Source organism: Oryza sativa, chromosome 2 (genome assembly GCF_034140825.1).
Source record: "Oryza sativa Japonica Group chromosome 2, ASM3414082v1".
NCBI lineage: Eukaryota > Viridiplantae > Streptophyta > Magnoliopsida > Poales > Poaceae > Oryza > Oryza sativa.
In genome coordinates, this window is record NC_089036.1 from 10,330,657 (window position 1) to 10,472,058 (window position 141,402).

Genomic DNA, 141,402 nt, shown 5'->3' on the forward strand with positions numbered 1-141,402 from the left:
GTCGTTTGAGTCATACACTCTCCCTAGCCCCCAGCCTTGTCATCGGAGAATTCTTCTCAGAAGATAAGGCTCTTCGACCTTTGACCTGCCTCGATTGAACAAGCACTGATCCTAGCCCCCAGCCGTGAAGTTGGAAAGTTAATTTCCGATTACACGGCTTGGTTAATACGCACAGCGAGAACTCTTACACGACCAGATCTTACATGGTCTTTCGTCTCTACAGGATCCGACAAGGCCTTATCGGCTCTGGGCGTCCCCAGCCGAAGATCCCTTAGGTTCCTCGGAGGCCTTGTCAAGACGGCGTAAAGGGACATGAGGATAGGTTTCAACGCTAGGTGTCATCTGGGTAAGAGATCATTGGGCAGGAGCACTTTGATTGTAATCTGCACCTGAAAATAGGCTTTATTGAGGCTGTAAGGTGTCTTACAGGTATGGATACTATTGACATATACATAGAATTTACGTAGTTGATCAATGTTCCAAGAATTTGCCAACTCGCGACCATCACCGTCTGCAATTTTGAATGCGCCTGGCCGCAAGACTTGTGTGATCGTGTACGGTCCTTCCCATTTGGGTGAGAGCTTGTTTCGCCCTACTTGGCTTTGAACCCGTCGGAGGACGTAGTCACCGATCGAAAGTATGCGTGCTCTGATACGCTTCTCGTGGTAACGGCGGAGGGCCTGTTGGTAGCTGGCTGCTCGGACGGCAACTCGTTCACGATGTTCCTCGAGTAGATTCACATCGTCGTTTCGCTGCTCCTCCTGATCCTCATCGGAATACTTCTGTACTCGTGTACTTTGATGTCGTAGCTCGCTGGGGAGCATGGCCTCTGAGCCGTACATGAGAAAGAAGGGTGTTTCCTTGTTAGACGTTGTCAGTGTGGTACGTATGGCCCATAGTATTGATGGGAGCTCTTCGACCCATTTCTTGTCATGTGACATGAGCCTGTCATACACGCGGGTCTTGATTCCTTGTAGTACTATGCCGTTTGCCCTCTCGACTTGTCCGTTGCTTTGAGGGTGAGGAACCGAGGCGAAGCAGATCTTGACTCCCAGCCCGATACAGTAATCCTGGAAGTCGGCACTGATGAACTGGGAGCCATTGTCGGTTATGATGCGGTGCGGCAGTCCGTATCTGCAAAATATCCCTTTGATGAATTTGATGGCGTTGTCGGCCTTGATTTCCCCCGTGGGTGTCGCTTCGATCCACTTAGTGAATTTGTCGATCGCCACGAATAGGAACCTGTAGCCGCCCTGTCCTCATGGGAATGGCCCGAGTATATCTAGCCCCCAGCACGAGAACGGCCAAGTAAGAGAGATAGTCTGGAGCGCTTGCACGGGTAGCTTTGTGTGTTTACTGTGGAATTGATAGGCTTCACACCGCTGGACCATGTCGCATGCATCTTTGAGGGCGGTTTGCCAGAAAAACCCTTGTTGAAAAGCTTTCCCGACCAATGTCCGATCGGCGGCGTGTGACCCACAGATCCCTTCATATATGTCAAGGAGGAGGTGTCTGCCGTCGTCGGATGAGACGCATTTGAGAAGTACCCCGTTTGGCGCTTTCTTGTATAGATCATTGCCGATCGTACAGTAGATTTTTGCTTTACGGGTTATTTTCTCGGCTACTGCGTCGTCCTCGGGCAACTCTTCATTGTTGATGAATTTAATCAGTGGGGTGCGCCAATCGTCTGTGGTCTCGATATCGGCAACGGAGCGTTCTACCTCTGTAGCCTCCGAGCTGATGTCGGGGACGACTGGGTTACCTTCGCTGCTAACCTCTTTTTCTAATGGCTTTGTCAGGACGTCCAGAAAAGTGCCGGGCTCGAGTGGTTCTCGTCTGGACGCACGCCGTGCTAGATCATCCGGCTCGATGTTGTCCTTGCGGTATACGTGTCGGACCTCGATCCCATCGAACCTTTTCTCCAGCTTCCTGACTTCTGCGAGATAGTTAGATAACTCGGGGTTAGAGTATTTATAATCTTTGTGCACCTGGTTCGCGACTAGTTCGGAGTCCCCTTTCACGATCAGCCGCTTGATTCCAAGTGCGACTGCAGCTCTTATCCCGGCGAGTAGTCCTTCGTACTCGGCTGTGTTATTGGTTGCCCTGAAGTTGAGGTGGATTGCATGCTTGAAGGTGATGTCAAGATGAATCCTGCCCCTGCTTCTTGGCTGTTGAGTGCGCCATTGAACGCCATTGTCCACGTTTCGTTGTCGATTTGGTTGTCTGATTTGTTATCAGGCATAGTCCAATCGGCTACGAAGTCGGCGAGTACCTGGGACTTGATGGCTGTTCGTGGCACAAAGTGGACATCAAACTGGCTTAGCTCGACTACCCATTTCGCAATGCGGCCGACAACGTCTTTGTTTCTCACGACTTCACCACGAGGGAAGGAGGAGACAACTGTGACTCTGTGGGCTTGAAAGTAGTGGCGTAGCTTTCTCGATGTCATGATTACCGCGTAGAGCAGCTTTTGGATCTGTGGATATCTTGTCTTTGCGTCGTGGAGAGCTTCGCTGACGTAGTAGACTGGTCGTTGTACTTTTTCTCTCTCGACAACAATGACGGTGATAACGAAATATGGCGTGGCGGCAATATAGAGGAATAATTCGTCATTAGGTTGGGGAGCAACAAGTACAGGGGGATTTGATAGGTAGCGCTTGAGTGCAATGAATGCCTCTTCGGCTTGCTGTGTCCATTCAAATTTGTCTTGCTTCTTCAGTAGAGCGAAGAAAGGTTGTCCTCGCTCTCCCATCCTAGCGACGAACCTGCTTAGTACCGCCATGCATCCGGTTAGCTTTTGTACTTCCTTGAGTCTTGTGGGCGACTTCATGTTCTCGATTGCCTTGATCTTCTCGGGATTTGCTTCTATTCCTCTGCCAGAGACGAGGAAACTGAGCAGCTTGCCCGACGGTACTCCGAACGTACACTTCTCTCGATTGAGCATGAGGCGATATCGTCGGAGGTTGTCGAACGTTTCCCGCAGATCGTCAATCAATGAGTCGCTTGTCTTCATCTTGACAACAATGTCGTCGACGTAGGCTTTGACATTGTTTCCAAGCTGGTCGCTAAGTGCGCCCTAGACCGTGTGCTGGAAAGTATTCCCTGCGGTTATCAGTCCGAACGGCATCTTAACGTAGCAGAATACCCCGAACGGCGTGATGAATGTTGTCTTCTCCTCGTCCTCTTTTGCCATGCTGATTTGGTGGTAGCCGGAGTAAGCGTCGAGAAAGCTCAATAGCTCACAACCGGCTGTTGAGTCGACCAGTTGGTCTATTCGAGGAAGAGGGAAGTGATCCTTGGGAAACGCCTTGTTGAGGTCGGTGAAATTGACGCACATTCTCCATTTCCCGTTGGCCTTCCGCACCATAACTGGATTGGCTAGCCACTCTGGATGGAGTACCTCTCTGATGAAGCCCGCTTTGAGAAGCTTGTCGAGCTCTTCTCGTATGGCTTGTTTTCGATCTGGTGCAAATCTCCGCAGTTTTTGCTTTACTGACTTGGCGTCGGGTCGCACCATGAGTTTATGCTCAATCACCTCCCTGGGGACCCCCGGCATGTCGGACGGCTGCCAAGCGAACACGTCAGCATTGTTGCGGAGGAAGGTGATGAGCGCGAGTTCTTATTTCTCGCCTAGTGATGCCCCAATCTTGACGGTCTTGTCGGTGTTGGCACTAGAGAGTGGAACGATCTTGATCGCGCCGTCCAGTTTCGGCGTCTTGTTTGTTTTGCTCACTTTCTTGGGTGGCTCAGCTGTGGCGGGTGGGCTGGGCGTGTGCTCGACCATGTCGAGGCTCCGCTTGTCGCATTGCACTGCCAGCTTAGCGTTTCCTTGAATAGTGATTGTTCTCTTCGGTCCTGGCATCTTGAGCACTTGATACGCGTAGTGAGATGCGGCCATGAACTTCGCGAGTGCAGTTCTCCCGATGATGGCATTGTATGCTGTATCGAATTCAGCGACATCAAAGGTGATCTGCTCCGTTCGGAAGTTGTTTGCTTGGCCGAAAGTCATAGGCAATGTAATTTTGCCCAATGGTTTGGACGAGGATTGGGGAGTGATTCCACGGAAGGGTTGATCGGTGGGTGTCAACTCGCTTCGTGGGATTCCCATTGCATCCAAGGTGCTGGCGAAGATAAGGTTGATTGAGCTGCCGCCGTCGATGAGAACTCGCGCGACCTTGATATTCTGAATGGTAGGTTCGACCACGATCGGATAGCATCCTGGGATGACGGCAGTCTTGGGGTGGTCTTCTTCTGAGAATTCTATCTTCTGTTCAGACAACTTCATCTTGGGTACAGTCCCCTGCCACGTCGAACAGACTTCACGTTCCACTTTTCTTGTATTCTCGCTTCGAGGAGTACGCTGTGGAGCCTCCGAAGATGTGCGAGACGTGGAGATTGGAGTCTGGGTATGCTGAGTCTAATTCCTGAGTAGCTGCCTCCGCATCCTTCTCGACTACGCGTACTCGCTTGCCTTTTTCTAATGCCATGTGCTTCTCGAGCGACTTTTTGAAAACAAGGCAATCTTCCAAAGAATGTCTGTCCAACTTGTGTATAGGGCACCATGCTTTCTTCGCGTCGCTACCTTGTGGGCCTAGGCGCTTGGGAGGGTTCGCGTATTCTGCTGCGAGAGCTTCTGCTTGAGCTTTCCTTTTCCCATTCTTGCGATTTTTCTTCTTGCTTGACTCAGGTGCGTCCTTGGCCGGTTTCTTCTCTCTCCCGGTCTTCGGCTTATCGTTCTTGCGTCTCAGTGCATCGTCCGTGTGGGCGCATCGATCGACAATCTCGAATAATCTCCGATTAGTCGTGATGTGTCTTGTTGCCAACTCCTGGGTAGTATAGCAATCTCTGACACCGGACTTGAAAGCGCGGATTACAGAAGCGTCGGTGATTTCGGGGATTGTATTTCTGCACTCATTAAAGCGCCGAACATATTCCCTCAAGGATTCACCCGGGTTCTGTGTCAACGCTTGTAGGTCATCTTCGATCGCGTGGCGCTTGTAAGTTACTTGGAAGTTGGCGACGAACTGCTGCCACAGGTCTGCCCACGAAGAAATCGAGTAGGGTGGGAGATGCATCAGCCATGAACACGCAGAGCCTTTCAATGAAGTTGGCAAATAATTCGCCAACGCGTTGTCGTCTGCTCCGGCAGCGTAGAGTACTGTGGAGTAAACTTGAAGGAATTCTTCTGGGTCGGTACTCCCATCGTACTTCTCTATTGCTCCTGGTCGGAATCTCTCAGGCCATCGGACATCACGCAGTGAACAACTGAAAGCTCTACACCCAGCGCTGGGGGCGGTGGGTTGTCGGCGATCGTATGTTCTTCGTGGATGTCTGTCTGATGATGAGGATGAGGAAGAACATGACGATGACGATGGGTCACTTGGTTCCGGTGTGTGATTACGAGGACGTCGGCCGGGTTCTCGAGAATCCTGTCGTCGCCCTCTGTTGTTGTCCCGGCGCCGATCTCCATCGTCGTCGTCATTATGGCGGTGTCCTCGACCAGTATCGCCCGTCACCCGCCGTTCACGATCGTCGTGATCATGGCGGTTGTGGCGATTATCACGGTCTCGGTCTTCGTTCGAGCGACCTCTTCGCTCTTCATTATCGTGATGTCGTGAAGAGACGCGATGTCGGGAATGGTTCCCGTTGTCTCGTGTACGTCATGCCTCTCGGCGGCCATTCAGGTGATCACAGAGATCGCCGGTGCCGCGAGGTGGAGGGGTAGCTCGATGAGGCGATTCCTGCTGTTCAGGGTTTTCGCCATTCACACCGCCAGTGGGTGGCTGTTCCGGGAGTGCTGCAGCAGCGGCCTCTTCGAACGCGTTGCTGAGGTTGGTCACCGATTCCCGTAGTCGTTCTGTCCACTGTGCGAGATCATCGTTCAGAACGGGATCGTAGGGGGTCTCCCTCAGTATTGCGTTGATGGTCCTGATGTGCTGAGCCGGTGTAGTCACTTGATTTTCCGCTTCCGCATTAGCGCGTGCTGACATGCTGGTCCCGTCGATAGCCAATACCTCGCGTGGAGTACTCGTTGGCGACGAGCCATAGTCCTCGAGTAGATGCAGAACTGATGGTTCGTGGGGATCGACATCGATTACCCCAACGAATCGATCTGAGACCAGCGTCGCTCCCTATTCCTTGTCTTCATCCCTAAGGGATATGCCTGACTGCTGGACCTTAGGAGATGACGTCTTCATGGCGCTGAGAAAGACCTTGCAGCTTGAGAGGTCGTGATTCTTTGTCTTGTGAATAGGACAATAGACATCACGAGTTGGAAAAACACGCTGAATTCCACGCTCTTTGTAGGCGCGAATTTCAGCGTGGACGTTGAGAAAGACCCAGCAGGCTTGCAAAGTGTGTTTCCTAGTTTGGTGGATAGGACACCAGGACTTTGTCGCTTCGGAAGTTATCCTTGTCGGCTCGTGGTTCTTGTCGGAACGACAAGGTTTGGCCGCATTACAATCCTTCTCGAGCTCGGATGTCGTCGACGTTCCGTTCTCCGCTTCGGCGGGAGGATCATTCGACATGGAGTCGTCCTGGGTTGTAGCTACTGCGTTCTCGTTTCCGGTCATTGATGGACCGGCTGAGACCGGCACCGTGGTGCAAACCGGGAAGACGATTTCGCCGACTTGAGTCCACACCAGCATTGTTGAAGCAAGAACTCCCTGGTTGAGGTTGGTGTTGACGTTGTTGTCGATGAAGCTGGATGACATAGTAGTAGAACCTTGAGCACCAAGTCCCCCTACCTGGCACGCCTCTGTCGACGGGTAATACCCGTAGACCGGATATAAAGGGTATTGGAGTACGTTGGTACAAGGATCTACGTAATACGACATCAAACAGACAGAAAACGAATATTATACTGGTTCAGGCCCCTTGATAGGTAATAGCCCTAATCCAGTTGATATGGGATTATATGATGGAAATCACAGGTTACAAAGGGAACGATGGAACTCGATGAAATCGGCGAGATCGTAATCGAGTTGGTTCGACTAGATCTCCCGGCGACTTGGCTCTTGTAGGCTCCGACTTCGTAGGCTGTGATGGTTGTGTTGGCTCTGAGATTCGATGCCTTAGGTCCTCCCGAGGGGTCCCTTTTATATCGCAGGTCAGGCGGTTCCCAAGTAGGACCCGGAAACATCGGACCCTGCACGATACATTTACGACCCAGTCCTGTCCGAGTAGGACTCCTTTCATCTGCAAACTCCGTGAAGGATTTCCTTAATGTATACAAAGAACGTCCATATACACGCAGGCATGCCATATCGATATATGACGTATATCGAAGGGTAAAGGGTATGCCTTACCAGTAACCCTGACAATATTCTAAGCAGGGATTAAGATAATCCAAGGGTAGACTGACACACAAGCATTAACAACTCATTCTCGTAATAAATGATCTAAGCTAAGTGGAAAGAAAAGAGAAAGAAAATCTTTTCCTATACTTTTAATATACATAGTATACATACATTCTAGTTAACTGATATACTAGCTAATACCCTCTATCCGATGCCCTCCTGGTACTTCGAGAAGCAACCCCTGACTGCCGAGTTCCTTACGACAGCCCGTCATGACCATACAACCGGGGCTAAATACGGAGGAATACCATCCCCAGGAAATTAACTTAGGATTATATACCGGCGAGGAGGAATACCCGTACTGAGCTGTCACCATCAGCGGCCCACCTCTCATCCGCAATATATAACGCCAAATAATGATATCCCGTAATCTAGACACCACGTCTAAACTACCAGATACTACTCTAATATCATCGTCATGACATAGAGTAATTGCATAAGCAAACATTATACCCGCACCAAAGCATCTCCCAGATAAGCTAGCCGTATATTCAGTATAACATGAACATAATATAAAGTAGGTACTCATATACTCGGAAAGTATTTCAATACCATAAATGTATATAGAAGAGTATTCTAATAAAAGTACAAATCTTACAAAAGAGGAAAGGAAAGCTGCTAAAGCCATACATGAACTCTTCCGAAGTCTTCCGGACTCCTGATTTCTACTCTATTCCTATTCCACCAGCTAGATACTACTAAACTAAACTTGAGAGAAATGAGAGAGCTATTGCTTGAGGTGTGTGTTGAAGTGAAGAGAGTGAACTCCTTAAATAGGCAGGTAATGACGGTTATGGCGGTTGGAAAGGTCGGTAATACCCTCCAACCGCCATAGGGGAGCAATCCACACTATTCATCCAAACCCTGCATCCAGCGGTTTCACGGCAGGTTCGGACGAACCAGGGGCCGGCCCAACCAGCCCACATTTTGGCTGGTGGCCTCCTTCGCTGCTTCACTTTGTAGACTTGTGAATTTTGGCCCAATTCATCGTGTCAATTTTAAGTTCTTGGCCCATTCATACATAAGTCTGGTTATCGGCATCATCCGATTGATTTATCGTCTGAGTTGATGTCGATTCTCCTCCACTTTATTGTCATTCTCTGCAAAAAGGTTAGTATACCTAATACTAGTTGAATACTATTATTCTAACAAATATATGCATTGCAAGCATCACTAGTTCTCCTCTATTTTGGTAATATTGACGGTCGAAACTGATCGATAACGACCGTCAACACAGGCCCATCCTTCATGGTCACGGGGGCACCGCCGTCCTCCCCATCCCCTCCTCCTCGCCTCCGATTCTGGCCACCGTTGGTCATAGCGGCGGCAATGGCCCGTCTAGGCCGAGCGGCGACGCGGCGGCAGCACCACCACCGGCGGCGCCTCTGCCGCCCTCAGCCGCCGCCGCCTCCGCGCCGAGGCCACCGCCATCAGCCGTTGCTCCCGCCTACCGCTGATTGTGAGAGAGAGAGGAAGAGTGAGGAGAGTGAGAGAGAGAAGAGAGATAGGAAGAGTGAGAGAGAGAGTATGACAGGTGGGCCCCACATTTTTTTAAATATAGAATGCTGACTGTACTGCCACGCGTACGCCACGTAGACCAAAACCACCGCGGATTGGCTCGAGGGGGGTAATTCATCCGGTTTGTATAGTTGGGGGTGAAGAATGTCCAGTTTTGTGGTTCAGGGGGTGATTCGGACAACCGCGATAGTTCGGGGGGTAATTCGTACTTTTTCATATATATATATATATATATATATATATATATATATATATATATATATATATATATATATATATATATATATATATATATATATAGCTGAACACTACTCTTGTGCTTTATTGGACTTGCTTAGAATGAGCACAAAATTAATTAACTAGGACAGAATTCGGCGATAATAAAATAATACGGCATCTTCTGCAGGAGGATTGGATACTATTTATAATTATAGTGTGCTAGTCCTAGCTTACAAATCTAATAATGGAAATATTTTTAGATTCATAATATTAGCATGTGTCTTATCTCATATTAAATTGTTACATTTGTATTCACAAATTAAAGCTATACCCACTTTAATCGACCTCCTGACTACTGCCTATAAAGAAGAAAGAAGTAATAGGTTGGGATATGATTTGAACCCTTGACATTTTCTACCCAAAACAAACGCGCTGCCAAGCTGTGCTGCTTCCCATTTTCAAATTGTTGTACAATGTTATTGTACACAATTCCTATCATGTTTTCCACATGCTAATTTTCTTCTCTTTTTCTATCTATAGAGAATCCTCTTGTCATTTTTTGGGTCTCATATAATCAAGGAGTGGTATATATCTAAATCCAATCTAATTTCACCTATAAAAGAAATATTACTATTCCTGGGTAGTATATACGAAGGGATTGTCTTTTTGGTATTTAGTTCAGAATTTTGCCTAAACAAAAGAAATACAGACAACCTTGGGCAATAATATCTGATCATATACGTATTCCAATAAGGAAGGAGGATTTTCAATGCGGGATATCAAAACATCTCTCTATGTAGCACCCGTGCTAAATACTATATATGGTTTGGGGCTTTAGCAGATTTATTGATAGAAATTAATCATTTATTTACATATGCTTTGTCATTCTCTTTTTTTTTATTCTAAGCGTTGTTGCTATGTGAGAAATAGAGTTCTTCATGACATGATAAAAGTTTCCCACATTTAAATCATTTTTTTAGTATAGAAAAGACAAAGAGAGAAAAGATAGATTGGGTTGGACCTTACGGTCATGAAAATTTTGGTAAATCTCATTTTTGAAAAAAGAAATCCAATTATAAGCAGTATGCAAGCTAAATCAGGTCTAAGAAATCATAGCATAGAAAGAGCGGGGATTGGATTTCGAAGCAAAATCTTTGCTAATTTGACGAGGATTGTATTTCTTAATTATTTCTCTATTTTACTACTTAATTAAAAAAATTTCAAAAATAATTCTAATGGATTTTCTTCTTCCTCTTCGGTTTCAAAATAGAGGATTAATAAAAGAACCAAATAGAAGAACAAAATAATAAGTAGAAGAGTTAAGTAAAGTCAAACAAAAAGAAAGGAGGCTCATGGCTAAGGGGAAACATGTTAGAATCATAGTTATTTTGCAGTATGTAAGTTGTGTTCTAAAAGACGCCAATGAGGAGTCGGTAGGGATTTCGAGATATAAGTAATCAAAAGAATCGTCACAGTAGACACGGACAATTAGAATTAAGAAAATTTCGTTGTTATTGTAGTAATAAGCATACGATTCCATGTGTACAAGTACGGAAGATTCAATTGGTGGGTGCCTAGTCATAGTGATGATGCCACATCTCGTGTATCACGCGATCGATGGAAACAGCTAATTTAACCACAAGTTGGCTGTTTCTGCGGTTAATTCTTGCAAGACAGACGAGGAGTGACACCCATTCATTGGGACCGTACGTCTAATAGTTCGTATCCCGACTCATCAACCATAATCATATATCAGCTTGCATTGCTTCACCACTTGTTTCTATCTAGTTATAAGTTTTATATCCTAGTACTCCCTCCGTTTCAAAATGATTCCCTCCGTTTCAAAATGATTGACACCGTTGATTTTTTAAGTACGTGTTTGACCATTCGTTTATTAAAAAAAATAAGTACTTATTTATTCTTTTCATATCATTTGATTCATTGTTAAATATACTTTCATGTACACATATAATTTTACATATTTCACAATTTTTTTTAATAAGACGAATGGTCAAACATGTACTAAAATGTTAACGGTGTCAAATATTTTGAAACGGAGGGAGTAGTAGATGACCCACTAACTATTAGTCACCCAGATAGTGTGTGTGTATATATATATATATATATATATATATATATATATATATATATATATATATATATATATCTCGAAGACTACCAGAAACAGAAATTTCTAAGTCGTCCTCACCAGACATATGGCCTATGATCTTGGCCTGGACATATGTGTGGGTTGTTGTGTCGCCACTATGACAAGTTTGGCCGATGCCTTGTGTCGAGCTCCATCGTGATTGTTTAGGTCAGGTTAGTTGGTGTGGTGTTGTAGTTATGGTTTTCGTTCAGTTTTCTCTAATTAACTGGATACTGTAAGTATCCAAGGTTTGGTCTATTTGCTTCTTAAAATGGGACACCTTTTTAATATAAAACGTCGGCAACGGCATAACCGTTAAAAAAAATATCTTGGCCTCGACATATGGCTCTGCTAGCTGCTGATGTTAATTACTCCTAGGATACAGCACGCATAAAAAACCCAACTATTGCTGTAAATATGCAATCGCTAATTAGCTTGCTTGCAAATCGTCAATCACCTGAATTATTAGTCTTATTAGGTTAGTGCATATTATTAGTGCTTGCTACTTAAGAATATTATTACTCATAAACAAGATAGACAATTTACCGCTCCATTTTGCAAAGATCTATTTTTAGTTCTTTTTAATATTACAGACTTTAGTTGTTCTTGTGAGTCTTGAAGAGAAAATGGCATTACATTTAGCATCTATTATTATTATTATTATTATTATTATTATTATTATTATTATTATTATTATTATTATTATTATTATTATTATTATTATTGCTGCTGCTGCTGCTGCTCTGCTACTACTGCTGCTACAAGTTGGCCCTAACACATCTAGTATGTCCTACAAATTTTAGCACAATCAATATATACTGTAAAATCAAAGTGAGTTTATTGGTTTTGATATTTGGAGATTATTGGCGAAGTGGTTTTGGAGATGATCGGATTTTCAAGTGATGAACAGGGACTGCTGTTTTGTCGGGTCCGGTTAGAGCGGGCAGGTGCTGCCGATCAGACCGGCCAGGTCGCGGTCTGACCGGCCGACTCTGTGTCAGTTTCGGTTTCGGGTTGTTTTGTTGGATATCCGTGGATGTTTCATGTTTATGGCTTCTAGATGGATACCATGCGTATGTAATACTGTTGTTGCTAACAATGAGTCAAGTTAGAGATAGCTTGGTCTCGAAATATGGTTTCATTGTTTCATTCATGTGTAGGTGTCTTTATGCCTTGGGAGAGTATTGCTGGTGATGGATCGAGAGTCAACTTGAATATAAGGTGACGTCCGGACAGTCAGATATCATGCGGAATACTTAGGCTAAAGATCAATGCACATGGTTGGTGAAGATTCCATATGGCATACGATGAAGATATTGTGTGTGTATGGGATGCGGAGTCGAATTTGGAAGGAATCCAAATTTGGTATGATTGGAGTTTGTAAAATTGGTTTCTTGTATGAGAAGGTTTCCTAGGTGGATTAGGACTTCTTTTATGAGTTTGGTTCGTGGCTTTAGGCTGCCTACCTCATGTATAAATAGAGAGGGAGGATGAGGCTTCCCGGTATCGCTTTTGAGAGCATTGAGTTGAGAGTTGAGTTAGGGTTTCAAGTTTAGTCGAGATTTTCATGAGGAGTGCTGTTGTTGCACTTTGTAAATACAGATAGAAGTAATAAAGTTATCATCTACATCAAGAGTTCTTCGATTTGTGTTTGCTCGGGTTCGGTGGTCTAACCGGTGAAACACCACCGGTCGGACCGGCTGCATTGCGGCAGTCAGACTGCCGGAGTAGCGGCGGTCAAACCGGCGGTGGCTTTAGGCGATGACAGTTGATCTCTGCGGTCAGACCGGAGAATCAATCTCGGTCAGACCGACTGTTTCCAGGTGGTTAGACCGCACATCTACATTGGTCAGACCGCGATTCATCAAAATAGAGGGTAACTTTTGATTCCGCTAAAAGTTTTGGTTTTTGGGTACACCAACCATTCACCTCCTCTCTGGTTGGTTTAGTTCTTGCTATTCGGTGCTACATATACTGATTTGAAAAGAAAATTGCTCTAATATATACTGTACTAAATTGCAATCAAAGGCACGAAAATCATGTTTATTTTTTACGCAGTAGTGCTAGCTATTTCTATTATTATTATGCAGTAGTGCCACCTAGTATGTTAGACTTGGCCCTTGTATCAAAATCCTGGCTTTCCCGCTGCTTCCATCGCATCAAAACCTATGTGATACCAAATATTAGTTATCGAGCTCTCTATGATCCAATCCCAGAGACTTGTTATTGAGCTTCCCCACCATACCTTTGCATCTCAGAATCTATGTGATCCCAAACACTTGTTATCGGTCTTCCACATCATGCGACCTAATCCTAGAGACTTGCATGTCACTGGGCTCCCCCACTATGCCATTGCATTTAGAACCTATGTGATTCCAAAGATTCGTTACTCTACTCCCTCACTGTGTGATATATGAAAATCATTCCGCGTCTTTAAAACTAGTCTTTGATGCCACTTATTAGAGTGCAAAACCTGCTCCCATCAATCTGTGCACCCAAATTATATTGGGTATGCTAGCTCCATCACAAACTCAACCGGAGTCATAACTTTAGATTTTGTCCTACATAACCCAAAAGATAGATTTAATAGGTGAACACTGTTGGAAATTTGGTCATAATTTGGCATAATTTGATCCAAAATAACAAGATAATAAACATGATATTTACAATGGGATTTGATCCAGTGATAGTGGTGAATGTAATAAATATGAGCATGCTTAACGTAGAATAAGCATCAACAATCACATAATAACGCAATGTTGACATTGTGATGAATATTAACAATAAAACTTCTAATTGAAATAATATAAGAAGGTTATACCCCAAGAATAGTCCTCCGCTGGAGTTTGAGGCAGTATTGCCTCTAAGGTGTTGACGGGAACCTCCTTCTCCTTGGGAACCTCCTTCTCCTTGAATCCAGTGTTGTCGTTGTCTCCAGTGTTCGACATGTTGGTGAAGATAAAGTAGACGTTGACGAACAGTGAGTAGTCGCGCCTTGCGCTCCCCAAAAACCTGATCGCCCGCCCGTCCGTGCAAACGTCGCAACGGTGCATGGTTTCGGAGGCCTACTCTCCCAACGCGTGTGCACACACTCATCGGGATGGGATTACCGTAGCAGCAACAGCCTTGGAAATGGATGAAAGTGTCTCACTTCTTCTTTGGGAGATCAAATCCATTCTTATTTTATAGGAGGAATGGAAGATGAAGAGTAAGAGTCATGGAATAGGAAGAGGAATAGAGTAACTAGTTCTCATCAATTAGCCATCAACCATCCTCCACTACACAACCATTAACCAACCATCAATTAGGAGTAATTGATGTAGGTTACCAATGGAATAGGAAGAGGAATATAGCAACTAATTGTCATCAACTAGCCATGAACCATCCTCCACTACACAACCATTAATCATCCATCAATTAGGAGTAATTGATATAAGTTACCAATTCCCTAATCAAATGGATTAATTCTCAAAACTCTTCATCCCATTGATATCCCATAAGAGAATGAATACACATGAATTCCTAGCATAATGGGTCTTGGAATTTATTTGATTTAATTGATTTAAATGGATCAATTACCCAATTAAATCTAACAACCCCTATTTTTAAGTCATGCTCCCCACCATCAGTTTTCTATGTGAAATTAACTAAACTTAACACATATTTTCTTTGTTCTAAAATAAGCAAACCTAATACGTGGTGATATTATCCTATTACTATGAATTTGAACAGGGCTATCCAGATTCGTAGTACTAAAATATATTATAGTTTATATTAGATTTGTTTATTTTGAAATGGAGGGAGTATTTACTTACAATTGATCACACATTGATTTTAACACCATTCAGTAGTCTTGCCTCACACTAAAGGAAATGACCTTGGTGCCCCTTTTTTTATCTTTGAAATTCTTTTTTTCCTAGTAGTTACATATGGATCAGAAATAGCATTGGCATGTACTACCTCCCTTTTTAATTATATGAAACCATTGACTTTTAATATAAATTTGATCATTTATCTTGTTAAAAAAATTATATAAATACTACCATTTATTTTGTTGTGACTTGTCTTATCATCAAAGAAACTATAATTTTAACTTATACTTTTACTTATTTATAATAAATTTTGGAATAACATGAACATCGGAGCCACCACCGACACCATGCATCAACTCAATTAGCTTGTCCGCCGCCAATTCGTAGTAGGGATTTAATTAGTGTTATGGCAGTGATTGAAAATAATTTTTTTATAGCAAATACATATATAATATAGTTATATTTGTCCAGCTCTAAAAGTTTTCCAGGTCCACCATTAATATAAATATAGAGGTTGTATCAGATCCACAACCAATCATATACACCATGTTCTAGCCCGAATACAAAGCCAAGATCTTGGTGGTACAATATGTAGGCCCACTAATATGAACATCACTTTTGCACGGGTTTGGTGTGGCATCTAATTAAACCGATGTGCAAGGATTCCTTTCAGACACCACATAATTGTGTTGTCCAAAAAGACCTTTAGCCATCTCTATTCATTGATAATGCACTTTGAGGATTATATTCCGACTGCTTAATCTTTATTCCGACACCTTAATCTTTCTTCGAATGAGGCAAAGACAAAAAAGATAAATAGTCCCATAATATTGTGCCAGCGGAAAATGCCAACTAATTACTTCATGTTAACAGAAGTCATCAAAATACAACAGACAAATTGGAAAAATAGTACATAGCGCACAATAATTTTCCATTTCTTAATTATGATAGAGTCGGAATTTTCTAAGTGGCCACACAAATCCTATCTACAGACCTGTTTGGCACAACTCCAGCTCTAGCTCCACCTCTCCTAATGCTAGAGCTCAGCCAAATAGTTTCAGTTTCACCTAAAATGGGAGCGAAGCTGGGTGGACCACTCTTACAAAATAAACTAGAGAGGTGGAGCTGGGTTTAGGCTGCTCCCCAATTCCACTCTAGACCCAACTCTTAGAGCTAAATTTAGAAGTTGAAGCTCTTCCAAACAGGCTGTACGGAATTAATTGTACAAATTAAACTTTGATGCGAAGGCCATATTAAATTCCATGATGTAATAAATTAATCAAATGTAGCCAAACTTTAGGATTGGCCCACTCACATCTCTTGATGGTACAAACATATCTCCCCACTCACCTTTAGCAAATCCTTAAGGGTGGCCAACTTTAGGAAGAGAGACAAGATTTGAGAGTCTATACATCGCACACGTAATGAAGATCAAAAGATATATGCCCTAAGCTATAGCTAGCTATCGACAGGAATACAGCTTTTGATATCGAGAACCCATAATATTTGCCACTTTGTTCTCCTGGCCTTTGGAGAAGACATATCCCTTCAGCTCCATCAAACTGTGCCTTTCCTTTGGGCCCCCTTTGGGAATCATAATCTTCTGATGATTGTATATTTTTTTTGAAAAGAATGATGATTGTATATGCAACACACTCCCTCTCTTGATCTGGTCCCTCAAAGTGAAAGACTTAGTTAGGAGTTAGATTTTCTCATTATTTATGTACGTGGGATTGTAGGCTACCATACGTACGTTATTTGTGTTTGGCAATATTTGCCACGTGCGACTATATATGATATGTAATCTTTAAAAAATCTGGAAAAGAAATACAGATGTCAAACGTATTTTACGCATGAAGTAAAAGTTTGTGAAAAAAATGATGATATCTATACTACTTCAAAAACTCGAGTGCTACCACAACCACTATTGACATGTGGAGCCATGACATGACCATGAGTTACATAAGGTCAGTGTACTAATCTACCTGAGTATGCTCCTCCATCTGTTTCAAGTTTGAATAGAAAAAGGAGATTGAGAGAAGGCCGGTCAGCTCTATAATTTTCTATTAATTTGCGTTTTTTTCACCTCAATTCAAATAAATATTAGTTTTTTCTTTTGTCAAATAGGGTTTCGATCTATATTCAAGTGTCTCACGCTGAGAACTACAATCCTAAATACGGCCTTCCTCTTTTTGGTGTTTTTATCATGAAAAATCTTATTTAAACCAGGTAGAAATATTTTTTTTCAACCATGAAAGTAAATTAAAGACTAAACATTCTCACATTAATCGGAAAAGCTAAAAATTCTCATGTTAAACCAAAAAAATATATGAAATCATGTGTATCTATAAAATCTGCAGCTATTGAACTATGATCTTTCTGTAGATTACGTGATTTACTAACAAGAGTGCTATGCCGAGAGATAAAATTCCCCAACACTTTCACCAAAAAAAATATATGGATTTGTTATATTAGAAATTAATAAATACCTATTTTTGTCCGTTCGGTGTCTTAATCATAGTATTTTTATAATTTAATAATTCCAACATTTGCAATTCATAGATAGTTGTACAATTCCAACAGTTGCAATTAATAATAGATATAGAGTTCTAATCAGTTTTTAAACTAAAGTATATTTTTTATGATTTCATAATTTTAAATTCTAAGTTAACAAATATCAAGTTATATGCGATATCTAGAGTCTTAATTTTAGTTTTTCTTACACGGTTTATTATTTTTAAATTAGTAGACACCAAGCGTGTGTTTGGTTCTGGGACTAGGTGGGATGGGATGAAACCATCCCTGATTTGAGGATTGGGATGATTCCATTCGGATGTTTGGTTTGTAGAATAGGACGATCCCAGTTTTTTGTTTGGTTCAAGGAACGAGGGAGGGATGGGATGAGCGCCATTTGCAACCACCGACAACGCCGTTTGCAACAACCATGACCGACGCCGCCTCTGCCCTCACCTCCGGACGTGGTCGCCACCGGCCTCCTTGATGGCGTCGATGAGCGGCTGCGGGGGGCTCGCCGACGGCGGCGGTAGACGGCTCGGGCGACAGCGACGGCGGCGGGCTCGGGCGACGTCGGCGGCGGTGGGCTCGGCGACGACGACGGACGGGATGACCCAACCGAGCGCTGGCGGCGATGGTGTCGGCCTTCGCGCAGAGCAGCCGCGGCTCGGCGATGACAACGGCAGCGAGGTCCGCGCGGGAGAGGGAGAGGGAGAGGCCGGTGGAGAGGAGGGCGAGCACGACCACCATCGCGGTCGGGCGGGCGGAGAAGCGCGACGACGCACGGTCGGCCTTCGCGCAGAGCAGCCGCGGCTCAGCGACGACGACAGCGGCGAGGTCCGCGCGGGAGAGGGAGAGGGAGAGGCCGGTGGAGAGGAGGGCGAGCACGGCCACCATCGTGGTCGGGCGGGCGGAGAAGCTCGACGACACACGGTCGGCCCGCCGCCGAGTTCCCCGTCTCCGGATCCGTCGCCACAACCTTCCCCATCGCCGGATCCGCCGCCGCCGCCCTCCACACCGCCGGATCCGCCGCCGCCGCCCTCCCCACCAATGGATCCGCCACCACCGAGCCCCCCGCCGCCACTGTCGTCGAGCCCGCCGCCGCCGCCGTCGTCGAGCCCACCGCCGCCACCGTCGCCCAAGCCATCTACCGCCGCCGTCGCCGAGCCCCCCACCGCCGCCGTTGCCGAGCCCACCGCCGCCGTCGCCGAGCCCGCCGCCGTCTCCCGAGGAAGAGCGCACGAGCAAAGCGGCGGTTTCACGCCGTCGCTCGTCCCAGGTGGGACGAGTTCGTCCGCCAGTTTTGGCCGGACCGATTGGTCCCAGATCTGAGAGGAATATTCCTCTATAGGGACCAACCCATCCCACTCACCCCTGAACCAAACACCCCTAAAAATGGGTTCATCCCATCCCATCCCATCCCATCCCATCCCAGCAACCAAACACTACCCAAGTCATTCAGCCTCAGTATAGTTTTCCTTTCATTATTTAACAATTTAAAATTTTAAAATTAACAAATACCAAGTCATACCCGACCAGATTCTCAATTATAATAAATTTATTTGGAATATTAACTAGTAATCATGTAGTAATATTGAGTTGTGCTTTGTCAGATGCCTCTTTGATTTAATATTTCAAAATTAATATACTTCATATTGTCCTTAATTAGTTTAGAATATCATTTATATTATCTTCATGGTTTAATAATTCTAATATCTTAGTAAATATCAAGCTGATAATGAGCAACTGCATGGTGGAACCAGGAGTGGCCTAGTTAGGGCTAGAGCCTTATTCTGAGCCTAAATACCCATTGAAACAACACTTCAAATTTTAAATTTTAGAAGATAAACGGCAAACCTATGAAAATTACACTAATATAGCCGTAGGCTTGAGAAAATGCTGGCTCTTCCACGGGTAAACAATTAGTCCGGGCCTTATGACAGATTCACACTTCATAGTTAATACTGGTGTTCATGAGAGTTAGACCATGTTTATTAGATGTGACTAAAAACTTTTAAGTGCCTATCACATCGGATATTTAGACACTAATTATAAATATTAAACATAGACTATTAATAAAATTCATCCATAATCTTGGACTAATTCGCAAGACGAATCTATTGAGCTTAATTAATCCATGATTAGACTATGTGATGCTATAGTAAACATTATCTAATTATGGATTAATTAGACTTAAAAAATTTGTCTCGCGAATTAGCTTTCATTTATGTAATTAGTTTGTAATTAGTATATATTTAATACTCTAAATTAGTGTCTAAATACAGAGACTAAAGTTAAGTCCCTAGATCTAAACACCATCTTATAGTAAGAGTTGTATCATTTATTGGCTCTGGGCCCCTCAGACATGCAGATAGAAAAACCCATGAAATATGGAGAGGAGCTTTTTGGTAGCATCACATGAAACTAAGAAAGCAAAGTACACTACTAGAAAAAAAACACATAGAAATCGATACTATAGGTACTGAATGTGCTAAAACCAACACTATAGACATTTTCCCACCACCTCGGGCTGAAAACACAAAAAACCAACATCTTTAATCAACTATAGGTACCAATTCTAAAGAAAAACCAACACCTCTACTATAGATGGTTCCTTATATTATAGGTGTCGGTTTTTTTAAAAAGAAAAACATGTACCCTAAAATCGAACCGAGCCGAACCGATGGCCTCCCCCTCATCCTCATCCTTTCTCTTCCTTCCTTATCCTCTCCTCCACCGCACTCTCTCTCCCCCCCCCTCGGGCGGCGGTGGCCTCCCCTCCGCCAGATCTAGCGGGAGGGTAGGCGACAACAGCGGCGTGCGGTGGCAGGAGGGAAGCAGCGGGGGGTGCCCTCCCATTCGTCAGATCCGGCGGGAGGAGAGGTGACAGCAGCATCATGCGGCGGTGGGAGGGGAGGCAGCATCGGCGAGTGGTGTCCTCCCCTTTGCCAGATCTGGCGGGAGGGGAAGCGATAGCAGTGGCGTGTGACGATGGGAGGGAAGCGACAGCAGGGACGGCGGCGTCCCCTCCGCCAGATCTGACGGGAGGGGAGGCGACTGCAATGGCATGCGGCGGCGGCGACGCCCTCCCCGATGTCGCACATTCTTAGTTGTCTTAGTGTTCTTAGTATTCTTGGTTTGGTTGGGATGTTCTTGGATGTTTTTGGATTGGTTGGGGTGAAAGGGAGTTGCTCGATACATCTGCTCGAGCCAGCTTTTTTTTTATTATTTGTGGAATCTCAAATGTGTTGGTTATAAAGCGACACCAGAACAGGCACCTATTTACTCTCCACGTCAGTGTCGCCTTCCAGGTGCCGGTTGGGAAATCCGGCACCTTTGTGGGTTCTCAACTGGCACCAATTAAGGTTTCTATAGTAGTGATAATGTCTCCTTTTGAATTGAAGGAAAAAAATAAGAGTTTATATGATTCTAATCTTATAGGATTTTTTTATATATACCCTTTTAAGACAAAGGATTAGAGATTCCTTAATCCTATAGAATACACTGTTTTGCACTTGCATATCAAAATCTAGTGTTTAATCTATTTTTCCATTTTCTCAATCCAGTGTTTAAAAGGAGCCTTTAAAATTTTCAAGCGGTTAGACCTCGTACTTATTTATTTTATAAAATTGATCCATAGAAATGCATACAATCCTATGAAAAGTTTCTTATATCCTTTTCCAAAGGGTTGTATAGAAAAATTTTCTTAAAAAATTGAATCCTTCAAGCCTAATTAAAAAGCAAGAAAAGCAAGGGCAAAAGCAGAGAAACACCTTGGGATCTTTCGGCTAGCTTCATAAGGTGATGGGCTAGATGATCTGGGTTCGAAGTCTGAACCCTTCTAATTATTTGATATTAGTTCCTTCTCTAATATTCGTGTATTTTTTTTTCAAGGGTAAAAGCAGAAGTGATCAAGCAGTGAGACCGATCGACCAAGACGCTGTTTAATTTGACCCACCGATCGACGGGCTGCCTCCTCAGCCGCTCATCAGATGCCGTTCATACAGACGGCACGCATGCTCGGTGTCGTGTCGGCAGAGATCCCTCCCCACCGCCGCGCGCAATGGTTGCCGCACCACGTACATATTCGATCGCGAAAATCACGTCTATTAAATATATGTTGGTAATATATTTGTTTTATATTAAAAATACTATTATGAACTTAATCGAATTTATAGAAGTTCGGTTAGAAAAAAAAAGTTAAAACACTTTATAATATGTAACGGGCAGGCAGCGCGCGGCTGCCATCAACCATTCCATTTCATCCGGCCCTCTCCCCTCTCTTTTTTGCTCTCTGCTTTCTCTGGTGCCTTCTATCTATCCAGCATGATAGCGATGGCAACATGTTCCTCATGTTATGAAGATGCATCTGATTATGATATTTGCATTGCCTGTGTATCTTCTCCACTTATTTTGGTTAGCACGATGATGTGAATGGAATTCGATCTCAGGAATTGTGAATGGCATGAAAATGGAGTGAATCGGGTTAAAACCCGTACAAAACGGATTAAAATCCACACAAGCGTTGTCACACGTATAGGCTAAGATGCCTACCCGGGAAATAGGTAAGGCCGTTCGATTCTATGAAACTAAAAATATGAATGACTGCGTAGGAAGGTAATGTACGGGAGGATTGGGGAGGAATCGTTGTCATCCTCAAAGTCATTATTTGCGGTGACAGCGATGAATGGAGAGCTCAAAGCGGGACTTGTGACATGTTACGGATGAGCCAATCAGTCGATGTGACTGTGGTTGATGCCACTATCTCCCGAAGGCTAATAATCAAGGTGTGTTTAGTTCACGCTAAAATTATAAGTTTGATTAAAATTGGAAAGATGTGACAAAAAAGTTAGAAGTTTGTGTGTGTAGAAAAATTTTGATGTGATGAAAAAGTTGAAAGTTTGAAGAAAAATTTTGAAACTAAACTCAGCCTCAGTGCCGGCTCTAAACCCTCCTTAAGCACCATGAGAGCGGTACCGATGAAGGGGCTATAAGTGTTGGTTGTAAAAGCCATCCTTAGCATGTTAGGATTAGATGGTTGTCACATCTGTAACTTACAAATTACTTATACATTAAAACCAATTAATTACTGATATATTATATATTATCCTAATCGGTTCATAATTATATATCCATCCCTTTCCTTTTTATTTACACCCACCCCATTCTGCTGTCGTATCTGTCCGAATAAAAAAGAACTTTATTTCTACCGAATCCGATTCGACATGGATCAGATGGGAAAATCATCCGTACAATTCACTCATACTAGTACAACGCAGGCGCAAGGATGCATGGCAATCTCCTCTCTTCTCTACGTGAGCTTTTTCTCCTGTGTTTTTCTTTTCCATGAGCTTTTTATTCTACCTTTTGCAACACAATGGAGATGAAAGAATGGTGCGTCAATCGATCGACCAGTGCCTCCGCTTTATGCTGTTGTGTCTAATCAATCTTTATTTCAGTAAATACTATAAAACCGTAACACTTTGTTTTATAAAAAATATACAGTACAAACGTAGACGTTGCACACACTCATCCTTATAAATGTACGACACACACGCACACGCTATATCTTTGAGATTGATCAAGTCATCATGAACACCTTGCTGTCGACAGATGTGTCGCCTAATATTAATAGAAAATTAGTCGTAAATATGAGAATCATAACATCTTTATCGTCAAAGCTGTAAAAAATAGCTTTATAGTAAATATTTGTACAACTGAGTACTTACGTTTGTGGAATTGCTTAAACTCTTTTGCATACTCCCACCGTTTTAAAATATAGATGCCTTATCCCAAGTCAACTTTTGAAAATTTTATCTAATAAATGAACTAAAATGTCATGCATGTAGTATCATCATTAAAGTAGTACTGCATCTATTTTCAGATTACTTCTTGTGTTTTAGGTTTGTTCTAAGTTAAATATATTAATCTTTTTTTTGAGGAAAATATATTAATCTTTAATCATTAATTTCTATAAATTCATATAGTTTGACATTATAAGATATATATTTTTATATTCACTATGAGAAATACTTTCATGATATATGTCGACGGGTGATACCCGTAGACCGGATGAATAGGGTATTGGGGTACGTTGGAACAGGGATCTGCGCAATACGACACCAAGCAAGCAAAGAGACAAGGATTATACTGGTTTAGGTCTCTTATCAGGTAATAGCCATAGTCCAATTTATTTGGGATTGATATGGAAAAACCATAGAGTACAGCAGGAGTAGACGAATTCGACGATACCGACGAGATCGTAGTCGATGGATTCGACGAGATCTCCCGGTGAGTTGGCTTCACGTGCTCCGGCTTTGTAGACTATGGTGGATATGTTGGTGGTGAGATTCGATGTCCTGAACCCCTCTCAGGGTGTCCCTTTTATAGCGTGGGTCACCTTGGCCCTCAAGTAAGACTCCGAGACATCAGACCTCGTACGATATAGAAGAAACCCTATCCCTTCCGAGTAGGATTTTATTAATATCTCGACTCGTAGGGATATTTTCCATAATGTCAGGGTTACGGATTAGGTATACCCTCTATCCTTGGATATACGTTGTATACTGATACGGTATACCCGTGCGTATATGGATAGTTCCTGTATACGTTAAGGAAATTTATCACGTGATAGGAACAGAATCCACGTATGGGAGGAGTCCTACTCGGACAAGATTGGGTCTTTACCGTATCATGAGGGGTCCGATATCTCCGAGTCCTACTTGGAGATCAACTGACCCGCGGTATAAAAGGGACCCCCTGGATAGGACCTAAGGCATCGAATCGCACCGCCAACACATCCACCACAGCCTACGAAGCCGGAGCCTACAGGAGCCAAGTCGCCGGGTGATCTAGTCAAACCAACTCGACTACGGTCTCGTTGGTATCATCGAGTTCTGTTATTCCCTTTGTAATCTGTGGTTTTCATCATATAATCCCATACCAACTGGACTAGGGCTATTACCTACCAAGGGGCCTGAACCAGTATAATCCTTGTCTTCTGTTTGCTTTATGTCGTACTACGTAGATCCTCGTACCAGCGTACCCCAATACCCTCTATATCCGGTCTACGGTTATCCCCTGTCGACACATAATACGTGATAAATCCTTTTAACGTGTACGGAAACAACCCGTATACGCGAACGTATACCATATTCGTATATTCCATAAGTCGTAGAATAGGAGGTATGCCTTATACGTAACCATGACAATATACAATTCACATGTTGTTAAACTGCATGAATTTCTAAAAATTAGCGGTTAAAAATAGCATGTTTAACTTAGGACAAACATAAAAAAATTAAAACAGATGTAGAATTTGAAACTATTGTCATATGTGTTAATTTCGTAGTTGTTCATAACATATTTTAAAATAAATTAATAGTTAAATCATAATGTTAGAGACGTATAAAAACCTAATATGTCTCATATTTTAGAGCTGAAGCAGCATGTTCCCCCCCCCCCCCCCCAAGCTATGGTGCATGTATGCTAATGAAGGTAAAAAATAATTGTTCATTGAAGTACTTTCGACAGTGTCACACTCATCTGGAAGACTGCATCAACAATATATCCCTAAAGCTAGCCATGGGAAGAACCTTTATTGTGTATCTCTCAATATCTGCATGCATAATCTACTTTGCTATAGAGTAGGCACATCAGGTGACGGCTGGGTATTACTCCTCCATTGATTTTATTGGGTGAACTGAAATTTGGAAAGCTCAAACTTGGTATATTTTAACCAATTTTCACTCATATTATAATCTTTCTGTTTCAAATTACTTCTCATTCTAGTTTCGTTCGAAGTCAAATATTTCTATATTTGACTACAATTTTTAGAAATTCATATGGTTTAACATCAGAAGATTTATATTCTTTATATTTTCCATGAGAAATACTTCTATAATATATAATCCATATGTTCTTGATGGCCAAATATAGAAGTGTTTAACTTAGATAAAACTGAACCCAATAAATTTAAAACGGAGGTAGTAAGTTCTTTTATATATGAAGTGTAAAAAACCATACCAATATATTTATATTTCAAAGTATGTTTTTCTACTATATATGTTAGTTTTATGGCTAGCAAAAATAGTTATGAGAAATCTACTGATGGTCCAGGTTTTGTTTTAGTAATTTTCAAATTAGATTACGTCCTATGAAATCAAATGACATATATGGCAATATTATCAAGTACAGCTGTTAAGAAAACAGGCAAAATTACAAACACAAAAAAAAATTGGCATCAAAATTGGCTAAAAAAACAACATAAACATATCGATTCAACCCAACAAAGGGCAGCATATATATTCTACCTTTGGTGTCAAACGGTCAGGTAAACTCATTGTCCCAAAATGTCCCCAGCTACCTACAAAACTCTCCTCTCCCTCCCATTTTCTTTCTTTCTTTCTTTCTTTCTTTTCAGTTTCATAATTGCACGTCTTAGTATATTCAACGCTAAAATGTGGAAACCTCCTGCCAGCATATGCAGAGTGAGTAATACATGACACATGGTCACATATATTCAGGGTAACACATGACATATTTACTCCCTCCGTACTCATAAAGGAAGTTTGACTTCTGGTTTCTATAAAAATATTTATTGAAAAGTGATATATGTATACTTTTATGAAAGTATTTTTCAAGACAAATCTATTCATATAATTTTTACATTTTCAAACTCAACAACTTGAGAGTTATTCATAATTTATATTCCCAAGGTTTGACTTAAACATTGTCCTAAACGACTTCCTTTACGAGTATGGAGGGAGTATATTGGAAGTGGAAGGGTGATTGAAGCGAAGATAAATAATAATAATAATCAGAGGTTAACTATCGCTGGGATAATTAGTACCGCAGAAATAATACTTACATTGTGTATAAAATTACCACTATTAAATGTGGCAATTAACCATTTACCACCTAAATCTACATGTCATATACACAAAAGAATTCACGTGCATTGACCCATGAGTGATAAATTGTTAAACGTTAAACCTAAAAATTACAAATGGTTAAACATCAAACCTAAAAGTTGCAAATGGTTCAACGTTAAATCAAAAGAGTGGCAGATGCCCCTGGGAACGGAGCGAGTACACTTTAAACCAATGACATCCGGTCAATCAGGTCGCCGGGCTATCGACCAGCCATAGCGCCATCCATGTCGCCTCGCCCATCGACATGTGTCATGTGGCGCGGCCACAGCAAACCGCAGCAGTTCATGTCTTCAAGATCTCGCATCCGATCCTCTTGAGTGTCTGTCAGCTAGCTGATCGATGCCATTTTGAAGCACTACTGGAGATCATCTTATTCCAAAAAAAAAAAAGTACTGGAGATGGAGCAAGCTAGATAGCCTTTTGAGCTAGTCAAATCCCTGCATATGTGCTCATCCATTCCATTTCTCCTGCCGTCCTTGCTGCCAGCAAAAGGGGGCACAGTCCTGTGTGTGGGCAACTGTTGCACGCGGTGGAGATGACCAGCCAAACATGGGGTGTTTGATGCAATGTTGCACACAGTCCTGCGTGTGGACAATTTGTTTGTTCATCCAATGTTTCTACTACTAGGTTTATGTTTGTAAGCACTTCCATCTTGCATGTCGGCTTGTTGAGAAATAATATGATGTACTCCCTCCGTTTCATATTGTAAGACTTTCTAGACATATATATGTGTCTAAATTCATTAATATCTATGGTTGGGTTTAGTTCCGCACCGAAATTGGAAGTTTGACTGAAATTGGAAGTTTAAAAAAAAAAAGTTAGAAGTTTGTATGAGTAAGAAAGTTTTGATGTGATAGAAAAGTTAGAAGTTTGAAGAAAAAATTAGAAAGGCCTATATAAATATGGAGAATGCTAGAAAGTCTTACTTCGTGAAACGGAGGAAGTAGTCATTTTGGGTGCTTAGATGGCATTGTGCTTAATAAAATTTGGGTAAAAACCCATTTTTAACCCCTTGAACTTTACCCGAAGTCTAATTTTCACTCTAAATTACAAAACCGGTATTTTTCTCCCTAAGCTTTTAAAACAGGGGAAAAATGCCTGTAAAATTACTTTTTAGTGATTTTATTCAAAATGGAGGTGGCCTTTTCCTAATTCATATTCTTATTGTTTACGTTTTATTGTTGTATATGTCACTTAAGTAGGTCCAGAACTATGAAACTTACCTAAGCAAAGTTCATCGCATTAGAAAACTACTGTCATGTACTCATATCTATTTTCGGATATTAGCTGATTCCATATTAATTTCTTTTTCTCAAAAAAAAACTTAGCAACTGGTTGCCATACCAATATTTATGTAAAATCCTTAAATAACAACAATTCCAAATAAAAAATTGAAATGCTTTGAAGTAAATATAGTTGTGGAAAATTCATGGGATATTTGACTAGTTGCTATGAAACTCAAGTTGCTGTGCTTGATTTGCATGCGCAGACAACAAATAATGCCATCGATAGACATTCTGCCTTTATTCGGTTTTATACTAAAGTTGTTTTGTTTGCATGGTCAGTCAGCCACTGAGGTAAAATCTCCTAGATGTGATCCATGCTGAAAAGTAAGCTACCTAGATAACGCACATATGACATATATGTGCAGGAAATATAGATGTGAGAAAATTAAGGAAAAGAAGGATGATGCATCAGGAGGCATATAGCAGATCGCCAAAGCCAGAAAATATGTTAAATGTTGGCTTTGCTAAACATGACTCTATTGGCTGAATCACATAATCCTAACAAAAGTTGCCGACATAGTGCACCTGTGCATGAAAAACACAGGAAATTATTTCAGGATAAGGAGGAAAGGGATACATAGGGGGCATATCATATCAGATCAACAAAGCTATTTCCATCAAAAAAAAAAAGAAAGATCAACAAAGCTATAAAATGTGTCGAATGCTGGATTGACTGCACTAGAAATATTTGTTTACTTAAACACCGTGGGAGCGGCGAAAATTTAGAACACCGCGTCAGCCGATTAGTCTTACTGTTGATTTCTTGCATGTAAACATAAAACGTCGAGAGTAGTGTAGTGTATTGAGATTAGTCTTACATGTTGATTTTGAATGTGCAGGTTGAATTCAGCATATTATCCTGTTTGAATCATATATAGCTCCTTTCGGGCTAACCTTCTGCATGAAGCGAGTGCAAAATAAAGTGTTCTATGCACATGTGCGCACCCCTCCGCACTAAGACACCTAAAAATGAACTAACCTACATCAAATAAAAAAACAAAGAGCATACGAGATGGCATACCAAAACATATATCAGGGATTAAATCCTAATACCCACGAATATTATTCATACGTAAGTAGTCTTTCAAAAGAATTTAATGAGATTAGAGATATGCAGTTGGTTTCACTCTCTTTGAGCGTGTGTTCAGGAACTACTCTAGCAGCCTTGAAATGCAACGGATTTTGCTCAAATTATATTTGGGATTTTGGTTCAAAATTTAAGGTAGAGGCAATTGTGTCATCCAACCAACCAAAGTGGAGTTTGTTTGGATGGGCCGGCCCAATCCAAGTGGAAAGAAGTAGCCCAGCCCGGCACGGAGGCAAGCCCAGAAGAGGAAAAAGGGACTCAAAAAGAAATCCAAAATCCTTTCCTTTGCACGCCGTTCCACGAGATGGCGGCGGCGGCGGCCGGCGGCGGGAGGGGCGGCGGGGCGCAGGCCGCGGTGGCGGAGCAGATAGCGCAGGCGGTGCAGTCCACGTCCAACCTCCTCCAGCTCATGGAGGAGTCCTCCCCGGCCCAGGTATCCTCCCCCCTCCATCTCGCAATCCCCTTCTCTGCTTCCTTTCCTTCTCTCCCCTCTCCAGCGGAGGAGAGGCGCGGCGCGCTTGGCGGCTGTACGGGCGCCGGTGGCGGCGAGGGACCAGCGAGCAGAGCATAGGGAAAGAAGGGGCAAGTTCCCAACCCTGATTTTCTCAACAGGGAACAAGGATAATTCTTCGCCTCTTTCTTGTTTCCTGACCTGTGAGCTTTGGCCAAGTCTTTTGTGTTCGGCAAGTTGAGAAATCGTGGATGGATATATTCCTAGTTTGGTAGTGCACATTTATGGATTGCAATTTAGCAAAAGTGAAGTTCTGGAAATCTAGCTCAGATCATTTCTCAGTTGATGCTCAATATACTATATTGTAGTGAAATTGCATTTAAATGGAACATTAAAGTTGTAATGCCATGTTATGTCACAACACTGCTCTTTACTACAATGAAACAAAGTTTGGCCTTTAACAAACCTTGTTGATGTCTAGTTGGGAGTTCTGTTCTTGCTTGAGCAGTGGTCCTCTTGTTTCTTTTTTATCCTGGCCTCTTGTAAAGATTGGATTTCTTGCTGAATTGCTTAAACTATGCATCGATTTATTAGCTACAAATGAGATAAACAATCAGATGCACCTTGCACGCTATGTCAGAATTTCAAGTGGGTCTATTTAGTGTCACATACAAAATAAATTGAATTTTTCCCAGCCAAAACGGCTTATTAGGGAATAAAAATGAATTTGTAGGTAAAACTTTTATATATATGTTCTTGGTGACTTAAAAGCCAATGCTGAAAAAGAAACTATGTTGAAAATATCTCAAAATCAATCTCAAAATTAAGTTTGAAAATTTAAAATTTGGCTTTTTCTTTGGCTGATTAGGCCATCCGATGAGAGCCGTAATCTCAGAGTGTTCAGACAACAGTGTTTTTTATTATATATTTTTTTGCTGTATAGTTCACTCCGGTACTCTGTCACACCTCATTTTACTTCCTCCTCTGCCACTGAACTACTTAAATGCTAATTCACTAAATTAAGGAGTGTTGGTATATCTTTCTGTGATTGGCATAAATATCTTATGTACTGCTGCGAGCCTGTGATATACCTTAAACATTGTACTTTCATGGTTACTCCGTTTTGTTGGTGTGTTTCCAGTTATCAGTTTCTGAATCCGATTAATCACATTAGCTAATAGAGGATCTTTTTTTCACAGGCTCACCTGGCAAAACTTCCCAAGAAACTCTTGGCAAAAGCATCTCTTGCAAAGAACACAGGGCAGGTAAGGAATACGATGAATTACTTCCTGCTGTGAATTCGCTATTAAAATTTGTGTCTTCTCTAGGTCCTGCATCAACTACCTAGTGTAATTTCTTCCTTGGATGCTTATATGGACGCTAGTTTGCAAAGGTGATCTTCTCCAATTCATTTCCTTTGCATACACATTCTGTTCATTAGACAATTCTAAGAATTTATTTTACTGATTATTTGTTATGTAGCCCATAGATTTAAACTGACAGCGTGGTTGAAGTTTTCTCCCTGTATATCATCTTTGCTAACCTCCCATTTCAAACTCTGCAGTGCTTCTCAAATTAAGACTGTTACACAGCTCTTGTCAAACATGGAGAATAACCAGCTGAGATCTATCCTGCCTGCCTCTCGGTTAGAGAAAGCACAGAAGAAAACTGAGACTGGAGAACTCAGGATTGAATGATAAGTTTACCAATAGGATATAATAACCAATCTGTGTTCTCCTAGTAAAGGTATATTTCTTTCGACTACCTCTTTTTTTGTTTGCAGATACTCCATCCGTTTCAGGTTATAAGACGTTTTGACTTTGGTCAAAGTCAAACTATTTCATGTTTGACTAAGTTTATACACAAATATAGTAATATTTATAATACTAAATTAGTTTCATCAAATCAATAATTGAATATATTTCATAATAAATTTGTCTTGGATTGAAAATGTTATTACTTTTTTTCTACAAACTTGGTCAAACTTAAATCAGTTTGATTTTGACCAAAGTCAAAATGTCTTATAACCTGAAACGAAGGAAGTAGTAAACTACAGTGTAGCTTAATTTTGTTAGTAAATGCTTCCTCAAAAAGGTAATTTGATTGAAGAGGAACACACTGGGAATTTTCATCTATAGCATCATGTATTGCTAACTACAATCATCTACAGACTGCAGCAATGATGATTATGTGTCTGTTTGCAAAGATTATTTATTGTCTACCATGGCAAGCAAAACAGGAATTATTTTGAAATAGTATGTGTCAGTCTAATAGTTAAGAAAGACCAACGTTTTTCATGGCTCTTGTGGAACTCATAAGTCATAACTAGGGATGCAATCCTGCTACCTGCATAAAAGCCCACTTAATAGTTTTTTATTTCCTACTTGCTAGTACAAAATTTGGATGAAAAAAAATAACTAGAATTGTAATAAGGAGGTCAAAAAGGCAATGTCCTAGTTTTCAATCCCAAGGAATTTGAGTAATTTTGGACAAAAATGTGCTTTTATTTTTTCGTTTTTTACAATGACTGCCATTTCCATAGGTACCTTTGCCATCTTCTACTGACGAACAGGAAAGACTGAAGCCTTACAAATGGTTCAGGTGTTGGCTCTGCTCATGGCAAGTGGACTTGCTCCGTTGCTCATAACCGGTGTTTGAAGACCTTGCTTGATTTGGATGGCTGCGTTTCTATTATGTTGGCTAATATATTTCTGGATGGCTTGAGCACATCAAATATGTTGTTCCATCTGGCTCTGTAATCCCCCTACCCTAGTGCTGGCTGCAAATTCAGTCCATTTTTGTTGTTTTCAGCACAAATATATATAGAAAGGAACCGAAAACAAGATTCAACACTCGTGTAACCTTTGGTTGTGTCCACTTATGAATTTGTGGATATAGAGACTGAATTTCTGTCCATTATCTTTCTTTTTTTAAAAAAATGATTCAACAAAGCTCTGGTTTTGACAAGGACAAAACTGTGCAAAGTAATGATCGAGGAGGTGAACTCATTAGTCACCTGAGATTTTCACCGAGCAAAGGCTTGGAGATGTTTTCAAGCGTAATCGGGGGAGTTCGTTTGTATCCGGAATCCTGGAAACGCCTTTTCGCACATATCAATCAATTCTTCTCAAGCCGGGTTGTTGATTGGACCACGTGGCGTGACAACGCGTGAGAAAAATAATTGGGAATTAGTGAGGATAAAAATTTGCTAGGCTATGTAAAAGAAAATAAATAAAGAAAAGTATCTAGATATATGAATTGTGATGTGGGCTAGAAAGATAAAAGGAAACAGAAAGGATCTAGATAGACCCTGATGTGTGTGAAGTTAATTAAAAATCGAGATCAACGGAGTTTCAGCTTTTAGTATCCATAGTTTATAAAATATAGTTACTTCAAAATTAATCTTCCCAAATCATAAATCCAAAGTAAGTGACGTTTGTACACTTCCCAAATCAATCATAAATCCAATTTGCACATAAAATCAAATCTATAATTGATTATTGATTTTTCTGTAAGAATAAGTAACGGACATGCTCAAACATATTTTCTTAATACAATCTTCATTCGTTTGACATTGATTGAAACAAAGTAAAGGATTTTTCAGAAATTGGATTAAGGCTGACAAAATATCTTCAAGATTTTTTTTCAAAAAGGATCATAGCAAGGATTATACTAGCAAGGAATGCCAGCAGGCGTGCCGATTTTCTAGTATAATTCAAAAGCAGAGAGGGACATTTTTGCGGTCGAATGATAAAATGTTTTATACATGTATGAGAGTTTATCATGGAGCAGTCCAAAACATGAAATTCTCACAGTGGGGCCTTATTGGGCCCAAGATTTCTGGGCCCATCGTTCTTGGGCTTGGGCTCTCGATTTCCGACACACGCGCTTCCGCTCCAGCGTCGTTAGGGTTTTTCTCCCAGCCGCCGCCTCCTCTATAAATCCCACGGCCACCACAACGGCAACCCTCTCACCCGCAGCCGCCGCTTTTGTTTGCATCAGCGTCCTCTCCCTCGAATTCTAGATTTGATTGTTCTTCAATGTGTTGTTTGTTTCACCTCTCGTGTTCTTGATCGTTCTTCATCAGCCTGTTACTGTTTTTTCCTTGATTTTTGGATCGGTCAATCTGTTGATGCTGCTTGCGAGATTGGTTTGGTTTGGTTTGGTGGTAATTATGGTGGTGAGGTTGGGGGGCGGGCTGTGAGGAAAGAAAACCTTGTGCCGGAGGCGGATGCGCCGGTGTCGGTAACACAAAATCCTCTAAGAAGTTCTGAGCTCCTCCTCCTTTCTCTATCGTACGTTCTTGCGCAAGATCTCGATCCAGATTGATTTGGTTTTTATGTTTTCTTGGCCTTTTTTTTGTTTGCTTTTCTCTGCGACGTGGCTTAATATTGGATTGGATTGGGTGTTGCGAGGTGATGATGAATGTATGAATGTCTGTCAATCCCCTGATGTCACAAAGTGATGACTCCTCATACATCCCGACAGGCTCTGATCGCAAAACCCTAATCCACCAGCCATTCTTTACTTGCCTTTGTCTGAAATTTGTTCGATTCTCATTTTAGGCACTTTTTCGTGTTTGTCTTAATTTGTTCGATTTTGGAATTTTCTAAAAGTAAGTTGATTTTTCTCGAGCAGATTTTAAACACCATATCAAACAAATTATATAATTTAACAAGATACCCGAGACCAGAGAATACAGGATTTAATCTCACATTAAGAAGCTCAAGTAAATGAAAAACACAAATCAATATATAATCGTTACGTATTTGAAGCGGATTGGCATGAAAGGAACTAATCAGAGGTCTGGTTGGTCTGACGATATCAGATTCAGGTGCTCACAGAAGCCAGTGACCCAGTGTTGAATGAACCAAACCAAGAACTCAAGAAGGCAAGAATAGCCGTATCGAGGCATTCCTTTTGTACTTCTGCAAAATTCTGAATGATTCGACCACAGTTTCCTAGTTCATCCGTTTCACAATGTAAATTCATTCAAGCACTTTTTATATTCATATTGATGTTAATGAATGTAGATAAATATATATATATATATATATATGTCTAGATTAGAGTATTTGGTTTTGGAGTAAAATAGATCACAATTCTGTAAAATTCCGTGAAATAAGCTCGAATAATGGCCCAAAAAATGACGAGCGGTTTGGGAAGCAAGCGATGAAATTCAAAAAACGGTTTGGGGAGCACCCGAGTTTTAGAGCGGTGAAATTCAACCGAAATTGGTACTTCATCTGTACTATAATTTGACCACTCGTCTTATTAAAAAAAAATGTGCAAATATAAAAAACGAAAAGTTATTAAAAAAATTTGTGCAAATATAAAAAACGAAAAGTTATTAAAAAAATTTGTGCAAATATAAAAAACGAAAAGTTATACTTAAAGTACAAGTCACAAATAAAATAAATAATAATTCTAATTTTTTTTAATAAGATGAATAATTAAAAAAAATTAAAATCTATTATATTATGAGATGGAGGAAGTAATCAATAAATCCGTAGTATTGTTTATTTTTTTGGGTGCCGAGCAATTAAACTGTGTGAACTGTGGTATGACGAGATCATTGTTACAAACCTCGGTTATCACGCTTTTTGTTTCAATTTCAAATGAAATTGGCAAAAGAATATACTGGAATGCTTTAAAACAGGAAATAGCTAAGGCAGAATTTATGTACTAATATAGAAAACTCTTGATAAAATGGTTTGAACTTTGTATAATATACGAAAGGATATCTCCCTTTCTACTCTGCACATAAAACCGATGTAAATAACAAGAGGGACTTTGTTTTGAATTTGAACGGAAAAAAAGGAATTCTATCCATTTTTATTTCCCATTTTTCTATTTAGTTGTTTCTTAATAAAATAAAAATAAAGGCATATAAAAATAAAAAAATTGCTTTTGGAAAGTGTCGAGGAGTGATCCTCTCTAGCGGGTGGTCGTGAGACCCCCCCTGTGAGTTCGGCCAGGGGATATGGTGCGATGATCAAGAGCGTACTTCCGTTTGCCATCTAACTACTAGATCGCTCACGAGTCTGTGTAGAAGACAAGGGATTATATATGTTCGGGCCGCTGGGAAGCGTAACACCCTACTCATGTATGTGGGATTATGATGAGTTCTTACGAGAGGTCTTGAGCTCCTGGGGAAACCTAGCTGTTCTTCCTCTAGAGCTCAAGCTATTGAGAGTCGTCCCTTTTCTCGGTGGGCGAGGTCCTCCTTTTATAGTTCAAGGGGATACCACATGCCCCGTTTTATACCTACCCCTCCATGGGACGGGGACCCACCTAGCTTGGATCAGACCGCCATTCGTGCCTTCAACCAGAAGCAAGGTGGTTGTGCGTCTCTAGGTGGGGCCCAGCGCCGTCCTCCACCTGACACAGGGGACGCCCCTGTCATTCCCTCTTAAATGTATGGAGACTTTGGCAGGCTCATCATGTGCGGGGGACGCTTCTGGCAGTATGCCGATGGGACGGGGCATACCCGTCCTCATTCCGCCTGACACAGGGCGGGACGTGGGGTACTGCCACCCGTCCAATCGCTTGTGACCGGTCACAGACTGGTCAAGCCCAATTGACGTGGGTCAATCGGGCGGCGCCGCACGCCCGCCCACGCCGCATTAAATGCGGCGTCGGACGGTTGGGGCGCCGCGCATTGAAAGCGCTGAGGGGCACTCCTGCGCCACCCACTCTCCCCGCCATGTGGTGGCCCGGCGGGGGCCTCGGGACAGTGCGCACTAAGGGCCGAGGGGCGTGACATGGCACCCCGAGGCCCCCTGGCCACCTCAGCGTTACCTGATCGCCCCCCGAGGGGGCGGGGGAAGGCCAGGCCGCGCGGCCACGTGGCCAGATGGGAAGGTGACTCCCCTCTACTGTGCGTACCCCCGGTCCCATATCACCGACAGAAAGCGACAATATCCCATGGTTAATTGGCTTTTATCAAGTTGGTATTTATTCATAGAACATCGATAAAACATGCTATGTTGAATTAAATTTAACCCTAAGAAAAGAAATAAAATTTAAACTAAAATTTCAGTGTTTACCAAAATTTCATTTAGTATTTTTGTATTGAGATATAACCACTAGGTTAATCGTGGTTATTAAAAAACCAATTGACAATTTTTGGTGGACAAAAAGGTTTATAAACCTTTGGAAGAATAGAAAACTATGCTTACAATCACGTCCATCATCAAGTATTTAGATGTTTATCAAGTGAGAGATTTGATAATATATCACTCATCAAAACTATTTGATATCTTATTACACTTTTATTCACATAAATAGTACCACATGTGGTATGAGTATTAATAAGGGAAAATTCCAAAAACCATTCCAGAAGTTACTTGAAGTTTGACATTTCATCCTATAAGTTATTTTGTTGCAAATATTCACACTCCTATTTGGTTTTGTTACAAAAACCACTCCAGTGTGCACATGCTTAACTGAATCAGTATGTTTTTCTTTTCATAAAGCGTGAGACATCAATATGGTAATACCAAAGTTAAATACTTCTATGGAAATTCCACAAATAGAATTGCTGATGAGAGCTTAAACATTATTGCACTAAGTTTCATTCATTGTGTGCAGAAAAAGAATTAAATGAAACACGGAGAATAAATCTAATACAAGTACTTGAATAAGATTAATTCAGCCAGCTTAGCCTGTGGAGCTCTACTTCAGCGATAACATATTGATTCGGTTAAGTACATGCCCATTAGGGTTGTATAATTTTCCCATCAATTAAAGTAAACTGACAACGAAAAAGTGTCATTCTCCTCACACGCCGGTCTCCATGAGCGAGTTTTCTGGGCCCGAACGTGGCCCGGCCCAGCCCGGCCCACCCCTAACCCGCACATGTAACCGAGCTCGTATTCGCGTCGTCGCCCTTTCTCCTCTCTTCTCCTCTCCTCCCCCGTCTCCGCCGCTCGCGATCCCCACCGCCGCCGGCGACGCGCGCGCGGCGGTCGCCGGGCGTTGTGTCCGCGCCGCCCCGACGAGCCGGCTCGTCGACGGAGACGGTGCGGCTGTTCCTCCGTACTCGTCGCCCGCCACCTCATCCCGCGGCGCCGTCTCCCTCGATCCCCTCGCCAAAGCGCGCAAGGAAGGAAGGCTCTCCCCCGCCACCGACGCCGTCCGTCCAGATCTAAGGTATGGATCGAACTGTTGTTCCCTCCTCCTCCTCCTCTGATGTAGGTGTGGTTTTCCGTGGGTTAGGTATTCAGTGTGGAGTGGATGTTTGGAGCGGGGTTTTGGGAATTTGGATTGTGGATGGAGAGGATTCGTTGTCATGTCTTAATTAATTGTTTGTAGCCAGTAACCTAATAATGTTCTACTCGGTGATAATGCATGCTAAGAATCGAGTAGCTTGATCAGTTCTGAAAGATCACTGCAACTACAACTTGCTTGCATGTTAGGATCAGTAAACGTGTTTCTTTCTTTCAAAGTCTTTGCGCTGGTACTAGAGGACTGAGGGGAGCTTCTGAGAGCTCATGTGACAATATTTTTGGTGTCTTTTTTTTTTCTTCAAGGAGACATGAATTGCTGTTTACTTAAGCATTGTTGTCTGAGAGTACTTGATGTGAGTGCTATCAAGAGGATCAATGTGTTGTAGAGAACACCATACACAGATATGCCATTGGCACTTACAACTTTAACTTTTGAAATCTTTCATCTTAAAAATGAAAATATGCCCTGCTTGGATGTATCTTAGCACGTCAGTAGGGTCAGTTAGATATTTCCTTCTTAGAACCTATGTTTTGATGATACAAAGCTATAGGCTAGTGATTTCATTTATTCCGAAGTGTATTCCTCAAGAATAGTGAGTTACGAGCCAAACAGATGTAATGCTTGAATCAAAATCATGTAGTCTCTCTGCACACAGTACAATTTTCTTTATGCACTTCAGACTATTATTAAGGTAGCATGCTTTTTAGAAGAAAAAAAAAAGCATACTTTAGTGTCATGTGCTCGCTGTCTGCAACAAGTAGAATATACACAAATTTTGCCTAATTTGTTTGTAGAATGTCAGGATGTAAGGCTGTAATAAGCAGAAACATTATAATTATATAAACTTTGTCTGGATCAGTATAAACTGTATGATTTATTCACTTTCGCGGTTCTTAAAGCATGTAATATGGTCTTTTTTTTCAGTCCTTTGTGGCTTTTTTGAAATCTAGCTATTATAATTACTTAAAAATTCAGGAATTTGATGTATGCTTCTGTTTCTTTAGTGCCTGTGCAATTTACCGGATATAAATGCAGCGACCTTGTATTTTGACTCTGAAATTATTTACAATTTAAAATTTAATTGGCCCTGCTGTTCCATTTACCCAACCTGGAAAAGCATGCCTTATCTTGGCATTTGGCTATTGACTTGCCCATTAATAGAAAAAGATAGTAATTATTTGACATTTGTTTCATTTCTCCATTCATAGAATCAAAATTATTATGTACTGGGATTACCCTGTCATTCTTTTATGACATACAGTATGAATTTGTATACTACCTCCGTCCCAAAATACTTGTCGCTTTGAGATTTTGTTTGCAACGTTTGATCATTCGTCTTATTCAAAAAAATATAAAATTATTATTTATTTTGTTTGTGACTTGCTTTATTATCAAAGTATTTTAAGTATGACTTATCATTTTTTCATATTTGCACTAATTTTTCAAATAAGACGAATGGTCAAGCGTTGCAAGCAAAAAGTCAAAGCGACCACTAATTTGGGACAGGGTAGTATGTATTAATTTTGTTTATACTTTTCATATGCCAGACTGCAATAGTTTCAGATAATGTTCACTGTTATTTTTCCAGATGCTGCCTTATTTTTATCCATTTTATTACTTTTTTGGTTAAATGGTATGCATATATGTCACATATGTTTTGGTTTGATGGGTCCAAATCTGCAGTGGTGGCAATACTCTAAGCCGCTACTTTCATCTTAATACTCTTTTTATTTCAGGAAAAATAACTTTCAGATTATTTCTTGTTCCTACCTTTTTTTTAGGTTACTTATATTTTAGGGTGATTCCTGAAAGCATTTAATAAAGTAAATTACTATGTACTTTAGTCCTAGTAATGATACTGTGAATTCAATCCATTGGGGAAAAATATCCTATGGGAGCCTTGGATTGATGGATTGCTCCAAAGGAATTCCGACTTCCCTGCAATGTAATGGTAAAACTGGGAAAGGATTGGAGTTATGTAGTTATTAAAATGCTTTAGCAGTGCTCTGGATCATGAATCTCTTGTGACTGGTAGAAAAACACCTTTACTGCAGTGCTTCTAGAAATGTGAAGTATGCATGATTCACTAAAATTCACTATTTTTATGTTTTGCATCCTGAAACTCTTGAAATTTTAGTCATTGTAATTACTTAAAAAACTGGCCTATATATTTTTTTATATTTGTTTTTGGTTGTCTAATTTCCAAAGGAAACTTGTTCATGAGCCTGAGTTTGGTTTACATTGCAGGTTGGGCATGATCACTCAACCTTAGAGATTTTTGTCATTCCATTTGTGTAACCTGCCACAACACAACTGACCTTGGCACTATTTTGTTGTTTTCCCATGAGTGCTTAATGGATTGGATAGTTAGAGTTACCGAATATTGCATGTAAACGTAGCACTTGCTGACTTATGAGTGGCTTCAAGTCTCATTGAGGCTTAGTGCATTACATTGCTTCACATTTGGTAGGGTGTATGTAAGTTTATTTCGCTATATTGATCTTAGCTACTGATTTACACAGGTTACATATTATCTCGATTATTTTCTTGACTTGATAGCTATTTTGGCAGTACTATCTGATGAATGAAACCTCCTATACCAAATAAGGGTTTTCATGTTCTATGGCCTCCACCATTTTTAATTATCTTCTGCATTCTCATACTTCATTAAAATTGCATTTACATATCCATAACCATTTATTCTTTGTTTCCAGGTTTTGACACAATGGGGTTATTCAAGGGCAGCTTCACATTCATGGTGGGAATGGGATGTGGTGTCTATGTAGCTCAGAACTACAATGTTCCAAACATCAAGAAGCTTTTCAACACATATGTTTTCATGGCAAAGCACATCGAGGAAACGTATCGGAAGCCAAAGAAAGATGATGACTGATGATTTCCACAGATTTTCATTTTGGTGCCCCTGGAAATCAACGTGTAACTAACATGATACAGAAATATGATGTTCATGAATGGGGAAGTCGGTAAAGTCGGTTCTGATCGTCGGCAATTGAACTATGGTGGCTTAAATGCTTTACCGGTGAACCACTGTTTACTACTTTACTATACTGCTTTTAGGGGGGTTGTTAGAGAGACAGAAGTTGCTGTCCAGATGACAATGACTCCCTTTTATCTTTTGTCGGTGCTACGAAAATGCACTTGACCTTTTTTTGGCTGTTGAAATGTGTAGGACTGGAAATCCACCACTATTATCATGTCCATCTGTATATGTCATGCTTAGATTTTCAAGAGGCCACTGTTTACTATACTGTTTTTAGGGGGTTGTCAGAGAAGCAGAAGTTACTGTCTACTCGATGACAATGACTTCCTTTTGTGGTTTGTCGGTGCTAGGAAAATTTACTAGACCTTTTTTTTGGCTGTTGAGATGTGTAGGCCTGGAAAATTTACTACTGTTATCATGTCCATGTGTATATGTCATGCTGAGACTAACTTTTCAAGAGGTCACTGTTGTTTGTGCATGCAATTATGGGGGTGATTAATCGGAATGACATGCTGAAACTGTTTTTCGTGTGATTGTCAAGCTTAGGTGGATATGCGTGATCAACGTTGCCTAACTAGTGATTTCAGTATTTCACATGTGCCTAATGATATTAACACCTTGTAAGCATATTTAACTGAAAATAGACCTTTATCATCATAGTGCCACGCCCAAAAACCATCAAGATCATCTCGCAGTGGTATGGCTAGTATGATTGATGCATCATCTTGATTAAAAAGTTTGCTAGACCAGCTGTGAGTCCCATTGCAAAGTTATACGATCAATCAACTCATTAACAGTATTCAACAGAATACTGACTTACCGAGAGCTAACTCTCCTTCTTGTGCCCCTAGGGATACAAGGATCAGTCCAGACGTTTATATTTCATATTTGTGCCTTTACCTACTCGATATATATGATGCCTTCTTTAGTAGCTCCAAATAACCATTCAATCTGTACTGTGTTTCTCAAAAAAAAAAAAAAAACCATTCAATCTGCTGCGCCATGTACAAGGACATATGCCTTCCATTGCTTCAGCATTCAACACAGTACCTTCAGGGAAATTCTTTTCATGAAGAATTCTTGCATAAAGAGAATTTGGTTCTTGTAGTGTATGCTTGGCTAGCATAGCAGATTGAAAACAGGAGATCATGAAACCCGATGCATTTTCTTTTTTCTTTTATCTTGCTGGCACCACCAATATCAACTAATCACTGCACTCACTTCATCACAAAAACTTTTTGTAAGGTCAAAACATGACATAGGTTAGGATCGTTCGAGCTACTGCCTTCACAAGTACCCCCTCCATCTACTTTTGATAGGCATATTATCAAATTTGAAAAATTTACTTTTGATAGGCATATTTCAATTCAACCACCTATGCTCTTAATGACTTTCTCGGATTTAATGCGTGACTCTCCATTCTTCCACAAAAGATTGGCTACATGGACATCGAGAAATGTAAATATTAATGAATCTCGCTTGTTTACGAGGAATAACTAGTAGCATGTTTAAATGAATGATAAGTAGAATTACTTATCCTTAATCATTGTGCCAAGATGAAATATAACTATCAAAAGTATATGGAGGGAGTATCTCCTTGCTTGCCTTTGGGAACATTTTTTTTCTTTCCACCCTTGAATTATTTTCCAGATTTTATCTTGGCAACATGCTAGCAGCTGGCTCATAATTTTTTTTAACTAAACGGATGACTTACACATACACAGACGCCACTGCACGGTTTGAGTTTGTAGACGAGTATTGCTATAGTGGTGTCCCCATTAATAACAAAACCAAAAAAAAAAAGTGCACTAAGATTGACACACAGAACATGATAGGTAAGCCGCATAATTTTTAGCCACTTTTGAATAAGCAAACTAGAAGCTGTCATTGGAATAAAAAGAAAACATAGTAGAATAGCAAACCCCTCATTGCTAAACTAGCTACTCTGAGTACATGGACATTATTAATAAACCTTATAAAGTTCAAAGTTCTATAACTTTCTTCTAGATCACTGCCACATATGATACTGCCACATATGATAGAATACTAGAAAGATTCATTATCTCCACCTCTATATGGCACCAAGAAATCATCAATTTCCTACATATTGGAAGGAGAGTACTTTCCATGGTTGTGATGTTGACTTGGGAATACCCCATACCAGCACATGGTACTTGCCAACCTTCTTATACTGATCTGCAATTTTCAGCACTAGAAAATAGTTGTTGCCGCTGCCTGCAGGCTGCATACTCACTGAAAGCACATCCACAAGTGTGATATCCTTGTTCTTCACCAGTTTGTGCATTAGCACTGCAAATCGCCCAATTTGCCAATACAACTCATCACGGTAGTTAGGGATTTGCACGTATCCTGGTGGCGTCCAAGATGGGAGAGTGAACGGTGGTGGTGACCAGCCCCAAGGTTGATAGGGTGGGGGTGTTGATTTGGGACTAGGAGGTGGTGGTGGATGGCTATTGCCGGGATAAGTTGGTGGTGTCATAGGAGGACTAAACTGCTGTGGTGGTGTTGTCATAGGTGGAGGGCTTGATGGAGTTACACTTGGGGGACTAGATGAAGGTGGTGATATGGTAGGTGGAGGGGTTGATGGAGGTGGTGAGGTGCTAGGTGGAGGACTCGATGAAGGTGGCGGCGGTGGCTGGCTGTATGATGGAGCTACCGTCGGGGGACTAGACGGAGGTGGTGATGTGGTGGGTGGAGGGCTCGATGGAGGTGGTGAGGTACTCGGTGGAGGACTTGATGAAGCTGGCGGTGGTGGCTGGCTATACGATGGAGCTACTGTTGGGGGACTTGTTGGAGGTGGTGATGTGGTGGGTGGAGGGCTCGACGGAGGTGGTGGCTGGTTGTATGATGGAGCTACCGTTGGGGCACTAGACGAAGGTGGTGGTGTGGTGGGTGGAGGGCTCGATGGAGGTGGTGAGTTGCTAGGTGGAGGACTCGAAGAAGGTGGCGGTGGTGGCTGCCTGTATGATGGAGCTACTGTTGGGGGACTTGATGGAGGTGGTGATGTAGTGGGTGGAGGGCTCGACGGAGGTGGTGGCTGGTTGTATGATGGAGCTACCGTCGGGGGACTAGACGAAGGTGGTGGTGTGGTGGGTGGAGGGCTCGATGGAGGCGGTGATGTGCTCGGTGGAGGACTCGACGAAGGTGGTGGTGGTGGTTGGTTGTATGATGGAGGTACTGTTGGGGGACTAGACGGAGGTGGTGGTGTGGTGGGTGGAGGGCTCGATGGAGGTGGTGAGGTGCTCGGAGGAGGACTCGATGAAGGTGGCGGTGGTGGCTGGCTGTACGACGGAGCTACTATCGAGGGACTTGATGGAGGTGGTGATGTGGTGGGTGGGGGGCTCAACGGAGGTGGTGGCTGGTTGTATGATGGAGCTACCGTCGGGGGACTAGACGAAGGTGGTGGTGTGGTGGATGGAGGGCTCGATGGAGGCGGTGAGGTGCTCGATGGAGGACTCGACGAAGGTGGCGGTGGTGGTTGGTTGTATGATGGAGGTACTGTTGGGGGACTAGACGGAGGTGGTGATGTGGTGGGTGGAGGGCTCAACGGAGGTGGTGGTGTGGTGGGTGGAGGGCTCGATGGAGGTGGTGAGGTGCTCGGTGGAGGACTCGATGAAGGTGGCGGTGGTGGCTGGCTATACGATGGAGCTACCGTCGGGGGACTAGACGAAGGTGGTGGTGTGGTGGGTGGAGGGCTCGATGGAGGTGGTGAGGTGCTCGGTGGAGGACTCGACGAAGGTGGTGGTGGTAGCTGGTTGTATGATGGTGGTACTGTCGGGGGACTAGATGGAGGTGGTGATGTGGTGGGTGGAGGGTTTGACGGAGGCGGTGGCTGGTTATATGATGGAGCTACCGCCGGGGGACTAGATGAAGGTGGTGGTGTGGAGGGTGGAGGGCTCGATGGAGGCGGTAAGGTGCTCGGTGGAGGACTCGACGAAGGTGGCGGTGGTGGCTGGTTGTATGATGGAGGTACTGTCGGGGGACTAGACGGAGGTGGTGATGTGGTGGGTGGAGGGCTCGATGGAGGTGGTGAGGTGCTCGGTGGAGGACTCGATGAAGGTGGCGGTGGTGGCTGGCTGTACGATGGAGCTACTGTCGGGGGACTTGATGGAGGTGGTGATGTGGTGGGTGGAGGGCTCGACGGAGGTGGCGGCTGGTTATATGATGGAGCTACCGTCGGGGGACTAGATGAAGGTGGTTGTGTGGAGGGTGGAGGGCTCGATAGAGGCGGTGAGGTGCTCGGTGGAGGACTCGATGAAGGTGGCGGTGGCGGTTGGCTATACGATGGAGCTACTGTCGGGGGACTTGATGGAGGTGGTGATGTGGTGGGTGGAGGGGTCGACGGAGGTGGTGGCTGGTTATATGATGGAGCTACCGTCGGGGGAGTAGATGAAGGTGGTTGTGTGGAGGGTGGAGAGCTCGATAGAGGCGGTGAGGTGCTCGGTGGAGGATTCGATGAAGGTGGCGGTGGCGGTTGGCTATACGATGGAGCTACTGTCGGGGGACTTGTTGGAGGTGGTGATCTGGTGGGTGGAGGGCTCGATGGAGGTGGTGGCTGGTTGTATGATGGAGCTACCGTCGGGGGACTTGTCGAAGGTGGTGGTGTGGTGGGTGGAGGGCTCGATGGAGGTGGTAAGGTGCTCGGTGGAGGACTCGATGAAGGTGACGGTGGTGGCTGAACGGCTGATGATGGAGCGACTGTTGGGGGACTTGATGGAGGTGGTGATGTGGTGGGTGGAGGGCTCAACGGTGGTGGTGAGGAGCTAGGTGGTGGGCTAGATGAAGGTGGCGGCGGCGACTGGTTGTATGATGGAGGTACTGTTGGCGGGCTATATGGAGGTGGTGAGGCTGTAGATGGAGTGCTTGATGGAGGTGGTGACGTGATGGGTGGAGGGCTTGATGGAGGTGGTGGCGGCGACTGGTTGTATGATGGAGCAACTGTTGGGGGACTAGATGGAGGTGGTGAGGTTGTTGGTGGAGAGCTCGATGACGGTGATGGTGGTGGCTGGTTGTATGATGGGGCCTCCGTTGGCGGACTAGGCAACGGTGGCGACGGAGGTGGACTGTTATCTTGGTACGGTGGAGATGCATTAGGTGGACTAGACTCCGATGGTGATGGCGGTGGCGACATGGTTGGAGGAGACGATGATGGTGGCGGCTCGTAAGAGGGAGGTGCCGGCGAATCATTCGACGGTGAAGGTGACGGCTCTCCACCACCTTCGCAATCTTCATTCTTTCCCGGCCCTTTACCATCGCCATGGGGGTCCGGACCTTTCCCCGGCTTAGGACAATGCGGGTTCTTCACCGGCCCAACCCCATTGTTGCCCTGGTCACCCTTCCCCTCATTACCCTTGCCATCGGCTAGGGATACATGGACACTGAGGGCTACTACGAGGAGGATGGGGAGAAGCACTACGAGCGTTCTCATGGTGAGAGAACGCCTACCGTAGGCAGCTACCACAACACAGGAGGTGAGTAGTTAGCTCCTTGTGATGAAGCATCAGCGGCACAATGCCATGTATTTATACTAGTTAGTTTAGCAAGTAGCTAGAGCAGAAAACCTAGCTAGGATTCGCCTCGATCAGTAGCTCGATCCAGATCATGGGAGCTGTGTCCTGCATCTGTTAGATTAATCCAAGGTCAGCTCTTACCAGTTACTGCATTATATTATCACTGTACTAGATTACATGCTCATGTCAGTGATAATTTGAGTTTCACTGGTATTAATTTGCGTTGACATTGATCAGCTTCTGCTAAATGCACGGTTCTCCGCGCACGTACGCGCATGGAGAGCATCTTGTCAGAGGAGGCATTGAGCCTTCTGCTAATTTGGAGTTGACTCCATCCAGAAGTAAACCTTGAACAAGATCTATCGATCTATACCTGGATTAATTAATTCTTAATGCTGCTGCTGCTGCTGCTTAATTGTGATGCAGCTAAGTACCATCGATCGTCACTGCATGATCATGATTCGATCGAGAGGTGACCTAGCTAATCGCCATTTTCAGAAATTAAAATAGGAAGTGACAGAGAAAATTAAGCAATATGTAATCTAAGCTATGAGAGTTGAACGAGTGTTGTTATATTATCGAGGTATATATATGTAGGATTGTACAATTTCCTTTCATCATAATATAATCATTTAACAGCAATTTGTGAACCTGTAGTTTTAAGTGTGAATTATTGAAGAAGAAAGTAGTTCTGCTGCTGCCGCGGCAGTAGCTTAATTGTAACATGCAGCTGGCCAGTACTATATCATTGCATGATCACCATTAATTGTATGATCACACGATTCGATCGAGATGACCTAGTTAATTATTAATCGAAATTAATTAACATGGAAACGCCATTTTTCAGAAATAAAAAGGAAGTGACAGAGAAATTAAGCCTGTGCGAGATCTATCAGAAAGAAAAATGCAATAACCTTAATTAGCTGTGAGAGGCAGAGAGCGTGTGATATCGTAAAATAGCATGAATCATTGCACGGGAAACGAGAATGGCCGGCCCCCTTGAAGAGGTCAAGTCGCCTCCATGTGGATGGTGGCAAGAATCACTTGGGCTTTGTAGCCATTTCTGCAGCTGAAATTATTATTATTATCATTACTATTATTATTACAGGATCTACATAGCTAATCGAACTGACTTTGTCAATGCTGACACTCACATAACATAATAGAGAGAATGCTTACTTTGTAACCATGCAGAGAGAGAAATTTAATTGGCAAGAAATGGCAAACGAGTTCGATTTGTGAAACCAGCAGGTGTGTCGGCAACCCATGCTGGTTGGGGTTGGATCACATGCTCTCTCCTGAATCTCTGATTAACCAATGCAAAGAGAGGTAGATGTGTGCAGTAACAACCACACACCGGTCGGTCTGTGAAAAAAAATAAAGTCCTCTTTCACAGTGCAATTGAAGCGAGATAAACTTGGTTCACAACAATGCCATGCCTAACTAAGCTGGAGTTGTTCCCAAATGTAAGCACGAGGTAGCTGGTGTGCTGGTGGCAGTGTTGTTCCCAAAAAAAAGAGTAATAATATTTTTAATCAAAGATAAATATATTATGAAAATTTATTCAATTATAAATTTAATAAAACTATGCTGGTGTTGTAAGTATTACTACTTTTTTCTACAGAATTAGTCAAACTTAGAGTAGTTTGACTTTGACCAAAATCAAAACGTCTTGTAATTGAAACGGCAAACGGAGAGAGTAATATCAAATGAGCGTGAGCGTGTCAAAAAATAAAAAACGGGACGACAAGATTAAAACCACACACATCTAAGTATTTAACACTACACTAGCAAATGCACATATAGATCATGAGACTTGAACCACTACTCTAGATTATTATTTTTTTAATGTAATCCACTACTCAAGAATTGATCAGCCTGGAATGACAGAAAACAAGCTTGTCTAGAAGAATGACATGAAATATGGTTTAAGACGTAGGTGAACAAGGTAACATGGTCGAAATTATAAGCAAGTTCATGTTAGTAAACCAGGAACCAAAAATTGTTTCAAGACTAATGATAGAAAGCTTTTCAAGCGTTCATGAAATATAAAAGAGAGCCACATTGGCTCAAGACTAATGGTAGTAAGCTTCTCAAGTCTTCTTCCAGAGTACCAGTCAAAAAAGAGAACATTGGTTTAAGACTCAATTACAAGGCAAAGCAATCGAGCAGCTAAACATTGAAACTTGCCAAATGCAATTCATCCAACTATTGCTGCCTCTTCTACCAATTAGCAGCAGATTCCTTCCTACACGCCCATGCAGTTCATGAATTGCTGCTTTGCAGATTATGCAATTATTCCAATTATTTACTATAGATAACTTGACCTATAACCTGTTGCCACAGCGCATCTTTAGTTCCTAAAGAGATTCTGACATTCCAAATGGAAGTACCATATTAATGTTACGCTAACAAATATCTAACGAAGTTCAAAACAAACAATTCAATCAAATATAATCATGACAATTACGCTAGAGAATACTTGTTGCCTGCCCTAGCATCATTAACATCACCATATCTGGCGCAATAACATATCACAAATCGAACCTCTTCCAACAAACTTACCAAGCAACAGCTGAAAAAAAAAACCATGCTTTGAAAAATATTGAACTTGTCTGAAGAAAATCTTGAAACCAAACCTTTGTCACTTAATAGAACACTTCACATATCAGCATCCACCAGTTACTTTGTGAAATTAGATGATTCCATGAGGCTCTAAAAACATATTGCGGCCTAAGCTTAAGATGATATAACCTTCAACAAAACAATAAGACAAATATAAAGAAACGAGGTTTCACAACAGATTACTGGATTGTTCGGCGGCAAGGTAAGAATTTGACCTGAATTTTACAAGAAAAACAGTGCAACAGGAATACCACAAAATCCCCATGATCCAAGTGTGACCTAAACTAATTTTCCTTTTACAACAGTGTCCACTAGCAAGAGGTCTTCCTTACCAGTTCAGTTAAATATATCATACGATAAAATATATTGCATTGAAGTCAGAAGATGTAAGAGCTACACAGATACTGAGAAACTTGAGCTATATAAGTTCATTGACTATCTGCACCTAGCTTTGAGCAACATTACTGATTTGTTGAGGATCCAGATTTTCAAACATAACAAAAATGATACTACCTCTGTCCCATAATAATTGTATTTCTAGGATTTGAATTTGTCCCAAAATAATTGTCACAATAGAGTAATGGTCCCATTAATCACTTCTCATTCAAATTTCTTCCTATTTTACCCTCAACTATCCTTCCACTCTTACGTATACATCATTTAATAAGTGGCATTATAGTCTTTCTTCTCAAATCTTAATATATGCTAAACAACCTAGAAATACAATTTATATGGGCCGGAGGTAGTACAATTGTAGCTCCATCTTTTTGTAGCAGAATCTTTTCTTCTCAGATGACATGAATAGACTTCAAAGAAAATCATTTTCTAACACAGATTTACCAACTGGGTGGTTTCTTTGTCACATCTCCTCTATTGAGGACAACTTATTTCCACTTTAAAAAAAAGAAAAGAAAATGATGCAAAACAAAGGAACTGCAAAGGGGAAAAAAAACATAAATGGGACAAGTATAGGCAAGCTTAACTCAAACTGTAGTTCCTCATCACATATGCAGGATCATAAACCAAATAACAACTAGATCATGGTTCAGCTACTAGAGGTCTCAGGATCCAACTTAAGTATTTTCCATAATAGCACCACCTATTCAAGAGTCAAGACCTCACTAAGAACTTGTGTTCCTACTAGATACCCAGCAGAAGATGCAACTAGCTGCCAACCAAGTGCCATTCAACCAAGCTCTCATTTCTCTCCTGTGCCTCCCCCTCCTTCCTCAACTCTGTATACTCGAGGGTACCCTTTCCTAAATCCTAACCCCTGCCAACAAACTATTGCAACTAAATGATGCTGCGGTAGAGGCGAATGATTCCACTTACTGTCAAGCGCAACCAATCACACCAAATGGTTTGCTTAATAATAGTAGACAACAAGGGCATATGTCAAGATGGTGTGTTATACTTGGTTTTGTACAGTAAGTCAGTAACTAGATAAGAAAAAATACATTAAAATTGTATTACCTTGCATAACTGTATATGCAAACAATCTGATCACTAGAAAAATGAGATTAAATAAAATAAGATGTGCATTACTGCATTCCATGATATAAAATCACCCGAGCATTTTCCTTGAGTTAAAAGCCCACTTGCAAACTACCTTGCTAACTCAAAAAACGCATGCATGTAAACACATGCTCACAAGGAAACATGGCTACGCACTGACCACCCAACAATCATACATCACTGAGTGTTGGCATCTCAATATAATGAAATGCCCATCAATGTAATGATGATCGATAAGGGTGGGTTGGCACTATAAGGTAAAATGAGTGTCATAAACACTTGTAGTGCAGATCTCCAGAAGCTGAAGCAGTGACAGGTTCTAAGCATAGCAATATGTCAAAAGTACAGAAACAAACATATACACAATTCTTCTCTAATTAAGCATAACAGGACAGTACATGACAAGCGGCTACCAATCGATCGTTTACATACTTTGCAGAAATTTTGGTAGCAGATGTAAACTGTAAGACAGTTGATGGCACGGTAGAAGCATGTCTTATGCAGCAAAAAGAAGAGAAACAAACTATCTGCATAAACATGTTTTGCAGCTACCATTAGTCTGTCCCTATGAAAGTAAGAGAGCAGTACCAGACTTCATCTAGTATTCATTTAATCATCCTGTTTTGTGTCCCAGTCTTTCATCTTCTTACTTCCCTTTGGTTTGGCAATAGGAGCATTCATGCCTGCCATTTTTGCATTGTACTTTGCTCGCAAGGGCCCATTTGTAGCCCACCTGAAAATTCATCAAAAAGTAAATCAGGATCATGTTTCCTTGTTGATACAAAAAAGGAAACCATAGGAAATAACTCAAAAAGAAATGCATTGAGCTGTAGCAACCAACAAGATAAGAAAGGCCAAAACTTGATCCCGTTTATATATCAAAAGAAGCTCAAAATCTTATAACAGGGTAAGTGGTCTTCTCATTGGGAGTATCTAAACGGTGATCTTTCTCTTTAGCCAACCAATATTTAATTGTTTAATGTGAAAAAACAACTACTAAATAATTGCAGATAAGACAACTTTTTCTTAAAAGCAATCTGAAGAAGATTTAACTAGCTGAATGATCAATATACCAGATTTAAAACAAAAATGTAGCAAGATAGGAGTACATACGGTGCATTCCAATCTGTAGTATCCTCATTAACAAGATGTGTCCACTTCGTTCTGCCACTCCGTCCGAAGTGCTTAACTTGCATAACCTTGGGCAAGATGCTTTTGTCCATCTTATCTTCACCAGTTGGTGCAGAGAAATCACGAGCATAAATATCATCTTTACCAGCTGATTGGATAACATCATCAGCACCTTCCTGGAAGAAGGCACCCTTGTGGTAATACTTCTGCATAAACTTCCACTTCTGCTTGTTCTCACGAAGTGGCTTAGGATTCTTTCGCTCCCATTCTCGCCGCTCCTCCTCGGTCATATTCCGCACCTTCTCAATCTCCTCCTTCTCCTTCAACCTTGCATCTCTTTCTTCCCTGTCCCTCTTGATTCTAGCTATTTCTCGATTCTTCCATGACTCATACTCCTCTGCTTCATTCAACTCATCATCTGTATCAACATCCTCAATGTTGGCCTCCTCATTGAGTGTCTTCTCAATATGCTCCTCCTTCCTGATTTCTTCCACCACAATCTGCCTAGTCTCGATTTTCCTAGCCTCCAGCCTCTTCTTGACTAGCTCCTCAAGCTGCCGCTCCTCCTCCTCCAGCCGCTCGCGCTCGGCAATGGTGTCCCGCTGTGACTTTGGTATGAAGACGGGCTTCACCATCGCCATGCCCGTCTGCTCATCCTCCGAGTCAGTCTCATACTCGGATTCCTCTGATTCCTCCTCCTCCTCTATGGGCTCCTCCTCCTGAGGAAGCAACTCCTCCTGCTCCCTCAAGAGCTGCCGCGCCCTTATCCTCCTCCTCCTCTCCTCCTGCGCCTCCTCATCGTCCTCCTCCTCCAGCTCAGCCTCCTGCCTCTCGTTCTCCTCATCCACGGTAGACACAATCTCGGCCTGCCGAATCCTCCGGTGATCCGCCCTCAGCTCCTCCTTGTTCTCCGCGCGGGTCTGCGCGAGGCGGCGGAGGCGGCGGTCATCCTTGAGGGGCGGCGCGTCGCCGTCCTCATCCTTGGGGAACGCCTTGTCGAGAGAAACCTTATTGGCAGTCCGGAGATCGGCGTCGTCTTCGCCGTCGTCGGCCCACTCGGGCGCCTTCCCGGGCCAGTACCGCTTCACCTTGGTCTGGCCAATCTTCCCGCGGAGCTTGTCGCGCACCGTGATGGCGGCGTCGCTAACCCCGGCCGCCACCGACATGGCTGCTTACCGCCCCCCCCCCCTCCTCACCCTCACCTATCCTCCTCCACCCCTGTCCGTTCCCTCGCTCAATCGAACACTGCAAACACGCAAAATCCAACATCAAGCCCCCATTTTCTATTGTCGAGAACTGCGATTAGTGCTATGATTAAGGCAATGATACGAAGCTCCCGGATCCAGAAGAGAAGCTAGGGTTAAAGCGAATTCGAGAAAAAGAAAAGGTAGGGTTAGGGTTAGCGCGAATCCGAGAGAAAGGTGTGGGGGTAGGAAGGTGTGTGTGTGTGTGTGAGAGAGAGAGAGGATGCGCGCACGGGCGCTCACCTGGCCGGCGAGGGTGCGGGCGGACGCCGGCGGCGGCGCAGGGCGGCGCGGCGCGGCGCGGCGGGCGAAGTCGCGGGGAGACGGGAGTGGAGGCCGAGGGGAAGGGGGCAGATCGACTATACTAGTAGGGTGGGCTTCCCGTAGGCCAAAGCGCGGCCCGGTCTGAATCGACAAAGGCCCACTACTGTAAACCGACTATGTCTCGAAAAGGAATACAATAAATCGTCATCAAATAAAATGGATTCAATTTGAGATTTAAATTTCTTAGTTTGTGTAATATAAGAGCATTCCTAGCCGATATGCTGTCACGTCCTCCATCCAGAAAATAGCGCACTCACGCGGGAAGAAAATCGCGCTCTAGAAGATAAGCCGTCGTTGACTTCAAGCTTATCGTGTTCGATGTCCGGGAGAGAGAACTCTCTTCATGCCATATTGCAACTTCTTGCGTTCGAACCGAGCTCCCACCTCGAGCCAAATTGATGGCTCGTCCATCTCCATTGTTGTTGACCGGATCTGGCATGTAGGGTGGAGTAGTGAAGGTGGAGACTAAAGGTAAGTGCACATCCTAATCTAGAGATGGGGCTGGCAAAGATAAGCCCACGCTGCACGCAGCTTCTCTGTCCTATCACCCATGCTGCCCACAGCTACTCTGTTCTCACCGCCCATGACTTCTCCGCCCTGCCACCCCACCGTTTGTAACTTCTCCCCACACGCATGTGTTTTTGTCCACTCTAACCCTCGCCGCCCTCCCTCTGTCGTCGACCCTCTTCTCAGTCCTCCTCCTTCGCCCTTCCTCTCATCCTTCCCTCCTCTGTAACTCTCTCCTCTTAGTAGGCATAGAAAAGTGAGGAAGATAAATATGCAAATATAGTACGATGTGATTTGGAGAATGTAATATGAATGATACGTTGGAATGAAGAGGGATATGAAGGATCAAATTTAGATGAGTTGCTGGCAATTTTCCCTTCTCCTTATGCTATTTGCAACTTTAGAACATATACTAGCTCATATTTCTTTGTCAATAATTTCAATTTTGATTACGATTCATTCGATAATAACCTTATTTGTTTGTGAACTTGGTGGATTACATGATTGGTCAGAAAAAGGAATTTCCTCTATAACATGATTCTTCATTTCTCGTTGGGCTTCTTTGGAACATTTTACATTAAGTAACTAGATGAAACCCAGCGCATTGTTGTGTGCACTTCTAGGTAACAATCAAACAAATAAGTGAGAATAATCTGCAATAACTATATTCAGTGGGTAATAAATAAGTTATAGTGGAGATTTATGGCAATCGTAGGGAATAATAACTGCACACAATATGAACGTTGAGATCAAGCATGGGAGAGATCTGACGGCTCTTCTTGCGGCTTCACGTATGTTGATCTTGTCGTTACAACTATATAGAAAGAAAAAAAAAATATATGTCATTGATCCTCTTTTCATGGGCTCTATATATTCTTCCTATGATTCCCAAGATACATAACTAATAGCATTTCTAAAACAAAATAAAATAATGCATCATATCTTACATCCTATTTACTACTTGGAACCAAAAACTTTGACATGCATTGAGACACATCATCTAGAAAATAGTAGCCTTTCGATCATACTCATGCTTTGATCTCAACCATTCATGTCGTGTGCATTTACAATTCACTTGGTATAGTTATTGCTATAGACCTCAATGTGTATTGAACCATTTCAACTAGAGAAGAAATAGCCATTGGATTCCTAGCATGTATATTACATAAGCATTCATGTTTCAAGTACAATTGGAATTCCATATCAACTTTGTAGAGCTTAAGATATTATCATTTTAGGTATTATGAGTACATAGGATTTACAAAAAAAAATTCTTTCAATTTTCTTCAAAGTGTTTACAAATTCCGTGCTACAATAATGTGCGGGATATCTACTAATATACTTATAAAGTTAATCCCCACTAAATGTAGTTAACAATAATTGTCTCTTCTCTTATGAAACCACATCACTTCAATTCTTTTTAGCCTTTGGATGATTGATCAAGGTGCAAATTACCTCTTTTCGCAAAAGCCACACCATAGATTTGAAGTAATTATTCTGTTTGGATATTGACCAAAGGTGCAAGATATGAAAACCACATGAATGAAATCATATAACAAGAAGGAATTATGCAACTCATATATAGTACTATTTTATCATGCAAATTTCCAGCAGCAATGCATGAGATTTTTGTCAACGTTTTAGATCATGACTATGGTACTTGCATGGTATGAGGATCATTGGTACCAGGGTATATGCGAGATTGAGGTAAAAGAGGTAGAGACAAGGATTTTTATACAGGTTCGGGCCCCTTCACATGAAGGTAATAACCCTACTCCGGTTGGCCGAAGCCGGTATTGCTCTTATTCATCAAAATCACATAAGTACAATATTTGGGATAACCTATCTAGTCGTCGTCGACTTGGTGACATGGAACACCAACACGTAGTCAACGACAGGGTAGTCTTCCTCCTTGAATATGTACTCGGCGAGATCAGAGATAGCACTAGATCCCTCTTGTCGACCTTTGATGGCACCAAATTGGGTCTGTCTAGGCTGATCTGATATCGATGTCTGGCGGCGTGTATTGGTGTCTATTCTGACTGAGCTTGTTGGTTTGTCTGGGGTTGTCCTCCCTTCCCTAGGGGGCCGGGTCTTGTATTTATACCCATAAATGTCCCCTTGTCCAAGTAGAACTAGGGAGATAAGTATGATACAATCCGAGTAGTCCTTGTAGTTTTCATGTAGAACTTTGCTTGCCCTTCCTTATCCGGAACTCCTTTTATATACAAGGTATGATTCCATATAGGACTTGGTATATGGTGGGCCCTATCGTGCTTAATCGACTACTATTAGGTATGTGCTATCCATAACCCTGATAAATTTCCTTTAGCAAAGAATGATAACTAGAACAATGAGAATTATAGTCGTCATCGTAAATATAGTGATTTGAACATAGGGCTAGGTATTTGGACAATAGTTTCACATTGAACGGCATAGCAATCCATTTCAGTTAACATATAAGTTTGCACAAATTCGCATGCTGGACCAGGGTAATTTAGAAGGGGTTGTATTGATGTTGTTATGGCCTTATGAGGTGCTATGGAGTAAATAAAAATAGAGATAGGAACTTCTGCTAACTAAAGTTGTAGGGTGAATGAACTAGTTACACTGTTCTAAAAAAAAAGAACTAGTTACACTGCATAGATATGATTTGGGTTGCTAATTTGTGGATTTGGTGAAATGTTGCTTGCCCTAGCCCAATTAGCAAGACTTTGCAAATTTATGTGGTCTTGAGTGAAAAGGATGGCTAAGCCCTATAGTCCAATGCGGAACTATGGTCAAAATATCTCACACTTGTAAAAACTAAGCACCACCACAAAAACCTAGCACTGTTGCCACCACCCTCTGTTCACTCCCCCTCTTCCTCTCTGGCAAGATGCTGGTAAGGAGGGGGAGGGCATCTATCGCTCTAGCAGAACTAGTAGTTGCTTATGTTTCAACATAAATAAAGTTTCTAGTAGTTGCTTATGTTTCAACCCAAATAAAGTTTCTATCTTTCCTCATCTTCTTCAATGGTAATGGTGATGGTGAAATCTTCTAGTGTTGGTTCCCAGGCCATCTTGCTTCGGTGGTTTCATCTATAGGCGAGCTTAGCTATGGGATTTGTGTCCATGGCATCATCGTCCTTGTCTCAAAGGAGTTGATAGCGATGTTCCTTCTAATAACGGTCCTTTGGCTCTCTCTCTTGCTCACTAGTAGTCTATCTGGCACTAGTAAAGAGCCAGTGGGGCTCACCTGGCTCTCTCTGTCCCCACCTTAGTTCAGGATGGCATGCCACGTGATATGTCCTGGGTCAACTAGGGGCTAGCCTTGGAACGTCCTCGATCACAGCCACACGTCAACCCTCTACTAGTGGTGTTGTGGTAGGCTGGGATCCACGCAGGTCTCCACATGTCTTTTTTTCCGGTCAAGAGCCATGCAGATGGTACCTGCTCGGGAAAAGCCGCATGGTTGGTTTTGACACACCTAGGTGACCCAGTTGGTTTGTGTCTTGATCTCATTTGACACATGATCCTCATATACTTCTCCTAGTGGGCCAAGGAAGCAAACTCAATGGCTTGGTTCCCATCCCACGTGCTATCAACGATGTGGGACCCTATATTTGGGACGCTGATAAGGGTTTTTTTTATCATAGTTTATTTCTCATCATTAGCTTTTGAATTAAAAAAAACACAAAAACAACATTTTTTTATTTGTAAATTATTATTGTTGCTAATTAATATGTTGTTTTACAGCAATTGTAGGACAAATGATCTAGCAGCCCTATATATAATCAAGCTACGAAGTCTTTCCTAGGTCAAAAGAGAAATAACGTTTTTTTTAGAGAAGGGCACTACATCCAACCGGATATATATAACCATTTAAATTGAAAATTTAGCCCCGCAAACGACTCAATCTGAAATTCAGTCCTATAAAGATTTGAACTCACGATGTTGGAGTGCTACTCAGGTCACTGCGAAAGAGAAAAAACACACAGAAATATAAATATTAGTAATCAATTGAGGGAACATTTGATTTGTCTTAGAGGAAGGAGGAGTACTCGACTCCATGCCCTCTCCTCGAACGTTCGTTCGTTCGAAATGATTCTTGCCGGGGCGCCAGATGTCCCCAAACGTTCGAAAAAACGAATCATGCCGGCCGCGCGCGGCCAGGGTGCGCACGCAGCTTGCCATGATGCCCAAGACGTCCACCACAAGTATTCCCAGGAATGGATGTCAGGCACGTTGCCAAAGTGCGTGCGACCCCTGCAAACTTATTTCTGTCGGTTTAATCTCTCTCGCAGCTACAGAAGATATCCCCGGTTAACAGCTAGCTATAGCTTTGCTTCCCTCGATCCCTGAACCCCTCTCATCATTCCACACGCCTCCTACGTGCTTGCATGACCACTTGGAGAAATTAACCATCGATTTAATTTGACTGTTGATCATAATAATATATCATAATCTGGAAAACGAAATTATTTAATTCGTTTCAAACCGCTATATAAATGTCCCAAATCTATCAGTGCTTCAACACACACATCTCAGGAAGGTAGCTAGCTAGAAGCAATCATTCATATAGATCGAGTTGTTAGCCATGGCGGCGAAGCTGCAGGGAGGAGGAGGAGGAGCGGCGGTGATGGCGGTGGTGGTGGTGGCGATGGTCGCCGGCGCGGCGTCCGGCGGCAACTTCTACGAGGAGTGCGACGCGACGTGGGAGCCGCAGAACTGCTGGTCGTCGGACAACGGCAAGAGCCTGTCGCTGGCGCTGGTCAGCAACTCCTCCGGCTCCATGATCCGCTCCAAGCGGCAGTTCGTCTACGGCTCCGTCTCCACCTCCGTCCAGCTCGTCCCCGGCAACTCCGCCGGCACCGTCACCACCTTCTACGTACGCCATTGATCACCCCCATCGATCGATCGATTATATATATATCTCATCTTCGATCTGCATCCATTTCCTTCCGCCGATCGATCGATCGATTGATTGATTGGTACACGATTTTGTGCGTGCGTGTGTGATGGATCGATGCAGACGTCGTCGCTGGGTGACAAGCACGACGAGATCGACTTCGAGTTCCTGGGCAACGAGACCGGACAACCCTACACCATCCACACCAACGTCTACGCCAACGGCGTCGGCGACAAGGAGATGCAGTTCAAGCCGTGGTTCGACCCCACCGACGGCTCCCACAACTACACCATCTCCTGGACCCCCTGCAGGATCGTGTAAGCGCACACACACACGCTCACCTACATTCAGGCAGAGGCGGAGCCAGGTGTGGGGCAGCTTGGGCCCAGGCCCCACACCTGGCAGAAAAAATACCAAGGAATTTACTAATTTTTTTATTAAAATTCGTTTAAGAAGTTCATACTCTAGTGATTAAGCCCCACTCTTGACATAATCCTGGCTCCGCCCCTGCATTCAGGTTTTGCAATTTCGCTTTCGGCAAAAATTTCGGTCATTTCAATAGAACCGAAATTTCCATATTTTTTGACCAAAATTTTCTGAAATTTTAACACAATTTAACTGAATTTAACTAAATTTCGTCTAAATTCAAAAAAAAATGAAAAAAACCGAAAGTTTCAGTCGAGATATTGACTTGCCAAAGGGGGGGGTCCGAAATTACCGAAATTTCAATCACTGCCTATATTGTGAAACTGGTCGGTACAAGCAACTTAATAACGGTAACAATTAATGCAGGTGGTACATCGATGGGATGCCCATCAGGGTGTTCCGCAACTACCAGAGCAGCAACGGCGTGGCGTTCCCGACGTGGCAGCCGATGTACGCCTACTCGAGCATATGGGCGGCGGAGGACTGGGCCACGCAGAAGGGGAGGGTCAAGACGGACTGGAGCAAGGCGCCGTTCGTCGCCAACTACCACGGCATCGACCTCGACGTCTGCGAGTGCTACGGCGGCGACTGCGTGTACGGCTGCGCCGCCGCGTTCAACCAGGGCGGCGGCTGCGCCGGCCAGCAGCTCACCGGCGACGAGATGGGGCAGATGAAGTGGGTGCAGGACAACTTCAGGATCTACGACTACTGCGTCGACTACAAGCGGTTCAACGGCCAGATGGCGCCGGAGTGCAGCCTGCCACAATACTGAGTGCTGAAGGATCGATATTGCAATTGCAAAGTTTTTGCTATATGTGCAATCATCTTTTGAGAGATGTTCCATTTTTTGCTACAGTTTCCTCTCCTTTTTTTTTATATTAAGGGTTTGTGTCTTTGATCGGTGGTTATATATCTGAATCCAATAAGTTTTTGATCGAGCTCTTTTTTTTGTATTCTTTTATTTTGTTTTGATGCTTGTAATTAAATTATATTTTTTTGGCATGTATATGTGCATGCCATGGTATATATATAAACTATATGTTTGTCTGCAATACAGTTACATATTATCTAAAAGAATTACATATCAATGTATCATTTTATTACATTTTGGATGCTATATGAGCTAGAGTTACCCTCTCAATCATGTAGTGGTGTTTGTGCGTCCACCTCTAGCTACCATGTAATTAATAAAAATCATATCTAATTTTTACATTCTCTCTATGTGTGTAAGTGTGGGCATATGCATTTGTAGTGTATTTTAGATATTTGCCCTTTAATTAACGAGCTAAAATTTACCATGCTCTTTATGCAAAATTAAAGCCCACAGTCATCAGTCATATTTTTCTCGATAGTATATTAAAGACTCAAAACAGTATGTTACTACCTTCTAATGATGTCTGATGGAGCCACAGTGACAAAATATGATCATCATTATTCATTAGTAGTACTTCTCGTCTACATTTTAAACAAAGTCATATGGCCCAACGACCTATCTGTTCGTAGGACAACCATGAACTGTGCGTGCCCCCCGCAATTTAGGATTGGATGTATAGAAAATCTTTCATACTAGTTTTGATCACTCTGCTCAAGAGCACCAGTAATGCCATTCACCGCTTAAAAACCATTTTTCATCGTACCAACCTTTTTTTTACTGGGAGGATTAAAAAAAGTCAGGCTTGTAAAATGCATTGAAAGGATTCTAGTAACGAACTGCTAGCAAAAATCAATTTTCACCGGTGGTGAATTTAGAGGTCCCCTGAAGTCGCCGTTAGCGTAAATCAATTTTCAGTAGCGGCTGATAAAGAGCACCCAACTAAGTTCCTCTCACCCTGGACCCTCCCTACTCCCTCCAGCCTCCCTACCTCTACTGCACGTGACGATAGCACCAACGACGGCGACGATTGCAACGGTGACAACTGCAACAAGATCAAGAGAAGCGAATTTGACGCCAATGGGCTCAGGAGGGGTAGATCCATTGCTGGTAATCTCGGGAGTTGCAGTTCGCCGCCTAGTCCTCTGTTGTCATAAAGAGGAGGGGGCGATGGTGCTCGAGAACAATGGAGGAGTTGAATCCGGAGCTTGTCATATGGAGGTGTTGCCGACGGGTGTGCACAGCCTCCTCGTGCCCTTCCTCTCTCCCTCTCCACCTCCCAGTCCTAGATACAGACGAGCTTCTCCTATGGGATAAGGGGAGGGAACAATGATGATGGAGGGAGAGGCCTCCAACTCCAGATCCAGTGGCACCGACCATTCCTCTCTCGAATCCACATAGTCCGTTGGCTTTCGTACCTGTTCGGTGATGGTGACGATCGCAGCTTGGTGATGGGACGATGCCCACAGATCGGTGACTGCAGCAGCGACCTCCACGGCTCCACCCCTGCTAGGCTGCCTCCTCTTCTCTCTAATCTTTCTCGTACATCTGGGTCGAAATTGTGAATGGATTTTCTCCATTTTTTATTGATTATGGAATATCGTGATGAATTGTTCTCCCCATATTTGCTTGATTTGTGTTTGATACATGGAAATTGTGGATTCAGTCATGTGGGCATTTTTAAACGATACTATTGATCAAACGCATGCAACTTAAAGCGAAAAAAAAACCAACAATTATTTTTCAATGGGCGGAGTATATTTGTTAGTTTCTGTGTTTCTTTACTATCCTTTAGTCATTTAGGATTTCTACTACGTCAGTTTGAGAACGTAGGGAGTATGAAGTTTAGTAGAGGTGAAAATTCAGGAGGCCGGCTAGTAGAATTGTTGAAAGTGAATTTCAGGAAACCCCATGTTTTTTTTTCAGTTACAGAAAACATTAGCAACACCACATTACATATATGATGACATTTGACAAATTGCTACCTAAATACATAAGATCTACCATGTACATCACAAATGGCATTTGCCATAGCTCAGCTAAGTACAATTATAAAAGAAGGCGATTTGGTTATACTACGTGATCTAAGCAGTAGTAGAGGATTAGTATTAAATCGCTGAAATTAACAAGTTTAGTTTGACCTATAAGCATATCTCACAACAAAGATCCTGCATACAGTTTTTATGGTACTTATACAAAACAGGGGCAACAACCGTTCATAAGATCATGATGGTGACAACCAATTAATTACTACTCCTGATAGTAGCTAAAATAACATGCAGGCATGTAAACTCAGGTTTATATATATGTCTCTTTTGAACGAGACAGCCAACAACTCCAATCTGATTCATGTACCAATGGGCAGAGTGCCAATTGGAAACAGGCAGCTCAATTCAAGCATGCAGAGCACTAACCATGTCAAAACCAGATACTGACTGACTAGTTTAATTAAGAGGAACAAATCAAGACGCGTTTGCAAAACCAGGAGAAGATTGTACACAAAAGCATAATGCAGCTGGCAGCACTATGTACAAGTGTACATCGTGAAGAGAATTAACAATTATCTATAGCATCATGGGAGCCAAAAATCTTCTGTTGATTTTGACCGGGAATGATCAGCATGCACGCAGAGAAACATAGATTAATTCAGAGAGTTTCAGGGTTGGATAACAGTGTGTATATAAGCCCCCTGTCTCCCTCTGAATTTTTCATCCTGTTTTCTCATCAGCATTTCTCTCTCAACCTGTGACACTTTGTCTGAACTTTTTTTGCTCGAGCTTTTCTGCAACGAGAGGAGGACGACGACGACGATGGGGAGGTTGAGCTTGCTTCTCGTGGTTTTCACGGCGGCGGCGGCGGTGGTTGGGCTCGCCGGAGCCAGCTTCCGCGACGAGTGTGACATCCCGTGGGAGCCCCAGAACGCCAGGTTCACCGACGACGGCAATGGCCTCTCGCTCTCCCTCGTCAGCAACTACTCAGGTCACGTACACAAAACCTTTTTCAGATAGTTTAATTTATTCTGACGAATTACCTTCAATTGAAATTCGAGATTGATCAGCTGAAGCAAATAATTAGGCGTGAAATTTTTTTTGATACTATTATACCTGCTGCGATCGGCGATTAATTTCTTAATTTGTTACATAATTGTGCAGGCTGCATGCTGCGGACAAAGAAGCAGTTCATCTTCGGGAGCGTCTCCACTCTTATCCAACTTGTCCCCGGCAATTCGGCCGGCACCGTCACCACATACTACGTGCGTGGGCGTGTCCTTCATTGATCGACTTGTTCTTTCTCCATCGCAAAAATTAACCAATTGTTTTTTTCCCATTAGCTGTATGTTTTCTATCGATAATCGAATTCAATCAGTCAATACATAAGTGCATCAGGGCATCGTACGTAAGGACTAAGGACTCAATTAATTACTCCGTTAGAGAAACTATCTTTTATCCAGGCCCCAAAACATAATATCTCGGTTAAATTAAGAACCGATATTAAAGATGCTTTAGCACCGGTTCTAAAAGTTCAAATATCTAAAAACATCTTTAGTCCAAGTTCTTTCAATCGGTAGTAAAGATTCTCGATTTACAGCTGGTCTCAACCGGTACTAAAGAGGGGGTTTTTAACTGGTATTAAAGATCGTTTCTCCAGTAGTGATATGATTTTGATTATATGCATTTCAGACATCGTCGGTCGGAGACAACCACGACGAGATCGACTTTGAGTTCTTAGGCAACGAGACCGGCCAACCCTACACCATCCACACCAACATCTATGCCAATGGCGTCGGCGACAAGGAGATGCAGTTCAAGCCGTGGTTCAACCCCACCGATGGCTACCACAACTACACCGTCTCCTGGACCGCTTGCATGATTGTGTATGCACACAAGCTAGATTTTAATCTTTGTCTGGTTGTTGCATCAAACTCAAATAATGGTCGTGATCTGGATGAGATGCAGGTGGTACATCGACGGGACACCCATCCGAGTGTTCCGCAACTATGAAAAAAGCAACGGTGTGGCGTTCCCAATGAAGCGGCCGATGTATGGGTACTCGAGCATATGGGCGGCGGAGGATTGGGCAACACAGGGTGGCCGTGTGAAGGCTGACTGGTCCAAGGCACCTTTTGTCGCGAACTACCATGGCCTCAACATCAATGTATGCGAGTGCTCTACTACCTCTGGTGGAGGCAACAGTTGTGCTGCAAAATGTGCTTCAACCTATAATAGCAAGTCATCAGTATGCCAGTTGAGTGATTCAGAGCTCGCACGGATGCGGAAAGTGCAGGATGAGTATAGGATCTACAACTATTGCGTTGATCCCAAGAGATACAACGGATCTGTACCAGTCGAGTGTAGCCTACCACAATAGTTTACCAGCTGCTATGAGTATGGATATTTTTTATGAGTTTTGAGATTTATTTGATGATTTTTTTTCTATTCGTAAATCTTACATTATTTGCTCTTAAAACAACTTGTACTTGTATACTTACATATGTTATAGCATACGCAATTACAAATACATAAGCAGTTTGTTTATGTGCTACTCTAGATTTATGTTGTTTTCATATTTGTCTTTCAGAAATTTCTTTTATATGCACCAAGAAGAAAAGGCTATCCTGATTGGTGGAGCACCTATTTTTTATTTTTTAAAAAAAGAGTTACCCGATCCCTATGTAACTAAAAAAGAAATTGAATCCCTTATGTGCTATCAAGTTGAAAGTTAATTATGTTAGGCTATTGTCATCAGCTCAATTATGCACTACGATAAGTCTAAATCTTATCATGATTTTGACAAAAAAAAATGCTACCCCTATAAAGTACATGTCATTTTCTTGTTTCTTCCTTTTCCCACGTCCTTCCCATTCTCTCTTGATCACTAGATAATATAGGTCACTCGTCCTTTGCTCTCACAATCACTTCTCTTTTATCTATGATATTTAGTGCCCCAACTCTTAGAGCATCAAATTCGTCACCTCTATTTGGCATCTTTTCACAAACGAGGACACTATTATACATTGCTGGCAACAATTGGTAAAAAGCTTGTGAGTTGCAATGGGTATGCAGAACGAGAGTCTTGGGCAAGCCAAGGCAACTTCGATGACAATGTTGGTGTTTGACATCATTTTAGTAAGTTAATTTACTTGTGTAAGCAATGTGTATCATGAAGCCAATACTTACAGGACAAAAGAGGATGGCCGTAACTATGACAACCAATAGAATGAGAGGAGGGGTGTGTGATTCATATTTGGAGGTGAGAAAATAAATGGGAGGTATATATTGAGATGGCGATACTACCGCAAGCGATACAAATATTAGCGAGAGGAGGGAAGGAAGTGATTGGCCAGACATACAAGACTAAGGGTGTGTTCTTTACCTTCTTTTCCCACTTCTTTTCTCTCGTTTTCCCCACACACACTTCTGAAATTGCTAAACGGTGCATTCTTTGAAAAAAATTATATAGGGAAGTTACTTTTAAAAAAAAATATTAATCTATTTTAAAGTTTATTTTAGCTAATACTTAATTAATCTTGTGGTAGTGGATTGCTCTGTTTTATGCGTGGGGAGGTGAAGTTCCTAACACTTCCACCTCCAAATATGGCCTAATGTGTATTGTAGGTAGCTATATGGATCATCTTAGCATGTCAAGAAAAAAAGGGCAAAGGGATATTTTTGTTATCCCACTTATCAATGTCCTCTTGTTACCACGAATGGAAATAATATAGGTCTTGGAATGGCTCAATGATATAAAAGAAACTCTCCTTTTTTAAAAAAAGAAATTTCTATATTATCAGCTATAGTGTCAATGGCCATTATACAAAATACCATTTTGTATACCATTTTCCCGCCTAAAGTGATCTAATTGATGGGCCAGTCTACTCAAAGCAATTTAGTTTCATAACTCTTTCTTCTAAATACATGTTCAATATATATCTAGAAATAGTCAAAGCTCTTTTATAAATATACTCGGGCCTATATGGTTGTTGCCTAATATTATCACAACTCAACTTGTCATAAGTGTGACCAACAATTTGTTAGCCACAAGTATAACAATATTTGGCTAGAAAAATAAGTGTATGACATGCAAGCTCATGGAGGAAAGTGTGGCTTGCCACAATTAAAACAAACAAACAAACAAACACTAAGCTAATAAACCGTGACATGCCTAACATGTGATGTGGTAATATGTGGCATTCAACTAAACAACACAACTTCCTAATTTATATTTTCTCGTTTTCCACACGTGCACTTCCCAAACTACTAAATGGTACATTTTCTTAAAAGCTTTCTATAGAAAAGTTGCTTTAAAGAATCATACATAATCCATTTTTCAAGTTTAAGTAGTCATGTGCTAATCCGTCGTTCCGTTTTATGTATAGGAGAGAAAGGGTTCCCAACCCTCAACGTTGAATGCAACCTAAGTAATTGATTTAGATTTCTACCAGAAGGAGGCACTTTATGTAGTAAAGAGTTTTTTATATATTAAAGAGAATTTTACTTTAAATTTGTAGTTGGCCATGTGTTTGGTCATAAATAATTTTAACACTATTAAATTTATTTTCCTACCTTTTTTAAAATCAGCAGATAGCTGTTCAAAAATTTGATTTGAATATTGAAAATAATATCGCATGCCATTTCATGTGTTTTTTGAATTAAATTAATTCCCGTAAAATTTGTTTAACATGGTTTAGGCTAGCCTTGGAATAAAAACTCAAAAAGTACTGTAATTTGTAATCTGAATCTTAGCGCTTAACTCTCGAGGGACTCCATACCAATTTTTTCTCTAGTATTGCAAGTCATCAATTGAAACATGTAAGTCACACTAACTCTTGTGACAAACCAATTAACTAGAGAAAGATAACTCCTTATTTTGATATCCTTCAGAAATAACACTCCTTCTTGTAACGTTTTCTCATTTTTCACAATTGTTTTTGACTCGGAGAAAATGACACATGGTTGGTTATTTTTGCAAAAATCGAATCTTGAATAGACCCTCGCCCACCTGACGCCTAGTTTTGTTTTTTTTTAAAAAAATACTCGTAGTTTCACGAAATATAGTAAGAAGAAGATAATTTCACTTCTATGGGTAGCGCTATAAATGTGAAAAGTAGAGGGGTGTTTTCGCAAAACAGCATGCCCTAGAAAAAAACTCTTGCCTTTTCCCGTCACCCTCTTCTCTTCCACGAGCGCCATCCCCACTGTACGTGATTGTTAACAGTGAAATTTGGTAAGCCCGGAGTAGTCATTGGCTTAGAGTCAGCATCGGCTTCGAAGTCCTGAGATTAGCCGATGAGAGTTGTCAAGTCGTCAGTTGTCGGATTCTTGCTATATTCGGTTAAGGAAATTGATCTACTAAAAAAGCTTATCCAAAAGAGACCGAGTTCAAAGAGAATGCGGCATGGCAAGTTATCTATTAATTAGAAATAGTTTGTTAGTTTCTTTTTATCTTTAGGAAAGTTTATTTCTTGTCCGATAAGGACTTGTATCAACCCATAGGTATATAAATATGTACACCCAGGGTCTATGTAATCTGTCGCTACGATCAATACAATTCGGCGCATCGCCACCCTTTTTACTTCCACTTTTGTTTTTATGATCCGGCGGAACTTGGCACCCGACGCGGGGCTGCATCGTCTTCGATCTCCGGTGAAGGGATAAATCCAATGTTCCGCCGGTCCAGGCAATTGTATCGTCTATGTCGGCGTTGTTCAAGGTTGCATCAGGACATTCGACCTATTGGATTACTCTGGTTTGGATAATATATTTGCCTGGCTATTTATCATATGTCTATGTTAATCTAGTCCTAGCATCTCAATTTAGCTCTATCGGTTGTCTCTCGCTTTAGGGTTTCTGCCGGTATCGGCTAAATCGCCTTGCTAGATTAGATTAGCCTAGGCATCTAGCACCCTGAAAATCAGTCATCGGCTTAATTGTCTAGATATTATGCTTTTTTTCATACTTTGTGCTGCATCAGTTAAGTTTGATCTACTAAGTCGTGCTTAGAACCATAATCTCTAGCCTACTTCTTGATTGCCAATAAAGGTTTCATCGGGGTTTCAGCCGGTGAGTTATCTGGACGTTGCATCGGCTCATAAGGATTGCATATACATATAAGTTGGATTTAGCCAATGACAACAAATGTTTCACTGTTTAATCTAATCTTGTGGATTGACATCGGACCTCCAGCCGATGTGTGCTTTAACCTTCGGATCGATGCTTATTTATCATATATTATTTGCCGATTGGTTTATACTGGATTATATTGTTATTTTATTATATCATCATTAGCCGATTGCTTTTTATATCATTATCTACATGGGACATATAGCCGATTGCTTAAATCCCATCGCTATCGGCTGGTATTGGTATCGGCATCAGCTATTATCGGCTATCGGCTGGAACTACTCCATCGGCTTGTCAGCCGATCGGCTGTTTTGATCTACTATTTGCATATCTTGTCAGTTGCAGGATCAAACTGACTGGCATGCCCACATCTCACCAAAATTTGGACTTGCACTGGAGCTAAGCAGATCTCCCAGGCCGGTGTGTTCGATTTTTTCGTCAACAGTGATTGTGCCTCGCGCCGGCTCTGGTGCCACCCTCCTTCCACATTTGTTGCGTTGTTGTCACTCTTTCTCCGCCCAGATCCCCTCTTCCCTATCAAACACGCCCTCCATCTCCTTCCCCGATCCCTATCCCCAACCCCTAGGTGAGGCAGCAAGAAACCCATAATCACACACCCCTAGGTGAGGGCTATCATATCTGTTACGACCACGACAATGACAGCTAAGAGCTGCAGCAATCAGATATACCGCTGCTTGCAACCGTAAGTATGTAACATGTGAGCAACCCTTAAATTTACAAGCTATAATATTATCTAATAATAACATGGCACGCCATTTTTCATATCACCACAAAAGAGTTCTTTCATTGCCTTAAATTGTTCTTTATTGAAAAACATTTTTCCTACTACTGTAACTCTTCCCATCTTTCTTTCTCGTAATAAACGTGGAGAGGAGTAATGGATGACGAGGTTGACGCTAAGAGCTGGTACAATTGTAGACTATAAGCCAGCTATAAACACATATCGAGGAGATTAAAGTAGAGAGAGATGAGCAGCAGGCTACAGATTTGTAGCCAGCTGTAGCACGGACTATAAGACGTAATGTGTGTATGACAGGTGTGATCAGATATTAGAACTCTTATATATTTGTAGGTTACTATTGTATGAATTGGTTATTGAATCAACTATAGATGATTTGAAGCTAATAGTTGGTTATACTATTAAACTGAGATTTGCTCCGATCCAAAAAAATACCTCGAGGTAACGGTACCTCACGGTACCAAATTATTTTCGATCATTGGATCTAACAATGCCCATCCTGCTCAGCTAGATCAAACGATCGGAAACAATTTGGTACCGTAAGGTACCGGTACATCGAGGTACTTTTTGATGGACCGGAGCAAATCTCTATTAAACTTGCTCTAATTTTATAACTATCTATTTTATTATCTGCTTGCTCTAATTGCTGCAGCTTCTCCCAGAATTAGAAGCTCCCCCAAACAGTTCAACTTTTGGTCCAGATTCTGAGAAGCTGTAGTTATAAAATCCAGAAAATGAACTGGGAACCAGAAGTTGGAAAACCCAGGTTTTCCAGAAAATGAATTTGAAGTCAGAAGTTGAGAAACCCATCTCCTCCGATTATCAGCTTCTGAGAATCTTAACCTCCTTAACCTCCCCAGACAGGCCTTTAGCAAACCCGTCTCTATCTTCAAAACCTGATCCCAACCCTATCTTCGAAACCTGATCCCAGTCCCAGCCCTGATATTAGAGGAAAGAAACACGTTGTTTCCAAACTGGAACCCGGAAGAACAACCATAAATAAGCAAATCAATAATCCCTTCCCTTGGTCCCCTGTCTCTCTACCCAAGTACTCAGTCGGCGCAACGCAACACAGTCAGAGTGATCGCCAGTGGGGAAGGCTACCAGCAGCAATCCAATCTAATCCACCTCCACTCCCCCGCCGCCGCCGCACCTGGACTGCCCGGATCCGCCGCCGCCGCCTCCTCTGGGGTTGATTGATGGCCACGCCGTTCCACAGCCCGCCCTGCCCAACAGCCGAGCTTCTCCTCCACCGTCTCTAGAAGCTTCACCCCCCCCCCCCCCCCACGTCGCCGCTTCCCAAACCCTAGCGTAGCGCCTCGTCGAGGGTGAGAAGGAGGGTGGGCATGGATAGGATCGTCGGGGCTAAGTACAAGCTGGGCCGCAAGATCGGGAGCGGCTCCTTCGGGGAGATCTACCTCGGTTCGATCTCTCTCTCTCTCTCTTACCCCCTATCCCTCCTCCTCCTCCTGCTTTTCCCCCTTCTTCGATTCGGTTCTCGGATCTGATGTGGTTTTTGCTTTCTTCCTCTTCTCTGCAGCCACGCACGTCGACACGTACGAGATAGTCGCCGTCAAGATTGTAAGCTCTCTTCCTCCTCCAACTCTCATGTTAGATTTTGCTTCAGTATTTGTTTGTTGCGGAAATTAGGTTTTGGGCTGATTGCATCGTTCTGATAGCTTTAACTCGCAGTGTGCCGTGCATGTGTGTTCTATAAAACCCTGAATAAAATGTTAGGTTACAACTTAATTCGCTGTTGATGTCGGTGAGTTAGAATTGTGCAGTAATCCTTTCTGTTTGGAAATCACTGGTTTATGCTGAAATGGTATACATTTTTTGTGGGAGCGAAACTGCATGGCCTGTAGTCAGTGCCGGAGCCAGGATTAGGACAGGAAAAGAGAATATGTGTGTGTCGGTGGGTGCGGCGCAAATAACAATGGCAATAGAACATGAAATGGTAACTAGCAGCTAAAGAATGTCCCGCTCTCTGTGACTCTGAACGCATTGCCACGAAGTAGTAGATGCAGTCTGCAATGGTGGATGTGTTCAAATTTGCCCGCGAATAGTGAATGTATCTCCCAATGAGGAATGCTATTATGCTTTGTTTCGACGAGAGATGCTAAAGCTAATATTCAACTAATGATCCCATGTTTGTAAGCTACTGCTGTATTTATGTTTTTTCTGTAGTCATTTATGGTTTACTGTAGCTTCAAACCAAGCAGTGGCAATAAACCATATGCTTACATTAATCACATAATTAGGCACTAGGTGCCCAAGAAAATAAAATTTCTTGAGGGGATGTGCCATTGCTCTAGTTCAGCCCCTGCCTGTAGCTACAAAAATTTCAAGTGGATATCATGGAACAGAGTATGGTTTCCTACACAACTGTGCTATGTGCCCATTAGTATGGGCTCATCGAAGAAAAGTCAAAACGGTGCATGATAGTAGGTCTCAATTTATCTTTTGCACCTACTATCCACTTTCACTTGTGTGTGTCTGTTTCTAGATTGTGAGTAGCTAGATGTTTGGTATGCTGCTGTGAAGTATGCGAGTTCTGAGGAGGAGCGCTTTGCGTTATAGGAGGAAACTATTGTGCCTCATTTGGTTCTTAAACAGATTTGTGAACACCTATTTGGTGTCTTAGTTGTATTTGACACAAAGAATTGAAAACATTCTTTATATTTTGAAATTCGAATTCAATTCAAATGCTAATTTTCAATATTTATTTTATCTAAAATTTATTTTTAAAAGGGAAAAATGCTTTACTTTGTCTTTCTAACACATGTAATTTTATCCTAGTTGAAGATGCTAGACGTTTAGCATTCTATCCTTGCATTGGAAATTTCTTCTTAAGATGTTCAATTTCACTACTGACTATTCCAAGAAATAATAAGTGAAATAAAACTTTTAAAGATCTCATTTTGTTTGGTTTTGGATTGAACTTGTTGTGAAAGTCTTGTAAACAGTGTTTTATTGTATATTATGCTTTAGTGATGTACCTTTTCTGCTTTAAGTTTCTCTCTTTTCTTATTTTCATATAATATATTTACATTGTATCGAATTAGATGGTAATTCGCATATTTATGTACTAATAAGGTCTCTGATATATCTTCAATATGATATAGTTTCTTTGCCATGTCACTGCAACAACCATGATTTAAGAGGACATTTGAACTGTTTATCCATTTTATTGTGCTGATGTATACTGCAACTGGTTATATTCAGGAAAGCAGCAAAACAAATCATCCCCAGTTGCTTTATGAGGCCAAGCTGTATAATGCTCTTCAGGGAGGGAGTATGTGTTTGGTCTTTAAATGGTTCTATTTTCTCAATTTTTTGTACCAGAGCTAACCCAAATCCTTCATACCTGTGAATTCATGTAGCTGGAATTGCAAACATAAAATGGTGTGGCATCGATGGTGAGGACAATGTGCTTGTTATTGATTTGCTGGGGCCAAGCCTTGAGGATCTATTTGTTTATTGTGGTCGAAGATTCTCGCTAAAGACGGTCTTGATGTTAGCGGATCAGATGGTAATGATAGAATTGGCTTCAATCTTTCGTTGTTCTGTTTGCAAATGGAGATGTAACTATGGAAGCTAATGTCTCTTTTGTGAAAAATATGGCTATTGCTTGTTGATACTACTTTTAGTTAACACACTATAGGCACTAGAGCATTTTTTTAGAAACTAGCACCAAAGGTGATAGAGGGGTTTTAGAACATTTTTTTTAATTCTACTGTTAATAACATAACTTCACGTACACGATATACCTGTACCAGGATTCCATATTGCTTGCAACATACCTTTTTTTCTTGAATTTTGTAACACAAATTTAATTATCTGGTAGTTTTTCTTTGATGGTTTGTTCTATTTCTTGCACTCTTATCAGCAAATTCAAAATTTGCCTGAAACTTTTTTGCTGGATAATTTTGTATACTGATTTCTATGGACTTACCTATACAACCTGCAGAACCATGTTTTTTCTTTTCCTTTACCGATCCATTAATTGATTTCTCATTTAATCATGAAGATAACAAGAGTAGAATTCATGCATTCCAAGGGATATTTGCACAGAGATATCAAGCCTGATAACTTCCTCATGGGCCTTGGTCGTAAAGCTAACCAGGTGTGTAACAAGTGGCTGTTTGTACATATATGTAGTGATTATGCGCTGTAATTGTTTTGCCATCCAACTCTCAGGTCTACATTATTGACTTTGGGCTTGCAAAGAGGTACCGTGACGCAACTACTAATCGCCACATACCTTATAGGTGAGCAAGTAGTTAACCCCACATTTCTTTTTTCTTTTGTTATTTTTCGCTATACATTAATTTAATCTTCTACTTTCTGGTGTAACATGTGTTGTGTGAGTGTCATTGACCCACTTGCCATTTTTACAGGGAAAATAAAAACTTGACCGGCACAGCTCGATATGCAAGTTGCAACACTCATCTTGGCATTGGTGAGAAATATAACAATTCTATTTATGTGATGTCATAAGTCATAACTTTAGATGCTGTAATCATGAATCGTAATAATTGTACTGTTTGATTATTTGTCCTGAAATTCCACTTAAATAAAGCGAAGTTATTATTTTATTACTTTCCTTTTACATCAATTACTAAACTTAGTTTTGCTATCCCTTGCCAGAGCAAAGCCGAAGAGATGATTTGGAATCCATTGGTTATGTTCTTCTGTATTTTCTCAGGGGAAGGTAGTATTCTTCAGTGTTAATAAGCTATTCAGAGTATATTTTTCCTTCTCGTTGTGGCAGAATAATTTATGATTGTAAGATAATATCTGTAACTGCAGCATGACCATTGTTAACAAAAAAGTAGTTATATCCTCTTAACATTAATAAGCCAGCTAGATTTAGTCTTGAATTTGCCATGTGCTATTGTGCTTGTATTATCCATAGATTTTTGTTTCTCTCTCTAAACTAGCCATACATTTTGTCCAGTCTTCCTTGGCAGGGTTTAAAAGCTGCCACAAAGAAGCAGAAATACGATAAAATAAGTGAGAAAAAGCTCGCAACACCCATCGAGGTTGTTTAAGTTTGCATGCTTTAATTTATGTGAATTATTCACACCTTTTTGTATCATTGATGTGATTGCTTATGGAGTTTTTGGTGCAGGTTTTATGTAAATCCCATCCTGTTGAATTTGCTTCTTATTTTCATTATTGCCATTCATTGACATTCGATCAACGGCCGGATTATGGATTTTTGAGAAGGCTCTTTAGAGATTTGGCTGACCGTGAAGGTATAGCATCAGAAACACTAGTGGTACATCTCCCATTATCTTATGTTACATGAACTTAATATCTTGTTCAATAATTTGGCCACCAGGTTATCAGTATGATCATGTTTTTGATTGGACACTGTTGAAGTGCAAACAATCCCAAAAAGCAAAGGCTCAACAAGTATGTTTCAGTGATTGCGATCTTGCTTCTTTTCACATAATCGTGATCGTTCTTATTTTTTAATTCTTTTTTGAATTTGAACAATTGTCAGAAATTTATGCATTTTAAAATAGGTTGATGTGCTTAATGGAATGTCTGTGATTTCTCCCAGATTGATTTTTCACTTATAATCAGTTTCTATTTGTGATCTCTATCTTAGCACCTTTTCTGATTTATCTCAATCTCTTCATTGACAGCAAGATCCAGGTGTAAGTAGCCGGGCGGTTCCAACGAATATTGAGAAGCACCAAGGTAGCAGATTGCACAAAATTCTTAGTATCAATAGATGCATGGTATTCCTTTAATACTGTGGCTTTTGTAACTTAGTCATGGTTGTCACCTGATTACTTTCAGTTAGTGTGTCACGCCCAACAGAAGCTTCTGGTCAGCTTGAATCAGAGCAACGCCCAGCGATTAGAATGCAATTCAAATCTACTGCTGAAAACAGTCGTTCAAGTAATCGGCATACTGACAAATTGGTAAGTTCTTCCTATTATTTGATGAGGAAATTTTCCTAACTAAAATAATGTTCGACTTAATTTGTTGTAAATAAATTTGCATGCTAATGAATTTCAGAGTGTTATTAAGATCTTACAGGCTCCCATTTTTTTTAACCTGATATGAATAGAACTTTACACATGAATGTTAAGGTGCCCTTTGTTTGGTTATATATCTTGTATTTCTCTGCAGAGAGTTGGTACTAGCACTGAAAATGTCTTGCTGCAATCCACATCATTTGGCCATGCTGATGCTCCAAGGAGGAATATAGCAATCTCAAAAACTCAGGGCCTCGTTGATTCCAATGCTCATGGAACGAACAATCCAGGGCCTTCTAATCACCTTTAGCATCTGTATCAGTTCATGAGAGCATATTGGTCCATGCAGACCACCATTGGTGAGACTTCTTTCAATTCTATGATGTCCTTGCAACTTCTTTATGTAGATATTATGGACAATTGTGTGGTGCTTTTGGGTAATTTTCTTCTGCTTGACCTTACGGAATCTTTGCTTTCCCTACAAAATAAGTGTGTAGAGATGGTATGGTTGTATCCTGGTAACCAAAGGCATGCATGATTAGAGTTGGAATCCACCATGTTGTCGCTGTCATTGCTAGACCCTCTTATGAGTTGTGAGCTAGTTTTCAAAGTGTGAGGGAGAAGATAATGTGTTGCTGTGACAAATTCTCCTTGAACACACTTTCTTGATTGTTTAAACAATGCAGGTGGTATCAGAAGCAAAGTTTGTGGAAGCCTAGAAAAAAATTAGGTGGAAGAAATGGGAAATACATGTATACCTAGTTGTATGTTGGCTCTAGGCATGCGCCTTATTTGACAATAATAATAGTTCAGGCGTTTAAAAATGTAAGTGGTCACCTTTTAAGAGATACCGTTTGGTCCGTATGGTATTTAGCGGCCATTACATTTTCAGTGTCTCTGTAACCTATTTTGGTGATGCCAATATGGCCACTCTTACCTATGTTTCTCATGCATTGCCTAGTGACCTTTTTTGCTGCTATACTTGTAGGTCACTGTATATGACTTCGGGAGAGAATCCAGAGCAAAGCTGTATGCCCTCAAATGTTTTGGTGCATGAAGCCGTTGCCAAAAATTGCTGTCAGGCTTTTAAGGTGTCCTCTGTATTGATTGAGGTGATTACTACCTAACAGAAACAGTGGTTAGGTGTGCTGTTAGCCTGTTACTGTTCAGCATCTTTTAGCGTGCAGTGGTCAAGAAGTTCACTTTTCCATATTATGTGGATAATATATGGAAGCTTAGGAATGTCAGTACCCTCTTTTGTGTTCTACATGTGTGAATGCATTGTAACGTTTTACCTGGGCTCATTTATTCAGGGTTCTTTGCCAATTAAAATTTTAACGATGCTATAATGATTGCTAAAAGAGATCTTGGAGGCTCATTGGAACAGCTTTAGCCATAATTAGGGATCAGCGCCAGCGCGATAATGGAACTTACACTCATCATCTAATTGTGGGATCTCCATCTGACTTTCAGTTGTAAGTTGAATGGAGATGGATGCTATTTGTTCTATTGTACTATTAAGTAACTGCAATAGAATTTCTCACTGAAATGTTTTCTCCCTCACCAGATGTCAGTTTGCTGCTGTCAATCCACCAGCCAAAAATTGAGATCTTATTCAGCTTGGATGGGCTTGCAGTCTCTAATGAGTTTGGCATCATATCCAACCTATCAAAGATTATGAGGAGCTTTCTCCGAAGTATTTATGATTTGGTTAGCATGGCATACTTTATTTTCATCTTGACTTGTCAACATCAATATGCCTAAGCAAATGGTTTGCTTCCTGTGAAAAATGGCAGAGCAAATTCAGGGCCATTTGGACTTTCAAGTGCAACTCTACTGTGGCTTATGATGCAGATCACTCTTTGAATCTATGAGAGCAAGAAACCTGGTGGTTTTGTTTCACAGAGGTAAATTGGTTATCATTTGTGCCATGTGAGCTGTTGACACTTGGCGAACATGGCTTGGCTGGTTTGTGTTCTGCTAGATGATTTCTACTCTGATGTGTAATTGAAGAGCTCTCGTGTCATAATTTGTATAGAATCAATATTTCATTATTCTAATATTTATAAAGACATCCAAATGAAAGCGGGGTTTTTGGCATGGAGCTTCAACTTGTTTGAGTTAAAAGGAATGAAATCGATTGCTTATACCATTCTGAAGAAATCAGACCTTCAGCTACCCTATTGTGCTTTATCTATTTGTTGATATCGCAAAAGGTTCATTTGAATGTACTGTGCACCATACGTTTGATGGTTTGAGTTGCTCGGGCATTACTTCTGGCCTTCTGGGTGTAAAGCCAAATTACTTATGTGTGTTCATGTAATTTGGTGTTATGCTCAATCCTTCAGGGATTTTAAGTTGTCATAACCTCGTGGTAAGCGGAGTATCTGTTTCATTCTTGGATTTGGAATTCATCAACTTGTTCATTGCTTTGAACAGTTTATTTCCAGATTAAGCTTCAAAGTTGGAACAGATCAGGTAGCTAGGTCCTGTTATCTATTCATCTAAGCTATGTTTTGTACTCTTCCCGGTCGTCACGGGGACGAAACCTCATGCTCTGTTATTTATTCAGACACCAAAATTTCTTGGTCATGGAGTTCGAGCTCATTTACAGTGATTGCAACCAAGCAAGATTTATCTCTGGTCACTAGTCATTCAACAAACAGAACTGGCACCCGGTTTCTGAACAGGTTTACTCCAGTTCCTTTGCAAAGTCGATGTTGTCGACAAACACCTGCCATGACAAGAGGAAGAGTGAGCAAATGTTTCTACTGATGACCAGCAGAAGAAAGCACTTTGAAATATTTGGCTGATCGAAGCATATGATCCGATACCGATTTCCAGCCATCAGGGTCCAGGATGGACGTGATCTTGGTGTTGATCCCCGGCAATGGCCCTGGCTCCCGCACCACCTGCCCTCCGAACAGCTTCACCACCTCCGCCGTCTTGTAGACGTCGTCGGTTCCGATCGCGATCTGCGTGAGCATGGCGCGATCGCGACGTCATGCCAGTTCAGCTCTAGAAACCATTGATGGATGAATGGAATAAAGGAGATCCATGATAGATGGATCCATCCATGGTGTTCACCTGGGCATATGCATTCCCCTTGTCATATTCAGTGACACCATAGTTGTATGTCAGCTCCAGCACAGCATTCTTGTCTTCAGGACCATACCCCATCATTGCCACTGTGTACTACACAAGCACTTGAAAATGTCACCACATTGTACATGAATGGTCCCCAAATGAAGTTATTTTTTCTGCAGATTGATCACCTTGTATTCAGGGTTATCTCTCTTCCTTAGCAGCTCCATGCCACAGGCCTGCAAGATGGATCATCCAATCCAATGCAATGAGAATCATCAAGGCAGGATAAGCTCTGAAATTGCGCGGGTTCTTATTTCTTTTCGGTTTCGGATTCGAACCTTCTCATAGAAGCTTATGGCCCGATCAAGATTACCGACACGGAGCATCACCTGGCACAGGGGCTCTGGAGTCCCTGGCCTCTCAAGGATCTCAAACTTGTAGCCATCTGGGTCCTCGACGAAGGCGATCACCGTCTTGCCGCCCTTGACAGGGCCGGGCTCCCTGGTCACCTTCCCTCCTTTCGCCCTTATCAGCTCCACCGTCTTCGCCACCTGCCATGATCAATTCCAAGAACCCCAAACACAATTGAGCCAAACTTTCAACCAACCATCAGACCAAGCAAGTAATGATCAATCACACTTGCGATCGATTGCAATTGTCGAAAGCTGAAATTACATCGTCGACGGCGATGCCAAAGTGACCGAAACCTGCCCCGATGTCATACTTGTCGACGCCATAGTCTGCGCCATATGCGAGAGGTGAGACCAAAGGAGGAGGAGGAGGAACATATCAGTCATATGAGAGAATGAACAATGTGCAATGCAAAATTATGCAATGGGAGGAGTGGAGTAGCGGTTTTAACTGTAGGTGAGCTCGACGACGAAGTGGTTGTCCTCCGCGCCATAGCCGAGGAAGGCGTTGGTGTACTTCTCCTCCGGGATGTCGCGCTTCCTCAGCAGCTTCATCCCAAGGCACTCCGTGTAGAACCTATGCAGCAGCAGCAGCAGAAGATCAATCAATTGAGGAAAAATGTCAGATTATGTGTTTGATTTTCACTTCTCAGTAAGAGATTGTATCCGTGAAGGTGATGAGGTTTGTCTACTTGATTGTTCTGTCGATGTCGCCGACGCGGTAGACGACGTGGAGCAGCCGCCGGTTGTCGCTCTTGGCCCAGGCGAAGGCCTCCTCCTTGCTGCCGAAGGCCGCCGCCGCCTGCGCGGCGTCCGGCGGCGAGGCCCGGAGCTTGGGCGCGGCGCTCGCGCCCCGGGTCAGCCTCACCGGCTCCGGCTGCAGCGCTGCAGTCCATCCAAGAAGACGTACAGCTGACCGATCGAACCGACTGAATTTGCTTGGAGAGGAGGAATCAGCCGGGGGTCGACAGGGGGGCTCACCTGCGGCGGCGGTGGAGAGGAGCAGCGACCTCCGCGGGACGGCCGGCGAGGCGCAGGCGGCGACGGCGGCGGCGCGGCCGGCGGCCATGGGGAGAGCTCTCATTGTGCGGTGCGGTGCGGGCGGTGAAGCTTTGGTCGGGGCGGTTGGTTGGTGTTGCCGCTGATGCTATCCTTAATTCCTGGCTGCTTTGCTCCTTCCTTTCGCGCCACATTTCCTTTTTTTTTTCCCGCGTTTTAGATGTAACCGTTGAGAAACAGGTGGCACATCAACATATTCACGTTCCCTGTGCAGCTATGGTTTTGGAGCACCACCAACAGAGTACGTGTCTTAAATCCTCTAACTGAATGACTTTAGCGTCACCGATATGCAGGTTTATAGTAAAGTGAATTTATATATGTCAGTGATGACTTAAATGGAAGAATTAGCGTCCCTCTCGATGGATTGTGGAAACCATGAAAGGTTTGATGAAAAATTTGCCACCTCCGCCAAAAATCATCCCAAATGTGATACAAACACCAATAATGGCGGAGCAGGTGGCTGTTTAACTAATAGGGCTTGAGTGCTTGACAACGATCAAACAATCAATTGTTAAGGACATTGACAGACTTGTAGTGGTGGCAGCAACCACAGAGCCCTAGCAGTTTCCCAACCAGGCAATCTCTGCCTCTGTCGATTATAGAAATCGGTAATAATAAAATAGTTAACACACGAGACCTAAACCTAAAGTATATGGATATGCATAGGGACAAGAATTTAGACAAATTCAGGTTGAGAGGTAATACCCTACTCCTATTTGATAATTATATCCATCGGGTGTAGTATTGATCTGACTATCTGACTGTGACATATCTCGCCATCTATGGCTATGCCCTTAGATTCTTATTTGAGAATTATATCTGTCGGGTGTAGTATTCATCTGATGATCTGTTGTGGTTTATCTCGCCATCTATCGTTATGTCCTTAGATTGCTCCCTGCTCACCTTATATAGGTTGGGGGTAGGGTTACAAAGAGAAAACCTAATCGGACATGGCATTAGTTTTCTAGTCTATTATATGGTAGTACCTGGTTGGGAAAATAGGTACCGCCATCGAATACAAGGCAAAATTGTGACCGAGTCATACTTTGGCCTTCTTTAGATCTAAAAAAAATTTTGGCCAAAAACGTCACATCAAATGTTTGGACACATACATGAGGCATTAAATGTGGGAAAAAAACCAATTGTACAGTTTGCATATAAATTGCGAGACGAATCTTTGAGCCTAGTTACGTCATGATTTGACAATATGATGCTACAGTAAATATTTGCTAATTACAGATTAATTAGGCTTAATAAATTCGTCTCACAATTTACATGCAGAGTCTGTAATTTGTTTTGTTATTAGTCTACGTTTAATACTTCAAATGTGTATCCATATACTTTAAAAACTTTACACCAAATAACTAAACACACCCTCTATTACATAGGGTGTGTTTAGTTCACGTTAAAATTGGAAGTTTGGTTGAAATTGGAACGATGCTACGGAAAAGTTGGAAGTTTGTGTGTGTAGAAAAGTTTTGATGTGATGGAAAAGTTGAAAGTTTAAAGAAAAAATTTGGAACTAAACTCAGCCATAATATATAGATCCGGCTCACCTCCTATCTCTAGTTAAATATGGAGGCTGTAGTTAAATATGAAGGCTGTGTGTGTACCGGTACCAACTTTCTCCACATCCATGTTAGGAACCCACTACTTCCAACTCAACAACAAGCATCCACCATAGAAGCAACACCTGTTTTGGGGACAAGAGAAGAAGAAGCTATGGAATACAAGTGCTGGAAACTTCTAGAACCGAGGGGGGAAGGCTAGAGATCGGAGGAGAGGTAGGGGAGAGAGATCGACGAGGGTGCCCACCGGCTGCCCAAGTCGCCGCCGCCGCCGGGAGCTTCAGCTCCGCCAAGTTCAAATGATCTTTCGATGCCCCCTGGTGTTGCCGACGGTGCTGCTTGTATGCTGCTCCCTTCCGTTTGCTTGGGCCTCATGGCAATAGGCTGACCAGCCCGTGTGCGGCCCACCCGGGATCCTGACAATCCCCTCTTCTTGAAATTCGGCTTGTCCCCAAGCCGATGGAATACACCTCCCGGATCCCATGGTTGCTCCAAATATTTGGTGTTAGACAATAAACCATCATTGAAGAAGAATAGAGCAAGTAGCTTTAGCTTGAATAACTTCTTACTCCATGTAAAGTACTCCTGGGTGATGCATGACAATGGCACTATTACGAATTGCTTGCCAACATTGATTCCCAACAATTTGATATGTTGCAAACAGTGACAACCTCGCTTGATCAACACCACTGTAGGAACTAACCCAAAAGTATACTTCTCATCATGAATTGAATTAGTGTCTACTTCCATTCCTTTCATCCTTTTGCAACCTTTTTCTTCAGCAATCACATATAGGAAATCTCTTTCAACATTCAAACCAATGTAATTTGATTCCAAACATGATTCAGATTCTGATATCACCATGCAAATTATTCTCATATTCCATTTCTCCACTATAGTTGGGTAGTAGTTGAGCAACATCCCCCAGAGATCAATAGATGATAACCAAACAGATAATGATTCAGGATCAGAAATAACTAGATTGCTTTCCTTGCTAGCAAGTGATGTCAAACTGACCTGGAAAATCAAAGCCCAAAACTGGTGCATTTTCTGCTCAAAGCAAGTGGAAGTTTCAATAGTCATCATTTTCTTTTGCTCATTCCAAGGAATTATACTTGCAGCAAAATCAGTAGTGCAACCCTTCCCTACTCTAGCTTCCAGCAAACCAACTAATGGCAGCCAAGGTGGCATCCATTGCAATCTGGTCCTAAAATAGCTGGGGATTGGCAAGGCTAGATATGGATTCCAACATTCCTATGTCCCTTCCTCATAACTAGTGTCAATAATTCTACTACTCCTTGTCCTCTTCTCATCCCATGCAATTATACTCAAAGCAGTGACATAATTGCAACATTTCCTGCTACTAGTTTGGAAAGGCAAAATTCTGAAACTTGCTTCATGTGGTGGAGGCCAGGGCTCCAACTCAACCATTTCATTTGATAAAACCACCCTTTGAAGTATAAGAGCTCCAATACAAAAATGCACCCATGCCAAAGAACTTACTAGACTTGGTGGAGGCCAGGGTGGGACGAAATAGAATCTCATCCAATGATGATTAATTGCAGTCCAGGTCATATACCACTTCTTCCATCCTGACCAGGCAGGTGGCCATGGGTTTTTCTTGGGGTGTTCCATCAGTGGCTTATTGTCACTCTCAGTACATTTCATCGAACACTTCATAGGCACCTGATCTCCCACACAGATGGCATCACCAAGCTTCAGCCCTGTGGGTGGAGACGGTTCTACCAATGATGTCATGAACTCCATAGGGCTAGCATAAGCGGGAACGCAAGCACAACTTGTTAAGTGCCCCGTTTGATGCCGGAGCTAGACATCAAACACTTAGCATGCGTCACCTTGGGGTGGTCAAGATTGTTGATGTCAGTGGCACCGATTGCGTTCCTAGCGGCTACCAACTCCATAGAGGCTGCGGCAGTGGTGGCGGACGTAACCACTACAGCCACAGTGAGATCGGGCTCGATGGTAGGACCGGAGCATTTCGTCGAACACATGGTGGGCGTGACTTCGGGTGAGTCCTTGGTGACGATGCAGGGGGCGTGGCCCTTGTCCTTGTTGTCTCCTAGCTCCCAGGTAGCTGTTGGAGCAGTATCCTCACCAATGTGACTTGAACTCGCCGTTGCCCAAGTGAAGTTGTTGTTGGGGCATTCTGTCAAACACTTGGTAGGCACTGGAGTAGGTGGTGCCATAGGTGCTGTAGGTGATGTAGCCTTGAGAACAGTGGTGGTTGCCCTGATGGCTGCAATTATTTCCTCGGAAGCCTTGCTCCTACGAACCTCTATCTCTTCCAACTTTTGAAATATCCGATTGATCTTCTCCTCTTGCATGCGCTTGGCCTCCATTTGTTCAAACTTCTCCAATATCCGATCTAGAACTTTGTCCAGCCATTTCTCCTCTTTGTTCATGGTAGAATTGATGGGGACAGGCTTAGATGTCCTCTGATCTTCCTTGGGCATCTCAGATTGGCTAGGCATTCCATCGAACAGGTTATGGGCGTTGGTGTCATGAGCACCACCCTTGCCCAAATCCAACAACCACTTGCATGGGGCGTTGCTGCAGTACTCTCCCATCAACTCCATGCTAGAAATCCCACGAATCGACAGCTCTGATACCAGATTGTTAGGAACCCACTACTTTCAACTCAACAACAAGCATCCACCATAGAAGCAACAGCTGTTTTGGGGACAAGAGAAGAAGAAGCTATGGAATACAAGTGCTGGAAACTTCTAGAACCGAGGGGGGAAGGCTGGAGATCGGAGGAGAGGTAGGGGAGAGAGATCGACGAGGGTGCCCACCGGCCGCCCAAGTCGCCGCCGCCGGGAGCTTCAGCTCCGCCAAGTCCAAATGATCTTTCGATGCCAGTTGTTGCCGACGCTGCTGCTTGTATGCTGCTCCCTTCCGTTTGCTTGGGCCTCATGGCGATGGGCTGACCAGCCCGTGTGCGGCCCACCCGAGATCCTGACAATCCACTAAGCACCAACGAAAATAATATTACTAAAAAATAAATTTGACATTAAAAAGTTATGCATAATGAAATTAAATTCAGGCTAATCTGGATATACATGCATGTCATTTCATATGCTTATCTAATATAAAAGTAGTGAAAAAAGTAAACTTTCTAGCAAAGTTTCAACGGCCGCATCGTCGAAAATACATGGCATGTCCGATTTCCGCTTGGAGACGAGCATGACCAATAGAATGTGAATAATTCATTCCAAAATTTTGTTATTGGGTTTGTTTTCTAAATTAGGAATAGAAAATGAAAAAAAAATTATCTATTCAAGAAAAAGCCTAAATTTAATTTCTAAAAACTAAAAGTGCAACATTTTATTAAACTACCAACCGAAATATTTCCTTTTCCACCGTGCCCGCGCGAAAAATGATCGCTCCTCCACCCACCCCATGCGCGGTAAGGAAAAAAACTCGTGGGAAAGAGAGATTGGCAACGGGAGATGCGGCATCGCTCCCCCTCAAATAAACAGAGCTATGAATGCGGGTTTCCAAAATATTAGGATCAAGATAGGATAGCCATTCGATCCTTTGCTTGGAGCCTTGGAGTAAGGGCATCCACAATGTACTTCAAATCCAGTCCATAGTCAATAAAATAATACATTCAATTACCTAACCATATTGTGAGTAGTGTATAGGAGAGAAATAGCAAAACTCATCCATAAGCATATAGATTGCCCATATAGAATAAAATATGTCATTTGTCTCTATTTCCTCTCTCCTCCTACTAATACTTACTACCTACTCCCTCCGTTCCATGAAAAACCAACCTAATACTGGATGTGACATATTCAAGTACAATGAATCTGGACAAATGTATGTCTAGATTTATAGTACTAGGATATGTCACATCATTTGTTTTTTCGGGACGGAGGGAGTATATACATTATGAATGTTGTAATAGTTAAAATCCACAAATATGGATCCCATCTTTATGGACTCCTTTAGCTATAGCTATATAGTACATTGGTGATTTGGTGTTGCCCTAACCACCCCCGAGTCTAAGTCCTTGGAGAAACTTCTTTTTATGGATAAGTCCTTGTACGTCCCTACGGTAAATGAAATCGCGATTTCCCCCTCGTCCGGCAGCTCACGCCGCCTCCGCTAGCTCCCCAAGTCGAAACGTCGTCGCCCCTCATCATCTCCTCCTCGTTGTCGCACCCCCAACCGCACGCTGCCGCCGCTCGCTTCCTCCTCTCCTCGTCTCACTCCAGAAAGCCAAGCTGCAAAGCACTATGGCACATCCCATAGCAATGGCAGCATGGACACACAGCCATCGGAGCCGACCGTGGTAAAAGCTTTCATCGCGGTGCCTGATATATCGACGCCGACATCGAGCACGCCCCAACTCCATGTGAGTTCACCCCATCTTTCCTTCTACTTGCTAATCCAGTGTTTGGTCTTGGATGTCAGTCTGATAGTTCTGCTCCTGCTATGAGATTGATGAATTTGTTTGTTGCTTCACCTGTCCGTTCTCCCAAAACATGTTGAACTCGGTGCTGCTCGAATAAAACTTGTAGTGTTGATTTGATTCCTTAGTTTAGGGATAGCTATAAGGGTCACCACCATTGACATGGTAAATTGTAGGTCCCAAACGACATTACATTTTAGTTGTGCAGGGAGTTATATAAACTTCGAAATAATTCATTCTAATATTCAGTGAAAAGGTTTAGGGTGAGAAATACTGCAAGTTTTATTTTAGACTAAAAGAGTCTAAAATAACAATACTCTCTGCATATCTCCTTGAAAAGGGGGCTACTGCAACGAAGAAGTATTATGGAACCATAATGGTTTGTTTTACTCAGTTGTTTGAGTAATTGAGTTTAATTTCCATAAACATCCACTATTATGATGTAAAATATTTGAAGACCGGACAGGTGAAGATGATCTTTACCAGTAGAAGCCAATAGAAGACTTATTCAGTTTGGCCTTGGTAAAATCTGAAACCTGAAAACTTAATGTTCTGTTTTCATATATGCAGATCCAACAAATGCTTAGTTATTACTCCGTATGGTGGAATTCCATCGCTTATCAGCCTGGTAAAGAATACTGTTATTAATTTTCTAAAACTAAGAGCAATGCCATAACTTATTCTCTATCCACTTATGATAGGAGGTTTTATTCTTATGAAATTGTTTATTTCATTATTGATTCCTCAATTTTCTGTAGTTTTTTCTATGCGTGCTAACTCAGCAAGCTCTTTTATGGGCCTAATTGCTCAAAGACAGATTCTTTTTTACTCTAGATTGAATTAAATTATGTACATAACAAGTTGAAATCAGATGTGCATATTTAATGGCTCAGTTCTGCCGACCAATAATAACATAATATTTAAACATTTAGTTCGGATCATAGGTTCGTCTCGATATCTAATTCTAGCTGACTGACTATCAATTTATGTATTTTTGAAAAAAAAATCAAATTTAAAGTATAATCCAATTATAATATATTATGGCCCATATATACACAAGGCTCTTATACGGGCATCACAAAGTCGCGCAACGCGCGGCTAGGTGGCTAGTTATACTAGTTGAAATATCTAGGAGATAAGAGAAGGCAAGCAATGGAATTTGTTTTTCCCATTCAGGCATTCAGCCCCGTTTGGAACTCAATTCCACAATGTTACTAGCTCACTTCCACAATGTCAAACTGCTTGAAATACCAGTCCCTTTCTTCTGCCCAATTCCACAATGTTAAATAGTTTGAATACCTTTAGTTTAATTTCAAAAAAGGAATTTGAAGATTCCCTTTCTTGTGCTCAATTCCACGATGTCAAACAGTTTGAATACCTATCCCTTTCTTCAGCTCAATCTGAATCTTTTTATCTTATCTATAACGAGTCATTTTTTTTCACCATGTACATCGTACATCATTTCTTCTACTGTTGAATAGTAGCTGAGAAGCAGTGTCCATTCTCATTATGCTTGAATTTTCAATCCATTTTCATCCAAGTATCCAATTCAAGATGTATTTGCAGGCTATAGATGAGCTGAAAGATCTCCTTTCTTTTCAAGCAAGAACAAAGTTAAGCAAGGGAAGATCCAAGAACAAGAACACCAATGGCTGACGAGTCATGGAGGGCGCCGGCGATAGTGCAAGAGCTGGCGGCAGCCGGCGTCGAGGAGCCGCCGAGCCGATACCTGCTACGGGAGAAAGACCGTTCTGACGTCAAGCTGGTCGCCGCCGAGCTGCCGGAGCCCCTCCCCGTCGTTGATCTCAGCCGGCTAGATGGTGCCGAGGAGGCCACCAAGCTCAGGGTGGCTCTGCAGAATTGGGGCTTCTTCCTGGTCAGCTTCTAACAAGTGATTCTACTTTGCTTCATAAAAAAGACTTGCTCATTTGTATTCATTTCTCCAATTTGTGTGGTTGTGTGTGATCCAGCTTACCAACCATGGAGTAGAAGCCTCTCTGATGGACAGCGTGATGAACTTGTCGAGAGAGTTTTTCAACCAACCAATCGAACGGAAGCAAAAATTCAGCAACTTGATCGATGGCAAGAACTTCCAGATTCAAGGGTATGGAACTGACCGGGTGGTTACCCAAGATCAGATCCTGGACTGGTCTGATCGGTTGCATCTCAGAGTTGAACCCAAGGAGGAGCAAGATCTTGCCTTCTGGCCTGACCATCCTGAATCTTTCAGGTCACCTACTCACCTCACATTGATTGATGCTTTACTTTCCAGTTTCCACACGTCTGAATTTCTTTCTCTTTTGTTTTTTCTTTTTTTTGCAAAAGATAGTGTTTCTTACTGTTCATATATTACTTACAAAGTAACAAGGATTGTTGTCTGAATTCAGAAAGTACAACTTGACGATGTATCAAGAAATGGTTTTGCTGAGCTATTTGAGAGCCTTTTCTTCTGCAGGGATGTTCTGAACAAGTATGCATCAGGAACCAAAAGAATTAGAGACGATATCATTCAGGCTATGGCCAAGCTTCTTGAGCTTGATGAGGATTACTTCTTGGACCGACTCAACGAAGCTCCTGCATTTGCAAGATTCAACTACTACCCTCCCTGTCCAAGGCCTGACCTTGTGTTCGGCATCAGGCCTCACTCCGACGGCACCCTCTTGACGATTCTTCTCGTCGACAAAGATGTCAGTGGCCTGCAAGTTCAGAGGGATGGCAAGTGGTCCAACGTTGAGGCAACTCCTCACACATTGCTGATCAACTTAGGTGACACCATGGAGGTAATTGCCTTATTGGCATCCAACATCCAAAATACTTACTCTCTGAATCTGCAGACATCCAGTACTTCCTCCGTTTCATATTATAAGACTTTCTAGCATTGCCCACATTCATATATATGTTAATGAATCTAGACACATATATGTCTAGATTCATTAATATATATATAAATGTTGTTAATGAATCTAGACATATATGTGTCTAGATTCATTAACATATATATGAATGTGGGCAATGCTAGAAAGTCTTATGACCTGAAACGAAGGTAGTATATCTGATGATAAATCCAGGGTTTCTGAATGCTGATGCATATTTGGATGCAACATTTCTGTGCAGGTAATGTGCAATGGCATCTTCAGGAGCCCGGTGCACAGGGTGGTGACAAACGCCGAGAAGGAGAGGATCTCCCTGGCCATGTTATACAGCGTGAACGATGAGAAAGACATTGAGCCGGCGGCTGGTTTGCTGGATGAGAATCGGCCTGCAAGATACAGGAAAGTGAGCGTCGAAGAGTTCAGGGCCGGGATCTTTGGAAAATTCTCTCGAGGAGAGAGGTACATCGACTCCCTGAGGATCTGATCTCGAAGAGAGCATGATTGTTGCAAGCTCAGCAGCTTTCAGTAGCAAGTATTTCCTTGGGAAAACAAACATTTTTCCCCCCTTAAGGGAATTGCTGAAAACATGTCGCAAGTTCTCGTAAAGAAAAACTTTTAAATTTAACTATGGTATAATTGTAATATAATTACATATGTAATAACCCCTCCGTTTCATATTATAAGACTTTCTAGCATTGTCCACATTTATATAGATGTGGGCAATGCCATAAAGTCTTACAATATGAAAACGGAGGAAGTCTTGTAACTACGGTACTGCATTCTTTTCAAATTACAAATTACTTGTCATCCTAGCTAGCATTCAAAATTTATATCAAAATATTTATCGTTCTCACGTTTCAAGGCACTTTCCTACCCTTTATCAGCGTAGCCATACTAGTAATACATGGTGATAGTAAGTAGTAACTTTATATCATGACATCCAACATATATTAAATTGTTCAAGTATGATGAAACTTAATTAATGTACGCAATTAACACAATCTACCAAAACAGTTTTGTCATTATTTAATTATTATGCTAAGAAAATAAATTTCACATAATCCACCTCGCTGAAAAAAAAAATCATATAGCTCTATAAAAAAACCATATAACCCTATAAAAAAGGAAAAAAAATCATATAACCCTAGACATGTGGCATGAATAACACAAAACCCTCACCTCTGGGTTTGTTCCAATAATAAATTCCTAAGGTTTTTTCAGATACAATCCGTGGTACAATATAACTGTTCCATTAACTCCATCATATGAAGCTAGTTAGTGGCCCTTCTTTTCAACCCACCTTCCTCTCCCCATTAGCCCTTATTATCAAACTTGCACATCGATAATTTGAGCTCTCAGCTCTCTTGCAGTATTGAGGTAACCAGTCAAAAATTACAAGATAACAATACTTGCAATGCCATTGGCTCATTGCTGATAACAAAAATTGACATAAAGGAATTAGAAAATAAAACAGAAATTTAGTGTGCCAACACTGATCAACATAACTTGGAGCCCTTTCCACCACATAGTTGTCCGTGTTTAGCTCTAAACTCGACCATACCTTTTTTTTAATAATGGAATTTACCGGCCTTTGCTTTAAACAAGCTATAGTCAATTATTATAGGGAAACCAATCAAAAGACCGCGAGTTACAAATTCATAATTTTATTAAAAACGAGAAAACTACTTAGAACACCACCCTGGAGACAGAGATGGCCTTCTATCTATGGTTGGTGAGGAACTATATAATCGTTGTTTTTTCATCAACTTACAAGTTATATGTAGTCCTTGTATTCATTGTGCCGATCAAATTTCGCTCACATCACCACTAGTGACCAATGTCGAACCGAAGCGAAACATAAAATGAGAGTATTTGAGCTATAAATCAGTCGTTTGTGATCTAGATCTTGCCATCACAACAACTATTGAAACCACCAAACTGATGTATGTAGCCAACAATGGCCACTCCTGCACGAAGAAGGTCCTCCAAAGCGACACCTCCATGAAGGACACAACGTGAGATACCATTACAACTCGTCCGAGAAATCAAAGAAATGTTTCACTTGGATGCCAGTGCAAAGGGATGGAGTGATGTGAGATGCATCCAAGGAGAACAACGGCACCCAAGGACAGGTGTGACTGATCGGCGACCAGCTGCGCACTGCGCGGGGCTGCACCCGCGCGGTCAGTCCTGCCCACCTTAGTCCATTAGTACAGCTACTACTGCTACAAATACTACTACTACGTTACTACTACTAGTAATAATACTACTACTACTATAATTATTTTTATATGTATATATTTTTTATATAAAAAATATATACACGTATACAAAGTTTATATACGACGTATACAAACTTTATATACGTACATATTAAAAATTAAAAAAAACTAGAAAATACATCATGTACGTAAACTTTGTATACACGTATACAAACTTTATATCCATGTATATAAAGTTTGTATCCATACATATAAAAAAACAAAAAAAACCAAAAGGAAAAAACCCAAAGAGCCGAAAAAGAAAACCAGAGAAAACTTAATAAAAAAGAGAAGAAAACCAACCGGGAAAAACCCACCACGTGGGCTTCCCACGCGTGACCGCTGCCCCCCCCTCCTCCACACGTCCATCCGCTCGGGGGGGGGGGGCACGGATATTCGCCAATTAGCTCTTTCGCCCAAGGATATCGATATCGTCGAAGCCAGCTAGATGGCATAATTGAACACAAAATTATGATGAGGATTTCGCCATACATGATGGAAAAGAAATGTCTTCAAACCTGGGGTTATTGAAACAAACCCTTCAAACATGCATGAGATTTGTGTTACTCATGCCTAGGTTTTCCCTTACCATTTGGACTGGGGTTACCGTATCCCAATGGTAAGTGCATTTAACTAAACAAATTAACCTTATTGAAATTTTAAATATTTGTTTTTTTAAAAAAATGTTATGGTTGGCACGTTCTTCTTATTATTGTACCACGACAGTAAGCTTGGTTAACATGGTAACCACATGGTGAGAAAAACCTTACTCATGCCTAGAATGAACAAAATATTTTATAAAATTGAACACAAAAAGGAGGTTCAATGCTAGTACCTTCTTCGGCTAATTAATTCAGTCCAACGCATGGTCGCATGCACATTTGGATCTTCTCGCATGTGCACCTGTTGTGACTGAGGTTTTCTGGATAATATATTCAGCTCCTGATCCAAAGGTTTGGTCATTTAATTTGTTATATTCTCAGAAGTACATTTGCCGAATCTGAAAGCATTAATTATATGTACTGAAAACTTCCAATATATGGCTGTCATGAAATCTTTCTCCCATGTTCTCGAATCTTAATTTATTCTGTACTTCTCTTTCATTTTTATTTTTTCTGCATTTTTCTTCGTTCAACGCAGCCAACCATGTGTGTGCGCAAATCTGAGCTCCATCTTCGAGCTAGTTCTGGCCGTCAAGATAATCTAAAAAATAATTAAGCAATCATTCATGCATATATCCTTATGGCGAACGCCGGGACAAAATGCATTATTGTACACACATCAAGAAGATAGTGAAGTGTCAAGCTACAAATTGATTGCACCCATTTACATCAATAATCAATTGACCATGGACTAGTTTTTTCACAAAATAACACAACTAAAACACATTCCGATTACAGATGATTACAGATGTCGCTTTTCCACCTAACATCATAAATCCAACCGATCGAGAATACCACGCATATTCTCATTTTTTCTTTCCCATTACACGCAAGACACATACCTTCGTATGGAAAGCGAGCATTAATTCAGGCGTTCCAACAAACAAAAAATTAGGCAAAACTCCTTTATAAATGCTAAGAGTCGATTCTAAGCCATTGTCATGCATAACAACCATACTCATTTCTTTTTCTTCCATGTCATCAAATTTACTTGCATGACAATAGAGAGAGACTCTATTGTCATGCAAGTAAATTTGATGACATCATTTATTAGTGGTCTCTCTCTATTGTCATGCAAGTAAATTTGATGACATGGAAGAAAGAGAAAGCTTAGGACATGTACAACGGTCTTTATTAGTGGTCTCTCTATTGTCATGCAAGTAAATTTGATGATATGGAAGAAAGAGAAAGGAGTATGGTTGTTATGCATGACAACGGCTCAGAGTCGACTCTTAGCATTTATTAGAGCAAATTTTGTTGCATGGTGGTGAAAGAAAGGAAAGAAGAGCAAGAAAAAGTATTTTAATACATTAATGGTTAGAGACCATATTGTCTCTAACTGTTGTAGGATGCTAATCTCTAAATAACGTAGAGCTCGTAACTGACTCTACCTTTGTGCATGCCCTATATGGATCACTAATCTGGTGACTCTACCGCATATCTATTCTTTTTAGTTTACTTATCATTGCTATGAATTATTTGCTCCACGTTTCTTAAACTAGGAAGGTAGCCCGCGTGATGCGCGGGCATGTATTATAAATTATGTTTGAAAAAGACTTAAAATGACATAATATCAGCCAGATGACATTTGCTATTTCAAAAGTATTGTTTATCCATAACTTATCCTCATTAGTGTTGCTTAGATAATTTTTTTAATCTATTTGTTAGCTTTTAAAATATATAATATTTAATACATTCCTATAAACAATTATCTACGATCTCTTCATTATCTACAAAGGAGTTAGATTTAATTTGTTTGGAAACATGTGGTGTTTTGTTTTGTTTAATAAAATATTTATGTGCTTTATTTTTTTTAGCAAATCCTAAATAATTATTATTGTTAATGAATATGTTTTATTTGTACTACCAAGCTAGTCCTCCTAGTTGGTTCACATTGACACAATTTGTTGCATATTTACATATAAATTTCTAAAGATATTTCGTTGACCTCCCTTTCCTGATATATGCGTGATCTATAGTATCTTTTTTTTTTAAAAAAATGTTATGGCAATGGAACTTGTAATAGTTGTTCAAATTTTAGTGAAAAGTAGGAATCGATGTTCCTACTGATATTTTCCATGTCTTGTTTTATTTTATACCACTCTTATTTTAAGCTCAAAACATATGTGTTATGAATCTTTAAATTGTTGGTTTAATTATGAATAGAGCAATTTATATTAGAAATAAGATGTGTGGCTAAAAAAATATGTATGTTTTAATATTATTGATTATTTGTCCTTTTAATTTGATAGCTATAAAAATATCAAGGAGGGGTAGAGGGGAAAGTGCGAGCCGAGGAGTGAGGGGATGGGTAGTGTTGTGTTTGTGCGCATGTGAGGAGGAGGACATTGTTTTGGGGGGGGGATTTTTTCTTTCCTATTTTTTTTTATAAATGACTTAAGTGAAAACCGATGAACTTTTTTTCCTAAAAATTCAAATAATTTTTTTCTAATTATTAAGATGTAACACCTAACGGCTTAAGATTTTTTTTTAAAAAAGTAGATCTAATGATTGAAAATAATGGATCTACAGATTTAAGTTGAAACCGGTGGTCAAATGTTTTTTTCTTATAATTTCTATGATTTTATTTTTAAATTTAAGCCATAACACATGACATTGTAATTGCTCTATAGAGAATGTATGATGATTTAAGGTGACATAGTAACTTTTATCATTTTTTTATTGTTCTATTTTTTTTTATTTGGTTGACACATATAGGTGTCTACAAATGACGTATTAATTATTTAGAGTGAAATATGGGTAATATGGATATTGAATTATTTATTCATTTATAATTAAGACAATAGTTGAAACAAACTTAAAAACCAGATATAGCTTAAGAATTATAATCATTTAGCTTTTTAATTGATGTTTATTTTTTATATTAAGTTCTTAATTAGTTAAAAATTAGAAGAAGAAAGAATTGGATGAGAGAGGAGAGGAGGAGAGAGTGTGTGTTTGTATATAATTAGAATATTTATTTTACAAGTTTAAAATTTTTTAGTTACTATTGCTTTATTGTATAAAAATAGAATAAATGCTTTATTGATTGATTAATATATATCTTTCTTAGTTGTCTTTTCATAAATATATTTATATGTATACAATAGTTATTAAAAGTATGTACTCTACAAATCTAATAATATTATTTTGACTTATTATAATGTTAGAATGAGAGGAGTATTTTTTGGGAACATTATCCAGTGTTAGGTTCATTTAGTTTTTTCATCGTATATCTAATTTAATTATTGTTAAGTTATATACGGTGATAAAATCTATATCATTAATTTTTTTCCATAATTTTATAATTTTTTGAATTGGACACAAAGGTCGGAAAATATAACCAAAAGTTACAAATTGTTTTTCAAAGTTGAATTATTGTGAATGTGGGCCCTTAAATGTACAATAATATAAAGAATGCAGTGCGTGCGTAGGCATGGACTTCTTGTGATTAAAAGAACATTATTTATATGATTTACATGTCATAGTTGCTTAAATTTTTAGCATAAATTTTGATTTCTAACAAATATATTTTGGGAACATTACTTCTGTGTTCTTTGCTTTAAGTTCCCAACTCATCCCTCTTTTTTTTCTAGTGCGCGCTTTTCAAATTACTAAATAGTATGTTTTTTGAAAAAAAAAATTTCTATAGGAAAGTTGCTTTAAAAGATCATATTAATTATTTTTTAAAAAATAGCTAATATTAAATTAATCAAGTACTAATGAGTTGCTTCGTTCTGCGTGCTAGAGAGATTAGGTCCCAACCCCATGGAATGAACGCAGCCTAGTTACGTTCATTTTACTTTTAGAACTGTAGATCAATTAATTATCATGAAGTTATATAGGATGATAATATATATTATTATTGTTTTTCATATTTCTTCTAATTGTTTGAGATGCATGCAAAAGTCAGAAAATATAGCCCAAAAGTAACACTGCAGGTCTTTAATGAATTTGGTCGTAAACAATCTCGAGACATTGATGGATAAAAAAACTATTATATGATTTAGATATCGTAGTTACTTAATTTTTTAACAAATAAAGCATGAAAATAGGAGAAAGAATTAATGGAAAAGAGAAAGAAGGAATAGGGAAGAAGTACGTAAATGTATGTACGTACCTAATGCTCGGGTGGGCCGGGTTTAGGAGATGAAAAAAATAAATCTAATGGATGTAAATAATGGGTCCACCAAATTTAATAAAAATCAACGGTTATTTTTTAGAGTGCCATGTGGCGGTTTAGGAGTGTTTATAGGATGCCACATGACGACTTAAGAGCGTTTGTAGGAAGTTTAATAGACTTTTAGTATATAATAATTGATTTATAATTTCTCAAAACAAAATTCTACGATATTACTTAGACCACTTTATCAAAACTGTGTGTTAACTTTAATTTTTCCAAAATATTTAACTTGTTCGTACAATTAAGTAAATAATTTGTTATCCATTTCAACAATCAACTGAATAATCGGTATCAAACGTTACCCATGGGTTTATCATTTTCTATATTTCTCTTTTGTTGTCTTTTTTTCAACATTTCTATCCAAATGTTTCTAATATTATTAATTGTCCTTATTTTAGTTCTCTACATAATTTTTCTCTCTCATGTTTTTCCATATACCTATTTGAGAGATAATGACGTATAGAAATATAGCTAGAAAAGTAATATGTTAACCATACATCAATAGAGTATAAAGTTGCTAACCTTTTAGATCCCTTCGATTTGTATAATATCACCAAAATATTTTCAAAAAAAAAAATAGTAGCACCTCCCTTCCCGCTCCTTGCCAATTTTTACAGAAATGGCTCGGGCTGGAGGCAATACTGAAGTGTGGAATAAAGATCGTGGGCGGCCTGACAACACCTGACAAAAGGGGAACCGAGACTAAAAATGATTGAGCCGTTGGATCACCGGTTCATAAGAGAACTGAGAGATTTGTGATTTTGGCCTATCTGTGAGATATTTACACTGAGAGAAATGGCATGAGCACTTATCGGTTCTTCAGTAATACCAGTTTCCGTAATCTGCGAGATATTTACACAGGTAGGATGTGTATTTATAAAAGTGAATGCGTAAGCTTCCAATGACCGTCTATGCTATACGTGTTTGTTAAAAAGAAGAGAGAGAGAGGGGGGGGGGGGGGGGGAGAGCCGGAGAGGGAGAGAAATAGGAACGGAAGGAATAGGATGGTACGGTATGGCAGGTAGCTGCAGCCGGTCAGGTGCTACACATCTCATCCACAGAAAAGGTCACCGTACAAGTAGACAAGTAGTACGTCGGGCCATACGTACGCGTCCATCCATCCATCCAGTTCGCACCTACATGGACGGCTCCCTTTCGTCGCCAACAACACTGCAGCTCGGGCCGGCGCCCCTGCGCCCCACACAAGTTGTTTTGAGATGGGGCTAAAACTTTTAAATCTTATTACATCAAATGTTTGGCCACTAATTATAAATATTAAACGTAGATTATTAATAAAACCCATCCATAATATTGGACTAATTTACGAGACGAATCTATTGAGCCTAATTAATCCATGATTAGCCTATGTGATGCTACAGTAAACATTCTCTAATTATGTATTAATTAGGCTTAAAAAATTTGCCTCGCAAATTAGCTTTCATTTATGTAATTAGTTTTGTAAGTAGTATATATTTAATACTCTAAATTAGTATCTAAATATATAGACTAAAGTTAAGTCCTTAAATTCAAATACCACCTTTCTCGCGGCGTTTTGCGGACATTCTGCATCTCTGCCGTGCCAGCTGATCTCTCTCCATTCTCCCCCTCTTGTTAATTGGAGTTGTATGCTCATCATGGGCTCATGCATGCCATTTCGGCCAGGGCATGAACAGGCAGCAGGGCCATGAGAAGACTAGCACATCATCGGGCCATCAGCTATATATGTACCTAGCTAGCTATAGCCAACACTTCAGTACGTTCTATGATTAGAGAGAGAAGGTCTAAGTTTCTTTTTTTAATAATGAAATAATGATACCCTGACAGCTACACCTAAATATATAGATTCTAGGTGGTTTCATAATCATATAATATTTTGTTAGGTTGATATATTTAATTAAGCACTAATTATAACATTTTAAATTTGTTTTAACCTCGAAAGAATCGCTTCACCTGCCCAAGTCCCCATGTCGTCGTTTCTATATGGGCAACACGGGCGACAGCAAACCCTAGCCAGTGCTACTCCTCTCCAACCTCATCGCTGATGGAGCGAGCTACCAGCCTCCACGCGACGAGCTAGGACTGTGGTGGCAGGACAAGCTAGCTCGGGAAGGAATGGATCTAATGCGCGAGACAAATGGGTGGTGTGCGAGCGACAACAGTGGTCGAGGCGGCAAGGCAGGTAATGATGGCGGTGTCCTAGTCACGAGGAGGGGAGGTTTTGGCCATGTGCAGGGTTGCATATGGCCATGCCTCTAGCGATTGAAGCTAGCGACGATGTATGCTGATGGGGACGACGGAAGAGAGAACCTGGCACTTCCTTGATGGGGATGTCGTGATCCGAGCGGGGCTGGAGGTTGTCAAGGGCAACATCTCAAGATGCGGACGCGGTGTTGTCACGATGATTGTGGTCGCGTTTCAGGTGGTAACATCTCTTTTATGGCCATTGGCAGCCAGGAGCTCGGTGGCATAGCGATCCAGTAAACATAGAGGTGGTGACTTCGTTGGGAGATATTTGACTATTTGACACTCTTATAGGTAGCAATTAAGTATTTGCCCTAGACTGGACACACAGGTTATAGACACATGAGGGTCCATATGTCATATACTGCGAGTACTGACAAATAGTTAAACATCACACATTAAAAGTGGCAAATAGTTAAATGCCCCCCTTGTTTGGTGGCTGGTTTGGTGTCGACTTGGTTGACAGCACTAAGGCGGCTGAGCGGACTAGTCCCGTCCCTCTTCCTATGCCCATAGCTAGATCGGACAACAATATACAACAATCTTGGAGGCACGATAGATCTTGATGCGGTGCCAATGGCTTTGTTGCCAGCGGCATCAGAAATAGATGATTTGAAGCGTACAAGTAGAGGTCGCAGTGGCTGCAACAGCAGTGAGATGGCGTGGAAACAAAACGGCTAGCTAGTTCGGCATCTACCCGCCCTTCATCTCAGGCTTGGTTGCTTGAGGCGGGGAGTTCCACTAGGGCCGTCAAGTGCCGGTTGATGGGGTTTCTATGTGTAGGGAACGTTGATGAGGGTGGTTAGGAATCTAGACTACTTCTTGATATCATCTCAAGTGCATTTTTGCATGGCAGGGTTTATCAGGTAGCAGAAAATCAGTATCTAGCTGGACAATTCTGACATCAAAGTTTCAAACTAAACAAGTGTTATGATGGTTGTTGTGCATAAGTGCATAACAAAGGAGCAAGGTTGAAATGAGGCACGAAAGAATTGAAGTTTAGTATTCTACTCTTTTCTTCTTTGTTGTTTTTCTTCTGTGTATCTCAATTATGAGACTTGAAGTCTAAGTATTCATGCAACCTTTGACCGTGTATCTACTTGTGGATATAAAGACCGATTTTCTATCTATTATCTTAAAGAAATTAATTTCAACCCTAAACTGAAAGTGTGTTAGTTCTACAGGTGGATATATAATGTTTGTCTTTTCTTTTTTAAAGATATATAATGGATAAACCAGCTGTTGTATCAGCTATTACAATTGTTTCACACCACAATGGAAAGATGAATATGCAAAAGCTTAACAAGTACTTATGAGAACACAAAATTTCAACTTGCACATGCCCTATTGCTAGATTTCCATCCATGGGTGTTGAACACGCCTCTAGTTTCACCCCTCTGACAACTTGCCATAACGACCACCAGTCACCATGTCTCCTTCTGGATTAAAGACCAAAAGTGTAGCCACGAAGAGCACAAAGTCACTAGTGTAGTCTTAGAGATACATTTTTTTTTCAAAAGCAGTATTAATTAATTGTATCTAACCAAAGAGCAGATGCCCCATTCGATACTTCGGAAATGCTTGTACCTGAACGTTCGAGAGGAGACGAAATGTCAGACGACACTCAAGGTGGGATCCACTATCGATTCAAGTATTCAACCCAACCATTCCTAATCCTTATCCTCTCATCCTATTCTCACATTTTCTTCAATGGTAGGGAACACACCAGGCGGAGCTAGCCATTGTTGCCGGTGACCATGGCGGTGGTGACGGGAAGAGATGGCAGAGCCATCGTCGCCAGCGGCCACGGCGGTGGCAGTGGCGGTAGGACGACACGGAGAGGAAGGAGGCACTAGACATGGCCATTGGTGACCATGGCAGAGGCGATGAGAAGAGATGCTAGAGTTATCATTGCCGATGGCCACGACAGTGATGGCAGGGCGAAGCAGAGAGGATGGAGGCACCGGACCTGGCCAATGACGTCGCCATAAACGGGAGGAGATTCGGAGGGATGGAGGTCAAAGTGATGACGGTGATGGGCCGTTGGCCGAGGTGCGATGAGGCTCGACACAGTGACAACTGCCTGAGTGGCTGTAGTCGAGGAGCTCACTGACGAGGAGTGCCCGTGAGTTGCGAGAGATGGTTGGGTAGAAGAAGGCAGACTTAGTTTTGTTTTTCTTGGAGCTTGGCGATGTTGCAATCCATTATTATGTTTTTATTGGATGTTGCACATATTGATGTCTTTGTTTTGCAACCAGTAGTTTTCAAGTGTTGCATCTAGTTAAAAACTTTTTTATCCAGTCAATGAAACATTTTCTCAAGAGCGATGGTACATTTTCTCTCCAAGATACAAACAACTGAAACATTTTTTATCGATCGACGAAACATTTCTCTACATGTGGTCCAACATCGTCCGATATTTTGCAAAGTATCATATATCCGTTTTTTAGTGCTCCCCTCACTACTTGTTTTCTTTATCTCACACTAATATGTGGTAGGCAATCTCCAAAATATGTGGAATATTGTTTGGATGATGTAACCCAAAGTCTATATGAATTACTCGCTATACAAAACAAGCTCGTGGACAATCAAATAAAAGATGTTAGATCATAATTTCGTTCATGTTGCAAAAACAATAAAACTAGATACTGATCCATTATCTCTTGGCTAAATTATCTTTCGTTAAAATTACCCATGATGTATGGAAAAAGGATTTAACATTTAACAATATTTTAAGAAACCACAAGGTCTTATTCATGGGTTGATTATCATAGAAAGGGTTATTTTCGATGTAAATTCCATTTAAAGGAATTCTTGTATTGAAAAAGTTGCACATCAACTATACTATGTGTGGTTCCACGCTACGAGACTTTACCCACCTAACGAGAAACATTAAGTGATATGGTGCTCATTACTCATGCTACTGTGCAATGTTTGTTCCTCACAATATTGTACAACATGGGGTCTTGGAAATTGAGTGGCGTTTGTCCTAACCATGTGTAATAATGAGTTACCTAGTCTAGCTTCTACCTTGGTAAATGTTTTTCTCCTAAATATTTTTTTTGAAGAAGATTCTGCCATACCCCTTCAAAATCAAGAGTTTAATTAAATAGCCATGTACTAAGCAAAGAGTCTTTTGACATATAGAGCTCCCGGTGACTTCCCTCTGGGGCAAGATAAAGGAGGAAGGAAAGACGTGGGTGATAGCAGACGCAAAAAAAAGTTCAAAAATTCTCCGCATCGGGCGCCCGATGGGGGGGAGAAAAAATCGGGTGCCCCACACCTCCCACCCTCCCACGCTCGCGCGCCGCCCCCACAACGCGCCACACCATGCACGCCGTTGCAACAAACCACTCGCATATCACAGAAACGGCCTATTAGGGGGATCCGTTTTATTTTTTGTTCCACCAACAATGTTTCAGCTAGTGTACTTGTGATGTTTCACTATATATGGATCAAATGTTGGAGCGGATTTTTGATATTGTTTTAATAAATTTCATTCTGATGGACACGTGGTTTGTTGACGTACACGGGGTTTAAGTGTTGCAATGGCTTTAAATTGTTTATTGCATACGTTTAATCAAATTATTTTATCTAGCGATCTGACCGTGTTTCACTTTTTTTTAAGAATTGAAACATTCTTTCACTATTTGCTAAAACATTGTTTTTATATATGGTGAAACGTCGTCCGATTTTTTGGAAACCGTTGTTTCATACATTGTAGCAAAATGTTTCTGAGGTAATTTAGTTGTGTTTCAGCTTTTTAAAAGATTGAAACATTTTTGATCTATTTAGTGAAACATTTTTGATCTACTTGGTGAAACAACGCCCGATTTTTATAAAAAAAAAAATCAGACGCCCGATCTGTAGGCGCCTCGAAATAAGTTGGCTAGGTCACCATCCTAATTTCTAACCTATAATCTCTCTGTAGAACCTGCTTTGACTTTTTACATGTATAAATGGCAATTAATATTTCTTACTTAATAAGATTGGTATGGTCTCGAGCTGGTTTGTTAAAAAAAATTAACCATGTACTACTAAAGAGGCATATATTTTTATATGAAGATTTTGAATACCTAACCCTTGTTGATCTTTTTGGCCTAAACGCAATACTCTATCTAGTTCTGCTGTACTAATGATCATCCCCTGCCAGAAAAATCTGGAGCTAAAGTGATCAAGTTTTTTAAATATATATTAACGCTCTGTGTAATTGAGTTCAGATTGATATGATTTTATTTAGGATAAATAACTCAATTTAATATCTATGTATCCAGTTCGCAATAATTGATTATCTGACTAATTAATTAGGCTGTTATCAAGGTATTTAATGATCAATCATTGTTTAATCACATCACAGCATACTGGGGTATCAGGGTAGTTGCTCGAGGACTTCCTCACATCGGTGTCCCCCTGAAGAGGATGGTGGATAGCAGATAATTCGGAGGTTGTTAATTCTAAATTAATCAAATATTCCAAAATTTCAAACTGTTTGGACGGTGTACCTAAAGCATTTAATTGATTTGGTGATACCAACATTCCATTGTCCTCCGTGGCTCAGTGCCTATGATTCCCAGGAATCTTAGTCTCTGATATCTGGATACTTCTAAAACCTGACATATATATCCCGTATTCCCATATCGGATACTCTCGGATACGAACCGGACACATATAGGTGATTTTCAGTTTTTCAAAATAATAAATTAATTCTGGATACTTCTCTTTGAGCCTCACTCCGGTGCTTTCTACTCGTAGTAGAAAACGATCTGAACCATTGATCTAATTTGATTGAATGGTTCAGATATATTTCTACTACCATCTCATCTTATGGTAGTAGAAGCGTGGGTGGGCAAATTTGTTAAAAAAAACTATGTGCGGAGGGTAAACTCGTCTTCTAATAGTTACTAAACTTAACAGCGTACATGATCACGACACCGCCGCTCGCGTGCGCGCGCTCCTCTCTTCCTGCAGCCGGACGCCGCTGCCGCATGTGTCTCCCCCCATCAGAGGCTACGCAGCAGGGCCTAGCATCTCAGTGAAGCGGGATACTTTCGCCATAGGCCGTGAAGGCCCCACGGTGCACACATGAAAAACCTGAGTTGGATGGATCATTGTTGCAAACGTCTTCGATCGAATCAAATGCATGTCTATTAAATTTCACTGCTACTAATATATGAGTGTTCGATTGGAATGATCAAAGGTAGATCTACTGAATATCTGAATCTGACGATGAATGGCTCGGGCCGTGCCTTTCACTCTCCGGGGGTGTTTGTGTTGATGGAGATGGCACTGCTGGCTAGATGGGTTAGCAGCTTGCGTACACTGCTCTCTGTTGCCTTTACAGGATTTTTTAGTGCTCAAGCTGTTTCTGGGACAACTAAATTCAGCAACAAATTCTTTATGTAACTTTCTTGACACACCATTAATCAAATGGTAATAAGGTAGAGTCTCGCGTCAAAAAAAAATCATCAACAAAGCGCAATCAAGAGTTATATGAAACAAAATTCAAACATGGATGATTTATATTTCTATCATATTGTTTCATTCATGGCACAAATAGATCCACGTAACATTTGAAAAGCAGCAGGCATTAACCTTTAAACACGCAGAAGTGCAACGAAAATGGCACAATACCAAGAGCTTAACTGCTACTCTGCAATGGTGTCTCGCTGCGGCACACACTAGTTACATACATCATCACCAACAGCAGAATTCATGAAACATCAAGCACTACAATTTTTCGTCACCAACTACACAAGTAAGCACCAGCAGTGCCAGGATTTTTCGTCACCAACAGTATAATTCAGTATAATTCAGTAGCAGCAACTGCAGTATTTTCCAGAAGCAAACTCTAGCCGGAATGGATCCAAGCGAGTCTCCGCCGCACGCGGAGGGGCCGGGATCGTCGTCGGAGTGACCTCCGAATTGAACTGCACACCGCTGCCCCGATTGGATGCACGCGGAACGGCGGAAGGCCACGCGCAGCCGACGCTCGAATGGATTGGTTCCATCGCCGTGATAAGTAACATGCGAGATGCAGTGCCTGCGTCGGGCCTGATGCGATCAAGCGACCGAGACACAGAAATCAGCCCCAGCCAAAATTACCCCTAATATGTATTAGAAGATTACTAATCTACCCTTTAAAATAAACGGTCAGGATTAATTCTACTCGTAGTATAATACTACAAGTAGAAAGCACCGGAGCGTCGCCCCTTAATTAATACTTCGCCGACACTTCTAGTATGGATATCAAGCCTAAATCAAAGTTATCCCATGTTCAAAATATAAAACGACATGCGTGTATTTAGATATATTAATATGTACAACTTTTCCCCCAAAAAAATATATGCAACTTTTGATTAATAACTAAGGCATCAATATATTTGTTTAGTGTTACATGATCCAAGTAATACCGTTAAATTCATATTTGCATATTTGAAAATACCTCCATGTAATATTAATTCTGTAGTTGTTAATGCTATATAATGAAACAAACCAATGATCAAAGTATTATCGTGCAAAAATTAATGCCTTTTATATTTTTATATTTTTAGACGGAGGGATTGTGTGATCGTCCTATTGATTAAATTAAATTGAATTGCTGTCTCCTCTATATTTAAAATCTTAACCTTTTGTTTCTTCATGTTTATATTATTTTTAACATGCAATGGCGTATCGTGCATCCGTATCATAGTATCGGTGTAACTTACGTAGATCTTACAGTGAACTAGCAATAATCATCTACCATACTAGTTGTACCATGCATCTAATGGGTCAGTCCTATTTCACACTATAGATATATATTTAGATTCAACAAAAAGAAAAATGTTTTTTTTCCTGACTTATGCATTCGTTAACTAGCGTAGACACTTTCCTCTGCTTCGCCTAACTTTAATTTTGGCAAGTTGCTAGTCACTCATAGGAAAATTGTGACTTAACAAATGATTATATGATATGTATATTAAGAGCATGTTTGGAGAGCTTTCTGAGAAGCAGCTGGTTGATAGCCAGCTTCTGAGAATCTGAAAAAACTGAGTTTTCCAGCTTCTGGCTTTTAGTTCATTTTCTAGATTCTACAACTACAACTACAGCTTATCAGAATCTGAACTAAAGACTGGATTGTTTGGGGGAGCTTCTAATTCTAGAAAAAATTACAATAGATAGAAGCTCCCCTAAATAGGCCAAAAAAACTGCAGCGAGCTACAATTATCATTGTGGCACAACTAATATTATTATACCTAAACAGTTTGACACTAATCAAATTAGTACTAACACACACACATATATACCCTAGTCCTAGCTGTGCAATGGATCGAGTACTGTGTTGTGGCACTGTAGATTGAGTGAACGGGTCACCAACTGGGAGAGAAGAAATCAGTGTTTGGAAGGAGCATAGCATAGGAGGTGCCGACAAGGTATTTCTTGTCAGATTTCACCTATGGGCCATGGCAATGGTAGCTGCCTTTCTGCTTTAAACTTTTTGGATTTTTATGTTTGTAGTAAGTTCCTTGAGATCTCACTACTAGAAAATTGATTTTTCATGGCGTTTTGAAAAATATTTTTCATGGCGACCACGTGAAAAAACCGCCAGCGCAGAAAATCGTAGGGGTGGAGGGTCAAGGGCCGCCAGCGGAAACACATCTTCGCTAGCGGTCTACTTAAGAAGGCCGCCAGCGAAGATATGATATCTTCTCTGGCGGCTCTCTTAAGCTCACGCCAGTGAAGGTATTGTATCTTCGCTGGCGGTAAGGGGATGCGGCCCGCCAGCGAAGATGTAGGTTTATTCGCTGGCGGGCCTCTTAACTTAACGCCAGCGAAGATACCATATCTTCGCTGGCGGTGTGATGACGTGGACCGCCAGCGAAGATACCTGCATCTTTTCTGGCGGCGTCCTTAACCCTCCGCCATCTCAAATAATTTTCAATGGCGGTTTGAACGAACTGACATATGAAGACCGCCAGGGAAAATGCGCTGAACTATATAAACCAGCTACAGTAACCTCGAGCACCATTAGGAGCACGATTTTCTCTCTCTTAAGAACACATACATAGGGGGAAGGTTTTGATCTCGAATCTTTTCAAAGATTTATTGTACCAGAGGTTAGTTATACTTTGTCCTACTCTTTTTGTCAACTTTTGTTTTCATTTTTATTGGTTGTATGTTGAGATTTGTCATCGCAAAAAATACTAGACATGGAGGAAGAAAAACATTTTTTATTTGTTATTTGGAGCTCAAAATGGCAAACTTTGCAAGAAATATTGTGCATGATCGATGTTCCATATATATATATATATATATATATATATATATATATATATATATATATATATATATATATATATATATATATATATATATATATTAGTTAACTGCAAAAGAATGAGCTAGCTAGGAAGACAAGAAGAGAAAGAAGGGTAGTTTGGTAATTCGTCCGAGGGATAGATGTATGTTTTATATATGCAGATTTTCGGCTAGTTTTAATTATCTTGTTCAAAATATTTGAACTAACTAAAGTTGTATTATTTTTTCTGCAATTAATTAATTAATGCATAGATGGCGGACAGGGTATGGATGGATAAAGAGAGATATTGTGCATCATACATTGAAGGAGTCGACATATTCATGAAAGCAGCTAAGAAGAATGCTGCATCTAAGAAGACCAAAGATATTAGATGTCCATGCGTGCACTGCAAAAATCAGAAAAGTTGGAACGATCCATCTGTAATCGAGCAACACTTGGTGACGCATGGATTTGTTGAGGGATACACAAACTGGTCACATCATGGAGAGATCCTAAGCAAGCAAGTTCCGAACCAGGCTACAGTACGCAACGAAGTGTTGAGCTGGGACGAGGATGTCATTGTAGTAGCTGAAGAAGAAGAAGAAGAAGTGCATGCAGTAGAACCCGTTGATGATGATGATGTTGTTGGTGGCAATGGTCAGCACAGTACAGTTAATGATGCTGATGATGGTAATGTCAGCGTAGATGATGGTAAATTTGTAGATTTGGAAGAGATGTTGCGTCATGCTGAACCTGAGGTTGTTGCTGGGTCCGCTCGTGGGTTGGATAACTTTGATGCATTGAAAAAGGCAGCGAATGATCTTTTGTACGATGAGGTAAAGGGCTGTGAGAAGGATTTCACATTGTTGCGGACAGTGCTTGAGCTTATGAGATTGAAGGCCAGCAATGATTGGTCCGACAGTAGTTTTAACGACTTGTTTGTTCTGTTGAAGAAACTTTTTCCGCAACCCAACTCCCTGCCAACAAGCACCTATGAAGCGAAGAAGCTTATATGCCCTTTGTCACTGGGTGTGTGAAAGATACACGTGTGTGTTAACCACTGTATCCTATTCCGTAAAGAGTACGAGGATTTGGACAGATGTCCAACATGCAAGAGTAGTCGATACAAAACAAGCCGTAGCCAGTCCGAGGGTCTGGATGTTGCCCTTGACGATGTAGAAGAGTCCGATCCATGCAAAGACAGTAACAAAAAGAAGATTCCCCAGCTTGTCATGTGGTACCTTCCGGTGAAAGATTGTTTGAAGCGTTTGTTCTCAAACCCGAGGGATGCCGAATTGATGCGCTGGCATCATGAAAAGCGAAAAAAGGATGGGATGATTCGACATCCTGCAGATGCAAGACAGTGGAAGGAATTTGACAGAAAGTATCATAAGTTTGCAGAGGACCCAAGAAACGTAAGGTTTGCATTGAGCACCAATGGAATTAATCCATTCGGTGACTTGAGCAGCTCACACAGCACGTGGCCAATACTCCTAACCATGTACAACCTCCCAACGTGGCTGTGTCAGAAAAGGAAGTATATCTTGTTGACCATCCTTGTACAGGGACCACGACAACCTGGTAATGACATGGATGTGTTTCTGGAGCCTCTACTGGAGGATATGCGCGATTTGTGGAAACACGGGATCCGAGTTTGGGACGAATTTCTGCGGGAGTACTTCACGCTACATGCAATTATCTTTGTCACCGTCAACGACTTGCCCGCACTGTTTTCCCTATTGGGACAGATCAAGGGAAAGACGGGTTGCATTATTTGTGTGGATGGTACCGTGTACAGGTATCTTAAGGGATCGAAGAAGCTAGTGTACATGCGGCACCGGCGTTTCTTAAGAAAGAATCACTCGTACCACTCCCAAGCAGAATATTTCGACGGTACTGTTGAGAAAGGTGTAGCACCAGAACCATGGAAGGGTGATAAAATGTTCAGAATGACAAAAACCTGAAGGTTGTTTTTGGGAAGGTAAAAAAGAAGGAAACAAATAAGCGAAAGAGAAATGATGCCGAAGTGCCAGCAAGCCCTAGCGTGCCATTCAAGAAGTACTCCATTTTCTTTAAGTACCTTCCGTACTGGAAATATTTAGACATACGCCATTCTATCGATGTCATGCACCTAGAGAAAAATGTCTTCGATAGCACCATTGGGACTATACTGGACATACCAACTAAGACCAAGGATGGGCTAAAATCACGTAAGGACCTCGTGGATATGCAAATAAGGAAAGAGCTTCATCCTGTGGATGAAGGTAATAATGGAAAAGTGTACCTACCGCCTGCTTGCTACACCTTGACAAGAGCCGAGAAAATGGCATTGTGCAAATCCCTACATGGGGTGAGAGTGCCTACTGGCTTCTCCTCAAACATTAAGCGACTAGTGTCGATGAAGGATCTGTCGCTTTCAGGCTACAATTCCCATGACTGTCATGTAATGCTCACAGTATTCCTTGCCATTGCAATTAGAGCAGTCGAACTAGTTCACGTAAAGATGGTCATCACAAAGCTCTGCTATTTCTTCAATTCTATATCTCAGAAAGTAATTGATCCTGAAGAGTTAGGTCCTCTCCGGACTTTCGCTCTACAGACAGTGTGCGAGCTTGAGATGTGTTTCCCACCATCATTTTTCAATATGATGCAACACCTCATAGTTCATATCGTGCCTCAGATAATTGCACTTAGGCCCCTGTACCTGCATCAGATGTGGCCTTTCGAACGATACATGTCCATTCTAAAAGGCTATGTACGGAACCACGCCCACCTAAAGGGATCCATGATAGAGGGATACACAACCGAGGAGGTCGTTGAGTATTGCATTGATTACCTAAAAGATGGGAAAGCAATTGGTTTACCGGTACCTCGACATGAAGGTAGATTATCTGGGAAAGGAACAAAAGGGAAGAAAAGAATCCACGACAATGACTACAAAAAAGTGAAAGATGCTCATTTCACTGTGCTGCAGCAACTTGCAATAGTGGAGCCGTACATAGAGCAACACCTGCATGAATTACAAGCAACAAATGTGGGTTGATCTAATAGATGGATCATGAAGAAACACAAGCATCACTTTACTGAATGGTTCAAGAACCTCGATCTACCAGATGGCCATACCATGGAAGAAAGAACAATTAAAATGCTAGCTGACAGGCCATCAAGTGTGTATACCTTGTGGCAAGCATATGATCTGAATGGATACACGTTTTACACAAAAGCGAAAGACAAAAGGAGTGCATGCCAAAATAGTGGCGTTCGAGTAGAAGCAATCGACACAACTAGGCAAAAGAGCATATACTACGGATTCATAGAAGAAATCTGCGAACTAGACTACGGGCCAAATATGCAGATTCCACTGTTTCGGTGCCAATGGGTGAAACACCCAGCCGGCGTGTCTGTGGACAACTTTGGGCTGACAATAGTTGACTTTGAAAACGTAGGCCACATGGATGACCCATGGGTGCTTGTCGATCGGGTCGCTCAAGTTTTCTATGTGATAGACCCATCTCATTTGAAGAAAGACATAGTTATTTCGGGAAAACAAAAGATTTTGGGAGTTGATGATGTCGAAGATGTCGAGGCATACAATCAATATGAGAACATGACACTATTCACAGATTTTCGAAACAAGATATTACGCGTCGAAGAATCAATTGGTGAATCGCCGAAGCCATACATGAGAGATGAAGGTGTAGGGAAAAGTATTAGATGCTAATTCATTATATATGTATCATGTTGGACGTATCGATGAATTTTAATGTATTATAATGCGTAACAATGATGGATGAGATGAATTTTTGTATATGGAATATGGTGACATGATAATTGTTGGATCAAGAAATAGTTTGCTATAAATTTATTTGTATGCATGTATTAAAAAAATATCAGGCGCAAACATTAAAAAATCATATTATATTTTTTTTGATAAATTAATCATATTTGTGTAAAAATAAATAAAATTATTTTTTTAGTTGAGAATGACATGTGGGGCCAAAGGGTTTTCGCTGGCGGCCGGCTTTGCCCACCGCTAGCGAAAACTGTTTTCGCTAGCGGCCCACATAAGCTACCGCTAGCAAAAACTGTTTTCGCTTGCGGCCCACATAAGCGTTGGTGGATTGTGGATTGTAATAGTCAGTTTGAAATAGTCAGGGTTGGTGGATTGTAATATTGATGTCGTTGCCGATCTCATTGATTGGTAACAATATTTATAGTTGTAGTACAAAATTAGTATCTAAATTTTGCCTTCTTTTTGGATTTACAATAAGAAAATGATTCCATTTCGCAACTAACATTAATTCACCTTCAAGCGATATCAATGGACAAACCCACCCAAGAGCAACCCACGGGTGACAAGGGCAAGGAAACTCAGCTAGTCATGGAGGAAGATATTTGCACGCAAGTAGTCGCGGAGGAATCTTCGTCGTCTAGCTCAAGTGAACCAGGCAGTCAATCGTATCACTCGCCGAGTGACCTCCATCCTTCTCTGGCAAGGAAGAGAAAGGGCGGTAGCGACAATGAAGTTGACTCTGACTACGTTCCCCCCGAACCGGTGGTACGTAGCATATAATATATGTTTAGTTCCAGTCATATTAACTGCGAACTATGGATTTTAATTAAAGTCATGTTATTTGCAAACAATAGTTAAATGCTCCACGTCGCTCCAAAAGGAAAGCCCAAGCCGCAACTGAACCTGAAGCTGAAGCTACAGCTGTCGTGCACACAACAGCTTTAAGCAAAACCAAGAAAAGGAGGGGCGAGCGAGGGAAGAACATGTTGTTGAAGGAAGTAAGCGTGCTGACGCGGATGAGTGAGACAGGGGAACACCTGTCACCGGAAGACTCATGTTCGAAGTATAGCAACCAATGTGGGGCGGTGGTCAGGGATATCATGGAGATCACATGGAAGGATTGGAAGAAAGTTCCAGAGAGTCGAAAGAACAGCTGTTGGACGTCGCTGCAAAGCAAGTTTGAATATCCAGAGGGGACAGACGACGATAAAGCCAAGGATTATGCGTTGAAGACAATGGGGAAGCTGTGGCGAAACTGGAAAACAGATCTGAATAAGAAATATGTCCAGAAGGGACTCACGCCGTTTAAGGACTACGGAAGGATAACACAGGCCCAGTGGGATGAGTTCGTTGCCCTTAAGACATCGGCGGAAGAAAAGGAGAAGAGCCAGAAGATGGCTGAGCTAGCAAGAAGGAATGAATATCCACATCATTTGGGATCGACCGATTACCGGCAAGCGGTGAAGAAATGGGCAAAACAAGATGAAGAGATAGAGAAGGCTGGGAAACCTGTTCCTATGAAAAATCACAACCCACGAAGCAGGAACTAGGTGCGTGCAAGAACATCGGCCTTCACCCCTAAGGAGGATGTAGTATTCAAGGATCAGAAGCTCCAGGAGGTAGCTGTCAAGATGAAGAACATCGTCACGCAGCAACAGGCCGGGACGTTCGTGCCAGATAGAGACCGGGACGAGCTGACCTATGCCTTGGGCAAACCGGAGCACTCTGGCCGTGTACAGGGAGTTTCCTCAAAGACTAACTAGAAGGATGGATTCAAACAGGATGCTCATACCTACAAGAAGCGTGATCGCTACAAGGAAGAGATTGACTCTCAGGCTAGGGCAGCAGCTCATGACGAATGCAATATATACTGGAGTCAGAAAATGATGCACGGTGCTGCTGTTTTAGAGCCTGAGCCGAGCTATCCTTTCGATGATGTAACGGAGGATACTCCGTGCAAGCTCTTGATTCCAGTCGGCAGGGCAGGAAAGAAAATACTCGTTGCAACTGGGAGGTTCATACCAGGCCGCAGGTTTCATTGCCAAGACATTCCGGATGAGTACGCCAAGGTAGAGGTCTGGACGGTCATTGAGGCTTACCGGATGCATGAGCTCGACTTTCCAACTACTGAGCAGATTGTGTACCTTGGAGATGCCGTCGACCAATTCATACTATGGCACAAGAATGATATTGAACTAGGGTCAACGGATGGAACTGATCGTCCACCAAGGATACCGGTGTCACCGTCGCGTCCACCAGTCGTAGCTAGTCCGAGGGATAGTCCTATTGCTTCACCCCCTAGACTAGATCCACCAGTTGCATCACCTCTAGGACCAGAGCCACCAGTTGCTTCACCTCGAGGACCAGAGCCACCAGTTGCATCACCTCCAGTACCAGAGCCACCAGTTGCATCACCTCCAGTACCAGAGCCACCAGTTACATCACATCCAGTACCGGAGCCTCCCGTTACATCACCTCAGACAGAAAAGGATGCAGAAGAACCATCAGAGCCTGTACAAGCAGAGCCTACAAAGCTAGCGGCGGGTGAAATTGAAGCGGTGCCTGATCAGCCAATGCCCGATCAACCAGAGCAATCGCAACCAGAGCCATCGCAACCAGAGGAACCTAAGGGTGCCGATGTGCCAGTGATGGTAAGGACGCACAAGCACAAAGCAAAAGGTGAGTCCAAGAAAAATTATATGGTAACGACATTCCGAGGAAGGGACAATGATATCATAAATGCCGAATTTGATAACAGAAAATTAAAAGGGTTCAAACAGACCTTCGATGACTATCTCAACTATATCAATTCCCCAGACGTGCCACACGAGTTTGAGAATGGCAAACCATTCATTTACGACTGGCAACTAAGAGAAGGATCGTGGCAACTAAGAAGGTGGCACGATTGGTACATTAGGGCAAGCACCATGAAAGGCATCGATTCATTCACAGTTGTCGTGGGGGAGAACATCTTCTGGAGCGGTCCTTGTCTACTCCAAGTCCATTTCTCCGATATGCATTCCCTCTACCGTAGGAAGCGGCTGGACGCCAATTTGATTGCCATCTAGTGTCTGTAAGTGCTACACTTGAACGTGTTAATAGATCACTACACCTATATGCGTAGCTCATTTGATCATCCATTGTTGGCAGGATGAATTACGTGGAAGCCGAAGCGATGAAAAAGCCTGTCGCCTACCTAAACCCGTGCAGGATAAGTAAGCTGAACCACACATACATGCTAGACGAGAAGAAGCTACCGGAACACATCAAGGCGATGACTCCCGAAGAGAGGAAAGCTTACATAGCACAAAAGCATCTTGAAAAGATGCTCGATGTCGCTACGTACGTAGCTATTGCGCTTGAATCTACGCAGGACAAGGAGTGTGTTTATGCCCCATATGCCTTTGAGTAAGTTGTAATATATATGCACTAAGAGTATATACATATAATCATGGCTCGACTAACAATTCCGTTTGCAGCGACCATTGGATAGAATCTTTCTTCTCTATCCAAAGTACAATGAAGTCATCGTCTTGGATTCTCTCGACATAGATAGCAACACCTATCAGGAATTTCTAAGAATTATCGATCTGTAAGTAAGATATTAGCATGACGTGTTTTAACCTCTGATGAACGTAAATTATTTATATCCGCAAAACAGTGCATTTAAAAGGTATTACCAACGAGGTGGACAACGCAAAAACTCAAGAGAACGCATATCCGTCCGCAATAAGTGGCCGGTAAGTACATATATATGGATGTCACACAGTACTACTTAATTTTCATAAATGCTTGTGTGTTTCCATGTAATAACCTATTATACCTTATAATTATTTTGATGTTGAAAGTGTCACAAGCAACCGGTGGGAACAACACTATGCGGATATTACTGTTGTGAGTTCCTAAGGGTTAATGGGAAATATTGTGCAAATTACGACGAGGTAAGTAATACACACTTGTTAAATTAGTCGCTAACTTGTATTATTGTGAATAGTTAATTTCCTTAATTCTGTCATGATGATCTGATGTAGCTTCCAAAATTCCCCAAGTCTGAAAGAGACCTCAATGATACATCCATTCAGAACATTCAGGTGGACATGTGCTACTTCATCCACCGTAAGTGCGCACATCAGCTTGGGCAGTTTTTCGACAACGAAGGAGTCTTAGCCCTGCCAGAGAACGAATCCCTGTCTAACTGGACCAGACGTATAATATAGCTAGGGTTTTGTAATTCATTCAAAATACTTGTAAATGTTATGTCGTCGGTCGAATTTAATTTGTCAATGTACATATATGTAGGTGCTTCCGAATATTTATATATACGTATATTATTCTGCTTCATATATACTCAATGCGTGGCTCTAAAATATGCGAAAGAGAACATACTCTGTCGATAGCTCGATTAGTTATATCAACCACGTCTAACTCTGAAATACGCGCACGAAGAAAAGAAAAAATAGTATATATAATAATGTTCTAATTTTTTTTTAAAAAATTGCATCTTCACTGGCGGGCCACGTGTCAGAACTAGGACGGTCCATATCTTCGCTGTCGGGCCACGTGTCCATCCACAGAAGCCTTACTTCATTTTTCCTAGCGTGCCACGTGGCCTAAAATACTGTGAGCCGCCAGCAAAGAATTATCTTCGCTGGCGGCCGACCTAAGGCTAACGCAAGTGGAGATACTTCTTTGCTGGCGGCTGTGTTATGTCCACCGCCAGCAAAGACATGTCTTCGCTGGCGGCCGTCCTAATGCTACCGCCAGCGAAGACATCTCTTTGCTGGCGGGCGTTCTTTTCTCGGCCGCCAGCGAAGATGCATTTTGGCTGGCGGTAAATAACCGCTAGCGAAAATCGATATTTTCACTGGCCTTTGCTTTCTGGCGGCTGCGATTTCTGCCAGCGGAAACCCAAAATGGCCGCCACGAAAGATGGTTTTCGTAGTAGTGTCTGTGGCCATTTAACAAATTTGGATGATTGGATTAGCAAGAGTAACAGGGTTATTGCAATGTTTGGTAGCTCAAACTTTCCCAAGCTTCAACTATAAATGATCAGCATAGTAAAAGTATCCAGCTAGTTGATTGACGTAGAATCCACAATTTAGGTTGCATTAAGGTCAACAAAGCATGTTTTCTAAAAATGACGGAGTTTTGTTTTCCCGTTAGCTTGGGATCATAAAATCGTTAGCGACTGCGATGATAGAACTTCATCAAGGATGAAAGTAGGGATGCAAGTGGGTAGTTCCGCTACCTGTATAAAAACCAGCTTGCTAGTGTATTTCTCGTATGGTAGTTCAAAATTTAGAAGAAAAAATAAACTAGAAGTGGGATAAGCCGGAAAAAAAAAACCTGCTTGCCCGTCCCGCTTGCATCCCTAGATGAAAGGTTCATCTTTGAGCTATGGCTGATAATAAGTCGCATAAAAACAAACAAACTACAAAAAATTAATTTATAGATACGAATTAGTAGTGATTGGAATCTAATATTGAAAAAAATAGACTATAATGAAAAACAACAAAATCAACTTTAAAATTGAAATCTTGATTGTGATTGATAAGTGAACAAACAGGCAATGAGAGCATATGCCGCAAAAAAGAACCTAAGCTTGTATTGATAAGTTGATGTTGTTGTGTGAAAGGCAGTGTTTCACACGCCAATTAACGAAAAGTTTTAATTTTGCACAAAACTACACATTTACCAACGACATGTTGGCCACATAAGCGCCACTTGTTTTTATTGCACAAAATCTCCGTGAAATGTTGAATGGTTATAATCACGGGTAATGCAATTAGCTGTTTTGAATAACATCGTGTCAAAGATGATGAAAACAAGATGCGATTTCAACAGGCGAGGTTTTGTAAGATATTTATAGCATAAAACGTGGTGTCAACGTTACATATGGACAAGACATATTTTTCTTGTAAAAAAACTCAGTACATAGATACTATTTTACAGCTCAGTCATAAAATTTTCTATCATCATTCATCAAATTACCTGTTGAAGTTGAAATTCGTTGGAAATCTAAAATTTACACAAACTCTCATGAGAATTAGAGAATTTAAATTGGAAATTAAAAAGTGATAGGTGGCTACAAAAGGAAAACATTACAAAAGCTGCCCCCCCGGAAAAAAAATCTTTTTACCTTGATCCCTAAGAAGGCATTTATAAACAGGAGATGGGTTGCTAATATTCATGTGGGGCTATCGGTCTAGGTTTTTTTTTTTACTTGGCCATTTGGGATGGTAGAACCACCCTTTTTTCAATTTGGTAGAAGAGGTGGTTCTGATACAAGATGTTCAAGATCAGCATGTTTGAAAGCTCGTAATTGATGGTATATACATGTGTAAATCTACCTATGAAGCTTATTTCCTGGGATCAATCAAGTTTGCTCCTTGGAACGTATTTGGAAGAGTTGGGCTCCTCTTTGGTGCAAGTTATTCAATTGGTTGGCTATTAATAATAGATGTTGGACATCTGATCAAGAATCCAACACATTCTGATCTCCTGTGTTTTTTCTCGCGCCAAGCGTGGACAGCACTCTTCTTGAGATTGGGGTTATCTGATATGGCGCCTCAACCTTCAACTGATCATTTTCTGAGATGGTGGAGCCAAGCTACTGAAGATTGGAAAATAGAGCAAGTAATTAAAACACATGATTAATTAATTATTAATTATCATAAATTTGAAAATTGGGTTCATTTGAATTTTTAAGGAATTTTTATATAAAAACTTTTTTCAAAAAATACATCGTTTAACAGTTTGGAAAACGTGTTAACGGAAAACGAGGGTCTTAATCGTTTTTTGTGCGCACGCTTCTCAATCTACTAAACGATGTAATTCTTATAAAATTACAAAATTTGTTTAAAAAATCATATTAATTTATTTTTATTTTCTTTAATTAATACTTTAATAACAACTAGGTGGCCCACGCAGATTGCGCGGCTAGCACCATTATATTTTCTCTCATACAATAGCATATATGTTTTCTCATTATATTATTTAAATATATTAAAATGACAACATAATTTTAAATTTTGCAATAACTTTATAAAACTACTAATGTGTAATATTCATATTATATTTTATATACGTGTTAGTTATTAATTATTTTTAATATAAAATTTTAGTTATTTGTAAATTATATATATTCCTATATGTACTCTAGACTCATCTTTTAATATTTCTTTTTTTTAATTCCGAATTTTCTGTAAATTGTATTTCTAAATAGACTCTATGTTCTTCTTCCAATATTATTTATTTTTATTTCTGAATTTTTATTATTTCTAATTGTATTTCTATGTGGACTCTAAACTCATCTTTCAATATTCTTTAATTTTTAATTTCGAATTCCAGTTACTTCTAAATTGTATTCCTATATTGACTTTAAACTCTTATTCCCATGTTTTTCTTAATTTTAAATTTTAGTTATTTGTAAATTGTATTTTTATACGGACTCTAAACTCTACTTTTAATTTTATTATATTTATTCCAAATTTTAGTTAGTTTTAAATTCCTATATGGACTCTATACTCAACTTCTAATATTCCTTATTTTTTATTCCGAATTTCTATTTTTTTCTTAATTATATTTCTATATGTACTCTGTACTCTGCTTCTATTCCTTATTTTTAATTCCAAATTTCTATTATTTCCTAATTGTATTTCTATATGGACTCTATACTCTACTTTTAATATTCCTTATTTTTAATTCCGAATTTCAGTTATTTCCTAATTGTATTTCTATATGGACTCTAGTCTCCTCTTCTAATATTCCTTATTTTTTAATTCTGAATTTAAACTATTTATAAATTGTATTTCTATGTGGAGTCTAGTCTCCTCTTCTAATATTCCTTATTTTTTAATTCTGAATTTCAACTATTTCTAAATTGTATTTCTATATGGACTCTGTTTTTTCTTTTTCTCCGATTAATGTAAGAGTTTCTAGGCCATGAGAGCGAACGTGGAGACTCGTTTTTCTATTCCTTTAATAATAATATAATAGATAATATGGTAATGAGCTACCTCAACCAACACTATCGAAGACACCGAGGGCCGAGGCTGCGGTGCGGTGCGGCGCGGCGCACTTGGGTAGTCACCGGCTGAGGCTGAACGCAACGCAAACGCAAGCAATCCAATTCTTCCGCACAGCGACTCCTCGTTGGATTCCCACCACCTCCTCTCCTCTCCTCTCCTCTCCTTCTTCCTCTTCCCCTGCACTGCACTGCCACTGCATTAATCCCCTTCACCGATTCCTCCTCTCCTCTCCTCCACCTCCACCTCCACCGCACGCACCAAACCGCAGTTTCTCTCTCTCTCCCTTTCGCTGTTCCTGTGTGCCTTGCTTAGCTGCCGCTTTCCTCTCTCCCTCCCTCTCTTTCTTTCTTCCTCTCTCTGCTCAACCTCACAAAAATTCCCCCCTTTTGCTCTTTCTCTTTCTTTCCTCCCCGATCGACTTCTTCTTCTTCTTCACCTTCTCCAGTTCTCCTCATCCGTCTTCGGCGATCTTTGCCGCTGTAAGTTAGTTACTTCTTGATTAAGCTCTGTTTGTACTCATGAAGCGTGGAATGTTCTTTCTTTTTTATTCATGTCTTGTCAGGTTCTCTTGGCTTCTTTGCAGTGTGAGTACTTTTATTTTGTTTCATTTTTCCTCTTCTTTTTTTTCTTTTTCTTTTTCTCCCTACCAAGATACTTCAGTAATCTTTAGCAGAGGGGTTGCTTGGCAATTCGGTTTGCATGCAATTGCCGTGATACTCCAGAGTGGGGACTCTCTTCTCTGAATTCCCCTTTTTTTTTCTTTTTCCCTTTTTCCACACACCCGTGACTGTAAAGCTTCTGTCTTTCAATCAACTGCTGTAGCATGTAGGGTGCTAGTTGCATCTTTAGATGCAGAGGATAGAACCTGTTCTTCCATTCTCTTGCAGTAGTGGTAGCATCCACTTTGCAGAGATGAAAGAAAGATCATCTGCTTCTTGTGTCCTGAATACTCCCTTTTGTTTTCTTCTCTATAGCATCTTGTCAGTAGCAGCATTGGTTTATAATGACATCGATTTAGGATTTCAAGGAAATGGTTGATCGAGGCTTTGTCACGTCACCTGCATTTTTTCTGTCCATGGGACTGCTCTACCTCTCACGATAAAGTTGCTCTCAACTTTTTTTTTCCACACTGTGGAACTGACTGGTCCAACTAAACACTCATGCTGAGCAAATGCATGCACCTTTATCCATTTGGAGGCCTGTAGGCTTAATTGGAGTAAGAAAATCGCTTTTAAAAGGAGAAATGCTCACAAACTTTTTCGTTTTTGGAAAATTTGTCTTATATACAGTGAGTTCAGTTGTCTTATATAGCGTTATAAGATGATTTCTGTTACAATTTTCGTGCTATTTTGTTGTGTGGTAATTCTCTTCATCTCTGATTATATGTAGTACTATTTAACAGTCTGGAGTTATTCTTAAAGAAAATCAATAAGCTCACAGTTTTTTTTAAATGTCCAGAAGATAAAGATTCCATTCACACAAAAAAAAAATCTATCTTTCACATACAACTGTGATTATTCCCTTCTTTATGTTCATTGAAATATTTAATTCTTTCTACTTCTAAGGGGTTTTGTGATAAGGTTGTAAATGATGCTCCTGGCTTGGTGCTGTCACTATCAGAATTCTTCTGCATGTCGTTTTGAACTTGTCCAGTAGTTTTGTAGTGCACATTCATGTCAGTTCTAGAGGCCAATGACTTAGACCTGTTTCTGGCATTAGTACTTTTCCTTTTGTGCGTTATCTTGTCTTGGATGTAGCCTAGAGTTCTACCATATTTCTAGAACTTGGACATATATATCAGTTTCTGTCAAAACAATTTTGGGTCAGTGTTTTGTTTTTCAAATCTGATGGTGATGAATGTTTGTACCCAAATACTTGTTTCAGAACTTCTATAGATATCTATTATGTTAAATTTTGATCGAGACTGATTTTGCATCCATTCAGTTGACAGTACAATTAAATTTAATCTTTCCATGTCGGTTTTTATCCTCTGAAAATTCTCTAGTATAGCAGTTGCATGCTTTATTATGTCACCTCTCTGCCTTATGTCATACACACAAAAAAGAGGAGAGTTGCTGTTACTATTGTCAAAGGATGATTGGATCAAAGAATGTCTATTTATCTCCTTTATTTTCCTATATCCGTAATGTCGTGGTTGCACTTTTCTCTTCAAAGTGTTGCTTGTAATACTTTTGTGAACTAGATTTTTAAAATAATCCATCTGACAGTAGGTCGGTTATAAGTTATTCTCTAGCTATAACTGACTTCTCTTTTTTAAAAAAAAATTCAGGTGAACATTTGACAGTTTACAGGTTCCTCCATTTCAGTTGTTGGATTAAGAAAGAGGCTTTATGCTTTATAAATAAGTAAGCATCATCATCAATATAAGTTGTGGCTGCTCTTAAAGATCCTCAGATTCTGTACAAGTTCAGAGCTTCCTCTGTTTGGCAGTGTCAGTACACGTGCTTGCATAGTTCATAACTGGGGTGGAGATATCTTAGTTTCATGTTCTTTGTGCTTCTTGGCTCTTACCCAGCTGGTTTAACATCTGATGGGCTGCTCACCTTCTAAGGTGTGTTCATGTCCACATTATAAGGGCAGTTTGTGCTTCTGTGACTGTGGATGCTTTGGACAAACACCTGACTCCCCAAGAGAGTCAAGGGGAAAATCAAACCGGGTTAGGGGAAAGACAGATTCTAGTGCTTCAGATGCTTCTTCTGATGACCTAGAGGAAGATGATGATGGATTGCACCAAATGAACATTACAAGGGACTCTAATGTTGGTATCAATCGACTCTCAAGGGTCTCATCACAATTTCTTCCACCAGAAGGTTCACGTAAAGTTCGAATCCCATTGGGGAATTATGACCTGAGATATTCCTACTTGTCTCAAAGAGGCTACTACCCAGAATCATTGGACAAGCCAAACCAAGACAGTTTTTGTATACATACTCCATTTGGAACAAGCCCTGATGACCATTTCTTTGGTGTATTTGATGGCCATGGAGAATATGGAGCTCAGTGCTCACAATTTGTAAAGCGAAGACTATGCGAAAACCTGCTCAGAGATGACCGGTTCCGTACTGATGTTGTTCAGGCTCTTCATTCTGCTTTCTTGGCAACAAATTCACAGCTTCATGCAGACAGCTTAGATGATTCTATGAGTGGTACTACTGCAGTCACTGTGCTGGTGAGGGGTAAAACTATTTACATTGCGAATACGGGTGATTCACGTGCTGTTATTGCCGAAAAAAGAGGGGAAGATGTTGTTGCTGTTGACCTGTCCATAGATCAAACACCCTACAGGACTGATGAGCTTGAAAGGGTCAAGGAGTGTGGTGCTAGGGTTATGACGTTGGATCAGATAGAGGGGCTAAAGAACCCAGATGTACAGTGTTGGGGCACCGAGGAAAGTGATGACGGTGATCCTCCAAGGTTGTGGGTGCAAAATGGCATGTATCCAGGAACTGCTTTTACTCGCAGCATTGGAGATTCTGTCGCTGAATCTATCGGTGTTGTCGCTAATCCTGAGATTTTTATCCTGGAGCTCAATGCCAACCATCCATTCTTTGTTCTTGCTAGTGATGGAGTTTTTGAGTTTCTTTCTAGTCAAACTGTTGTCGACATGGTATGTTCTATCTACCTTCTGCATAAGTTGCAATTATGTTCTGAGATCCTAAAGTGATTCCCTTCAGTACTAGAGATACAGAGATTCCCCCACAGTATCAGAATTCAGTTCTCAATAATCATTTACTTTGAAACAGTAGGGAAGGCCCCCCTAATATTCTGCGTGCATTTTAATTCATCGATTTCCCTTTTCCACTGTACCAATTTGTTGGCTAAGATTTCCCCACAATGTTTATCAAAATTAATCAACTTCTTTATTAAAGAGCCCAAACAATTCTATTAACTATTTTTCAGATAATTTTAGATTTGTGAAATGAATTGTTTTATTTACTTCTTACAGTAATGAATTTGCAGATTGCTAAATACAAGGATCCTCGTGATGCGTGCGCTGCAATTGTTGCTGAATCCTATCGCCTCTGGCTACAGTATGAAACTCGTACAGATGACATTACAATAATAGTTGTTCATATTAACGGGTTAACTGATGTATGGAATTTTCATCTTTTACTTATATTACTTCCACTGCACTGGTTTCATTTGGTTCCATGAATAATCCTCATTCTTTTACTAGATGGAATGTACTCAAACTGTAATGAAAGTATCTTTACAACCTTCCCAACAAGTCGTAGAATTGGTAGGCTCAGAATCACCATCGACAATAAGTTTGAATCCCAAGAACCAGCGTTCCAGGCAAGATCTATCACGTGCTCGGCTGAGAGCACTTGAAAGTTCCCTGGAAAATGGTCGACTATGGGTCCCTCCATCCCCATCGCATCGGAAGACATGGGAAGAGCAAGTAAGGTCACCAATTTCCATCACTGTTGAACTTTGTATTAGTTCAGGAGTTCTTGATATCCTATTACTGACGAGTTAAAAAAAAAAACTGATATGAAGGCACATATTGAGCGAATACTACACGACCATTTCCTCTTCAGGAAGCTCACTGACTCACAGTGCCATGTTTTACTTGATTGCATGCAAAGAGTTGAGGTGAAAGCTGGGGATATAGTGGTGCAGCAGGTTCTTATTTTCTATGCTTATTTATTTTACTGGTACTCTGATGATATTTTTTCTGGCTTCTAAGAAATTATTTAATAGTGGGATTATGTGATGCAGGGCGGTGAAGGCGAGTGCTTCTATGTAGTTGGGAGTGGTGAGTTTGAAGTGCTAGCCATTCAGGTATCCATTTTTATTCACATTTATTTAATGTGATATTTTCTTAAGACGCTTTTTGCATAGGGTGCTAAAACTACACCCTCCATTGTTCTGTACTTGTCATTTTGATCATTTTTTGAGTTAAAAATAGTAGTCATTTTTTTCAAGATTGAATTTCCTATTTTGTCCATACTATGAATTTGACATTGTGATTGGCACATTTAATTGGAAACCTCTAGAGTGTTTTTTAAATAAGAAGAAAAGAAAAAATGTACTTCTATTCAGACGGGTTTAATCACTTCGATAAAAGAAATCAACTATTTTACAATATAATTTGTTCTTTAACCTTTATTCAGTGATTTCGAAGTCTAAATTGGTGAAATGATAAAAAAAAGCAGGAAGAAGATGGAAAGGAAGTTACAAAGGTTCTACATCGGTATACTGCTGACAAACTATCTTCTTTTGGGGAGCTAGCACTAATGTGAGATTTGTATTCACTTGCCCTTTAGTATATTTGCTCTGATCTTTTGCACCATGTTTTAAGAAGTCACGAAAATTGTTCATGAGATCAATCAAGATAAGTATCGTACAATAGTTATGAACAGGTGCTTACAAAAACGATAGGAAAACGTAGTGCCAATAAAACCCACTACTAATCGGAACAGTTTACCCTGTCTCCTATACAGTTCTAAAGCTTGAAGCTTAGTCCCACTAGCTAACATCCAGAATTATAAATACAATCGACTTGATTTTTTATTTTTATTTTTTTTGATAAAGGAAGCTTTTATTAATCTCAGACGATTACATCAAGTTGATAGAACCATACTAAGAAAACTCCTGGCCTCTGCATAACTAGGATGCACACAGCCAAAACACACAAACCCACAAACCCACAACTTGATTTTTTATGAGAACAAACTACTGGTGTGGGTTGATGTGTAATCTCTCCACCTTTCTTAGTTTAGATTTTTTGGGTGAAAGACCATCCAACTGTACTCAAATGTACACTTAGCAACAGAACTTTTAGTAATGGCCACTAGCTTTTGAACATATCATCACTTATGAATCTGAAACCTACCATACCATGACATGAGAAGGCATTAGAAAATAACATTATGGATCCCTCCATGGCTAATCACAGTAAAATTAAAACTAAATCCAAAATGTATGTCTATGTCTCTTTATGCATGTATTATGTATATGATGGAAAGTTGAATCAATTCAGATGGACATAGACTCAAGTTACTATTGTTGAAAAACAGGTATAATAAACCACTTCAAGCTTCAGTCCGTGCTGTGACTACTGGAACTTTATGGGCTCTAAAGCGAGAGGATTTTCGGGGAATTCTGATGTCAGAGTTTTCAAATATACCATCATTAAAGTTGCTCCGATCAGTGGAGCTGTTTACGAGATTGACAATGCTTCAACTAAGTCAACTTGCTGATTCTCTTGTTGAAGTAACTTTTGGGGATGGTCAAATGATAGTAGACAAGGTACTTGGACTGGAAAATGTTTCCTTTAGTAATATTGTTAGAATGTTCTTCTGCAAACTTATGAGTTTCTTCTTTATGTTGGCTTACTTATTTTGTGGGTCTTTTTTTCAGAATGATGATGCATCTTCCTTGTATATTATTCAAAGAGGTCGTGTGAAACTTAAATTGGCTGCAGATCAGGTAAATTCAGATGCCTGGGATCTTCTTAGTTCTCAAACAAAGGTGGCCCAATCAAGTCGAGAAGATGGTAATTACGTGTTTGAGATAGATGAAGGGGGACACTTTGGAGAGTGGGCTCTCTTTGGGGAGACAATTGCTTTTACTGCTATGTCAGTTGGTGATGTGACTTGTTCTACTATTGCAAAGGAGAAGTTTGACTCAATTATTGGGCCCTTGCCAAAAGTTTCCCAGTCTGATTCCAAGTACTGCATCTGAAATACTTTTCACATAGTTTACTGAGCAAATGTTTCTCAATTGCTTACTTTGTCACATGGATGGCATCTATGTAGGCTCAAAGATTCCTTGGTTCCTAAAGGGCATGGTGCAGATGATAGTTCCTTCAGGAAGGCGCAGCTATCTGATTTGGTAGGGGGTTAGTACTACCCTTCCTTTCCTCCAGCATCTGTTTGTTTATCAGAGGAGATTTTGTTGAAATTTTATACAACCACGTGTATAAATTTTATACGGCTATATCTTTGTCCACAGGAATGGAAAATGTGCATATATGCCGCTGATTGCAGTGAGATTGGTCTTGTCCAACTAAGAGGTTCTGGTATGATAATCAGTTTGGCCTTCAGTCATTATTGGATCAATTAATTCCCTAATAAACATTATTTATGTTTTTATCTAATCCTATTTTGTTTGGCTGTCTGATCATGGACCAGACAAGATCAAAAGCTTAAAGAGGTTTTACATCAAGAGAGTAAAAGACCTTCATAAGGAAAAACACGTATTTGATGAGAAGGATCTCATGAAATCTTTGAGCCAATCAACTTGTGTGCCAGAAGTTCTATGTACTTGCGCTGATCAATCCTACCTAGGAATACTGCTGAATTGTTGCCTTTGTTGCTCACTGGCTTCAATACTTCATGCACCACTAAATGAGTCGTCTGCACGATTCTATGCAGCCTCTGTCGTCGTAGCGCTAGAAAATCTCCATCAGGTAAGATTTTGATTTTGTTTGTTGAAAATTTAACACAAGAAAATTTGTCTCTAGGGTTTATTCTAACAGGCTAATCCATACACGCTTCTCCCGATGTAAGTACTAATGCATAGTATATGCAATTTCAGAGGTCCATTCTTTACAGAGGTGTTTCTGCAGACATTCTTATGGTCGACCGATCAGGGCATCTTCAACTAGTTGACTTCAGGTTTGCAAAGAAGTTGCAAGGTGAAAGGACTTACACAATATGTGGGATTGCCGACTCTCTAGCTCCAGAGATAGTTCTTGGTAGGGGCCATGGATTTTCTGCTGACTGGTAAGTGGCTGTTTATCACTTCCCTATGTGAAGCCCACATGCCATGTGTTCTGAATTTTATCCAATATGGATTTATGGCTTTATCTTGTCTGTCCAAGTGTACATTGCTTTTAATGTAAATGGTGATGATTCTGGGTGAAGGCATTTACTTCCAGATTCACATGCAAATCTTAGACATTTTTACCTCAACTTTCTGACATTTTCAGAGGAGATTGAAATAAATTAATACTGCAATGGTAATAAAACATCAAAGAGAAACCATGTGTTTAATTAGAAACCACATATTCATATTTCTTACATCACCTTCATCTCAAAAGTAGCACAAATTATGGTGCCAATGAATGGATATAGTACAATACTCGCGCTTTTGAGTTGTAAAAGCACATATGCATGCCTTCGTTCAGGTAAAGAATATTAACAGATGGTTCTTTGGTTTTTCATCATCAGGTGGGCGCTGGGAGTGTTGATTTATTTCATGCTGCAATCAGACATGCCATTTGGCTCTTGGAGGGAGAGTGAACTGGAACCTTTTGCAAAGATTGCCAAGGGTCACCTTGTCATGCCATCAACATTCAGCATCGAAGTTGTTGACCTTATTACAAAGGTTATACTATCCCATTATGGATTGTTGTTTTTGATTCAGCGGTTCGTCTATTATTCACCTTGTCAGGATTTCCTACTATATTGACACGAATACTCTCTGAACAGCTACTCGAGGTAAACGAAAATGCGCGCCTTGGGGCCAAGGGAGCGGAATCTGTGAAAAGACACCCCTGGTTTGATGGCATTGACTGGAAACAAATAGCAGATGGTACTTATACAGTACCCCAAGAAATCACCGATCGTGTCGACAGCTATGTAGAAACTCTTACAGAGGACTTGACAGCATCCCCTTCCATGCCAAGTGAAGAAACAGCTGATCAGGCTGCTCCAGAATGGATCCAGGATTGGTGATCTCAGTTGCTGCATGAACAAAAAGATGTTTGGGAAAACTTGTTTAGCATTTCAAATGAAAAAAAAAACGGGTACATACATGATTACAGCATGTGAATTTTTGTCGAAATGGTGGATTATACGTAGCAACAATTCTGTATAGAGGAATCATCAGCTCAACCTGCAACCATCTGATGGATATGCTAGCAAAAATGTGAAAAATGGTGTTGCAGTAGTTCAAGCAGGAGCCAGAACTGGTCTGCAGGGAGAACTAATGATTCCTGTGGTACATATGTATAGACCCTTCTTTCATTTGTAAATTTATTTGTATTATTCATCTGTAGGTGAAAATTATAACTGCCTACCTATGTAATTTTGTATAACATTTTGATAAGAAAACAGGGGCCATGTGTCTGACGGTGACTTCTGAACTTTTAATTTTTGCCGTAGACTGTTGTGCTCTTTTGATAGATTTAAAGAAGGCTCCAAATCCGTTACTATTTGGTACTTTCCAACAATGAGGTATTTTCTGATTTTCTCCCCCTATTTGTTGCACTAGCCTTGCAATGTAGCACAGCATAATTTGGTTTGATTACTTCGAATGCCACCATGATGATTTGGATGGCTTATCTATGCAGATTTTCTTTTGAAAGGTTGTTTGTGCATAACTAGATTATCAGATTATAGAATCAACTAGGAAGGTGACCCACGCGATGCGTGGGCATCCGTACTATCATAACGTAAGAAATTATATCTTATAAGGGCAAACTATAGGTTGGATATATCTGAAAACCATTCATTGACTTAGAAGATAGATCAAGGTCATATGACATTTGAATTTACTTTTGACTGAGTGAGTAAATATCATGTATACGTGTTTGCGAAAAGTAAATATCATATATACCATTTGAACACATACCATACAATATTGCTACAAGTAAAAATTGCGATAGCAAGGACTCAAAGTTATTGTGATGGAATCGTCTCATGAAGATGCATGATTTAGTGACAACCAAATTAAGGATAGATTAACGGTTGGATTGTTTTTCCCTTTATAGAAGTTCAAAATTTTCATATTCTTTTCCGAAGTTTTAAAGAATTTTTGTTAGGACACAAATCATTTGCAGAATTGCTTGGTTGTGTAGTGCAAAATATCAGCAATTGTTTGAAGCTTTTCTTTTTATTTCTTTTTCGCATGTTTGATTGTTTTCTTCGAAACAATATTTGTTTGAAATAAGAGCAAAATTATATAAATTTAATTGGTATGTATAGTGTTTATCGGATCACCTTAGCTGCCTTAGGTACGAAGCTTCGTCATACGTGCAGAAAGCAAACATGCACATGTGCGAGGTCTTTAGAAGTTTCATTTTACTTTTATAAAAGATAGATATGGCATGCTTGTTAATAGGTCCTTAATAGGTATAGTTAATAGGTCCATCAGTTTAAGTGAAAACCGATATCAAAATATTTTTATTAAAAATAGTATAAAATAGTGGGCTCAGTAATTAATGTAAAATATTAGTTAATATAGATCATAAATTGGCAATTTACTGGTAGAGAATATTATTGCGTAACATTTATATTAAACAACATGTTTTTAAAATTTTGATATAAAATAATGATTTGATATAATAGATACATCGGTTTAAGTAAAAAAATATATTATATTGTTAATATAAAGGGCAAAATAATATAGTTTTATAAAATTTATTTTCAAAAATTTGTGGAGCTAATTTAGAAATGTATAGATGATATATATAATCTATGTTTATAAAGTTATAATTTCTTCAAATTTATTACCACTCCTAATAATTACAATTTCGTCAATACATGTAGAAGAGAAGGAAGAAGAAGGAAGCAAATGCACGTTTTTAGTGACATAATTATATTTTTATGTTTTTCCACTTTATCTTTTTAAATGTACGTTACAGTTGTATATGTATTTTTGGCTTTTTTATAAGTCGTACGTAAGTACATTTCTCTTGTCGGTGCGCTGAGGGAGATTAGGAGAGAGATTATTAATAGAATTTAATCTAATGGTCAGAGATAACAGATCCATCAATTTAAATAAAAATTGATGGCTAGATATTTTAGTTTTTTCCTCACATTTTCTAGATGTTTTTCTAATTTATTAGAGTGTATTTTTACAACTTAAAATATAGTTAATACGAATATTGATTTTCTATCTCATCTAACCTGAAGGGAAAAAAAGAGGAAAGAACAAAGAGGGTAGGTACATATGTACGTGCACGTCCATGGAGAGATAGAGGACTTTTTCTACGCGTGATTCTTTTTTCCAGATGAGCGTAATTTCAAAATCTTAAGATAGATCTATGTTAGCTAAATAATAGAAAAAGTTAGCTAAAAATAAGAGAGAAGAGGGAAGGGAAGAGTTGGAGGGTGGCTAGAGGGAGGGAGCACGTGCTGGCTACCGGAATTTTGAATTTTAGAGAGATCTAATGGTTAAAATTAATGGGTTCACCGATTTAATGGAAAATCAATAAACTTTTCTAATTTATTATAACGCCATGTGACAACTTATGAGTGTTTTTAGAGCATTTACATTGTACATGCTCTTAGGAGTCCCACGTGTCGGCTTGAGAGAGTTTGTAGGAAGTTTAGGTGTTATGTGCCCTCTAATATAGGCCATTCATTTTCTTTGAAATCCATGCAATTTTTTTAGGAGGGTAACATATATACACAAGATATTCTTTTTGGCTTCTTTTCTTGTCAGTACTATGTATTCATATGTACGCAGGATTTTTTTTTGTTTGGGAGGAATTATTTTTAATAGATGTGATCTAATGCTATAAAATAACTGGTTCACCAATTTAAATAAAAATCGAAGGTCGGAATTTCTAGAATCTCCTATTATAATTACGTAATTTTAATACGAAGATGAATTCCAATGTCAATAGCATAAAAAAGCAGGGTTTTAAATCTCCTGCTATAGTTGTTTGAAAAGGGTTTAGCTATTTGGTCTCATGTACAATTTAGCCACCATAGCTCTATTTAGCCCGCTATAGCTGCCGCTATATCTGTTTGAGAAACTAACCGTTAAATGGCTTAGCCCGCTATTTAAAACATCCTAAAAAAGTAGAGGTTGTAGGGTAAAAAAGGGATAAATGGGGAGAGGGAAAGAAAGGAGGGCACATACCTTACCTAGGTACAAACTGGATGAAGCAGGTGTACATACACGCGGGAGAGATGAGAGGGAGGGACTAACTCTTCTTTTAATCTAATCTAAATCTAAAATAATGGACTCACCAATTTATATCTCATGTAGTAAAAATATTTTTATTCGGTGAATAATGGAGTAAGTATATATACGTACACAGGAAGATTCTTTTTGGCTTTTTTCACGTGAATAGTGCTATATATTTATAAGTACATAGGATATTCTTTTTGGTTTGGAAGGTATTATTTTTTATAGATCTAATCTAATGTACAAAATAACTTGTCCATCTGATTTAACGTGAAAATCGAGGATCGATTGCTTTAGGCTGTGTTTAGTTTCTAAAATTGGGGATAAGTTTGGGGAAATTTGGTAGTTTGGAAAAAAGGTTAGGAGTTTATGTGAGTAGGAAAGTTTTGGATATGATGTGATGTGATGAAAAGTTGAGAGTTTGGGGGAAGTTTGGTGTGAACAGAGCCTTATTTTGGGACTGTATATGTAACAGCCTGCTGAAATTTTTTGTGGTTTCAGCAAATATACGCTCAAAAATACCAATGGCATAAAAATGAGGTGATATAAATATATTGTAAGGTATTTCAGATAAAATTAAATAAAAAAGTTTGGGGGGAGTAAAAAAAAAAAAGGTGGGGCACACGTTCATGCATGTTACATGCGTGCCATTGGGGCATACGTATGCGCTCGTGAGACGAGGGGAGGACTAATTGACTTTTTTTAATTTGAGATAATCTAATGGTCTAAAATAATGGATCTACCTATTTAAGTGAAAATCAAGGGCTAGATATTTCTAATATATTAGAATGCCACGTCTAATATATTAGAATGGCACGTGACAAACTAGGAGCGTTTTTAGGAGTCCCGCGTGATGGTTTGAGAGTGTTTGTAGAAAATTTAATGGACTTTTAGTATATAATAGATTGTTCGATCATTCGCCACCTCAAACTTAATCTCTCTCTTAAAAATAAGAAAAACTCCAAATGTCCTTAGAGCATTACCAACGGAGTACCAAAATTCAATCTCCTAAATCTGTTTTTTTATATCTGTAATGGGATTTAAGGGACTAAAAATATCCTCTCTCCAAGGATATATAACTTCAAAAAAAAAAGAGTGGGCCAGTAAAAAACATTCAAACAGAATTGACCCTCTCCTCCCGTACTTCCACGATTCCTCTCAATGCGACCATGGTGATTAGGAGTGAGAACATCTTCCGAGTTGTGAATAAGGAAATTTCTAGAGACGGGGATGAGGATTTTTGAGAGTTTGTTTAGTATGAGGCTGAATTTTACTTAAAACCTAAAAATTTTGGGTTGGCAATATGTTGCCCATGCTTTTATATTTTTAGACGGAGGGAGTAAGATGTGCTCTATTTTTTCTCTAAATTGTTACGTCTCAATTGAAAAGTAGAAATTGAACAGTTTTATTAAAAAACATGTGCTTAACCGAATCACATGTTTTTCATAAATTGTGAGCTGTCGTGTGTTCTTAACCAAAATTAAATATTTTAATAGTCTTAGGGCATCCTCAATGTATGCGTGAGCACTGGACAATAAAGGTGGGGCCCAGTGTAGGTAGCACTAGTTAAATCTCTCTTCACAATGGTTAGTGTGAGTGGGAGGTGTTAAAGTGGGTCCCGTTAGGGTCCCACTAAGGAAAAAAATATCAACACCTATCAACAGCCGTGGAGTCATTCGCGTGAGAAAAAATTAGCGTCCTCACTCCTCAGTTCCTCCGCCCGATCCCTAATCTGGCTGTTTCGACTTTTGTACCACTCACGGGCTTTCTTCCTTATCATCTCATCAGAGTATCCACTAGTGAGGGTAGTTCTAGCTTTAGCATAAAATCCATGAAACTTTGTAACATCTCTCTTCATGTTATCCTAATGTGTCCTGCATTACTTAGGTGTCCTTTTATTCCCATTACTAGGCATATTGGTGTTAAACTCTACAGCCACTGCCTTCCAATACTATTCTGATTTCTTGTCATTGCCTTTTATGGGATCAACAGAATTGTTCAACCAAGAACTCATCAGTCGCATGTTGTCATCTTCGGTCCAATTGATGTGTATCCCCCTTCTTCCTTCTTCACTGCTATCACTTCCCTCTTCAAGATCAACTACTTCTTTCTCCTTCTGTCTTGCAAGGCTTGGAGAAGCTGACTCTGATCCATGGGAAGAATTGTTGGTTGCAGCCCCAAGTGATGAATTATATTGCATCCCAACTTGTGATTTACTAGCTGCAAATCCATACACTTGATTAGGTGAGCATACCATACTTTCTTGAAGTTGAACCCCTGGAAAGCTAGATGGAGTTGTTTGCCCATAATAATCTTGTTGGTGGGCACCTTGAAAGATTGGAGGAGGGTGGCTATATGGCTGGTAGTTAGTTGGAGTACCAAAAGGATGAAAATTATGTAGAATTAAGTCCCAAATATTGGGGAAAATTTGTGGGAAATTGGGGATGAGGGGGGTTTGGGCCATCACTCTCTACTGCTTGGCTTGAGGAACCTTGATTGAGCGGATTTGTAAAAGTTTTGTTGAAAGGATCCATTTATGGTGTGGTGAAATGGATGAATCAGGTTGTGTTGCTCGTTCACTTGTGGGTTTTCTACCTCTGTTTTATAGGTATTAGCGGCAAGAAAATAAAGCCAACGGCTAGAAATGTTGTAGCAACGGCCACAACCAAGACTCCAGGTCTAACGGCTAGAAGCTTAGCAGTTGAACTGATATGTATATTTTATTTTTTTTGACCGGAATTACTGCCAGGGCTTTGCCCAGTAGTGTAATTTTATAAAAATTAAAAATATTTACAAAGTTACAGAGTTACAGAAAGAAAACCGCAACAAAGACTATAAAGTTTGTAACCAATTAAGAACAATTTGCTTTAAAGCATCCTTCATTTTGCACATATGCAGAAGAACTTCTTTCACAAAAAGTGATCTCCAGGCTTGGAAGGAGGGTTGAATGTTCTGAAAGATTAAACCATTCCTCCGCTTCCATATGTGCCAAGCTGCCAAAAAGAAAACCTCCAGGAAGCCCTTTTGAGCAAACTTAGTCTTGCTAGGGCAATCATTTGAAAGAACTCCAAATCATGGTTCCACTCAATTCCCAGGTGCTGCCAACACTTGATACTGAAAGGATAGGAGAAGAAAAGGTGCAACCTTGTTTCTCTGTGATTAGCATTGCATAAAACGCATGTGAGGTCATCATCTTCTTTGGCACAGTGCCTTCTATCCAGCATTTCTCTTGTGTTGAGTCTGTCACAGAACATGAGCCAGGCAAAAAATTTTATCTTCATGACACATTTTGTTTTCCACAACCAAATCATGGGTCTAGGGGGTTGTAATGCAGAAAAATTGAGCTTATAGAATTTCTTAGCTGTGTACTTGTCTGAACCCTAGATAAAACTCCAAGCATCCCCCTTCCTGACTGTATGTTTAGATGGCCTAGAACTTCCTCTAGCTGCAGAAATTCAGAAAAGGCCACATCTGAGAGAGGTAGAATAAAAGAATCCTCTAAAGGTCTTGAACACGTGGCTTTCACTGAATCATTTTTATACATGGCCGCGGCAAAAATATTAGGGTAGCTAGTGCATTTAAAATCATCATTCCATAGATCATTCCAGAAAAGAGCAGTTGTTCCTATCCTGATTTCACACTTGGCTACTCCCCTAAAGATATCTGCAAGAGATGTGATATCCCTCCACCAGAATGAACCCTTATTCACCATCAAGTGTGGAACTTTAGAATCATAATATGTTTGTGAGATCAGTTTTACCCAGGGTAAATCAGCACCATTGTAGAATTTGACCATATGTTTTAGGAGTAAGGCTGTGTTTTGAACTCTCAGGTTGATCACTCCTAGTCCTCCTTTCTCTTTAGGGGTGCACACCCTGTCCCAAGAGGCTAGAGATTTCCTTGTAAAAGAAGGGTTATTTCCTCTGCACAGACAGTTCTTTCGAGTTGTGTCAATGGCCTTGATGACTGTAACTGGTAGCTGCAAAGAGGACATATAGTAGGTTGGGATTGATGAAAGGACTGAATTGATCAATGTTAACCTTCCTCCTTGAGGCAGAAACATGGAGCTTGCTGTCAACCTTCTTTCTACCCTGTCTAACAAAGGTGCAAAATCCACCACTCTAGGTCTAGTGGTGCCCAAAGGCAATCCCAAATAAGTGAAAGGTAGAGAACCAATTTGACATCCTAGAATGCCAGCTAACAAATCAGCTTTGTCCTGTTTGAGATTGAGAGGGTCCAAGCTTGATTTATCAAAGTTCACCTTAAGGCCTGTGGATTGAGAAAACATATTTAACATAGCCTTGAAATAGAAGATTTATCTTTTGGATGCTTTGAGCAAGATCAATGTGTCATTAGCATACTGTATGATTGGGAAACCATCCCCATTGCTTTCATTAATTGGCTTTGAGAAAAGACCCTGATTGAAAGCTTTGTTGATTATCCTTTGCACCATCTCTGCACCCAACACAAAAAGCAGAGGTGAGAGAGGGTCTCCTTGTCTGACCCCTCTCTTGCACTTAAAAGAGTTCCCTGGCACCCCATTTAGAAGCACCACAGAAGATGCAGTAGAGAAAACCATTTCTACCCACTCAATCCATTTTGGTGGAAAACCCATATGATGCAGAACTGAGAGAATTGCATAGTGCTCAATGGTATCAAAGGCTTTTTCAAAATCTAATTTCAGGAGGACAATTTCTCTCTTAGACTACTGACACTGGTGAATATATTCAAAAGACCTAGCAAGAAAGTCTTGTATTGTTTTTCCTTTAATGAAACCATATTGATTATCACTCACCAGTTTGAGGATTACCCCTTGAAGCCTATTAGCCATTAACTTTGTTAGAACTTTCAGGCTTATTCTCATGAGGGAAATAGGCCTGAAGTCATTGACAGTCTCTGGGGAGCTTTTCTTTGGAACCAAGGTTATAAAAGAGCTATTTAGGATCTCCAAATCAACACATCCAGCATGAAAATGAGCTGCCAGTCTGTAATAATCTTGGGCTATAATGTGCCAACACTTTTTCATGAAATAGCCATTGAAACCATCTGGTCCAGGTGCTTTGTGAGCTGGGATAATGGAGATGAGACTGTCAATTTCCTGAGTAGAAAACAGATCAACCAGACTACTCAAATATGTATGTATGTCAAAAAGAGTATCCAGGTCAAAAGCCATCTGTGGGGAATTTGAAACACCTATCCTGTTCTTGAAGTTGTGATGAAAAAGATATGCCTTTTGCTCATGCAAATGCACAGTCTGTCCATTGTGATCTAGCACTTGTGAGACAGTGTTGAATCTGAATCTTTCAGTGGCTATTGATTGGAAAAATTTTGTATTCTCCTCCCCAGCATCATCCATCTATTAGTACACCTTTTTTTTTCAATAGGCCTTCCTGAACTCCAACAATTTCAAAATTTGCACTTTTACAGTTTCTCTGAAATTCCACTCATAGACTGAGAGCATTCTGTTTTCTTCAACTAAATCCAAAAAGTCCACCACTTTGTTGCATTTTTTTTAAAAGTCCCATCAATTTAGATATATTTTTACTCCAAGCTAGGAGCTTTTTCCTTAGCACTTTCAATTTAAAAGAGATGCATTTGGCAGGATCATCAAAACCAAGATCTAAAGACCAAACTGCCTGAACAATATCAAAAAAACCCCTCCATCTCCACCCAGTAATTTCCAAATCTAAAGATAGGAGATTTTAGGATTTTAATGTTAATTTTCACTACACATGGCACATGGTCATAAATGTTTCTGGTTAAAGGCACCACTATTGTGTTAGGATAATCCAATGTCCATGAAGCCGATGTAAACACCCAGTCCACTCGTTCAAGAAGAGGATTCTATTGCATATTGCTCCAGGTGAAATTTCTTCCTTTAAGAGGGATTTCTAGAAGGCCCAGATATTTTATTGTTGTGAACAGTGTAACAATTATATTTTATTCTCTTATGTCACGCCTTAAGCTTAAGCTTGTTTTTACAAGCATGAAGCTTGTGGTGTAGCTCCACAATGCTTAAAGTCATGTACTGTTGCAGCATCAATTGCTTAAGGTTACCTTTTTCACACATTGAGGATGCCCTTAACACTTATCTTGAAGATTCCATAGATAAGATTGCTGACGAGAGTTTAAACGTTGTCGAACTAAGTTTCGCTATATACACACAAAAATTCAATGAAACATGAAAAAATAAGTCCAATACAAGTACTTGGATAAAAATAACTCCGCTAGCTTAACCTATAATAGCTATACATCAATAATAACGGGCTGATTCGGTTAAACATTTACACGCCAAGGTGGTTTTGCAATGAAATTAAGTATAGGGTGGACATTTGCAACAAAATAATTTATGGAGTGAAATGTCAGACTCCAAATGACTTATATGATGTGATGGTTTTTCTAATTTTCCATTATATGTAAAATTTCTGGGTTTCATGGCGCATAAAATTTGTGGGCCTAATTTGTTAAAAGGAAAACGTGGGCCTGGGCCCTGGTGTGTCAGTAGCGTCGCCTGTCTTCTTCTCCGAGAGATTAAAAAAGAGAAGCTCCTTGCGAACCTTGAGAGATGGCGGCGACGGCGGCGGCGGAGGCGGAGGCGGCGGCCGGCGACGAGGCGTGGTGCCGGGAGACGGTGCCCCGGGTGATGGAGCTGGTGAGCCCGCGCCTCCCCCAGCGCGACGCCTGCGCCCTGCTCGCCGTCAGCCCCTGGTGCCACCGCGCCCTCGTCGCCAACCCCAAGCTCTGGGAGGTGCGGTACCGCGTCGCGTCGCTCCCTTCTACCTTCTTCGTCCTCCCGCTGCTTGCTCTTGGTCTCGACTCTCGAGGCGTGCTTCTTCGTTGTTTCGCGCTGCTGAGGAAGTGGTCCCTCGCCTGGGCTTCGTCGCTGGAGTGGCCGGTGATTTAGCTCGTGTAGTCGGTGCGCCTCCTGTTCGGCCTTGTTCTGAATTGCCAAAAGCATAATGCAGCGAATTCGTACTCCATGTTCAAATCTGTCGCACCGGATGGTAGCAAAATGGTTCTTCGATTCGTCCCTTTTTGTTTATTGGGTCATCGTATTGTTTCTCTATTTTTCATTTTTGAGGGGGGAAAGTAATCGTAATTTTGCCTGCTAGAGTTGAAATTCAGATTGCGGGACTCCTGCTAGAAGGATTATTAGTCTCTACAATACTTAAATTATCCCCATCTTGATTTATTGTGTAATAATCTTGATTTTTTTCCCGAACCATGAACAAATGCCTCCTCAATATTTAATGTAGGTGCTTGATCTGCATGAGATGAACAAAGCTGGTGACCGACTTATTTCAGCGATATCACTGGCAAGAATAATCCTACTTTTGAATATTATATTTTTTTTAGTGATGAACTCATGAACTGATGAATAGATGCTTGATCTACCTTCTGAATGATAATTCATACTATTTGTGTGGTTGCTCATATTTCTGTACTATTTGATAAAACATCAACGTTTTCTAGTGCACACTGCACAGCAGCATCATACTGTAGTCTCAGTTTAAAATCTTTAAGTTGCTTTGGTGACATGTTTTGTCCCATTCTTCCACAGCCAAGATATTGTCATCTCAAAATTATTAACCTTGAATTTGCTCAAGATATTGATGACCGGCATTTTGTTCGCCTGAAAGAAATGGTAAGATTTCCTGTGACTTTTGTTCTTTTACTTAGAAAAAGATTGAGCTATAATATGGATCTGCAACTTAATTGGTTCAATTACAATGATTTACAGGGATGTACCTCACTGCAAGAGTTGGAATTATTGAACATAAACGCATGCCAAAAAGTTTCTGACAAAGGGATTGAAACTATTACAAGTCTTTGTCCAAACCTTCGGGCCCTTTCTATCTATTGGATTGTTGGGTACACCATTTCTGAATGTTTTCTTTGCCATACAGCCCCCCTTGTTTCTAATTGGTGGACATTTTGTTTCCACAGACTGACAGACTTAACCATTAGGCACATTGTGCAGAACTGCAAGCACATAGTCGACCTGAACTTGAGTGGTTGTAAGGTAATGTCTTTGTCTGCATTTCCCAGTTGACAGTATGTTTTGTTCCATATTTTCCTTGATCAAGCCGGCATCTAGGGAGAAGCTAGATGTACTTTGCTATGTCTCTTTCCATAATTATTGTGCATAGAATAGTTTCCTTGTAGCTGCTTATTGTTACCGAAATGATTCCTGGTGCAGTGCAAATGCAGAGTGTGTGCTTTGTATATCCCTTTGTACTGAACTCTTCCATATCTCAACTAAAAATCGCAAACAAGATTACTATAATCTTGGAGTTCTGATGTGTTTCTATAAATGAACAGTTGTGGACTACCAGTTACAATCATTCCTGTCATTTTCATTCTTTTTGTCCCATTATCTGTTTCGGTTCACTACGATAGTAAGATGAGTCAAGTGCAAGAGTTATCTTTATGATTGCAGAATATCTCAGATAAAGGTATGCAGCTAGTTGCTGATAATTATGAAGGACTAAAGAAGTTGAACATAACCAGGTACACTTCATTCTTGATGTGCACTGAATGTTTATTGTGCTCTTTGGTGTTGCTCAAATTCAGTGGTTGTGAGCAGGAAATGAAATTTAAACACGTATATACCCTCTATTATATATTTATAGGTGCATCAAGTTGACAGACGATGGACTTCAAGAAGTGCTTCAGAAATGTTCTTCTCTTGAAAGCTTGAACCTTTATGCCCTGTCAAGGTAATATTGGAAAAAGCAAATGATGTTTATATGCGAACTCGAGTGTCTATTATCTATCATCCTACTTCACATCCTGCAGTTTTAGCGACAAGGTTTATAAGAAGATAGGATCTTTAACTAACCTTACATTTCTAGACTTATGTGGGGCCCAGGTAACTATTTGTTTTTATTTACTTTCAACTATCAATTTATTTTTAAATTTTTTTGTAATAATTTACCAATCTGTGGTTTCCAGAATGTAACTGATGATGGCCTTTCATGTATATCAAGATGTGTATGTCTGACATATCTCAATTTGTCCTGGTATGAACTACCTGTCCTTTTTTCTCTGTGCAATGAAATTGTGTTGATTGATCTCTGCAATCACTTGACAGGTGTGTACGTGTTACTGATGTTGGGGTGGTAGCTATCGCACAAGGATGCCGGTCCCTTCAATTGCTTAGGTAATGCGGTAATTTTATCCAAAATACTCCATCTATTTGTTGCTTATTGTACTTGGATTTTTTTTTGGCAGTTTATTTGGAATAGTTGGTGTAACTGATGTCTGCCTGGAGGCTTTGTCAAAACATTGCTCACGTAGTCTCACAACTCTTGATGTAAATGGCTGTATTGGTATTAAGGTGAGGATTCGAGAACTATCTCTTGGACTTTGTTTCTTTTATTTATTTTGTAATTTTCATGTTTTCTTCCAGTTTCATTAATTATTCCTCACTTATAGGTTCATAACCTCATAACTTAAATCAAAGACCTTCCATAAGGGGTTATTTTTTTTACCAACGTTTATGCATTTTATTGGAAAATGTTTATTTTACTCAATTTTTCTTCACGCCCATAGGTGACTTTCTATGCCAATGTCAATAAGCTATATTCAGCTTTTGTTGTTCTAATTTTGGTTCTCATTCATATATTACTTTGGTTGTTTACAGAAGAGGAGTCGGGATGACCTGATTCAGCTGTTCCCGTTGTTACGGTGCTTCAAAGTACACAGCTAGTTGACCTGAATTTCTGTTAAGTTGTTTATTCTACCAGAGGTCAGTTCCCCCTGTTAACATTTAAAACACAATCGAGTTACTCCATGAAGAAAAACAATAGCAAGACAGTTTTGTCGACCTAGTGGCTATATGTATTTTGAATTTGGTGGAGATCACAAAGATTTTGTAGAACTTGTATTTGATTTTCTTACAGTGGTGGGAAGTTGATCTGTTTGTTTCTGGTCCTGATGCTTTGGAGTGTGTATATCCTGTATGTGAACGCATATATTATGTGTGAACCAAAGGTTTTTTAGGGTGTGCTTGAGGAGCTCCTGTTAGGACCTGTTTGGGGAGCTTATGTAGACTGCAGCTTCTTCCAGGATAAAAAACTTCTCCAAATAGTACAGTTTTTTATCCAGCTGCTGAGAAACTATAGTTACAGAATCTTGAAGGGTTTTCTATCTTCTTAAAAACTGGCTACCAACAAGCTGCTTCTCAATATCTTACCCCCGAACCAGTACTTAGTTTTCCTTCATTTGCTTGCTGGTTCAAAGTGTTGGCTTGTCAGCCACTTTCGTTGTTTCTTCATGTCACCGATCCGCAGTTCTCGCCTTGGCTTAGTGCGTATACTTTTGGACATTTGACTAAATCTACGTATAAATATATTCCTTTCATTTTAGGCCGTGTTTGAATTTCTTGGTTTTTACAACATCTTTCGAGGAAGTATTCAGGAACTAGCTCATCTCCTAAGAAATAATATAAGCTTTGCTTAGGCCGCTAAAATTATTTGTAAGCAAGCTCACGCAACCTTACGGCATGGAAAATACGGCATGTTGCTCAGGATAGCAACCAAACATGCCCCTAGTATGAGACATGGGGTACATCTGTATGGCTAAAAATTTTGCATGTATAAAAAACGGATGAAAAAACACTTACATTAATTCAAAATTAAGTTCTAATATTTAAAAGAGTGAATTGTAATTTGGGCCACATTTATTACACGAATTTCACTTTGGATCATTTTTAAACCAATCTTTTCACTTTAGATGGGTAATTTTGCAATTTTTTCGGTTTGGACAATGGCAAACAATTTCTTCAGCACGCATCAACAATCTCAATCAAATTGGTTTGGATACATCAGTGAACTTTCTCATCTATATGCAGGTCATATGTTTACCAGAATGGAGGGTAGACATGAATAGTAAAGAGAGTTGGGTGGTCCAAACAAAAAAAAAACCCATTCAAAGTGAAAAGATTAGTTTGGAGTGTGACAAGGACTAAGGTCCCGATCTTCCGTTAGGTATTGATAAGTCGATTGTGCAGACTCGATGTTTATGATCCAAAGGCTTCGATCAGGATGACCCCTCGCAAGCACTACACAACCCTTCCGTTGGTTATCAACCGTGTGCCGAAACACGGTTGACCTCACCTATAAGGCTATCTCCTGCAATTGAATCGACGACACAAGTAAGAGAGTAAAAAAAAGCAATCTGAATATATATTGCAAATATATGATGAAGCTCATAAACTGGGGTTCCATGAACCGAACTAGTGGTGAAACTGCAATGGCAAAAATAATCTAAGCATAACCTGATTCTAAATGATAACGGCTATTAAATAAATATGATTAGGGATGTCCTAACGTTAGCCCAAGGGCATCCGCCCCTTGGGCTTAGCCCTCAACACAATTACAAGGTCCGATGCTCAAATCAGACTCGACTATTGGATGATGTATGTGGCTTCTTTTATATATTTCCGATAGATGAGAAGGAATTTTGATGTGGGACCAAAACTATCTGAAAGTAGTCTCCGTAAGCTTTTTAACAAGTACTCATGGGCTTCGAGATTCCTTCTTGATCAGCGGATATGTCCGTTCGAAGTTGATGCGGTCAGGAGGCCTAAATCCGAATCCAAAATATGCCGAACTTTATCTATTATCTTCTATGGACCAAAATAGACATGGTGATGTAGGAGTAGACTTGGGAAGGATATTGATTGGTCCCCAATCAACTTCACATCCCCGCTTGGTCTCCCTCTCTTCATCCATGCAAGTACTTCTGTCAACGAGAACACATAAAGCTTATAGTGGAGTGACATTTGTCCATATATATAATGTAAATCTTACATAGAAAGTATACACTATGCACTCTGGTTAATGGATATAGAAGGTAGCTATGGTCATATTCACGGTGGTGATGTTCTTAGTGGTCCAAAAAGGAAACTTTGTAATAAAAGATAGCCCAAGCTACCATTCACTCTATTTACAATTTGAAGAATAGTATCCGGTTGATAAACTGATCGATGAGCAGACAATGGAGCATGTCATCATGTATTAAATTTCTAAGTGTCTTAACGATTAAATATTGATAATTAGTTTTTTTACGAGGTGATGACAATTAGTTTCTTGTAACATGTAATATATGTTCTCAATAGCTG

General features: G+C 40.7%; 11 protein-coding genes and 2 non-coding genes across 31 annotated transcripts; 10 read left to right on the plus strand and 3 right to left on the minus strand.

Moving 5' to 3' along the window:
* The first annotated feature begins 29,116 nt into the window (after positions 1-29,116).
* On the plus strand, positions 29,117-32,243 carry LOC4329014 (tobamovirus multiplication protein 2B). The gene is made up of 5 exons (XM_015768202.3): positions 29,117-29,309; positions 30,527-30,592; positions 30,656-30,720; positions 30,892-31,073; positions 31,870-32,243. The coding sequence occupies exons 1-4, from the start codon at positions 29,181-29,183 to the stop codon at positions 31,022-31,024; spliced, it is 393 nt and encodes a 130-aa protein (XP_015623688.1). The 5' UTR covers positions 29,117-29,180; the 3' UTR covers positions 31,025-31,073; positions 31,870-32,243.
* Positions 32,244-33,522: 1,279 nt separating this feature from the next.
* LOC112938038 (small nucleolar RNA U61) lies at positions 33,523-33,605 on the plus strand. The gene has a single exon (XR_003241087.1). It is a non-coding gene; the product is annotated as a small nucleolar RNA U61 (small nucleolar RNA).
* Positions 33,606-33,737: 132 nt separating this feature from the next.
* LOC112938040 (small nucleolar RNA snoR14) lies at positions 33,738-33,826 on the plus strand. The gene has a single exon (XR_003241089.1). It is a non-coding gene; the product is annotated as a small nucleolar RNA snoR14 (small nucleolar RNA).
* Positions 33,827-37,240: 3,414 nt separating this feature from the next.
* LOC4329015 (uncharacterized) lies at positions 37,241-41,043 on the plus strand. Its single transcript, XM_015768063.3, has 2 exons — positions 37,241-37,481; positions 40,274-41,043. Exon 2 carries the CDS (start codon positions 40,285-40,287, stop codon positions 40,450-40,452), a length of 168 nt encoding a protein of 55 aa, XP_015623549.1. The 5' UTR covers positions 37,241-37,481; positions 40,274-40,284; the 3' UTR covers positions 40,453-41,043.
* Positions 41,044-42,395: 1,352 nt separating this feature from the next.
* LOC136355030 (proline-rich extensin-like protein EPR1) lies at positions 42,396-46,085 on the minus strand. Its single transcript, XM_066307101.1, has one exon. The coding sequence runs from the start codon at positions 46,007-46,009 to the stop codon at positions 42,653-42,655; it is 3,357 nt and encodes a 1,118-aa protein (XP_066163198.1). The 5' UTR covers positions 46,010-46,085; the 3' UTR covers positions 42,396-42,652.
* Positions 46,086-50,590: 4,505 nt separating this feature from the next.
* LOC4329017 (uncharacterized) lies at positions 50,591-52,944 on the minus strand. 2 transcript variants are annotated; one of them, XM_066308077.1, is made up of 3 exons: positions 52,850-52,944; positions 51,345-52,607; positions 50,591-50,964 (listed from the first exon to the last, which is right to left on the minus strand). In XM_066308077.1, the coding sequence occupies exons 2-3, from the start codon at positions 52,526-52,528 to the stop codon at positions 50,841-50,843; spliced, it is 1,308 nt and encodes a 435-aa protein (XP_066164174.1). In that variant the 5' UTR covers positions 52,529-52,607; positions 52,850-52,944; the 3' UTR covers positions 50,591-50,840. The 2 variants fall into 2 exon arrangements, with proteins under 2 accessions (XP_066164174.1, XP_015626326.1); XM_015770840.3 differs by having other exon boundaries at positions 51,345-52,716.
* A 5,012-nt stretch (positions 52,945-57,956) lies between these two features.
* LOC4329018 (probable xyloglucan endotransglucosylase/hydrolase protein 26) lies at positions 57,957-59,805 on the plus strand. Its single transcript, XM_015768670.3, has 3 exons — positions 57,957-58,306; positions 58,451-58,644; positions 59,120-59,805. The coding sequence occupies exons 1-3, from the start codon at positions 58,016-58,018 to the stop codon at positions 59,523-59,525; spliced, it is 891 nt and encodes a 296-aa protein (XP_015624156.1). The 5' UTR covers positions 57,957-58,015; the 3' UTR covers positions 59,526-59,805.
* A 2,535-nt stretch (positions 59,806-62,340) lies between these two features.
* Positions 62,341-64,053, plus strand: LOC4329019 (probable xyloglucan endotransglucosylase/hydrolase protein 26). The gene is made up of 4 exons (XM_015769254.2): positions 62,341-62,603; positions 62,777-62,877; positions 63,305-63,498; positions 63,581-64,053. The coding sequence occupies exons 1-4, from the start codon at positions 62,435-62,437 to the stop codon at positions 63,990-63,992; spliced, it is 876 nt and encodes a 291-aa protein (XP_015624740.1). The 5' UTR covers positions 62,341-62,434; the 3' UTR covers positions 63,993-64,053.
* Positions 64,054-69,530: 5,477 nt separating this feature from the next.
* LOC4329020 (casein kinase 1-like protein 3) lies at positions 69,531-76,600 on the plus strand. Of its 4 annotated transcripts, XM_066308078.1 has the most exons (18): positions 69,531-69,926; positions 70,045-70,085; positions 71,730-71,799; positions 71,888-72,036; positions 72,535-72,630; positions 72,705-72,775; positions 72,905-72,966; positions 73,155-73,218; positions 73,465-73,549; positions 73,639-73,765; positions 73,852-73,925; positions 74,162-74,216; positions 74,319-74,443; positions 74,655-74,859; positions 75,489-75,612; positions 75,814-75,975; positions 76,068-76,210; positions 76,297-76,600. In XM_066308078.1, the coding sequence occupies exons 1-14, from the start codon at positions 69,851-69,853 to the stop codon at positions 74,808-74,810; spliced, it is 1,251 nt and encodes a 416-aa protein (XP_066164175.1). In that variant the 5' UTR covers positions 69,531-69,850; the 3' UTR covers positions 74,811-74,859; positions 75,489-75,612; positions 75,814-75,975; positions 76,068-76,210; positions 76,297-76,600. The 4 variants fall into 4 exon arrangements, with proteins under 4 accessions (XP_066164175.1, XP_015626699.1, XP_015626700.1 ...); XM_015771213.3 differs by having other exon boundaries at positions 75,489-75,975; XM_015771214.3 differs by having other exon boundaries at positions 76,068-76,600.
* Positions 76,601-77,039: 439 nt separating this feature from the next.
* On the minus strand, positions 77,040-79,124 carry LOC4329021 (probable lactoylglutathione lyase, chloroplastic). Its single transcript, XM_015771219.3, has 9 exons — positions 78,979-79,124; positions 78,690-78,882; positions 78,450-78,574; positions 78,263-78,327; positions 77,926-78,138; positions 77,776-77,823; positions 77,588-77,695; positions 77,335-77,475; positions 77,040-77,234 (listed from the first exon to the last, which is right to left on the minus strand). The coding sequence occupies exons 1-9, from the start codon at positions 79,079-79,081 to the stop codon at positions 77,193-77,195; spliced, it is 1,038 nt and encodes a 345-aa protein (XP_015626705.1). The 5' UTR covers positions 79,082-79,124; the 3' UTR covers positions 77,040-77,192.
* A 5,610-nt stretch (positions 79,125-84,734) lies between these two features.
* On the plus strand, positions 84,735-88,742 carry LOC4329022 (protein SRG1). Of its 6 annotated transcripts, none has more exons than XM_015768356.3 (6): positions 84,735-85,005; positions 85,633-85,690; positions 86,666-86,938; positions 87,033-87,292; positions 87,518-87,842; positions 88,177-88,742. In XM_015768356.3, exons 3-6 carry the CDS (start codon positions 86,711-86,713, stop codon positions 88,417-88,419), a joined length of 1,056 nt encoding a protein of 351 aa, XP_015623842.1. In that variant the 5' UTR covers positions 84,735-85,005; positions 85,633-85,690; positions 86,666-86,710; the 3' UTR covers positions 88,420-88,742. The 6 variants fall into 6 exon arrangements, with proteins under 6 accessions (XP_015623842.1, XP_015623839.1, XP_015623838.1 ...); XM_015768353.3 differs by having other exon boundaries at positions 84,739-85,005; positions 86,617-86,938; XM_015768352.3 differs by having other exon boundaries at positions 84,744-85,005; positions 86,629-86,938.
* A 28,720-nt stretch (positions 88,743-117,462) lies between these two features.
* On the plus strand, positions 117,463-126,508 carry LOC4329023 (protein phosphatase 2C and cyclic nucleotide-binding/kinase domain-containing protein). Of its 9 annotated transcripts, none has more exons than XR_003240900.2 (15): positions 117,463-117,862; positions 119,674-121,011; positions 121,365-121,496; positions 121,582-121,811; positions 121,905-122,030; positions 122,127-122,189; positions 122,561-122,646; positions 123,428-123,659; positions 123,771-124,081; positions 124,169-124,251; positions 124,365-124,431; positions 124,544-124,821; positions 124,950-125,137; positions 125,585-125,741; positions 125,846-126,508. XR_003240900.2 is itself a non-coding variant. In XM_015771328.3 (15 exons), exons 2-15 carry the CDS (start codon positions 119,935-119,937, stop codon positions 126,089-126,091), a joined length of 3,264 nt encoding a protein of 1,087 aa, XP_015626814.1. In that variant the 5' UTR covers positions 117,463-117,862; positions 119,674-119,934; the 3' UTR covers positions 126,092-126,508. The 9 variants fall into 9 exon arrangements, 3 of the variants coding, with proteins under 3 accessions (XP_015626814.1, XP_015626815.1, XP_025879161.1); XR_010739749.1 differs by having other exon boundaries at positions 124,169-124,244; XR_003240899.2 differs by having other exon boundaries at positions 122,564-122,646.
* Positions 126,509-135,770: 9,262 nt separating this feature from the next.
* LOC9267245 (F-box protein At3g58530) lies at positions 135,771-139,212 on the plus strand. Of its 2 annotated transcripts, none has more exons than XM_015768159.3 (12): positions 135,771-136,191; positions 136,532-136,591; positions 136,837-136,920; positions 137,017-137,147; positions 137,223-137,298; positions 137,716-137,786; positions 137,909-137,995; positions 138,075-138,147; positions 138,231-138,298; positions 138,370-138,438; positions 138,510-138,615; positions 138,922-139,212. In XM_015768159.3, the coding sequence occupies exons 2-12, from the start codon at positions 136,550-136,552 to the stop codon at positions 138,985-138,987; spliced, it is 873 nt and encodes a 290-aa protein (XP_015623645.1). In that variant the 5' UTR covers positions 135,771-136,191; positions 136,532-136,549; the 3' UTR covers positions 138,988-139,212. The 2 variants fall into 2 exon arrangements, with proteins under 2 accessions (XP_015623645.1, XP_015623644.1); XM_015768158.3 differs by having other exon boundaries at positions 135,771-136,023.
* The last annotated feature ends 2,190 nt before the right edge of the window (positions 139,213-141,402 follow it).

Excerpts from the sequence above, each read along its gene's own strand:
- LOC4329014 (XM_015768202.3), top strand. The coding sequence starts at position 29,181 with ATGGCGGCGGCGGCGGCCGGCGGCGGGAGGGGCGGCGGGGCGCAGGCC. Across the intron at positions 30,593-30,655 it reads TTGCAAAGAACACAGGGCAG|GTCCTGCATCAACTACCTAG; the intron begins GTAAGGAATACG and ends TGTCTTCTCTAG. Across the intron at positions 30,721-30,891 it reads ATGGACGCTAGTTTGCAAAG|TGCTTCTCAAATTAAGACTG; the intron begins GTGATCTTCTCC and ends CAAACTCTGCAG.
- LOC4329015 (XM_015768063.3), top strand. The coding sequence starts at position 40,285 with ATGGGGTTATTCAAGGGCAGCTTCACATTCATGGTGGGAATGGGATGT.
- LOC136355030 (XM_066307101.1), bottom strand. The coding sequence starts at position 46,009 with ATGAGAACGCTCGTAGTGCTTCTCCCCATCCTCCTCGTAGTAGCCCTC.
- LOC4329017 (XM_066308077.1), bottom strand. The coding sequence starts at position 52,528 with ATGTCGGTGGCGGCCGGGGTTAGCGACGCCGCCATCACGGTGCGCGAC. Across the intron at positions 50,965-51,344 it reads ACTACAGATTGGAATGCACC|GTGGGCTACAAATGGGCCCT; the intron begins GTATGTACTCCT and ends ATGAATTTTCAG.
- LOC4329018 (XM_015768670.3), top strand. The coding sequence starts at position 58,016 with ATGGCGGCGAAGCTGCAGGGAGGAGGAGGAGGAGCGGCGGTGATGGCG. Across the intron at positions 58,307-58,450 it reads GCACCGTCACCACCTTCTAC|ACGTCGTCGCTGGGTGACAA; the intron begins GTACGCCATTGA and ends GGATCGATGCAG. Across the intron at positions 58,645-59,119 it reads TGGACCCCCTGCAGGATCGT|GTGGTACATCGATGGGATGC; the intron begins GTAAGCGCACAC and ends CAATTAATGCAG.
- LOC4329019 (XM_015769254.2), top strand. The coding sequence starts at position 62,435 with ATGGGGAGGTTGAGCTTGCTTCTCGTGGTTTTCACGGCGGCGGCGGCG. Across the intron at positions 62,604-62,776 it reads CCTCGTCAGCAACTACTCAG|GCTGCATGCTGCGGACAAAG; the intron begins GTCACGTACACA and ends ATAATTGTGCAG. Across the intron at positions 62,878-63,304 it reads GCACCGTCACCACATACTAC|ACATCGTCGGTCGGAGACAA; the intron begins GTGCGTGGGCGT and ends TATGCATTTCAG.
- LOC4329020 (XM_015771212.3), top strand. The coding sequence starts at position 69,851 with ATGGATAGGATCGTCGGGGCTAAGTACAAGCTGGGCCGCAAGATCGGG. Across the intron at positions 73,926-74,161 it reads AAAAAGCAAAGGCTCAACAA|CAAGATCCAGGTGTAAGTAG; the intron begins GTATGTTTCAGT and ends CTTCATTGACAG. Across the intron at positions 74,444-74,654 it reads ATCGGCATACTGACAAATTG|AGAGTTGGTACTAGCACTGA; the intron begins GTAAGTTCTTCC and ends ATTTCTCTGCAG.
- LOC4329021 (XM_015771219.3), bottom strand. The coding sequence starts at position 79,081 with ATGAGAGCTCTCCCCATGGCCGCCGGCCGCGCCGCCGCCGTCGCCGCC. Across the intron at positions 77,696-77,775 it reads GAGATAACCCTGAATACAAG|TACACAGTGGCAATGATGGG; the intron begins GTGATCAATCTG and ends GTGCTTGTGTAG. Across the intron at positions 77,235-77,334 it reads ACCCTGATGGCTGGAAATCG|GTGTTTGTCGACAACATCGA; the intron begins GTATCGGATCAT and ends TTGTCATGGCAG.
- LOC4329022 (XM_015768356.3), top strand. The coding sequence starts at position 86,711 with ATGGCTGACGAGTCATGGAGGGCGCCGGCGATAGTGCAAGAGCTGGCG. Across the intron at positions 87,293-87,517 it reads GACCATCCTGAATCTTTCAG|GGATGTTCTGAACAAGTATG; the intron begins GTCACCTACTCA and ends TTTCTTCTGCAG. Across the intron at positions 87,843-88,176 it reads ACTTAGGTGACACCATGGAG|GTAATGTGCAATGGCATCTT; the intron begins GTAATTGCCTTA and ends ATTTCTGTGCAG.
- LOC4329023 (XM_015771328.3), top strand. The coding sequence starts at position 119,935 with ATGGGCTGCTCACCTTCTAAGGTGTGTTCATGTCCACATTATAAGGGC. Across the intron at positions 121,012-121,364 it reads GTCAAACTGTTGTCGACATG|ATTGCTAAATACAAGGATCC; the intron begins GTATGTTCTATC and ends ATGAATTTGCAG. Across the intron at positions 122,031-122,126 it reads GGGATATAGTGGTGCAGCAG|GGCGGTGAAGGCGAGTGCTT; the intron begins GTTCTTATTTTC and ends TATGTGATGCAG.
- LOC9267245 (XM_015768158.3), top strand. The coding sequence starts at position 135,841 with ATGGCGGCGACGGCGGCGGCGGAGGCGGAGGCGGCGGCCGGCGACGAG. Across the intron at positions 137,148-137,222 it reads TCTATCTATTGGATTGTTGG|ACTGACAGACTTAACCATTA; the intron begins GTACACCATTTC and ends TTGTTTCCACAG. Across the intron at positions 137,299-137,715 it reads TGAACTTGAGTGGTTGTAAG|AATATCTCAGATAAAGGTAT; the intron begins GTAATGTCTTTG and ends TTATGATTGCAG.